The sequence below is a fragment of the Mixophyes fleayi genome, chromosome 1, assembly GCF_038048845.1.
Source record: "Mixophyes fleayi isolate aMixFle1 chromosome 1, aMixFle1.hap1, whole genome shotgun sequence".
Taxonomy (NCBI): Eukaryota; Metazoa; Chordata; class Amphibia; order Anura; family Limnodynastidae; genus Mixophyes; species Mixophyes fleayi.
The window spans coordinates 33,582,790-33,700,388 of record NC_134402.1 but is presented as its reverse complement, the minus strand read 5'-3'; the positions used below and the strand labels follow the sequence as shown (position 1 = coordinate 33,700,388).

At 42.1% G+C, this 117,599-nt stretch overlaps 1 protein-coding gene and 1 non-coding gene across 5 annotated transcripts; both read left to right on the top strand.

Moving 5' to 3' along the window:
* Window positions 1-13,988: 13,988 nt before the first annotated feature.
* LOC142104162 (piRNA biogenesis protein EXD1-like) lies at window positions 13,989-114,509 on the top strand. Of its 4 annotated transcripts, XM_075188697.1 has the most exons (12): window positions 55,349-55,424; window positions 66,004-66,155; window positions 78,450-78,518; window positions 78,969-79,035; window positions 80,711-80,811; window positions 83,418-83,479; window positions 84,305-84,391; window positions 93,594-93,698; window positions 95,975-96,055; window positions 96,380-96,523; window positions 99,205-99,396; window positions 112,859-114,509. In XM_075188697.1, exons 1-12 carry the CDS (start codon window positions 55,402-55,404, stop codon window positions 113,402-113,404), a joined length of 1,629 nt encoding a protein of 542 aa, XP_075044798.1. In that variant the 5' UTR covers window positions 55,349-55,401; the 3' UTR covers window positions 113,405-114,509. The 4 variants fall into 4 exon arrangements, with proteins under 4 accessions (XP_075044789.1, XP_075044781.1, XP_075044798.1 ...); XM_075188688.1 differs by lacking the exons at window positions 55,349-55,424; window positions 66,004-66,155 and adding an exon at window positions 13,989-14,129; XM_075188680.1 differs by lacking the exon at window positions 66,004-66,155 and having other exon boundaries at window positions 55,343-55,424.
* On the top strand, window positions 45,712-45,813 carry LOC142137206 (U6 spliceosomal RNA). Its single transcript, XR_012687850.1, has one exon. It is a non-coding gene; the product is annotated as a U6 spliceosomal RNA (small nuclear RNA).
* Window positions 114,510-117,599: the final 3,090 nt, after the last annotated feature.

The window sequence follows — 117,599 nt, the reverse complement described above, 5'->3', positions numbered from 1 at the left end:
CATACTGGGCATACTTGGTCATCCGGGACTTGGTCCAGTTTGACTGGAGAGGATACGGGCAATATATACATACCCAACGGCAAAAGTCAAACTTAATAAACAATTCTTTGATGCAATTGGGATCACAAATGGAACAAGACAAGAGTGTCCCCTGTGCCCCATGATATTCATATTATGTATGGAAGCATTGGCATGGGCTATCAGGGAGGGCTATCATTGGAACGGGCATCTCGGGCCTGCGGATGCGGGACAAAGAATTCAAACTTGCACTGTTCTCAGATGACCTCTTGTTGGTATTAGGAGCGCTTTGTTCCGTCTCCTTGTGCGTTTCCATGGCAACCGCTGTTACCCCGGTGGTCTAGGTGGAAACAGAAAGTGGGGCAGGGCTCCAATGTTCGATTTGCGATACTGCACATGCCCAGACCTACGAAATTCCAGACCGGAATTTCGGCTTTTCGCGTCGCACTTACTTTACAGACACTGAAAAGACAAGTCACAGCTATAGAAGCTGCGTGCTGCATGTCATATAACGTCCTAATACCCCTCATATAGTGACCAGAGGCTCCCCTGACTATAAATAGGAGAGCCTGTGCCCAAACTAATAAGTTACTGCACGGCTGTGCGGCGTACAAAGAGTCCTGCCTGCAACTGCATCTGTATATCTGCATAAGAGTGCATCACCAGCTGCATATCTACAAGTGTGTACTGCATATAAACTGTTCTGCCTGAATACTGCTGTACTACAAGCAACTGTGAGTAACTGCATCAGGGGCGGGCTGGGCAGGGGGGCATCGGCCCCCCCGGGCCGCTCAGACTCACTGCTGTTAGGGCCGGTCGGGAGGCCGGCCGGCCGCCCCCCGATGCAATTTCTCCGGATTTTTACCTGACACGCGATGCAGCCGCGGCATCAATGACGCGGCCGCATCCTGTGTCATGTGATGCGGCCGCCTGTGCGCCCCCCGTCTGAAATCTGCCAGCCCGCGCCTGAACTGCATTCATCTGTTATCATCTTTAAATAAACAGCAACAGCTGTTTAAGTTACAAAAGCGTTGTGGCTTAACATCCACATGAACACAGCTGAACACCTTTAGTAACATCAGAAGGTATCACCAACAGCTTCTGGGCCCAGCACCGTGTGTTAAAGTAAACGCTTAAAACGTTAAGAACGATAGCAAAAGTACAAGGGAATAAAAGGAAGCTTTTTATTTTGGAAGAATAGTCCTTTATTCACTACATAAAGAAAAATGCACAGTACAGACACCAGTATGAACTTTGCTAAATTAAAAGGTTCTGAAAATTATGCAACGTGGAAATTTGCAATGCAAATGCAATTAATGAGGGATAAGTTGTGGAAAGACATTGTAGATCCAGGTGACAGTCCAAATGCTGATGAAGTGAATAAAGCCATGGGCACCATAGGCTTAGCTGTAGAACAACACGTGTATTCTATCATTAATGATAAAGATTCAGCAAATGAGAGGTGGACTGCTCTGTAAAATGAAGACAAAGGTCTGATGAGAAGGATAAACTTGAGGCGTACACTGTACGGGACTAAATTGAGTACTTGTGAGAACATGGATGAGTACGTAGACAAAATGCTGCCGATATCCCAGCAATTGGCATCTGTGGGATCACAGGTGGATGACGAGGACATCGCAACGGCGATGCTGCAGAATCTCACACCAGAGAATGATTTCCTTGTAATAGCTCCAACAATACCAAGTTAATGACAGAAATCGTGAGAGCTGAGCTGCTGCAGTTCAAGCAGAGAATTCATGTGAAAGCAAATGCTGAGAGCACCGCTCTACTCACAAAAGGTGCGAAGTCCAAGAAGCCCAAGTATAAATGCTTCATATGTCATAAGATGGGGCACAAGGCATCTGTCATGATTCACCTCAGGGAATATGGTTCCTAGGTTTGTCATGCAGAAATACAGGTACAGGTAGGGGACTCAGTGAGCAGAGATCTTGTAGATTAGTCACACTGAACAGCAGAGCTGAGATGCAGGAGAGGATGGTAAACTCTGTGAGCTGATATCCAGGCATAAGCAGAGCTGAGTCAGACATGCAGAAATACAAGAACCGGTAGGAGGGCTCTGTGAGCTGAGAACTGTAGATTAGGCACACTGGTGCAGCTGAGCTGAGGTGCTGGAAAGGATGGTAACGCTGTGAGTTGATATACAGGAATGAGCAGAGGTGAGTCATAGAGAGAGATACAGGAACAGGTAAAAGGGCTCTGTGAATATCCACAAACAAGCGCCACATGTTGGGGACATTGTGGCCACGCAGGAACTTTCATGCATATTTGGCGGGACTGTGCCAGAGTGCGCCCGTACTGGACTGCGGTCCTCAGGTTAGCCTCAGCAGTCCTCAATACCCCTATTCCCTCTGACCCTAAACATAGTTTGCTGCCCTTACCACTCCCAGGCCTCCCTACACACACACACTCAAAAGCTTCTATGGTATATAATTAGTGCAACTACCTGTCTAATAGCTGCCTCTTGGAAAAATCTGACTCCCCCAACCTCTGTGTCTTTTTATAAAGTTTGGTCACCATGGGCCTTATACCACAACCAACCTCTGCTTCAATTTTGTTAGAGACTGGATCCTCGTAGGAACTATCAGATTAGACTTCTCCTTCTTATTTAATGTGTGAACTCCCCCCCTCCCTTCATTTCCTCCCAACTCTCCCTTACCTTCTACCCTTTAACCCTGTACTATACCTTACACCCCCCCTTCACCCTTGTTTATACTGTTCAAAAATAACATCTTTATTGTCGCTAGCTTAACATACAGTTATATTTATATTGTGTAAGCACTGAGAAAGATTGTTGTACATGTTTACTTCTGCATATACCATTTCGCTAATGTACTTTTCAAGAATTCTGTAACATTGTTCGAGATAAGATGTTACTAATAAAACATATTTGAAAAAAAAAAAAGAGGGCTCTGTGAGCTGAGAACTGTAGATTAGACACACTGGTGCAGCTGAGCTGAGGTGCTGGGAAGGATGGTAACTCTGAGTTGATATCCAGGAATGAGCAGAGCTGAGTCAGTCATGCACAGATAAAGGAACAGGTAATCTGGAGCCAGGGAGCCAAGTCTTCACACAGTCAGGGCTGACAAACAAAGAACAGGCAACTGAGTGTTGACCCAGGTGCCTTAAATAGTGAGGTGATAACAGGCGGGACGAATGGGAGCAGAGAGGAGGAGTTCTATCTGACAGGATGGATCTCCGCATGCGCAGATCCGGAATCAAGATGGCTGCCGCCATCGGACGGACGTTGCGTGTGGTCCAATGGAGGTGAAATCAGTCAGTGGCTACAGATATTTTCTCACACTCATTGATGACGCAACTAGGATGACACATGTCTTATTCATAAGAGCTAAGAGTGAAGTCGGAAAGAAAATTGCGGAATACAAGAGCCTTGTAGAGACTCAAACGGGTCTGAAACTAAATGTCTTGAGATCCGACAATGGCGGAGAATATGACAACGGGACTTTAGCAGAATTCTTAAGAAAATATGGCATACAGCACCAATTAACAATTGCCTACACACCAGAACAGGACGGTGTGAGTGAACGAGCTAACAGAACAATTGTTGAACGAGCACGGACTATGTTGAATGACGCAGGTCTGGAGAAAAGTTTCTGGGTGGAAGCAGTGTACACTGCAATCTAGCTTAGAAACCGAGCGCCCACAGTCGCTGTTAAAGGTAAAACACCACTGGAGGCGTGGTCCGGTAAAAAGCCAAGTGTCAACCATCTCCGTGTATTCGGCTGTAAGGCGTATGCACATATTCCTAAAGAAAAGCGACGTAAGTTAGGTACCAAGTCAGTGGAGTGTATCATACTCGGGTACTGCCAACAGAGTAAAGGATACAGACTTCGGAACATTAACAACAAACGTCTTATCAAATCCAGAGATGTGGTGTTTCAAGAAAACACACCAACTAGTGGAGTAGTGGAACAGCAACCACAAGAAAAGGTAGTGACACTGGATGTTCAGACAGCAGGAAGTGTGTCTGAGACTGAAAATGTAATTGCGGATACCCAACTGGAAAACAGAAGTTCTAAGAGGAGTATCAAAGGTATTCCCTCTAGATGATATAGCGAGGAGTTCGCTTATCTACCCTTTTGTGAACCGTACAACATTGAAGAGACAAAATCAAGCGATGACTGGGAACAATGGAAAACGGCCATTGATACAGAGTTGACAGCTTTGGATGACAATCTTACATGGACTGTAGTTGACAGTCCGAGTAACCGAAAAACGATCAGGAATAAGTGGGTATTTTGTAAGAAAGTTAATGCGGACGGTACCATGGCACGCCATAAAACCTGCCTTATTGCCAAGGGCTACACACAAAAGTCGGGGGTCGATTATGGTGAGATCTTCTCACCTGTTGCCAGACACAGCACCCTGAGGTTAGCGATTGCCATCTCCACTATACATGATTTGTTGTTGTATCAGCTTGACTTTGACTCTACATTCTTGAATGGAGAATTGTTAGATGTGATTTACATGGAGCCACCTGAACACTACAACGAGGGTGTCTACCAGGAAGGTAAAGTCTGCCTCCTAAAGAAGTCACTTTATGGACTTAAACAAAGTGGTCGATGTTGGTTCATAAAACTTGATGCTGTACTGCTAGACATGGACTTTAATAGGTCAGAGACTCATCATCATCTTTATCACAAAACCATAGAGGAAAAGATGTTCTTCGTAGTTGTGTATGTTGATGATCTGTTGCTAGCAGGACAAGAGAGACACATCACCAGTACCAAACACCTGTTGAAACAGAAATTCTAATTAAAAGATCTAGGTCCATGCAACAAGCTGTTAGGCATGAGGTTTGTGTAAAATTTGAATGATGGAACTGTTACAGTTGATCAACAGTACATCAAAAATATACTTACCAAGTATGGGATGTTTGACTCAAAACCTGTTAATACACCAATAAAACACGTAAATACACAATGTGGATAAAAGCTTAACAATGACAAAGGAAATGTCACCAACAAGTAACAAAGAGATAGAGGGAAAATAAGCAAAATCCCTTACAGAAATGCTTTTGGAAGCTTAATGTACGCAAGTATTGGGACTCGCCCTGTCATCCCACATGCAGTGAGTTGTGTGAGCCAATTTGCTACTAATCCAGGAAGGCAACACTGGATCGCAGTCAAAAGAATGCTAAGATTCTTGAAAGTGTTATGGCTAACGGTCTAATCATAAACCCGTAAACCAGATGGAGAGGTCTTCACCTTTAGCAGCCACCTTTCCCATAGAGCTCGTTATGCTCACAGGTACTCAGATGCCCCCAGGCCTTATACTCAAGGTAGTACAGGTGTATGAATGTACCGTAGCGCAGAGTAGCAGGGTAAAAGCGTCTAGAGTGGTCCGGAAACAAGCCGTGGTCTGGTTTAAAGTTTAATGGAATTACGCACGCGCCCGACTGGACCTAATGCTACACAGCGTCACGACCGTTGCCTAGGCGATGCCAATTGGGGATCTGTTCCTACAGAGAGTACCTGTTTGTCTTAGTAGCCGCAGCCGTCAGCTGGTCAAGCAGAAAACAGCCAACTGTTGCCCTATCCACCACTGAGACGGAGTACATAGCACTCACATAAACTGTAAAAGAAGCCAAAGTGAGACCATCAACATTAAGTGTGAGAACCGTGGAGCAATTGATTTGTCTTCAAGTACAAAGCACTAAGGACGGTCCAAACACATTGCCATAAGACACCACTTCGTCTAAGAGTTAGTGGAGAAGAAGTCTGTCAGTGTGAGTGATATAGCCAGTGAGGACAATCCTGCTGACATGTTAACAAAGGGATTGACGTCACACTTGCTAATTGTATTCCTGAGAATGTGAACTGGAATATATTTGAGTAATGTTTATATATTTCACCATATGCTTATTATGTTTTCACTTAACCCTTGAATTCTTTGTACAGGAAAAGTGACTTTATTGTAATCCAATGGGCCTGGATTGAGGAGTATATACTAAATGCTGCATAAGTCACATGTCCTGGCTTACGGTACTCCCCTCCATACACTACCCAACACTCACCCCGATGGTCCAGACTCCGAACTATTCCAGACATATCTTCCCTGACTTCTCCCTTGACTCCACTACTAGACAATCCAGACTTTCCTCCAGGTTAACAGGGATCGGCCTTTGCACCTTGGACAGAGGCTGGGGTCTGCCGGGTCGGCCAGCTGGTGGGCATGTTGGGTATTATGCAGTTCCCAGACATCCAGACAAAAGGGGACTTACTTAATTCCGAGGTTTGGCGGTACCTGCAAATAAAACACTTCCTATGCTCCTTGGGGAGGCGCAAAATGGCAGCGAGAGAATACACTTTGTTTGACTCTCTATGCACTGCAAACCAATACTCCAGACATACACTGTCCTCAATATGCAAAATGTTGATTGAACACACCTTAAGAGCTCTGCCAAATTTCACCAAATATTGAGAACGAGACTTGGGAACTGTCAATTTAGATCAAGAATGTGAGTTCTCTTTACAGCGCTCTGGAATTAGTCGCACTATATAAATAAATAGATCATGATGATGAACAATAAATCTGACTTCACACTTTAAATTTACCTCCCCGTCCACTGCAACATGGTTTTGCGAAAGTGCAAAGTTACTACTTTTTTTTTTTGCTTTACTTTCTTTAATGAATCATGCCTAATATGTCTTTGTATTTTACAAAATAGTGTTAAAAAGCATCTAAAATTATTGCTCTGTGTCCCTCACCTCTCACATGTCACAAACACATGCACACATAGACAGATGTAATTAGGATAAAACAGAAAAACAATTCAGAGTAATGTCCTGTATCCGCTGTCTGTTGTGACCACAAATAACCATACATATGTAGCATAGAATCAACCTCCTACACTTGCCTATTGCCAAAACACAATTCCTCCACCTCAAAACACCAATTAAACCATAGATATATAATGTCTTTTGTGATCTCATATGCTGCTTTCTGACAGAGCCATAGTTCTTGGTCACATATCAGTTAAAATACTAATACTAACTGATCTGTAACCAAGAGTGAGAAAGCAGCATACAATTTTTCCCAAAATACATTCTATATCTATGTATCTGCCTGTGTCCTGAGATAGATGTCTAGAATGGTGTTGAGTAATAAAGTAATAAATAGTAGAAAACCTGGTTTGTTCATTCTGCTGAGTGCAAGTTCCTAAATAAAGTTTTGCCAGAACATTTCAAGTTATACAACCGGCAGCCATTTTTCTGTAGACCAAAATGCACTGCAACCTATATAAATGGCACCATGGCTTCTGCATTGGAGACAAATTTGATTGAGACAATTGATCACTAAGTGGTGCTAGTTTGTCATACCATTGTGTACTGGCCCACTTCGACCACTGGTGAATCCAGCTAACGGTTCACTTTTACACCTGAATAACCCATTATGCAATGCAAGGGGTTCAAATGCAATTTATTGTTTGTTTGCAAGAAAAATACTGGCTGCTTTGCATCTATGCATCGAGCACACAAATACTGTGCAGCATTACTTTTACACAGCGTTTTATAGTTCAGCTATGACTCCGCCCCATCCGCCAACTCTAAACCAGTCAGTGCACTTTAAACCCCCCCACCAATGCTGCATAACATGGCTTTGCCAAGGTGCAACATTGCACCTTCTAATTTATGTAATTCCTACCATTCATTTAGATTATAAACTCTCGCAGAGGTGAGGTCCTATCATTAGTCTGAGCTGGTGTTGGGGAATATCTTGGCTATATATGAAAAATGTAATAAAAGTAATAATAACTTAATAACAATAGAGCCTTTTAGGCTACTATTGGCATTAAGTGAGTGTATGCATAGTTGCCAAGTATCCCTAATTTCCAAGGAAAGTCCCAAGTTTTAAAGGGTAGTCCCTGGAAATGGTTGTCCCTGGAAAACTCCTTGCTTTTCAATATTAAACTGCACATTACAATACCTTTTTTTTGAATGTTAAATGCAATTCTCAAAACCCATTCTTATTTTCTTGGCTTTATAAGGTAATATGCAAAAAAGAAATGTTGTAATAAAATTCCGTAAACTTGCCATGATGACGATTGATCCAGAGACAATATTTAGGGAGCGTGTTTGTGTGTGGTTGTGTATTTTTGTGTTTATAGTGTGTGTTTTTGTGTATACATTTTCATTGCTGTACATTGTCCGTGTAATTTGTGTATATTTAAAATTGTTTGTGTAACAATTTTGCACCCCAAAGAGGAGGCTCATACACCATACCTCCCAACTGTCCCGATTCAGGCGGGACAGTACTGATTTGAGGGCTCGGTTCCTCCATCCCGTTAAGGACAGCGTTGTTCTGCTTGTGGGTAATTTGGGAGGTATGTGAGCTGCTGTCAGAGTGCTATTACATGCACACCCCCCTCCTGGAGGAGAAAGTAATCACCATTGTTCCGGAGTCTAGCTTACCTCAATACGTGGGATAATGACCTCTCCAACATGGTGCTGATCGTTGGGTCTCTTCTCAGCATAGGATGGCATAGGTTCCGTACAATATTGTGATGTCACCACGCAGTAAAACCAAGGAAAAGAAGAGTCCCCTGCTCTATGTTTATGAATAAACTAGTGCTTAGAGATCCTTCAGTGTTGGCAGGTATGATAAACTATTGTGTATTTATGGGACAGAATATGTATGTTGCATTAAAATATATTATTTTCAACTCTGCAGTGGATTTACTGATAGGCCATGCACACCCCACACGGTGGGAATACAGTACCCCGCGATGATCCGCTATACATCACAGCGATGTCCAGCTGCGCTCATTTGCGAGTACTATGGTACCCGAACATTGCTGATTATCCTGCGCACCATGAGCACAGGAGAAGCACCAATGCGCGGCGGAGTGCCTTCATGGCTGTTCCGGAGGCACATTGAATTCCCCCCCTATGAGGCGCGGGGCTCTTCCTTGGGTTTTTGTTTGCCCTCTTTCAGTATAGAGATTTTAGAAAGCTTTCGTATGAGAGATTGTGCTGTTTTCCACCATTCCCAGTAATGCCGCAATGGGAAATAAGTCCACATTACAAACAAAACTCCCCCACTATTTTTATCAATATTTCTTTGTCCTAAGTCTTAAGACTTTTTTTTTTCTACATGGGGACCTTAGCTTGCAGTTCTTCTGCGTACAGAGAGCTTCCTACTAAATAAACGCTTGTATTTATTTATGTGTACCAATATAAACACAAAGCATGGGTTATTCTAAGTGACTTCAGAGCAACAGTTTGCCAAATCCTCCTCTTATTTGTTTATTTTCTATGCAGCAAGTACGTCAATTTCACATCTGCTCTAAATAGTTGAAGGTCCAGAGCTGCGAGCGAGCAGTAACAGATAACGGGAGAATAGTTTATGCTGCTATGAGTACAGTAGGCTACAGCTGGTCTGCATTAAGGCTGAGACAAGGGATGTGGAATGTGTTCCAGAAAGATCATTGCATGGTATGTGATTGCCACCACTCTAATGTACACTGGGATGAGTGCTATGTAAGGTCCAGGAAATAGAGCTAAGTATAGTGTGCAATGTATCTTATACAAAACTGTGTCTTATGCTTTGTATATACTGAAACACATACATTTATATCAGGGATGACAAACTTTCAGTACTACAACTGGTAACGACTTCAGGGAACATTCCACTCCATTACCCTTCATAATGTTATTTTGGGGGGGGGGGGGGTTACTGCTGTATCAGGACCAAATCTTGACAGCCCCCTAGGACCAAGACAAACTATATCTATCTAGCCTGTAAGGACTGCAAGGACCATTCCTGTTTGGTAATGTAAAACTAGCAATACTAAAAACTAAACTAAACTGCTAAGGAAAACCTGTCTTGGGTGGGATTTAGCGGTATATTACAAGCTTACAGTGGTGCTACAGACTAGAGCAGCCTATAGTAGCCAGTGATGGTTTTAACTCATTAACAACTCCCCCCATGTTCATAGGCAAACCGAGAGGGGGTGTTCTAGTGCCTGGAAACCCCCTCCAAGCCTATAATTGAGGTAGCTGGACCCTGCTCCCGCTTCACACAGCTCTGCTTGAAAAGGGAGAGCTGCGTGCACCTAACAGTAGTGCACGCAGCATTGCCCATGTATATTATGGGGATAGGAAGAGCTAGAGAGCAGCCAAGCACTGTCTAATATTATAGCCACGCCCCATGCATGCTGGTCACGCCCACTGGCAGCGTGGTGTGGAAACCCCCCTCTACAAATCATGCGTTTGCCCCTGATGTTATGAAAGGAACAGGGGACAGGCTGTAAAAGGGGGCAGCCTCTAATGTACAAATAAAAAGAAAAGCCTCCCTCCTATGAGTTTGCCGGGAAAGGGACAGATAGGAATTATACTCGTTATGTTAATTTCATTGCATACAGCGTTGTGCCAGCGCCAACCACCTACTTCACTCCAGCGCTTCTCGCAGGTCTATTGCGCTAAATAGCGGTAATCAACACATGAGGCGGTTACAATATGATTTTGACCAGAGCCTTTTTAGAGACTGGAGAAACATTAAATATCTCAGAACAAAAGTAAATCATACACATCACTAACTGCCATTCCACTACATAACGGTTACAGAAGAGGCAAGCGCTGAATTTCAGATGAAGGAATTCTGAATACAAAATGTATAATAGAATATTAGCTATCAGAAAAATTCTGAATCTTATACCTATATTATACCTATAATATACGCACAGTTATAATATATGTGGATCCTGCTCTTGTAAAAACTACAAATTATTAGAGTTTTTATGAACCACCATACCTTGGACAATATTACTAGATTGTTCAGAAATTCCAAACTCCTCTAATACCCCACTAAACACTCACGTGGATGGTCTTATTTTGTGATTAAGACATCCAATAATCCCCCAGGTCTAAGTGGGTCCCACTGACATGAAAACATGGTGTCTCATGTTTGTGTATTTACTCAACCACCTATAAGGAATAAAAAATACCAGGACACTAAGACAAGGAGCTAATGAAGTCATCCAGTAACAAGTCAGGCGTTGGGAACAGCTGTAAGGTTGCAGGAATGTAACACGATCATTAATCATTTATTTAACTTACTTATTTTATTTTTATATATTTTGGTTTATGCCTTATTCATTTGCTCTATGTACATGTTTTTGTTTGTCTTTGGTCAATGTCTCAAAATGATTGACCAAACAGTGCCTTCCAACTCTATAATGTGTGGATATTTACATATATACAGTACATATATACAGTCCTCCCCAGCTCTCAGCAAAAATGATGATGGTCCACAATATGACCTTTGCCTCCTTTGCAGGAGTTTGGTCGGGGCCTTTTCGAACTGTGAGGCTTTCTTGGAAGTCATCCCGTAACCATTCCAGGATAACATTCCAGATTGGCAGTTCCCAAATGCTCAAGGTGTAGACACTGTGTTTTCTTGGGCAGATCCTTTAAGACCATCTGTTGAATCAGTTGCCGTCTTGTCCGGCCAGACTTGCTTATCGAGGACCTCTTTAAACCACTCACCCCAGAATAAGCCTATATGGTAGCTTAGTCATTATGGCAGCCACCACGTAACCACTTGGTTTTTAAGCATCACTGGCAGAAAAGTTCTCTCATATTCCTCAGTTGGCCCATGAATGGAAAGGACCATTACCTTGGGCAACCGAGTAGTTATGGGTTCGGGGAGGGCAGAGCTGGAAACCAATGTAAGCTCACTCTCAGAGTCAACCAAATCTAGGAACATATTTTGGTTGTAAGCACAGTCCTCGGAGCAAACAAGGAGTTCCAGATGTGAGACTCCTAGTACTATAGCTTGGATAAGCCGGCCCAAAATGGATTCCTGTAATCTAGGACACTTGACCCTAAAGTGGCTTGTCTCCCTGCTATAAAGCCTAGTGCTGGTAATAGTAAAATTGGAGGCCCCCATGTTGGCCCCCTGATTTTTCCGAGGTTGGTTAAGCTCTTAACCACTAGGGTTGGTTAAGCTCTTTTCTTTGGGGGAGGGGGGGGGGGGTTACACCACTGTTTTTTTGTGTTACGCCTCACCTGGGCTAACTCTTCTCCTTGTAGCACATCAGCCTGCTGGTCTTGCTGTACAGTGGCCACATCTGAACCAATCAGATACTAGCTGTCATTGTGTGGAATGACAGATAGAATCAGATTGGAAAGCTAGAATCTGATTGGTTGCTATATGCAACATCTTCACTTTTTCAAACCCGCAGTTTAGTAAATATACCCCCTGTCTTTATAGAGGCCTCTGCTGGTGGTGAATTTGGTAGTTATACAATCTAAGCAGTAGGAGAAGTGGAGGTATGGCAAACCACTGTATACAAGTCGTCTCTCATCACTTTATCTATCTACTATCTATCTATCTATCTATCTATCTATCTATATAAACAATTTTGTTTCCTAGTGGGTAATGGTAGAAATAATACAAAAAATTGTACTGTTTCCCATATTAGCTGACATACATGGAATTTAAACATATTTTACAAGATAATGAGTACATCCGACCTTCAAACTAGAACTATGTACTTTTTAATATATAATTTTGAAAGCTGTTAAAGAGAGTGGGAGGCACCGCAGATGAAATGTATAATATTCATAAATTTGTGGAATATTTTTGAAGTCTATCTTATTCATTCCTAGTCTGGTCTATAGTGGTGTGGTTAGGTCATGACATACCATCCACAAAACTAGTTGCTACATTGTGATATCCGACTCATATTAAAAGTGTGTCATTGTAAGTCATCTCTTTGATTCGTCTTCGTGGTCCAGGCCAGAGAAACCCAATGTAATTTGTGTGTTTAATATTCCAGGCTCTGCGGATGCTATTAAATACATGTCAATAGATTTTATTGCACATTTGTAAACAAATTGGTACACGCTGGTCTCTAATACATATTGGTGCTTCAAAAGTAGTTGTTCGGAAGCCAATTTGAAAACTTCACTGCACAGTTATTCCCACTTATTTATGGAACGATTTATTCAGTGTTTATAACTGAAAAAACACATTCCAGACCATATTAAGACAGGAAATCTTATATACTTTAGATTAGCTTTGAAAGTGTAGCCTCCTATATTGGTCAAGTAGTAAATTAAACTAATTATAAACATTACTTTATTACTTATTCCCTATATCAGTTATATTTTACAGACCCTAGGGAGATATGTGAATATTCAAACGGATGGATCTGAAAGGAGAACTCCAGGCACAATAAATTTCCCTTGTCACCCTACTAACAGTATTATGGGAGTCCCATGCATGGTTTTGGGAGATCCCCAAAATGTTGGAGCCTGTACTCAGTTTTGTTTCAAGATCTACAGTCTGGGGATTTTTGAATTTTACCTGGCTCAGCCAGAGAGTTGATTGAAGCTGATTGGATAGTGTCACGGCGGAAGATCTGTCTGTACCCAGACTGGGTTGTGTCTCTAGAGCTGGACTGGTGACTACGTGGACATAGCTGGGTGGCCTGATAATGTCCCTCTGCATATAGTGAATGGACTGGTGCAGATGGTGGTTACACTAACAGGGGGGAGCAAACAGGAACTGAATTGCTGGACTGGACTGGAACCGGAATGCTAGATCGGACTGTAAACGGAATGCTGTAACCAGAATGCTGGAAGAGGATTGCTGTGACCGGAATGCTGTAAGGAACCAGAATGCAGACTGCACTGTCAGAGCTGGGTTAGTAGCAAGATAGTGAGACTGCAAACTGCTGGGAACCAGGTTGGCGTCTGGAATACAATGTTGCACTGGCAACAGGTAAGGGCTCCATGAAGTCCTTTTATAGTTGTTGTTGATTGCTGATTGGAGACCGGAATCAGCTGGGCAGAAGCAGCACTCTGAGTGGCTGGAATGGATCAGGTGACTATATCCATGTTTGGCAGCTCCCATGAACTGGTTTTGGAAGGAATCTGAAATGGAGGCTGCTATCACCTGATTGGCTGAGAGGAATCATGTGACCTAATCCAAGATGGCCGTGCCCATACTCTGATTCTGCAGCGATCTCTGGAGTGGAGACAGACTGGACAGCATCTTACAGAGAGGTCTGAAACCAGCAGAGCCTGAGAAATGCAGGGACAACTTGGAAAGGCAGCGAAGAGGTAAGTGACAGAACCTGAGAGTCCGGTGTGTGACAGGTGGTTGCTGTAGCTGGTCCAATGAGCTTTAATCACCACGATGGCTGAGGCTCGGTTGAAATTACTAGGATGTTGGTGAATACATTAAGTGGCATTTATAAAACTATTTTGTTGAAGAATTATTTAGTAATATCTATAATGCAGGGTGCACAGGAAATTGTAGCTCTCTTCCCCTGTGTGATTTGCTGCAAGAAAGGGTGTGGCATAGCTGGAATAGGGTCAGAGTTCATCAATGGCTGCGTAGGAAAAGCGCAAAATGCTGTTTAAGAGACTTGTAGGGCATTGTTGCCCATAAATTTTCTGCTGCATAGATTTTCTGAGTGAGTTTATAAATGCACCCCATTAACTCCAGGCATTGAGAGGGTAACTTTCTTACAGGGTTCTAGTTATGGAAATCCCACTGTTCTACTAGACAAGGGGAGGGAGACTCTGTAACCTGTGTGAAAACACCAGCTCCGTATATAAGAGTCTGTGGAAAATATTTTTCAAATGTTTCCAACTATGGTTCCCTATCAGGACCATGGGTGTATTATTAGTAACTGATTAGTTCTAAGAAATCTATATGTGCTACTATTTATTACCTGTGAGTCTGTGTATAGATCCTGAAAGTGTATTTTTGGAGGCTGCAAAATAAAAACACTTTACATTTCTAAGGCTGCACTTATTACATGAAAGTAACTATAAGAAAACATGAGGTGTAAATAACTTATTAAATAAAAATATATTTGTTCTAGTTTGAGACCAAAGGAGACCTACATATCTCAGCATACAAGAAAAAAACATTGTAAAATTCATTATAAAGCAAATACAATGTTATAAAGCAATGTAAAAAAACAAATTCTCATTTACACTGATACATCACCAAAAAAATACATTTGTTCTGTTGACGAAGAGAAGCAGCAATATCAAATTTATACAAGTATCTGGTAAGCATGCATCCTTAGCTATCCTACAATTCATTATCTCCTTTTCAAAAGCGTTCCGTGGCAAACAAAATGGCTGCCAGACACAGTCTGCTACACAGCCACAGGCTCACAGCTCTCAGCATGTCATATGATGGAAGAGGGTGGAGAAGCTGGATGTCACAGTGCACACAGATCTCAGAAGGGCGTTCCAAAGACTCTCTGCTCACTACATCATGTACCATTTGACTGTGGTTACCATGGTAGTACAGTATCATAAATCATGAATAGAAGTCTGAAAAAAAACAAACAAGGGAAATGATAAATACCAGCATTCCTCGGATAGACTGACAAATGATTTAAGTTAAAAAACACACCTGACTTTTTAATAGGATTGATGCTTTAAAAATCCATGTAAGAGTTTCTATTCAGCCATGTGAAGGTGATAAATGGGTGTTTTTTTGTTTTTTTTTAATTTTTATTTTGAAACCGCAAAGACAAAAGAGGTAACATACTTAACAGTTATGCCAACAAGACGTGGCAGATAATACAAAAATAGAAGACCCAAATTAGCACATATAAAATTTAGCCCTAGCGTCATTTAGGAAACAGTGCTGAAAGAAGAGACAGGGTAATCTAAAATGAGTGTTTTTTTAATGACTTACCTCACTACTATAGTCTCATTCCGATAATAACAATAATAATGGTATATGCTGTTTTGACTCCAGTGGGTATCATACCCACTGGTATCAAAATACATGCTTTACCTAGCGTTTTGGGAATGGAATCCATTGGTTATAATGATCCCATACCCCATACCCCTCAGAATTTTCACATGTAGTTTTTCCAACGCTGCTTGCTCCTTTTACTCTTCTTGACCACAAGTGAATGTATTGTCATCCATTGTACCCCTTGCTGACCGCAAGTATCATTATTAACTGCCTTGTGTTCATGTGTCATGCAGTGTCACTGGCATTTAACACAACACCAGTGGATAAGTGTCCTAAGTCAAAGTTTAGAGTAGTGTCATGTACATGCTTGTCTACTGTTTAAATGAATAATATACCAGAAGTAAACCGTCTGTTTATATAGAGTTTAATATGTCCAGTATGCTGTTTTTCTATTCTTCAGAGAAATCTGACATTGCTTAGGATGATAGTACTTCTCTATCTTGCATAACTCCAAGGCAGGGTACAGCCAGAATAAGGATTGCAGGTTTCCTACAGATGATTCATGATTCTTTGTTCCCTCTAGCGCAACTGAGTGCTTGTCTCCCAGCTCCAAACACGCTGCCTACACGTACCCACACTCTACTACTATTGTAACATACATCAGGATGCGCCTGGCTGTGCCATACAAGAAAAAGAATTATACCCCATCTCCATAATTACTCTGTACAGACTGCAGATTAGTGAATTTAAACATAAACATATGCCATATGCAAGCTAATTACTAGCCTTTTAAAGCTGCAATTATATGTTTGTGAATTTATTCATAGTATTAACTTGGTGTGGCTCATATGACACTGTGTCCAGCCAGGGGCTAACACAGGGGAGGCTAAATTATTTTATCTCATTGATTTAGTTTCTAAACTCATCTGTGTTACGGACTTACCTTATCCCCGCCGCTCCGTCCAGCCGCACTTCCGCATTCGGACCATGTGACCGCACCCGGAGGCGGTCACATGACCACAACCTAGAGGCGGGGATTTTGAATCCCCGTCTGTATAAAAACCTCACTCTGACACTCGCTGAGTGTCAGAGCAACACTTACCTGTTCCTGGCTCCTGCTCTTCGTAGATTGCAGTGTCTTCCTGTTTCCAGTGTCTCCTGTGTGCTGATCTCTGCCTGTTTGACTTCCCTGGCTCTCTAATCCCTGTGTACCGACCCGGCTTGCTGACCATTCTCCTATTCTTGTGACCCGTGTACCGAACCTGGCTTGTTGACTCCGAGTTGCCTTCTGATTCTGCCTGACTCCAGTCCTGTGTACCGAACCGGCTTGTTGACTCCGCTACCACCGCTTCACTCCGCTGTACTACATCTTGAGGCGAACCTGGGGACCGCGACCTGCGACTCCTGGCAGCGAAGCCCACCCCGCCTTGCGGCGGTTCTTGGTGAACACCGGGGAGATCGTTAGACTCCGCACCTCAGGTAAGCCAGCGCTAATCAAGATTAGTAATATAGTATCCAGAATCTGTTACAGTTTGCTCTGACCATGGATACCACAGCTAAAGATCTGTTGGAGCATTTAGTAGGAAGGATGGATAAACAAGAAGCTAACCAAGAGCAACTTTTAAAATTCCTCAATAGCCTATCCACTCGCTTGGATGTTGTCCAGAACACCCTAGTGGCTGGTGGATCACCTGGGCCGGCAGTGGCCCCTGTACCTCAGGCAGCAGCAGCAGCTTCTTCCTCGCAGCTACGGTTACCTAACCCACCTAAGTTCGATGGAGACCCTAAAAATTGCAGAGGATTTTTAAATCAATGCTCTATACAATTCGAGCTTCTACCTGGGAACTTCCCCTCCGGAAAAACGAAAGTGGCCTATGTGATTTCGTTATTGTCCGGTCAAGCCTTAGCATGGGCTTCCCCCTTATGGGAGAGGGACGACCCCATTCTACATGACTTCAACCTCTTCTTGTCCACCTTCAAGAAAATATTTGATGAGCCAGGAAGGGTGTCCAATGCCGCTTCCGGCTTACTACGACTCCGCCAGGGAAACCAGTCTGTGGGGCAGTATGCGGTCCACTTCAGAACCATGGCCTCTGAACTTCGCTGGAATGATGAGGCTCTAGTAGCTACATTCTGGCAGGGCCTTTCAGACCGAATCAAAGACGAGTTGGTATCCCAGGAACTCCCTACATCTTTGGACGACATTATCTCCCTCTGTGTCAAAGTTGATTTGCGTTTCAAGGAACGTAATTCCGAGAAGGAACAGTCGCGGCGTAGCATGATTCGCTTGGCCCCCAACTTCCAAACCCCTGTTCTTCCCCCTGAAGAGCCCATGCAACTTGGGAGGACCCGCCTATCAGCCGAAGAGAGGGAGAGGAGATTTCGGAACAAGTTGTGTTTATATTGTGGTGAGAGTGGCCATCTTCTGAGTTCTTGTCCCAAACGCTCGGGAAACGACAGGGCCTAACGAGTTCTGGAGCTGTGTCGTTGGGCCTCTTTTCTCAGTGTCAGTCAGTTCCCAATAGTAATGATTGCCTGTCTATTCCCATTTCCCTTCAGTTAGGACAAAAGACCTTCCCGCAGTCGGCTCTTCTAGATTCCGGGGCCGCAGGAAATTTCATTTCTGCCACAGTAGTTAAACAATTCGCTATTCCCACACAAGCCTTGGAACAACCCATCTCTCTGATGGCCATTGATGGGGGAAGAATCCCTGAGGGGTCCATCTTGGTACGCACTATTCCTCTTCTACTTCAGATAGGAGCACTTCATCGGGAGAAGATTTCTTTTCTAGTAATACAGAGATCTACCAACCCAGTCATCCTAGGACTTCCTTGGTTTCGTGCCCACTCTCCCACCTTGGACTGGAAATCTGGTCACATATTGTCCTGGGGACAGTCCTGCTTCTCTCGCTGCCTACAGAGAGTGGTTCCCCCGAATAGTCCCAGACGTACCCAAGAATTTCCTGTGACTCTCCTGCCTGAGCCATACCAAACCTTCTCTGATGTTTTCTGTCAACAAGAGGCCACTAGACTTCCTCCTCACAGAATCTGGGACTGTGGCATTGATCTGATACCTGGTAAACCCATTCCCAGGGGCCGTGTTTACCCCCTTTCCCTCCCGGAATCTAAGGCTATGGAGGAGTACATCCAAGAAAATCTAAGCAGGGGCTTCATCCGCAAGTCTGCCTCCCCAGCTGGGGCTGGCTTCTTCTTCGTAAAAAAGAAAGATGGGGGCCTCCGCCCTTGCATTGATTACAGAGGCCTGAATGCCATTACCGTTAAAAATCGGTATCCACTGCCACTGATTTCTGAACTATTTGACCGGATCAAGGGTGCCACCATCTTTTCTAAACTTGACCTCAGAGGAGCGTATAACCTTATACGCATTAAGGAGGGGGATGAATGGAAGACGGCGTTTAACACCCGAGACGGCCACTTTGAATATCTAGTCATGCCTTTCGGGCTATGCAATGCCCCAGCCATATTTCAGAGCTTTATGAATGAGCTGTTTCAAGACCTCTTGTACCAATCTGTAGTCATCTACTTGGACGACATTCTCATCTTTTCTCAAGATCTAGCATCTCATCGTACTCATGTATTGGAGGTCCTCTCTCGTATCCGAAAAAATCAGTTATTTTGCAAATTGGAGAAATGCACCTTCGAGCAGAGACAAATTCCCTTCCTGGGATATATTATTTCGGGCACCGGCCTACAGATGGATCCCACAAAATTGAAAGCCATACTTGACTGGCCCCAACCTTCAGGCCTTAAAGCCACTCAACGCTTCCTAGGATTCTCCAACTATTATCGTCAATTTATCAAGGGGTACTCCTCTCTCGTGGCTCCCATCACAGCATTGACCCGCAAATCTGCTGACGCTGGTATTTGGTCCTCTGAGGCTATCCAAGCCTTTATATTATTAAAGTCTCTCTTTTCATCCGCACCCATTCTTCAACAGCCAGATTGTTCTCGTCCCTTTGTCCTGGAGGTAGATGCCTCTTCTGTTGGCACAGGAGCCGTACTATCACAGCGAGGTCCTTCTGGAAAACTTCATCCCTGCGGATTCTTTTCCCGTCGCTTTTTACCTGCTGAGAGGAATTATGGGATTGGCGACAAAGAGCTCCTGGCCATCAAATTGGCTCTCTCCGAATGGAGACATTTACTAGAAGGAGCACAATTCCCTATCACCATATATACCGACCATAAGAATTTGCTGTACTTACGCACTGCCCGATGTCTAAATCCTCGACAAGCAAGGTGGTCCTTATTCTTCTCACGCTTTGATTTCAACATCACTTTTCACTCAGGATCTAAGAACACGAAGGCAGACGCCTTATCTCGCTCTTTTGATCCAGCTGACATGGAATCCTCGGAGGATAAGAAATTCATTGTAAATCCATGTCAAGTATTGGCAGCTACACACCTAAAAAAGGGCTGCCCTCCAGGCAAAACATTCATCTTGCCACATCTACGCACCCGGCTCCTTCACTGGGCTCATCACTCACTCTTCTCTGGGCATGCCGGCATTCGCAAGACCTGGGACTTATTGTCCCGAAGCTACTGGTGGCCTTCCTTGCTGGAGGATGTGAAGAAATTTGTTGCTGCTTGTTCCAAATGTGCTCAACACAAGACCTCTAGGAAGAAGCCTTATGGATGCTTGCTCCCATTACCCATTCCTGATTACCCTTGGTCACAGATCTCCATGGATTTTATCACGGACCTTCCACCTTCCAAATCCTGTACTGTAGTGCTTGTGGTCACGGATCGCTTCTCTAAAACAGCTCACTTTATTGCTCTCAAAGGCCTTCCTTCTTCCTCCTCCTTAGCCGATATTTTTATTAAAGAAATATTTCGCCTCCATGGCTGTCCTCAACATATTGTCTCCGATAGGGGATCACAATTCATATCAAAATTTTGGCGGTCTTTTTGCAATAAATCCGGGATTAAGCTTGACTTCTCTTCCGCATATCATCCCCAGTCCAATGGGGCTACTGAGAGAACCAACCAAGAATTAGAGAAGTTTCTAAGAATATTTATCTCTAGTAACCAAGACAACTGGGTGGACCTTCTCCCTTGGGCCGAGTTCGCCCATAACAACCATTTTCATGAGGCCATCTCTAACTCCCCCTTTTTTGTTCTGTATGGCTGCCATCCTAGACTACCCACCTTCTCTCAAGTCTCATCTTCTGAAGTTCCAGCAGTGGACTCTCTGGTTCGTAACTTCTCTGATATTTGGGAACAAACCAAGACAAACTTAAAACAAGCAACTACTCGTTCCAAAAAATTCTACGATAAAAGGAGAAGAATGACTCCAAGTTTTGCAGTTGGTGACAGGGTATGGCTATCCACCCAGAACATTCGTTTAAAGGTTCCCAGTAAAAAATTTGCTCCCAAGTTTATTGGCCCATTTGCTATATCTGAGATTATTAATCCCGTAGCCTTTAGATTGAGTCTGCCTCCCTCTTTACGTATACCCAATGTCTTCCATGTCTCCTTGTTAAAACCGATGGTAACCAACAGATTCTCCACCTCATCCAGAACTCCTCCTCCTGCTGTGGATCGGGATCAAGTTGAATACGAGATTAAAACTATCCTAGATTCTCGTAAAGTTCAAGGTGCCATACAGTTCTTGGTGGATTGGAAGGGTTACGGTCCTGAGGAGCGCTCATGGGTAAGAGCCATTGACCTACATGCTCCCCGTCTACTTAGATCCTTCCATAAAAAATTTCCTTTGAAACCCTATTAGGTGTTCGGAGTCCACCTTTATGGCAGGGGGTACTGTTACGGACTTACCTTATCCCCGCCGCTCCCTCCAGCCGCACTTCCGCATTCGGACCATGTGACCGCACCCGGAGGCGGTCACATGACCACAACCTAGAGGCGGGGATTTTGAATCCCCGTCTGTATAAAAACCTCACTCTGACACTCGCTGAGTGTCAGAGCAACACTTACCTGTTCCTGGCTCCTGCTCTTCGTAGATTGCAGTGTCTTCCTGTTTCCAGTGTCTCCTGTGTGCTGATCTCTGCCTGTTTGACTTCCCTGGCTCTCTAATCCCTGTGTACCGACCCGGCTTGCTGACCATTCTCCTATTCTTGTGACCCGTGTACCGAACCTGGCTTGTTGACTCCGAGTTGCCTTCTGATTCTGCCTGACTCCAGTCCTGTGTACCGAACCGGCTTGTTGACTCCGCTACCACCGCTTCACTCCGCTGTACTACATCTTGAGGCGAACCTGGGGACCGCGACCTGCGACTCCTGGCAGCGAAGCCCACCCCGCCTTGCGGCGGTTCTTGGTGAACACCGGGGAGATCGTTAGACTCCGCACCTCAGGTAAGCCAGCGCTAATCAAGATTAGTAATATAGTATCCAGAATCTGTTACAATCTGCTCTACCCATGGGGTATGTATGGATAGAGAGTACCGGACACCTAGCTACACATGAGTGCCTAGTACCAATTTATGGCACTAGTCATAAAGCTAAAGCTTTTGAAATCTCTCTTTAAGTTTATATCAATAACATCAGTGATATCCACCAAATTGACCCCTCACATTCTTGTTGATTCTGTGATATCTCAGAACTTCTCAACTGGGTAACAGAGCAGTTGGGACGAGTTTAAATGAAGGGAAATAGGGACACAGGAAATATTTTCTCATATGTCATACTTACAGGAGTTATGCTTGGTATGCAAATGAAGGGAAACTTATGACCTGTTGTTTGGAGGTGATATCATCTTTGTAGGACATTCTGGTAAAAAGTTGGGTCAGTGTAAATAATCCATGACTTGTAGGGTGTTTCAAAAGACAGAAGTCATAAACAATTTATTTACATTTACACAGACTTTCTGGTCCTGACATCACATTGGAAGGGGGACTGTGTGTACCTGCAGCATGTTTAAAATGTCCTGTAAATCTAACAAATTTGTTCATGTTTGGGAGTCAATTTCATATTGAAAAGTGTCATATTAGTTCATGTCCTCCCAGCAGACTGAAACTGATCATTTGTAAGTTTACCATTTCTGTTTATTCCTTTTTATTTTACCAGAAACTATTGTATTATATCTTTTTATGTCATTTTTGCTAATTGTTTTTCATCTTAATCATTGTGGATTTATTTACCATATTAAATTACACTTAATAAGTTTCATGTCTCTGTGTTCTCACAAATTCAGGTTTCCGACTTAGCTTGATTTTAGAATCCTACATAGTTGAAAAAGACAAGATCATTTGGTTTCTGATAACTTTGGGTCAGGGTAGATCATTTGGTTTATGATAACTCTGATACATCCGAATCAAGAACAGTCGTATGTGCACCAGGTACAGGTCAGGTGTACAAGTGTGCATATTGTATTTGTACACAATATTATAATGTAATGAAGTGTCAGATACACAAGAGAGAATAGTGTCTTGACACTTATTAATACACGTGACAGTCTGATTTTCAATATAAATTGTAATTTAAACACAAAGACCTCTACATCTGTTGTTTACCCCTTTAAAAATAAAAAGGAATACTCCTGGAGTAGTACAAATGACAATTAAGTAATGTGAATAGGATATAATAAAGCCACTGCACTAATAATTTAAATACCATCAACTAAATTGGTCAATATGAACGTACCCAAACAGAAGCAGCTAGATATTGCTGCTGATAGTCATCATCATTATCACCAGTGCATATATGTCACGAGCCGCCACACTATCCTGACGGCTCGGCTGGACCTCTCTATGGCCGCGGTCCGGCTGTTCCCATGCTGTATCATTTTAGATCTTTTACCCTATATAAGATCCCCTTTGTACACTAAATTTTACTTTGTAACAAAGCTGCTGTGAAAACATCAGGTCAAAACTAAATAATAAATTTTGCAGTTGTGTTTCACATAAGAACATAATGAATTTTGGATAAATCCAAAACATGTACAGCATATTTCTTTTTTTTCTTTCTACATTACCTTTATGTGTTTACACGGTTGTGTTTCTAAAGAGGCAAACTGAAGCATCACTTTCCGGCAGCAGGTGTTGGGGGCAGCAAATTGTATTGATTAAGTATATGCAAATTTTCTTGCTGCAAATGTCAAAATGATTGGTTCTCCCCACGTTGGTAGATTCACTGATGAACTAAAGAAGGCATTGCTGTTTGTTTTTTATAGTGTGCACTACATTAATACAAATGTTTATGATGATTGGTATAAGGTATAAGGTGGAGGACTTTTTATATGTTTTTAATAGTTTTACTTTTAAAAATGTAATTTCAAAAACTGCAGTATGACAGCATGGATAAACATTGGTGTGATCCGTATACCTGCCAGTTACTGAATGTTTGGAAGTCTTCCTGCATATCAGCAAAGCACCAACATTCTCGGGTATAGAAATGTATTCCTGTGTCCAATAGGGTGTTGATGAGTTCCTAGCACGGTGTAATTATGGAGAAAGGTTAACAAAACGGGATGGTCTGGAGAGGAGGGTTATGGCATTGATCTCCAGGCTTTCTCCTCTTACCTAAGTATGACTCATTGGGGTACACAGGCAGGTCAATCAAGCTTCTTGTAAGGACACCTAAGAGCAGCAGAGCAATCTTAACTCCAGGGGAATTTAAAGGATCAGGGCTTTCGCTCCCTATCTCCCCAGTAAACCCTCTGGAGTGGGTAATCAGGTCCTCTCTGACAGGACAGAGCTATACACTATGAAAGTCCAAGAACGATATAGAAAATACACAGCACAAATATTTGTTATCAGTTTGTCTCAAGACCTACTATCTGCGCTTATCACAGGTTTGGTCATAAACACTTTCACTCTCATTCTAACCAATAAGAACCGTCAAATGAGTCCAAAGTCCTGCCTCTCTAGTGCTTCGTAAATACCCTGGGATGAAACTTAACCCTGTGTGTTGAACATAGACTTTTGTCGGAAATCTGCTTAAACTAAACATAGGTGATTTGCACAGTCTTGAATAAAGTGCACCATGCATGTGTGTGACGGATACTCACCTCTCCTTGCTCGAGTGCTGTCAGAGCCGTGCTTCTGGGTATCGGCGGTCACATGACCGCAACCCAGGGTGGGGATTTTGAAATTGCTAAGGTTATTTAAACCTGGCTCTGATACTCGGTTAGTGTAAGCTTCCCGGCTCCATTATTATTGTGGATTCCTTGTGCTGCAGGCTATCCTGCCTGACTCCTGTGTACCAGTGCTGCTTGTCTGACTAGTCCTGTTTCTCATGTGTTTTGTGTACTGACCCGGCTTGTTGACTACCCACTGCTGCCTTCTCGTGTACCAAACCCGGCTAACCCTGACTCTGACACCGCTCCCTGATTTTGCACTTTGCTTCCCGATTGTGTACGAGACTCTGACTCTGAGACAGCCTGCTGATTCTGTACCCCAAAATCCAACTGTGTACCAGGCCTGGCTTGTTCTGTCTTCGAGACTGCCTGCTGGTTCTCTACGTTACACTTCTGTCTACGAGAATCCGACTCAGCTGTCTGACTGCTATCCTCGTCCTCCTGCTGCATACCTGTGTCCTCCTTCCACAGTTCAACATCTTGGGGCAGGCCAGTGGACCGCTACCTGCGAGCTTCCAGCAACTATCCCAGAAGTCTATCCCGCAATGTGGCGGTTCTTGGTGAAAACCGAGGAGCTAGTTAGACTTCACACCTCTGGTTGGCCAGCGCCAACCTTGATTAGCACCAGATCCTATTTGCTACGTTACAATGTGTTGCCGATGTTGGGTGCAAATTAATCCCTTTGAATCTGATTGTCACGATCTGCCTCCGTCTGCTTTGCAGCTTCTCCCTTTAGGATGCTGCTTACCTTCTGCAGCTCCTGTTTGTTTAGAACTGTGTAAGTCTTGCCGTGGTTGTGTTCTTGGATGCAGTACCTCCATGCCACCAGAAGTGCTGCTCTTCCACTATGAACATTTTCACTCACTAGTAGGAGTTAACCTCTGCTCTTCATTGATGGTACACCTGTGTCTCTCATTATTTATGTCTGTTCCTTGACATGTACCATGCTGGTCATTGTTGTTGCTATATGTTGCTGTTCTGTTCATTGTAGTGCTCCTGGTGCACCTTCTCTCAGGGATTTCTACAAACTACCTGTTCACTTGGATCAGCCATGTTCCTGTTATCTGCCTTTTGCATCTCCGTGCAACCCCTGTGCTATATCTACACCATCCGGTTTATACCTTACTGCATTTTCTGGAAACATATCTGCAATAAATATTGTGTATTTCACCATATTCCGGGCTCCTTAGCTGTGAATTTCTGCAATGAAATGTGACACTGGTCAAGGAAACGGGGAGTCTGACAAGCAGTGAATGGGAATATTTTCCCCGGGGCTGTTTTTCCTGCCATTAGGGGCACAGTGCATCTGTACTGACTCTTCAAGTGGCCTGAGGCAAGATTGTCTCCTCCTTGGAGTGTGGACTAGGGAGGTAACAGTCAGCCAAGTATAATGGTTGATCTGTGGGAACCTTCACTAATAGCAGGGGGACCAGCTCCGGAATTATATTCTCTGCATAGGATGTGGGTAGCTAACAGTGATAGCAGGTAAGCACGTATATAGTAGCCTAAAATAGAAATATGTCTACCCTCATTATATAAATACAAACAGAACCATTGTTGACAGCATTTGTCTTACAAGAATAAATCTGCCTATGAAGAGCACAATAGAAATATGAGATATTGGTTCAGATTTTGATCAAAACATTCAAGCTTGCAACATAACATCAAGTGTCCTCCTCTTTTGCGAATCACAACTTAAAGTACAACTCTAAGATAACAGATCATTCTCTAGACCCTTCATTTTCACTGATATGGCAAAGCAAGGATTTGTCTGTGGGAAACTTATTTCCGGTTGAAAATTTGGGACACATTTTGCCATGCCCAGTCTGCCTTTGCCAGACTCCTGTTTTGCAGGTCATGTCTGGATTGCCCCATAAAAATAGCAAAAGGTGGTTGCAAAATGCATTCTCACAACTCAATGTGATACAGCAGGACTATCAACAGCTACACAGTGGTCCTGCAGACCATTTTAGCAATAAATGTCTTAATGGGACATCTGCAGGGTAAAAAGAAAAAAACAGCATAACCTTATGAGTGCAACACTAAAAACAAGCGATAATCAGCACATCTCATTTGTCTTACTAACTGGTTGTTTCTCAGTGATCAACCCCTTGCCTCTGCTATTATTATAAATTAATTGATCTATCTAAGACCATTCTCCACTTTATTTGGTTTATCTCAAAATTAGAGAATATATATATATACAAGTTAACCCGTGCATGATACTCATGCATTCTAGTCAAATCAAGATACTTAAAGTCTTAAAAAGGTTCTTGTCATGCATTTGGGCCTAGCCCAGGCCTCCTCAGGGGAAGATCGTTACTTCCCGACGCAAGCGCCCTTTTTAATGTGTGTTCATGAGGTAAAATTACCTCACAAAAATGAGTTTGACCCCTCAACTCGTAAATTTAACCTTTACTACCCCTCCCACGGGGGGAAGGGGGGATGATGGAAGTTAACTGACTTGACTATTCTAATTTTTTTGTCAAATAATGTCAGTATACCAAATTTCAGGTCAATTGGATGAGCCCTTTCTGAGAAAATAGTTTTTTACACACACACACACACACACACTAACGCACGCCTCTACACATGTGTGTTCATGAGGTAAAATTACCTCACGAAAATGAGTTTGAGCCCTACCAAATTTCAGCCCTTTTTGAATTTTTTTTCCCACACACACTAAGAATTTAGTAGGTCAGTGTATAACTCTGCCCAGCAGGTGGCGCTGCAACTTGTTTTTTTTTTCCACACACACACAGACAGACAGACGCCACTAAGCATTTATATATTAGATATATATATATAAAAAATGTACAAAAAAATGTCAAATAATATATGTGTTATTTCCTGACAATGTTTTTTTTCTGCATGCAGGTTCTAATGGGAAAGAATTTTGTATGCTCATTTTGTATGCTTTACATAGTATGGCCATCTAACTGTGTGGAAAGACCATTATTATTTTAACTTTGAAGGTCAATTAATAAATGTGTATTATTTAAATTGTTTTATACTGTATATGTACTGTGACATAAGCGCTGGGAATGTCATCAAAGGCAGATATATATCTCACAGGCTCCTGTCTTGTATGTTTTAAAGCCCCAGGGGAATTATCTGTGTGTGGATAGGAGCTTCCCAAAGTTGTCTTCAGCTATAGGAAAAACTGGTAAGAGTCCCTGAGGTTATGAATGGAGAGAGAAGGGTGGGCTCCATACATAAGGCCCATTTCCAGGTCTTCTAAAAAATGTGTCTATGCTGAATCATCAGGAGTTGCACCTGCGTGGTGCTGGTAAAAGCTTTGGTTACTAAAACCAAAACGCTATGCTGGTGTGACATCCTTGGCTGATCTGCAAAAAGTGCAGACGTCTACACCAGAAGACGGTAACCCCAGTCTGATTATCTTATTTTATAAATATATATATATATATATATATATATATATATATATATATATAATATTTAATGTTATGTACTAAGTGAAGGAAACCCACTGAATTCATCATCATTTATTTATATAGCGCCAACATATTCCGTAGCGCTTTACAATCGGGGACAAACATAGTAAACTAATAAACAAACTGGGTAAAACAGACAAAGAGGTGAGAAGGCCCTACTCGCAAGCTTACAATCTATTGGACAATGGGAGTTTGACACATGAGGTTAAGTCTACATTTGCAGTCGGCCCAGCCAGACTGCAAAGGTAAAAGTGACTCATAAGCTAAATGATCCTGTCACACAACAATGTTGGTCAAGGGATAGTTGTAAAATGGGTGGTAATAGGGTAATGTAGTGAGATTAAGAGGGTGGTTGAGGAATATTATAAGCTTGTCTGAAGAGGTGAGTTTTCAGAGAATGCTTGAAATCTTGTAGACTAGAGGAGAGGAATTACTCAGTTTTGTGGTTCTGTGAAGGACGGAATAGCAGCTGGATGTTCTGCTGTAAGTGACGATTGTCCAAGTTTAACCTTGTTACAGGTGAATAATAACTGTGACTCATGTCTAACTGAAGATTAGTGGTGTCTTGTCTACGATTAGGTAAGCAGAAGTAAATTTATAACCGAGTTAATTTATAGAGCTCATCTAAAGGCCAAAGGTTAAGGAAACTCAGAAGCCTAATACAGTGGCCCAAAAGAAATGCGCTGCAATGTGCTGCAAAGGGTGGAGGATGCACATGGCTGCATAGAGCTATGGTATTCATCTATTTACATGTAGTATAGTGTAAGAGAGAAGCATATTGTATTGTGTTACCTTCTGGCCGAAACTATGAATTGTGGCTTCAACCAAAGCGAACCCTCAGATCAGCAGGTACAGAACACACTTTCAGACTCCTATGCTTTGATTTTTTTAACCACGTCTAAGGTTGTTGAGTTTGGGCCTCATCTCATGCTTATAATTGGGCACATTTTGTGCTTTTCATTATCCCCTCACTATCATAATTCATTTAAAAAATAAAAGAAGCTAAGCTGAGCAGTATTTCAGTAGAAAAACACAATTGTTGAAATTATTGAAGGGGATTGTCCCAAAGTATTTTAGAAATTAAATTTTTTTAAATCCAGTATTTTTATTAGAATTTTTCAAGTTACAAACATACCAAACAACAAAAGAAAAGAAAAACAATCTTATGTCAGTATTAAAGGACAAGACATCAGTAAAGCAAAATGACAATATATGTGCTATACTTATTTAGGATCATACATCGTAAATGCTCATACATGAATAAGTTACAAATGCAGGGTTCACCATCTAAACTCAGACATTTATTATAAGATCTGCGGGGACCAGACACTTATGTACTCGGAACATCTGAACTTGATGACACAGGATAGAATGGAGACTCAAACCATCTGTACCATATACCCTCAAATTTCTGCAGGGCCTGTCTGCTGGTATAGACAAATCTCTCATGCCCTATAGTAGTATTAACCAGTGCCTTCAAATTTTTAATCGTGGGCCTCGTCGGGGCCAACCACAGCCTCGCTATGCTAACCTTAGCCACCATTAATAGCTGTGAAATGTACATTTTTGTCAGCTTATTAACTTTACCCTTCAAATGGAGCCCAAAGATACAAGTGCCCGTAGGTGGCGAAGTGCATTTTGATTCCAGTAACCTGAATACAGCACCTAACCCTGCACCAGAAGATTTGTATTTATGGACACACCCATAGAAGGTGCCAAAAGTTAGCATTCACCGAATTGCATTTTGTGCAGTTAGGGGTAACATCCGGACGAAATTTTGCCAATCTAGTAGGGGTCAGATAAGCCCTGTGTAGGACAAACACCTGTATTTGTTGAAATTTTAATGACGAAATATAACCACTAGTGCTGTCTATAGCCATCCCCCACTCCTTGTCTGATAAGGGACCAATATCTATTTCCCATTGATTCCTCAAGCCATTCAAATAATCCACAGTGGATTCACACAAAAGACATGAGTACATTTGAGAGATCAGACCCCTATGACACAGGGGTGGAGCCACCCCAATCACCAGTGTCTTCCTCTTACATTGTGTTTTTATAGCGTGTTGTAATTGGAGGTCAGAGTAAAACATTGTTCTGGGTACGGAAAATTCCCCAACCAACTGTTCAAAGGATTTGAGTACATTTGGTCGTACCATTGACCTACAGCCACTACACCCAATCGGTACCAATGCTTGGCCCCCTCCGCTGTATCCAACTCCTCAAATTTCTTTGCCCCCCAGATAGGAGTACATGGATCAATATCAGTCTGTCTCATTATTTTATTACTAATTGCCGGGGAGCAGGGGGGCAGCTCAGTCAGACCGCTATTAGGGCCGGGGGGGTAGGCCGGCCTGCCGCCCCCGGATGCAATATAGGCTGTTTTCACCGCAGCTGCATCTGACGTCATCAGATGCGGCTGCGTCCCGTTTAATGTGATGCGGCCGCCTGTGTGCCCCCCGGGCTTCCCTCTCCCAGCCATGGTCATGACAGCCAAAACTGAGTTCCCACGATCCTGTTCTTACAAATTTATTTGCGTTAATAAAATAATTAGTATTGAAATTTTAATATTATACTGAAGCTGTCTTTAATGTACATAACATACATTATCTGTTCTTAAACTGCAATGGCATGTCAGAGTAAATCTGCACTATGGGTTTTACCTTCATAGATTAAAAATTTAATTTGATCCTTTAACTTGCAGACAATAGTAAAATAATTAGGCTTAATAATAAAAAATAAACTATGGGTATCAAAGCTAAATAAAAAATGATCAGGATCCCAAGGAAAATAAAGATTATATGACAACTAATCCTAGAAATTGGTACTTTAATACACGAAGCATGAAGATAAAGCAGTTTGCTTAGTCTTACCTGGAATTTCCACTGCAGGTTTTTATTATATGTGCTTTATTGGTTACTAATGGCAAGTGATAAAGACATAACACTGTGCATTTATAAAGGAAAGCAAACAAGAGTGCAAATAGTACATGTGCATAAAATACAATGCTCATAGAAAACACAATAACAGCACACCCTCAAGAAAATGCTGAATAGATTTGTATGATCAGAATTCAAAAATGATATAGAGTATATATTCAGTGACAATGTTACCCAGGACTTTTTTTGTCATAGAACGCTCAGAACGGCGTTCCAACAATTTTTTTCCATGGGTTTTCAAAGTTTAATTAACTTCTTTAACCTTTAATACACTGCATATTAGTGTGTGTCCTGCTTCCGGCTCCGGCAGCGTCGTGACATCACGACGCTGCCAGTTAGAGAAGCCACGATCAAGCAGAGAAGCAAGAAAAGAAGCATAGAAGGTAAGTTCAGACTACAGAAAGCGGGGGAGTGGAGCAGAAAGAGAGGGCTACAGAAAAATGAGGGGCACAGAAAGAGTGGGCTACAGAAAAATGAGGGGGGCAGAAAGAGGGCTACAGAAAAATGAGGGTGGCAGAAAGAGGGCTACAGAAAATGAGGGTGGCAGAAAGAGGGCTACAGAAAATGAGGGGGGCAGAAAGAGAGGGCTACAGAGAAATGAGGGGACAGAAAGAGAGGGCTACAGAAAAATGAGGGGGGGGCAGAAAGAGAGGGCTTCAGAAAAAAGAGGGGGCAGAAAGAGAGGGCTACAGAAAAACGAGGGGGGGGCAGAAAGAGAGGGATACAGAAAAACGATGGGGCAGAAAGAGAGGGCTACAGAAAAACGAGGGGGGCAGAAAGAGAGGGCTACAGAAAAATGAAGGGGGTCAGAAAGAGAGGGCTTCAGAAAAAGAGGGGGCAGAAAGAGAGGGCTACAGAAAAACGAGTGGGGCAGAAAGAGAGGGCTACATAAGAACGAGGGGGGCAGAAACAGAGGGCTACATAAAAATGAGAGGGGTAGAAAGAGAGGGCTACATAAAAACAAGGGGGGCAGAAAGAGGGCTACATAAAGACGAGGGGGGCAGAAAGAGAGGGCTACAGAAAAATGAGGGGGGCAGAATGAGAGGGCTAAAGAAAAACGAGGGGGGCAGAAAGAGAGGGCTACAGAAAAATGAGGGGGACAGAAAGAGGTGAGTTCCAGCACCTTTTTTCTTACAAAAAAAGCACTGGCGTTACCCATGTGCATTAAATATTAAACATGCATGCACATACATATCAATACTATGTGCGATTGATTATACGCTATACCAATGGTATAATAATACAATATGTCAGACTGTGGGGGAGGAAGAAATCAAACCCACAACGTTTCGGGAATCAACCCTTTCTCAATCCACATCTACACTAGGGAATAGGGATGGCAAGAAGTATCTGGGTACAATGAAGGCTTTTAGATCTGATGCCATCAACCCACCACCTAAATTGAGTGCTTGCACATTTCTGTAAACCATACCAACCAATCAGTATACCTACTGTCTTGAGTAAAGTAGGATCAAAGGTCGAAGTGGTCATTTAGAATTGTTGGTATGAAAATTTTGAAGTGCCCTTATGAAAAATGCATAGGGAATGTAAGTGACTGGAATGTGATAGTGTTACAATGAAGGCAGTAGGAGAAGTGATGGTATGACATACCACCGTATACACCCCCACTTCCACCACTGTATATACTGTATATATAATGTAAGTGAATGGAATGTGATAGTGTTACAATGAAGGCAGTAGGAGAAGTGGCGGTATGACATACCACCGTATACACCCCCACTTCTACCACTGTATATATTGTATATATAATGTAAGTGACTGGAATGTGATAGTGTTACAATGAAGGCAGTAGGAGAAGTGACAGTATGACATACCACCGTATACACCCCACTTCCACCACTGTATATACTGTATATATAATGTAAGTGATTGGAATCTCCAATTATTTTTCCTAGCACCTCTATGGGGTGCGAGGAAAAAAGAGCAGAGGCTTCACCCTCAACATCGAAGTGATGTGTCTCCGTGGACTGTTTCGGAGACACATTGCCCTGAATTGAATCTCTCCCTTAAAAAAGCTGATTGAATACATCAGAAAATAGATAAAGGGAGGAGAGAGTTGTTTATCCCCCCACACCTGATTGGACAGAATGGGGGCAAAGGTGGCAAAAAGCAGAGTTCTACAGACCTGTCCAAATTACTACATTAATATCTTGTAGATTCAGACACAAGTCAATTGTATCTGGTAGCTGCATTCTGAATTTCCATCTCACAAGGAAAAAAGACACAGTGACAGTGCGCTTAGTGTATAGTGACATCATCCATTCGTTTATTTATTTTTTAAAACCAGATCTGTGGGATCAGCGATCTAAACTTTTACTGGCTTTAGGGAGAAATCATGTTAATCAATACAGTAGAACATGTGCACACAATAAAAGGAAGTGGTACAGTGCCCCCTTGTGTGTGCCATAGCCAGCAGCACTTGATTTTCAGCCACAGAGATATAAAAATCTTAACATACACAAAACTAGCAGTGGCCGGGCACACAGTACAGAAGAAAAACGTGGCTTTGTAAACTTTACGGGCCTGAGTCATTAACGAGAGCAAAGCCTAAAAAAGGAGTAACTTTGCACCTGGGCCAAACCATGTTGCATTGGAGGGGGAGCTAAATTTAAAATGTGGGGACAGATCTATAGTTGGGGTAAGACATTTCCTAGATCAACTTTAATATCCAGTGTAAAATAAAGCTATCAAGTATTTGTGTGCTAGATGAAAAAACAGCCAGTATTTATCTTATGTGCAAAATAATTTGCACCCCTTGCATTGTAACATTGTTTGTCCTGGAGAACATTTACTCCTTTTTTTTTGCCTTACTTTCCTTGATGACTCAAGCCCTAGACCTCTACAAATCGAGTGCATGTTTTGATGATGATGGTTGTGGCATATTTGCTCCAGAGTTAACTAAACAGTTTCAAGGTTGCACGTATCTTAAAATGCATGCACCTCAAACTACAGATGTGAAAAGAAAATGTGCAGTTGCATCCTTGCTGATACGCAAAAGGAGACATCTTTATGTTCAACTCTACATCAGGCCCTAAATTCACATTCTCCATTCCTTGATGCTTATTTAAATATCTTCTGGTGCAACTCAAAATCTACATTGAGCTATGAGCTACCCAATTTGCCCAACACCTCTTATAAGAACAAGCAAAATTTTGCACATTCCCATCTTAAACTACTAAGCCATGTTAACAGACACATTGGAGCGCCATCGAGGCCCCCACAGCGTCCGCACCTACTGCACCCATGGTAGTTCTGCCACTGTATACAGTGTGCAGTTTCTGCCCGTGGCTGTGTAGAGCAGAGTCCTCTTCTGAGTGGTGCACCAGACCGTGCATGCTCAGAAGAGAACCCTACTTAAATTTTGCTTCTGGGGCCTGGGGTTGCACTTGGGGGCAACTCCAATAGGAAATCACTGTAAAAAAAACAACCTGTAGGCAGAGCAGTCACATGACCTAGTATCATCATAATGACATCATAAAGACCTGGAGGTACTTTAGCTGAAGGGGAGCTACCCTTTCTATTAAAGTTGTCGTGGAGTGAGCGAGTATTGCCTAGTTACACACATTGTGACTGACCGAGTGCTTGACATTATACACTGTGTGTATGTCAAGCGGTCACGGAGGAGGGTGTTAAGATCGATGATCACTGTGTAATACTTTGAGTTAGGAGTTTCAGCCGATGCCAAGCATCCTGATCCTACCTACCCCCTGCCTCTCATCATAATTGCCTACCTTTTCCCTCTGTTCAGCACTCTTCTTCTGTGTACTGTTGGATGCTGGGCTCCAGGAGACTGGGTTGGGGTTTTCCTGAATGGCAACAGCTCATTGGCAGAGCCGCAGGTAGCCAACTGAGGCCTGTCGTGCACAGAATGCACAGGGAGCTAGTCTTCCTTATTGTTACCCACAGGTCTCTACTTGGGTAAGCAAGAGCCCCCTGCCAGGACAGTGGTCCTGGAAGCCCAAGATCTGAAGGTGAGATTAAGATGGCCAAACCTGACCGTACCAACACGTGCCAGGCACTCTCTTTCAGATAAGAGTCACTTGAAATAATTCAATCAACCCCAGTGGCATTGGGCAAAAGAAATCAGCCTGGACAACATCCTTGTTGAAAGAAGACTATCCTGAACATTAGTCGAATGAGAAATTACAAAGATGACAATGCCAGCGGAGAAATGGAGAAGAAAAGAAGGAGACAGCCTAGCAGCGGAAATGGTGGCTTGTCTGCATACTTGTTACATTCACCTCTCCTCGCCGTTTCTGTTCTCTGCATCGCACGGTGCTTCTGGGTATCGGCGGTCACATGACTGCATGTTGGGTCAGGGAATTTGAAAGCACTTTGTATATAAACCTCACTTTGACACTCGTTCAGTGTCAGAGCAACGTGTGTGTATCCTGACTTTGTTCCTGCGTTACTTCCTTTTATCTTGCTTGATTCTCCTGCCTGTCTGACCATTCCTGCATTCCTGTGTTACTGTACCGATCCTGGGTTGCTGACTACTCTCTGCCTCAGTGCTTTCCTCCTTCAGTGTTACAGACCTTGGCTGTCCCGACCTAGTATTCTGTCTGTCGTTCCTGTACTACGCTGCCAGGTTGTATTACCAGACCCGGGTAGTCCAGACCTTGCTCCTGCCTACTAATTTGGTTCTCCATTGTCAGATTGTGTACCAGACCCTGGCTTGTCTTGACTCCATTTCGCCTGCTGAGTCTCTACTTCCATGACAGTTTGTGTTCCGGCCCCGGCTGTCTGACCTATCACTCGTTGTCATTTACTGGCTACCTGTTACTCCTTCTTTCACAGTGCTACATCTAGAGGCAGACCAATGGACCACAACGTACGAGCTCTCGGGAGCACACCGGGGAGCTCGTTAGACCACTGGCCAGCCGGTGCTAATCTAGACTAGCACAGGGATCCCATCCCGTCTGTTACAATAAGTCTTAAAGACAGACATGAAAAGAGGGCGGAATACAGACATACATACTAGACAATAACATGCAATCAAAAGCTTCCGGTTTCTGCCAAAACATCTTGTAGAAGAGGAAGAGGGGCGAACTGTCAGGGGAGGACCTACCTTTTTAAGATAAATAAGTATTGGTATAATGAAAAGGTATAAAGCCCAGATAACTAAGGGCTTTACATCACCGCCCAGGCCATTATTATTATTATTATTATTATTAATAATTTTTATTTATAGGGCGCCACTAGGTGTCCGTAGTGCCGTACAGGGACAAACGAAATTACAATACGAGGTGAGACAGCACAGTACAGTAAACAATAAGCACAGTAACTCAGTGAGCTCAAAGCACAGCTAGGGGCGGGGGAGGGGAGAGGGGAAGGTCCGCATACGACGGAGCCCAAGAGGGAGGGCACGGATGACAGGGAAACCCCCAGAGGGGAGAGGAGGGAGAAAGAGGGGACGGGGGGAAGAGGGTCCTCGAGGAGGGGGGCTAGGTAGCTGGAGAGCAGAGTTAAAAGTGGTGAAGACAGGAGGAGAGATGACCCTGCTCAAAGGAGTGTACAATCTAAGTGGTGGGGTAGACAGACAGAGAGACACGGGTGAGAGAGGGAAAGAAGGAGGAACGGAGGATAAGGATAAGGGAAGGGGAATGAAGAGGAAGAGGCAGAAGAAAAGGTAGGAAGTTAAGTGGGAGACTGGAAGGCTTTAAGAAAAAGGTGGGTTTTTAAAGCCCCTTTGAAACTGGACAGATTAGGGGAAGTTTTGATGGAGGGAGGAAGCTTATTCCAGTGGAGGGGGGCAGCGTGGGCAAAGTCTTGGATACGCGCATGGGAGGAGGTGATCAGGGGGGAAGAGAGGCGACGGTCATTGGCAGACCGGAGCGGGTGGGATGGAGCATGAATAGAGAGGAGGGTACAGATGTAGGGTGCAGTGGAGTTGGCCATGCTAACTCCAATGTTAACTGATTTATTTAATTATGCTGCTAGTGATAGACATCCCTAAATAATTGCTTGAGGGTCAAAGCATCACAATACTCAAACTTGGCAAGGACCCAACACAATGTCAGAACTTAGACAAGGTAAACACTGAAGAATTTTCTGACCGGCGATTGAACCTACAACTGAAAGTCCGATCAGTCTGGCGATTCATGCATACACACTGACACGATTTATTTTCAGATCTGTGCTTTTCATCTGGTCCTCTAGTCTTCAGAGAATGACAGCACAATATTAATTCATTCATTATTGTCACATTGTCACACTGATTAAACCACCTTGTTATAGCTATCCACATGTCCTAACGAATTCCGTTAGCTTCTGTGACTTAAACAATACTTTCTGTCGAGCAAATTAATTATTTCTTCTACAGCACTCTCTACATTTATTCACCGGGACATTCATCACTAGCATCGGCTGAAAAGAACACGACTCTGTAAGCTCTATGGAGATCGTGAGCATGAGTCCATACACACTACATGATCGGTTGGTGGCTGGGCGTAACATATTAAAGAGTACGACCAACCAAATGAAACAATGTTCGGCATTTTGGGACGACTTTAAAACATCGTGTCACTATACACACTCACACGATATCTGACCGCATGGTCAGATCACAGCTGATTGGAGGTTTTTCGTGCAATCATCGGGCCAGTGTGTACATAGCCTAACACCCAATTGTCCTATTCAACTTTGATAGAAAAATCACCAAATTAATAGCTAGTAGACTTAATTCAATCATCTCTCAATTAGTTAATCAAGATCATGTTTTGTTTTGTGCAGTCAGAACCCTGACCACACAAGATAGGTACTCAACATTATAGCGGACCACACCGCTAGATCTCAACTCTTGTTATTGCTTCCTCTGGATGCAAAGAAAGTATTTGTCAGACTCCAATGGGATTATCCGTCTACAGTCCTTGTCAGGTTTGGTTTTAAGGCCTCTTCCTCCAGGAAATTCGTACACTACACAAAAACTCCTCAGCTCGTATCTTCAGCAACGGGTTCTTATCTTCAAACTTTTAAATATCAAATGGACTAGACAAGGGTCCCCCCTATCCTACTTATATTTGCTCTGGCAATGGAGTCATTAGCAGAATAGATTAGATCTACAGATGCAATTATGGGCACTCAGATTGGAATCCTACAGCCTAAAATGTACCTCTTCGCAGATGACATTCTCTTATTTGTAACTGATCCTGAGACCTCATTGGCTGCCCTACATATTCCCTCAAACCTATCAAGCACTATAGATTTCTAAATCCAAACGCTGTTGAAACAATTCGATCCATTAACTTAATCATGGGCAGCTATGGAATGCTTCAGATGAATAGCAGCTGTAAAGACGATGCTCCTCCCAAACATCTTATACCTGTCCCGTTGTATCCTCTACACAGTTCCACAAAATCTAACCAATAAATAATATATGGTATCACTAAACTTTTATGAGGAGTGGTAATTCCTCAAGACTTTGCAGAGAGCATCTGATTAGATCCAAAGTAAAAGGAGGGCTAGTCGCTTAAAACTAAAAACTTATCAATATTCATGCTTATTAGACCAACTTAAGGACTGTCTTGCCCCCTCCCCTTAAAAGACGGGGCTTGATATTGACTTTTCTCATTAGACTTTATTTGGATCAATAATAAACACAGAGCAGTGAACAACCACTCTTCATCCTCATCATTTATTTATATAGCGCCAACATATTCCGTAGCGCTTTACAATCGGGGACAAACATAGTAAGCTAATAAACAAACTGGGTAAAACAGACAAAGAGGTGAGAAGGCCCCCCCTGCTCGCAAGCTTACAATCTATTGGACAATGGGAGTTTGACACATGAGGTTAAGTCTACATTTGCAGTCGGCCCATCCAGACTGCAAAGGTAAAAGTGACTCATAAGCTAAATGATCCTGTCACATAACGGGTGGTAATAGGGTAATGTAGTGAGGTTAAGAGGCTGGTTAAGGAATATTATAAGCTTGTCTGAAGAGGTGGGTTTTCAGAGAACACTTGAAAGCTTGTAGACTAGAGGAGAGTCTTATTGTGCGAGGGAGAGAATTCCATAGAGTGGATGCAGCCCGAAAAAAGTCCTGTAACCGGGAATGGGAGGTTGTAATGAGTGTGGATGAGAGACGCAGATCTTGTGCAGAACGGAGTTGCCGGGTTGGGAGATATTTTGAGACAAGAGAGGAGATGTATGTTGATGCAGCTTTGTTGATGGCCTTGTAGGTTAGTACAAGTATTTTATATTGGATTCAGTAGAAAACAGGCAACCAGTGTAGAGACGGACAGAGTGATTCAACAAAGGAATAACGATTTGCAAGGAAAATCAATCTTGCCGCAGCGTGCAAAATAGATTGTAGGGGTTTGAGTCTGTTTTGGGGAAGACCAGCAAGGAGGGAATTGCAATAGTCAATGCGGGAGATGATAAGTGCATGAATTAAGGTTTTTGCAGTGCCTTGTGTGAGACATGTGCGAATTCTGGCTTGTGGGGTGGGATTTATGGTCATGTTATCAACAGAGATAGAAATGTCAGGTATGCTCTTGTAGGTGGGTGGGAATATTATTAACTCTGTTTTAGAAAGATTAAGTTTGAGTTGGCGAGAGGACATCCAAGATGAAATGGCAGAAAGACAGTCAGTTACACAGGACAACACAGATGTCGAGAGATCAGGAAAGGATAGATAAATTTGGGTATCATCCGCATAGAGATGATACTGAAATCCAAAGGAACTTATTAGATTTCCAAGGGAAGCGGTGTAGATAGGGAACAGCAGAGGACCTAAAACTGAGCCTTGCGGTACTCCAACTGATAAAGGAAGCGGAGCAGAGGTGGCCCCAGAGAAATTAACAGTGAAAGAGCGATTAGAAAGGTAGGATGAGAACCTGGATAGAACAGTGTCTTGAAGTGCTAGGGATTGCAGCGTTTGTATGAGAAGAGAGTGGTCAACGGTGACTCTTACGCTAGGTACACATTATAGGAAAAATAAACGATCAGCAATTTACAAACGACAGTAAAAAAAAAATCCCTATGCCGATTCATGTGTACACAATGTACATGATTACCTTCAGATCTGTGCTCTTCATCTGTCATGACCATCGGCTGTCTGTCAGACCGACGCTCAGCAGGGTTCCGCCCCATGCTCTCAGCCTGCATTCCAAGGTATGTGTGCCTGCCCCCCCCACCTCATCAGTCGTTCCAATTCTGCAGAATGCATAAACACTGCAGAATTAGAACAACATTGTTCCATTACAGAATGAGATTTTCAAGTCAGTTTGAAAATCTCATTCAGTGTTTTCAGTGGCATTGGAATGATCATCGGTCAATGTTTCACTGTACACACTAAGGCGATATCAGGCCAAATGGTCGTTTATCGTCCAATTGACCCAATCATCAGCTAAAAACACTGTAATGTGTACCTAGCCTAAGGAGCATACTTGACTACTAGATGTATGGGATAAAATGACTGTCTACCCATGTCTCCCCTCCTCCTGCCGCTCAATACTAGCTTTCTCCAAATTAATACCAAATCTACATTTGATCATTTGGCATAATCACAACATCATCACAGCACCAGATCTTCATGAAAATAGCTCTCTAGTGTCCTTTGTTCATATACATTATTCCCACACAGGATTTTAATCAAAGAACACTCATTCGCTTACTTTGACCCTCCCCCCTATAGGTTTGATTCTCTCATCATCAAGCTCTAACAGTGGAGATTCCTCTTTGTACAAAGCCCTCCTATTGCCTACAGAAGAACACAAACTACCAAAGCAATTTAAATGGGAATCAGACTTACATCTTTCCCTGACAAATGAGGTGTCACGTTTGGAGTACGGAGGTAGCCACTGACCGGTATTGACGCAACTAGACTGAGAGGCGCGGAGTCTAAAGCACCCCGGTATTCACCAGGGAACTCTGCAAAGAGGTATGTGCTTGGCTGCGTGAGTTGTGCAGGTCGCGGTTCTCCCAGGTAGTCAACAGTGCAATGTGTACACAGGATGGCCAAGGCGAAGTATAAAGGGGAATCCAAAAGAATGGTCATTAAAGCCGAGGTCAGGAACTAGTGAACAAAAGGTACCAAATCACAAAGACAAAGGGGTAGTCAAGGAACAAGCCGAAGGTCAGGAACAATAGCAATAAAGAGGAACAGGGAGAAGGACTCTGGAGCCCTGCAGACTGCTGAACCAATACTCTGGCAATGTGCCAGTGGAAGTGGGATCCTTATATATCAGGAAATGGACCCTGATCGGAGGACAGGGATTTCGGTGGTCAGAGCACATCCAGGGGCGGACTGGCCATCTGGCACTCCTGGCAAATGCCAGAAGGGCCGATGGCTTGATGGGCCGCTCTGTCCACCCGAGCAGCAGCACCTCCTGGCAGCACTTTTTTTTCCCCCACCGGGCAGCACATACGTTACCATGCGAAGGGGGCACAAACCCCCCTATGTCAAGTCTAAGATCCTCTGAAGGGGGCAGTCGCTGACTGTGCAGTCGCTGATGGCTGGCCCCTCCTCCGGGACCAGACAGCTTCACACTCCCTGCGCTTCCAGTTTTTTTTTTTTAACTTCCGCGCGGCCGCGCGATGTGACATCATGACGTCACGCAGCCGTCCAGGAGCCGTCGGTCTGTTGAGCGCGCAGGGGTGTTGAGGTGAGTTGGTGTGTCCGGGGATAGTGTCAGGTACTGGGGGGAGGGGAGGGGGGGAATGAGTAAAAATAACTGCACTGGAGACTGTACGGGAGAAGTGATTTAAAATGTCTGCAGGGGGGGGGTGTGAGGGACAATGTCTGCAGGGGGCAGGGGATGGTGTGAGAGACAATGTCTGCAGGGGGGGTGTGAGGGACAATGTCTGCAGGGGCCAGGGGTGGTGTGAGGGACAATGTCTGCAGGGGGGGTGTGAGGGACAATGTCTGCATGGGGCAGGGGGGGTGTGAGGGACAATGTTTGCAGGGGGGGGTGTGAGGGACAATGTCTGCAGGGGGGTGTGAGGGACAATGTCTGCAGGGGGGGTGTGAGGGACAATGTCTGCAGGGGGGGTGTGAGGGACAATATCTGCAGGGGGGGTGTGAGGGACAATGTCTGCAGGGGGCAGGGGGTGGTGTAAGAGACAATGTCTGCAGGGGGGGTGTGAGGGATAATGTCTGCAGGGGGGGTGTGAGGGACAATGTCTGCAGGGGGCAGGGGGTAGTGTAAGAGACAATGTCTGCAGGGGGGGGGGTGTGAGGGACAATGTCTGCAGGGGGGTGTGAGGGACAATGTCTGCAGGGGGTGGTGTGAGGAACAATGTCTGCAGGGGGAATTGGGGGTGAAAATGTCTGCATGGAGGCAATGGCTGTAGGAGGGGAAAAATAAAAAATGGCCAATGTGTGTGGGTGGACAGTATATGACTATAATGTGTGTGGGTGGACAGTATATGACTGTAATGTGTGTGGATGTACAGTATATGACTATAATGTGTGTGGGGGTACAGTATATGACTGTAATGTATATGGGGGGACAGTATATGACTGTAATGTATATGGGGGGACAGTATATGACTGTAATGTATATGGGGGGACAGTATATGAATGTAATGTATGTGTGGGTGGACAGTATATGACTGTAATGTATATGGGGGGACAGTATATGAATGTAATGTATGTGTGGGTGGACAGTATATGACTGTAATGTGTGTGGGTGAACAGTATATGACTATAATGTGTGTGGGGGGACAGTATATGACTGTGCTGTATATGGGGGGACAGTATATGACTGTAATGTATGTGTGGGGGGACAGTATATGACTGTAATGTATGTGTGGGGGGACAGTATATGACTGTAATGTATGTGTGGGGGGACAGTATATGACTGTAATGTATATGTGGGGGACATTATATGACTGTAATGTGTGTGGGGGACAGTATATGACTGTAATGTGTGTGGGGGACAGTATATGACTATAATGTGTGCTATTAAGTGAATGTGGGGAAAATTAGGTATATTTATTAAATTAAATTATGAATTATTTAATGCCTGAGATGGTTGTGGGAAATGGTTATTTTTATTAAATATAAATGCTATTTAATTTCTTGCTGGGGTTGTTTGGAGGGAGGGAAAGCAGTTTATTTATTAAATGGGAATACTATTAATTTAATGTTGGGGCTGGTTGTAGGGAAATAGGTCTATTTATTAAATGTATATACTTTTTAATGTCAGGGCTAGTTGGAGGGAAATAGATGTATTTATCAAATGTGAATACTATCATTTTAATGTTGGGGCTGGAGTAAGGCCTAATTTTAAAACGTAGGTGTTATATTGATTTAACACCGCTGCTGGTTGGAGTTTTCTAAATTTCATGTAACCCTTTTTTTTCCTAAATAGGACCCCCAACATTCCAGGATCCAGACAAGCAGCAACTGATCTAAAGACACCAGCAGCCACAAGTGGTGACCATGACAAGACAGGTAGGAGAGACCAGGACATTCTGCCAACTGTCCTGAATTTGGTGGGTGAATGTCCCGCTTAGTCAGGATTTGGTCTGATTACAAGGACAGTTGGGAGGTATGTACTGCTTCACATTATACTGCTTGTGAAGGCAGAACTGTGTGCACCTAATAGTAGTGCTCACAGTATTGCCTGTGTATTTGTTGAAAATGTGTCTAATAACCATATTACATCATAGTAGCCCCCCTGTCTTAAGTGCCTAGGGCCCCCTGAGCCTAAATCCAGCTCTGGTTAGCAGGAGGGAGCGGATAGCTACTCCCAGTTCCTGGATAAGACACAGCCTGCAGAGCAAGCCGAGGAGCTCTAAGTCTCATGAGATTTATTAATCTTGTGAGACTAAGAGCTTCCCTGCTCACTCTACAGGAAGTTCCCACCCTGATGGATGTCAGCAGCATCAGAAGCATAGATAAGTACAGTGGACTGGGGGTGTTGTAATGTGTTTCTGGGGTGGGGGGTGGCATGATAGGGAGGGCCTCATAAATGTAATGTTTTATTATAATGTATGTATCAATGCCCCACGTTGACCATGCCCCCAACATAATGTGGGTATGCCCCCCAGCGGCACACAGTTTTGTCCTGCTCATCAACAGAGATGGGCCTGTATGCTTGAAATGCCAGGGCTGATTTTTAATCCCAGTCCGGCCCTGAGCACATCTGACCGCCGACTGAGCCATGGAGAGAACGTTCCGCTGCCTAGCGCGCGCTGCAGGGAAGCCAATAGCCGGAAGAAGCGAGCGAGAGGGCAGACAGGCGGCCGTTCCCTGGCACCCAGGAGTAGTGCGGGGACGACACCTGACATGAGGAATGAGACAACATTTACAAAATGTTTCTAAACAATGTATCAACCATTCTGAAATGTTAGTCAAAATCATACATAGATTATATCACACTCAAGACAAACTCCATAAGATCTGGCGCAACTGTTTCTAAATTCTGTTGGAGGGACTGTGATGAGGCTGAGACGCTTACACATATAATCTGGAGGTGTCCAAAGATACAGACTCTCTGGACAGAAGATATCAGGTCACTAAAATGAGACTCCGACCTCTCCCTTCTACTCCATAATTATCCCCTGTGTCTCCAGTCGCACAATAGACATGTTACAATCCATATCCTCATGGTAGGTAGAGCTCCTGGTAGCTAGAGCAACTCCCTCACGTCTATCTAAAATCATATTCAGAATCCAGAGAAGTTATGACATGGAAACTATTCGGCTCAAATACTCAACATCTGCATCCTCCTTCTGACCAAGTGGAGCCAATGGTATGTCTACTATTATGTAGGGATGTGCACCGGCCACTTTTGGTGTTTCGTGTTTTGTGTTTTGGATTCGGATTTGCTTGAGGTTTTGGGTTCGGATTTGTTTCGCAAAACACCTGACGAAAGGTTTTGGTTCAGATTTAAGGTTTTGGATTCAGATTTATTTTGAAAAAAACATAAAAAGTGCTAAAAACCAGTTTTGTGGTTTTTTTCTTCACTCCTACGCTATTATTAACCTCAATAACATTCAATAACAATCATTTACACTAATTTCCAGTCTATTCTGAACACCTCACAATATTGTTTTTAGGCCAAAAGGTTGCACCGAGGTAGCTTGAGCACATAATGCCAAAAAAAGAGGTACAAGATGGAATTGTTCTGGGGCCTCCCTCCCACCCCTCGCGAGATTCGACGCGAGACTTGGATGACAGAGCCTCGTTTTCATTTTTTTGCCCGCCGGAAATATCCGAACAGTGCTCGGATCCCGTTCGGATCCGCACTGTTCGGGTGGGCTCGGATTAGCGGAATCCAAGCCCGCTCATCTCTACTGTTATGCTCATTGTCCCTACCCCTTTCCCTCACATGACTATAGCAAGAATCAATGTACTGTACATCATTAATCTTATATGCACGCTTTTGTCTCCTCGATAACGTTAATGTAATGCTTAACTCTACATTGCAACCCCCTAATTATTATTCATCCCTTTGCTTTTGTCTGTTCCACTTTATTATTTGCTGTTATTTTAAATTAATTTGCAAAAATCTTCAAGAAAATGTACTGAGTACAAATTAAAAATAATACCATACGTCTCGCTTTGGCAGCACATATACTAAAATTGAAACGTTACAGAAAAGACTACGTGGCTCGTGCACAAGGAAAACATGTACATTCGTGAAGCGTTCCATATTTTTTGGTTATATATGGTGGAGATCTTCTGAAAGACATTAAGGCGTTATATGTTAATCCATCGACTAGATTGGCAATCAATGGCAATATGTCAGGGCTCGTTCAAATATGAAATGGATCTAGGCAAAGCTGTCCTTTATTAACCCTCATATTTGCATTAGTCATAGAACCGCTATCAGACCTCATCAAATGTTGGCGGTTTAGAGGTAGGCGATGAAACTTATAGACTATAATTATTTGCTGATAATTTAATGCTCACTTTAACCAAGCTCTCAACAGGGCTTGGTTATTCAGTAGGCAGACTAGGCTGCAGCTTAGGTTGCAGAACATTTTTTGGGGGGTGCAATATTTTTGGGGTGCAAAATTGTGACAGGGAGAGGTATAAACCGAAATTTTACAATAGATGGAATAGTTGTTCACCAAAGTAAAAAGAAAACATGAAAGAAAAATGTAAGGTTTCAATCTTGATCCATGGTAAAGGCTGAAGACATTGAGATATCCTCAGATGGGCGATCAAGGATAAGGATTAAGACAAAGAGAGACAAGTACGGCGATAGGCGCAGGTCCCACTGCCCCCGTTCTCCACTGTCACCCTCAGTTGCGCTTGTTCATGCCTCTGTTACGCTACACAGTCATGATCTTAATAAAAACAAAAAGAGTGACAAAGATGTGACCCATTTAAAAAGCCAAGAAGAGCTGATAGTCGAAAAACATGGAAACGTATACATTGGTGTGGAGTGGGGGGATGGGTGAAGGAAGACAAATTTTAAATGTTTAAAGAGTTAGTTTTTACCTTAGTCTATCTTGGAAGAGGGGGCATTTGTCTCGGGATATAAAGTAAATTACCCCATATCTGAAACTCTTCTTTTGTATATGCCAAATAATGATAAATACCTGCTATCACAAAACTATACTTTCAATTGGCAAACAAAAATTAAATATTTGGGAATTTAGGTGATGACCTCCTGTTCCTCGCAATATATGGAAATTTTGCCACTCTCTTGTCTGACATTCAAAAGATTCTCCATGTATGGGGAAGGTACATTGTATCCTGGTTGGTCCACAATTCTGCTGTAAAAATCCTACCCTGGATCTTATATATGTTTCAGACTATCCCTGTCCAAACTCAGACAAGTACAGACCCTTATTATCTTTTCTAGATCTATCTTGTTTTAATCCACTAAAAATGTAGGCTAACTACAATGGCATCCAATATCTTCATTCTGGGATAATCCTGATTTCCCACCAGGTTTCCCCCTTTTATGTAGTCATGCCTGGAGGACAACCAATGGGGACCTAATTTGATCTGCTACTTTATTGATGGAATAAGTTGGAGATCCTTGAAATCCCTATTGGAAAATATGTTATACCGCAATCCAATGTTTTCGAATATTCACTTTATCTAGATTGCAAGTGTTCAGGAACCTTAATCCATTTTAGCCAATGTGTTATTACAATCCTAACATGAAGAGTATGATCTCTATCCTTTAGCATTTACTCCGATCTGCTACTGCAGAACCTCAGTTGGGACACCAGCAGTGTCGGACTGGGGCATGAAGGGCCCACCGGGGAACTGCAATGCTAGGGGCCCACCAGAGGGGGTGTGGCCAGTCATCATAGAGGCGAGACTAGACGCTAGAGGGGGAGTGGTCAGCCCACGAAGGACAGCTAGCACCATAGTGTAGTATATAAAGAATGCAGTGTGTGTATAAAGAGTACACAGTCTGACCTGCCCCTTAGATTGGACAGAACAGTCACCATAAATCGGGATTGTCCCACTAGACCAGGCTTGGCTAACCTGTGGCACTCCAGGTGTTGTGAAACTACAAGCCCCAGCATGCTTTGCCAATATATAGCAGCTTATTGCTGGAAGGGTGTGCTGAGACTTGTAGTTTCACAACACCTGGAGTGCCACAGGTTAGCCAAGCCTGCACTAGACTCAGAATTTTTGACAGACTGTCCTACCTGTTGTTGTCACTTTTACCACCTGCAGCTGCTGGTTTCTTTAGTTGCTGCTTGTCTGGATCTTGGAATGTTGAGGGCCCTATTTGGGAAAAAATAATGGGTACATTTAGAAGATTCCAACCAGCCCTGGCATTAAATCAATAGGACCAACAATTAATACTTAGGCCTTTCTCCAGCCCCAACATTAAAGTTATAGTATTCCCATTTAATAAACCTATTTCCCTCCCCCCAGACAGCCCCTGCAATAAATCGCATTTATGTATAATACGTATAATAAATATACCTATTTCCCGCAACCGTCACTGCCATTAAATAATTCATATTCACATTTAATTAAAAGCCCCCAAACCACCCCATCTTAAATTAAATTGCCCCACCTTCACCCTACAAAGAAAATAGCACCCATTATTTAGCTACCACCTACCACACACACTTTACATTGCCACAAGCCCACTGTGCCATCACACACACATTACTGTGCCCCTTAATCACCATGCTGGGCCTCCTTATGATCAGACTGCGCCCTCCATGCTGTTTTTGCCCCCCCTTCATCACCCTGTGTCATGCTGCTTTTGTTTCCCCCTTCTCCTGGCCCCCCTTAACTCTGCCATCATGCTCCCCCTTCACTCTGCCTTCATGCTCCCCCTCCACTCTGCCTTCATGCTCCCCCTCCACTCTGCCTTCATGCTCCCCCTCCACTCTGCCTTCATGCTCCCCCTCCACTCTGCCTTCATGCTCCCCCTCCACTCTGCCATCATGCTCCCCCTCCACTCTGCCATCATGCTCCCCCTCCACTCTGCCATCATGCTCCCCCTTCACTCTGCCATCATGCTCCCCCTTCATGCTCCCCCTTCACGCTCCCCCTCCACTCTGCCATCATGCTCCCCCTTCACTCTGCCTTCATGCTCTCCCATCATGCTCCCCCTTCATGCTCTGCCATCATGCTCCCCCTCCACTCTGCCATCATGCTCCCCCTTCACTCTGCCATCATGCTCTCCCATCATGCTCCCCCTTCATGCTCCCCCTTCACGCTCCCCCTCCACTCTGCCATCATGCTCCCCCTTCACTCTGCCTTCATGCTCTCCCATCATGCTCCCCCTTCATGCTCTGCCATCATGCTCCCCCTCCACTCTGCCATCATGCTCCCCCTTCACTCTGCCATCATGCTCTCCCATCATGCTCCCCCTTCATGCTCTGCCATCATGCTCCCCCTCCACTCTGCCTTCATGCTCTGCCTTCATGCTCCCCCTCCACTCTGCCATCATACTCTGCCTTCATGCTCCCCCTTCATGCTCCCCCTTCATGCTACCCCTCCACTCTGTCTTCATGCTCTGCCTTCATGCTCCCCCTTCATTCTGCCTTCATACTCTGCCATCATGCTCCCCCTCCACTCTGCCTTCATGCTCCCCCTTCATGCTCTGCCATCATGCTCCCCCTTCATGCTCCCCCTTCACGCTCTGCCTTCATGCTCTGCCTTCATGCTCTCTTCTTTCTTCCATTCCCTCACTTACCTTTTCTATCTGATTCTTTATTCTCTTCTGTCTTCTGTCTTCTGTCTGCGGCGCTCCTCACTGAATGTCGGGCGTGATGACGTCACGCCCGGCATTCAGTGCGCACGGAGCCAGCGCCGCAGACACGCAAGGTTTTTTTTGTTTTTTTTGTCTTCAGTTACTCGCTCCCCCACCAACGAAGAGGGGAGCGATCAGGGTCGGGGCCTACCGGGGGATAGATCGGTCCCCCGGCGGGCCAGTCCGACCCTGGACACCAGCTTGAATGGGAAAGGGACCTGTGACCTCCGATTGATAAAGACATGGGGAACAGAGGTTTCCAGTGCCCCTATTTCCACTCTGATGAAAGAAAACTTACACAAATTATATACAAGATAGTATGTTGCCCCACAAGGCTACAGAAGATTTTTCCAGCTACTTCCCCATTATGGTGGCATGGCTGTGGGCATAGAGAAGACTTTATTCACACTGGTGGCATTGTCCCATGATCTTAATATTTTGATGTGATATTCTTACAATGCTTGAACAGATATTGATAGTGGCTGGCTGGTATATTTTTAAAATGACATACTGACAATGTTTGTTTTTTTTAATCTTATTATTGTCTTGTTATTATTGTATTATTGTTATTGAACATTTTGTTGTATTTATTTATTCTGTTTGTACAAATTATCATTTCAAAACAAAAAAGGTTAAACAAAGATAAATAAATACCATATCACTTCTATGGGCCTTGTCTTAAAACTTAAATAAAGTAGACATACAGTTCTTAATATTCCTATATTAAATAGAGCTCGGCATACATTTTTGGATAATTTATTTGGTTGTTTTAGGATGTTGGAAAAGTGTATTTTATGTGACTGTTTCTGTTTTGCCCTATGTTATGCCCATAAAGTAAAGATAAAGGTATTCCAGGATGCTAAGGAATACTGTAAATCCCAGCGTGGAAGGGCATGGGGGTGGGGTGGTCCAGTTCAAATATGTCATTATTATTATTATCACCATTTTATTTATATAGCGCCACTAATTCCGGAGCGCTGTACAGAGAACTCACTCACATCAGTCCCTGCCCCATTGGGGCTTACAGTCTAAATTCCCTAACACACACACACACACACACACACAGACAGACTAGGGTCAATTTGTTAGCAGCCAATTAACCTACCATGTTTTTGGAGTGTGGGAGGAAACCGGAGCACCCGGAGGAAACCCACACAAACACGGTGAGAACATACAAACTCCTCACAGATAAGGCCATGGTTGGTAATTGAACTCATGACCCCAGTGCTGTGAGGCAGAAGTCCTAACCACTGAGCCACCGTGATGCCCCACTGTGATAGATTACACTGAAAGTAATTTTATATTAACCATATCTATGGTGGTTATTGCTTTGCAGAGAGGGACCTACCAGTTGTAGCTATTCTACCATTTTGTGTTTACCATATCCACTGAGGCTTCTAAGAAACAAATAGCAATATTAGAGATATGTCTCTTGGCCCTGTAGCTGAGAAATTGGGATTATACGCTGATAATGTAATATTATTTCTAGGAGACTCTTGTTAATGAACCCAAAGCAGCACTACAAACAATAAGGTTATTTGGAACCTTTTTAGGACTATATCTCAACTGGCAAAAACTTGCGCTATGTACATCAGACGTCCCTCAAGGCCTGAATAATACCTTTTGGAATCGGCAATGGAATCTAAACATCTGAGCATTGTGATATCCAAGTTCCCTTCTCAAATTCTTATTGTGATATCTAACTTTCCTTTCCAATATCTGAACATTAATGCATATCCTTATTGAACCTAGAAAAGAAAACATTTCAGGCTTGGAGGAGTCTTCATCTATCAGTGGTGTGAAGAGGGACCATAATTAAAATAATATTACTATCTAAGACAATATATTATTGAGTATTTAGTAGCTAAAATTGAAAGGATTTTTTCCTTCTTCACAGAATTAAATTGCTTAATGCCACCTTTTGTGTGAGGGTCTAGTAGACCCAAGCTGAAATGAACTGCTCAACACTCTGAAACATATACAGGCTTAGCTCTGCCAGACTTCTATATTTATTATACAGCTGCCCTGCTTACATACATCAGAGCAGGGATGCACCACTGCAACCATTATAAGCACTTTTGACCCTATATGCTGCATTACATTAACCTGTCTTAATGGGGGGTATTCAATTGTCAGAAAGTTTTCTTTTAAGCCTGCAGCGTTAAAAAAAAAAAAAAAAAAAATCTCCCGCGGGATTTTTAACTGCAATAGCGACCGTTTTTAGTTACCGCAGTGCGAAAAATTGTGCAATTCAATTGAAAAAGAGGGAACGCTGCCCTTGCGCGTTAATCATTGTGTTTGCGAGTTTTTAGGGGAGTTTTAACGTGGTCATGTATTACACAAAAAGAAGGATTTGCATACATTTTCATACATTAGATTGCATTGCACATTGATAATATCTACATTACAGTACTTTCTTTAGCATATTTTTTTATTGAACTATTTTTTTTAACATAGAATCATCTACACCATGTCAAAACACATTACTACATTCATATTTGTACCAAAAACCTACATAAATATAATTAATTAGTGATTTTATTTATTTTTAATTTCATTATTTTTTCACAAGAAAATCAACTTTTACATGTTAGGCATTAGTGATAAACATAATTTAACTTCTTTTTCACACTATTACATGATTTAAAATAGTTTTCAGAGGTTTTTTATTTTTATCACACCCAAGAGAGGTGCGAGATAAAACAGCATATTTATTTGCCTTTTTAACGCGCCGCGTTAAAAAACAATTGAATAGCTTTTAACGCGGCTGCCTCTCGCACACCCTATACTTTCAATAGACCTTCTACTGGACCGCAAGAGGACTGTTTCATGAGAAAAACCGTAGCGTTAAATATGGAATTGAATCGCGGGTAAAGTTAACCCGCTCGTAAATGATGAAAAACAGCGTTAAAATGACTTAACGGGGGCTAAAAAAACAACAACTTGCTAACAATTGAATACTCCCCTATGTGTAGCTGCGCCTACTCTTTTTTGTAATGATTCAATAACAGTACTTCATAAACTAACAGTACAAAGGAGAATATAGAGAGACGACAGTCTACCTTTGATATCCCACTAGAGGAACCCTAGAGGTATACAATTTATTGCCAAAGCATTATAAAGAGGTACCTAAAACTTTTATTGTTCAACAAAGACACCTAATCCCAGTGCGGTGACACAAAGCACAAATCAAAAATACTAAGCGCTACAGACATGGATTATGGACCTGTTGATAATTTTGGAATCCTGGTACACCTTTACTTGAGAGATGAAATTCAAAGATATTATATCTCAATGTTTAATTACTTAAAATAAACTTTAGAACATTTAATTTTATCATGTTTTCTGGTGGGTAAACAGCAGGTGGGGTACAATATAGCCCCCTTTATCAAATAATTTCTTCACTGTGATGTATGTAGTTTTGAAGATGTGCATCCGTAACGATCCCGAACACTCTGTAATATCACAGATATTTCCTATCACTCCACAGTGAGAGAAATGATGTACGGGTACCGTAATACCTGGAACTGAGCACAGACGGGCATCGTGGTAAACTGAATATCACCCATAGATGGGCATCGTGATAAACTGAATACCACCCATAGGGGGGTTCAATTGATGGCAAGGTGATACCTGACATCACCTCAAAGTCCAGCTGTACATATTGCCGGCTAATACAGTACAGACATCTGTTCTTATTTTCCCTTGCATCTCTATGGAAAGCGAGGGAATCTGAGAGAAGATTTTAGGAAAATTTCAGCCGCGATGTGTCTCCGTGGACTGTTCTGGAGACATCATGTTACCTCGCGTCTAACTGAATCCTCCCATAGTGTAAGTTCTTGCAATAATAACCCCCTGCCTGGGCTCACCATATGTGTCCCCCCTTTGAATAGCACTAGCTATTCAAAATTGAATAAATAAAATTAATTCAATGTTTTTTCCTTTAATAAGAAAAATAACAAGACTTTTAAATCTTCGGGGCAGATTCAATTAGCTGCAAGGTGCCTTGATGTCCCGTTGCGCACTTTGCTGGCTAATACAGTATTCAAATCTCCACTTATTTTCCCTCACATGTCTTTGGGAATATCTATGCAGCGATGTGTCTCCAAGGACTATTCCGGAGATACGGCTTGCAGCCAACTGAATACCACCCTTAGACTGATCATCAGTGGCGGAAATAGCACCACTACAGGAGGAGTGGCTGGAGGTGAGGCGGCCTGGGAATTCTTGTACAACTGAGCACAGCCTGAGGTGAACAGGGACAGGCTGGGCTGGGCGGAATCTGCCCCCCTGGGCCGGTCCCATATTAGGCTACCTTGGCGTGGGTCGCTGGGCCACCTGCATTTTTTCCATTAAAATAGGCTACTGAGTCGAGTCTTGCCCCCCGGGCTAAAATCTGCTAGCTCTCCCGATTCTAAGCTGCCCTCCTCATGACTATATTCTGGATTTCTGAGCATGCACAGGGTCAGTGCAGTGAACGCAAGACATGCTGCTGCCCCTGCTCGGAGAAGCAGCACCTGGGGAGGGTAAACTGACATCACCATGTTCCATACTGACATTTCCATAGGTAAACCGAGGGCGGTGTTTCCTAGTGTCAGGAAACCCCCCTCCAAGCCTGGGGCACTGTATAATTGAGGTGGCTGGACCCTGCACCAGCTTCACATGGCTCTACTTGAAAAGGGAAAGCTGTGTTCACCTAACAGTAGTGCACGCAGCCAGAGCCGGATTTAGACCTCATGGGGCCCTAGGCAAGATACTGGTTTGGGGCCCCCTCCCTGAAAAAATCCATAGCACTATAGTTTTTCAGCATAACATATGAGGGCCCTCTGGGGACTGCTGGGCCCTAGGCAATTGCCTAGGTTGCCTAGTGGTAAATCCGGCCCTGCACGCAGCATTGCCCACGTATATTATAGGGATAGGAAGAGTTGGAGAGCAGCCAAGCACTGTCTGATATTATAGCCATGCATGCTGGTCATGCCCAGTGATAGCGTGATGTGGAAACCTCCCTCTACAAATCCTGCGTTTGCCCCTAATTTCAGTGACTGCATCGGGATGGGGGCATGGTCACATCACAATAGGGGCATAGACAACCCCCCAAAGGGCTGCCTATCACTGTAAGCACTAGGCTGCACATTAGATATCCCCCAACAGGGCAGCACCTGGTGCCCTGTGCCTATTCAACGTTAGATACCTCCTAGATTTCCCACCTGCGGAACAAAAATGTCCCAGGTCGGGAAATGGCCCTAAAATCAGAACAGTTGGGAGGTAGGAGGTCTTTCCCCAAAATTTAGTTATAGCGCAATACCATACTTACCAACTTTATATTTTTCTTTTCCGGGAGGCGGGTGTGGCGGGGGCGGGACTCCAAAATGTACGTCATTTTGGACCCGCCCCCCCATGACGTAATGACGCAAACGCGTCATTTGAAAGTGGGGTGCAGGGGCCAAACACCACGATTCACCAGGAATCGCGGTATTTGGGAGCTAATTCTGCCCACTTCACTAGTAAGTGGGGCACTTCCTAGTGAAGTGGGCAGATCTGGGAGATTGCCACACTCTCCCGGGAGTCCGGGAGACTCTCTCGCAAAATGCGGGAGTATCCCGGACATTCCGGGAGAGTTGGCAAGTATGCGCAATACTGAGTTGCCCCTGGGCAGTCAACTTTGGACTGAGTGACATAGGACAAATGCCTCACACTAAGTTGCATCAGGCCTCTGAGAGAAGCCATAGCACTATTACTGGAGTCAACCAGCACAAAGCTTTATAATATTTCTCATCATTTATTCTATGATTACTGTATCACCAAACATCGGGATCCCGACATTTCCCCATATCTACACTAAGACAGTCCAGCAGCCCTGACACTAACTGACGTCATTGCCGCAGAAGAGCGGGTACCGCCGTCACACTCCATTCTTATTGGCCGACAGTCCCTGTCAGCAGCGTGACATGAGCGGAATGTGAGCCAATCAACGAACGTCTTTTGATTTAGACCGGGGAGAAAGGGGGGCGGATCCCAGCCCGCGCGGGGAGGTCACGTGTAGAGAACGGTTCCTCAAACATGACATCGTGCAGAATGGACGGGTGAGTCCTTGTCCGAGGAGCTGACACTCTATTGTGAACGGTAGAGTAAGAAACAGTGGCGTTTTTGTAAGCTATAAGATAGGATCGTGTAATGTCATATATTTGTATTAGTTATTTCAGTATTCAAGACTTGAAGTGCGTTTTACACCATGTATTATCCATATTATTAATAAACAGTACATTATTATATCTGGTGAATGTATGTTTCATTGATAAATGGCAAAGGTGATGCTAATTATTTTTTGCAGTGTTTTGTGTTGATCAATTTATATATTTACATACTACAGTCCTACATTTTTATTGTTATAATTTATTTATAAAGCAATAAACATAAACCATTGTACCATAATAAGTAAATAAACACATTGATAGCAATAAAGAAGTATAATGAGACATGAGGTGAGAGGATTAGATTACAGTCATGCATTATACAGTATAATATAGCAGTACTAATTATATGATCTTTATAGTGGTGTAGTCACTATTGAACACAGTGATGGGTAATATCATCTTATTAAAAGTGTATGTGTATGGTACATCAGTGGTTTTTATACTGGCTTAATGTCCATTAATTATATCCATATGTTTGCTGACTTGTGATGTCAGAGAGTGAGAAATATAACAATATATTTAATTACTGGGTCAATTTTAGGACATAACTCAACTATGCTCAGGGGCGCACGCAGGGGTGGTTTCTGGTTCTCCAGAAACCCCTCCCCTCCGCGAACTAATGGTACTGTACAGCAGCCGCGGCGCTGTCAAAGAAGCGTCCGCGGCGGTGTTGCATCATTGCTTCTTTGACAGCGGCTGCTGTCCAATTCAGAATCGCCTAAATGGAGCTGCTGCACATGCGTGGGCGCATGCGCAGCAGCTCTCTCTCTCTCTAATTTTTTTGGGGGGACGGGTGAAACCCCCCCTTAAAAATCATGCATTTGCCCCTGATGCTGGAAAATGACAAAAAGATGTTTTACAGTTCATAGCCAGAGGTAATTTATTAACCACAAAATGTTCATGTGTGCAGTACATTTCTATTTACAAAAATGTGCCTCATTTTTTCCCCTTGTATAAACAACATCATCGGATTTCAACAGTGTAGCTCTAAAATCTATTTGCTGGACTCATTTCAAATCCAATAATCTTAAGTTTGTGATACAGAGAGGAGAGAGTAGACAGTGCAGTGTGCTCTCCCTCCTCTATTTGCCCTGCAGAATCTATGGGCCCCTGCTGTAAATGTAATTGGGGCAGGTGTGAGAAGGCATATGGTGTCTGATTGGCATGTGGGGAGAACTGATGGCATGTGAGGAGGTTTAATGGGCATGTGGTGAGGTCTGATGGTCATGTGGGGAGGTCTGATGGTCATATAGGGATGTCGGATGGTCATGTGAGGAGGTTTAATAGTCATGTGGGGAGGTCTGATGGTCATGTGGGGAGGTCTGATGGTCATATAGGGATGTCGGATGGTCATGTGAGGAGGTTTAATAGGCATGTGGTGAGGTCTGATGGTCATGTGGGGAGGTCTGATGGTCATGTGGTGAGGTCTGATGGTCCTGTGGGGAGGTCTGATGGTCATATAGGGATGTCGGATGGTCATGTGAGGAGGTTTAATAGGCATGTGGTGAGGTCTGATGGTCATGTGGGGAGGTCTGATGGTCATGTGGGGAGGTCTGATGGTCATGTGGGGAGGTCTGATGGTCATATAAGAAGGTCGGATGGTCATGTGAGGAGTTTTAATGGACACGTGGAGAGGACTGATGGTCATGTGGGGAGGTCTGATGGTCATGTGGGGAGGTCTAATGGTTATGTGGGGAGGTCTGATGGTCATGTAAGTGACATGTGGGGAGGGCTAGTGGGTGTGCGGGGAGGACTGATGGTCATGTAATATGCATCTGGGAAGGTGTGATGGGTATGTAAGGGGCATGTTGGGAGGTCTGAGGGGCATGGCTCTTTGCTGTATTTATAGATATACATTTAAACAAGGCAAAATGCCAAGGGAGACTTAGAGTAAGTCAACTCAGAGGAAGGTGCGTCTAGTTAAGTAGGTCATTCTGACTCCCATTCTCCTCTTCCGCCTTGGACCAAAAAGAATCAGAAAGCGTATCTGTCATAGGAGAACACCCACCCACCACAGAATCTCAGGTATGGTTACTAGAGAAGGTGCTACTTCTTCATGGCAATCCAGCTAAGCCCTGCAACACTCCAATCTCTTTCAAAGTATAGTCCATCCTTTTGGATAGACATTTTTTCAAACTGGCACCCTTTCGAGAAGTATACTTCTCTGGGGCCACCATCTTCTGCACTTTAAGGTGTCTATGAAAAAATAGGATCCACTACAAAAGAGGGCTCAAATTGGTGTAGGCCGAAAGCAGAGCCTCTTACCTAAAAATGTGCCTCTTGCTCCATACTCTCCTCGCTGTGCAAGGGTTCAGTAATAAGCCCTGCCTGAGAAACCGATCTTTCAGTAAGAGCATTCCCCATCTTCTGCTCATCAGGTGCGCAAGACCATGCTCACACAGCTGACAGTCTTTACTACTCGCACCTCTTCCAGCCTTTAGACAAGAGGTAGGCTGCGGTGTGTGAGGCGTCAACGCTGCAGCAATTGTTGATAAAGAACTCAGGTGCCATTATATCACTCCCAACACCCCTCTCTGGTCTGTGCATTGAAGGATTGCCCGGGTTGTATCAGGTGTGCCAGTACAAACGTGCATGGACGGTGAGCCGAAGATGTGGCAGACTGTATCTCTGACAGGGCTGCTGACTGACGCACTGTAGAGCCAGAGAACAATGGAGAAGGGGAGATTTAAATAAAAAATATTTTACATATATGTTTATTGATCCTTTAAAAAGCATTTATAAAGCATTATCTGCACACTCTGGGCTTGACTCTTTAAGCAAAGCAAAGCCAAAAAAGGAGTCAATTTGCTCCTTGCTCCTGTACAAACCATGTTGCAATGCAAGGAGTGCATATTAGTTTATTATTTTGCACATAAGATAAATACTGGCTGCTTTTTCATGTAGCAAACAAGTACTTCATAGCTTTATTTTTACACTGAAATTTAAAGTTGATCTAGGACGTGCCCTATCTGAACTAGAAGTCTGTCCTCACATTTATTTTTCCATCAATAAATTTTATTAGTTAAAGCTTTGCATGTTATTTGGGGTATAGAAGAAAAAGGGAGAGAACAAAAAGGGGAACACGCGGGCACCCTTGAGGGGGGAAAGGGGGATTGCTGAATGAGTGTTACCACATATAAATAACTGAAACATGCAACAGTGGAGAAGAAAAGACCATGAAAAAAACCCAAATAACAGATTAAAGAGCAGATTATATTGATGAAAATCGACATGGGAAACATTAGACATCCTGAGGAGGTTCAAGTAAGGGTGAGGGAGAGGTAGGTCCCCTGGTGGCTCCCGCACCATCTGTGATACATTCATGCCACTTAAACCATTTCATTATAGGGGCTGAGACAGACGTGGAGTAGGGCATATCAATCGTTTCCATCTCGAAGCTGGAGTTTGATCCAGCTGGGGAGTTTGACTGGGGCAGTACACCTGTCAAACCGTAACCCAGATGTCAAGGTGAGCTCAGGGAGGACAGAAACCTCCCTGCCCAGGAACTTCTACAAAATCCTTTGGAGATGATATTGGGCAGGGCAAGGGGGATCAGCGGCTTCCAAGATTGGGCTATGGCAGCTCTGGTAGCTATCATAATGTGACCCAGAAGATACTGATCTTGCTTAGGGACAGAGGTGGGATAAAGATGGAGCAGCACCACCACCTGGGTCCACAGGCACCTCAATACAACAGATTTGAGATAAAACACTTCCCTCCAAAGAAGTTGGATGAGCGGGCATGTCAACAAAATTTGGATTGAGAGGGCCAGTTAACATGGAGCCTGGCCGGGGTGAGTCTGTTAACTAGTTTTGCATGCATCTCAGTGTGGTTAACATACTTAGACATACGGTGAGAGGCAGTATAGATAGTCTCCCATTGCTGCTGAGAGAGAGGAAGATTAAAGTCTGACTGCCAGTGTGGCTGAGAGGTTGCCCTGGGTGGAATGAGTAGGGATTGAAGATACTGGTACCAGAAAGTGATCCCACATTTATTGGAGCCCTTCATTAATCTATCTAACACTGGGGCCGGAGATAAAGACTGAGTTGGGCGACTTGGAAACCGATCCCACCCAGTGACGAATTTGGGAATACTTGAATATGTCTTTAGAGGGTATATCAAAACGTTCCTGAAGGAGGGCAAAAGGTCCTGAGTGTATAGGTATTTTTCCACATCTAAAGATAGCAAGACATACTCTGTGTCACGGAATTATTTGGACTGAAGGTCACTTGCTGGTATTGGCGCTGCTAAGGTAAGAGGAGCAAAGTCGGACATGCCTCTGGTCTTCGCCAGGGACCCCTGCAAGGGAGTTTGCTGCAAGAGACATGTAGGTCATGGACCTCCGAGTTAGCCACCAGCGAAGTAATAGGTGAACAGACATAGACATGCAAGCTGAGGTCAAACCGTGTGGGCAAGCGAGGTACCAAGGCAGCAGGCAAAACGGAGTCAGGAAGCCAGGGGTCAAAACCAGAAGTGTAGATTGGCCAAAGGGAAATCCAAGAGCAGAGTCAGGAGAAGCTGGGTCAATACATAGGCGGTCAAGTAGGAAGCAGGGAGACAAGCAGGAACGCTATCAGCCTCTGGCACCATTAGGGTGCAAGAGGCTTCCTTAAATAGAGAGAAAACGTTCCTGATTGGTGGACAGTGGAATCGGCGGTCAGGAAACAGCCAACAGGAGACACAAACAGTGTCTAGCAACGAGGACGCGATAGGCTGCGCATGCACTCCCAACGTCGGCTCAACAGGAAGGGGAATGAGATGTCCCTTTGCTTAGAAATAGGACGTGCAGACCGCGGAGGAAGGTGACCGTCCCTGGTTGTTATGGAGCGTGCGGGGACGGTGCCTGACACTCTGCTGCAGAGTCCTGTACTAAATCGATCACATTTAAAATTTGCCTAGTATTATCTGACACCTGGCAACCAGGTATACATCCCACTTCGTTCGGATGGATGAGATGAGGGAGAAATGGATTCAACCTGGTGGCAATTACTTTAGCAAAGATCTTTACATCAGTGTTAATTAGGGCATTAGGTCTATAATTTTTCAGTCCGAGTGATCTTTACTTGGCTTCACTATCATAATGATCCAGCATTTCCGCTGGAAATCTACCTCCGCTCATCACGTTATTGTACAAAGCGGTGATGAGTGGAGCCAGAGCCTCCTGAAATGTAGTATAGAAAGAATTAACGTATCCATCTGGACCAGGGGCTTTATCCTTTGGCAGTATCTTAATGACTGCTTCTACTTCCTGATGGGAGCAGGGGAGGTTGAGAGATGTCAGGCTATTGGCATCAAGGGTTGGGAGGCGCAGATGATGTAAAAAAGCAGAAACTGAGGCTGGTGTTGGTTGTGGCAAACTATTGTCATCTCGCAGATTGTAGGGGTCAGCGAAATGTTTGGCGAATAGGTTCACAATATCAGATGGGTTGTAGGACTTATTCCCACAGGAGTCATGAAGCATTTTAATCTTATTCTGAGTCTGTTTGTCTCTAAGCTTGTGCGCTAACAACCTACTAGCTGTATTACCCTATTACCTAAAGCATAACATTTCTGACGTAGCTTGATAGGGAAGATTTCATGCGAGAGGTAAAAAAAGGTATTAAGTTGTTTCCTTATGCCATTCAGTTCTTTTTGGAAGGATTTGGAAAGGTTAGTCTGATTTTGAAGCTGTATTTGTGTTACCTAAGATTCAAGGTCTTTTTGATGTTGTAAGTATTGCTTTTTCAGACAGGCCCCTATTTGAATAGCCTTACCCCGGATAACTGCCTTTAGGGCGCACCAATGCATAGAGAGGGATGTGTCATCTGGACTGTTGGTTTGGAGATAGAGCTTCTGCTTCTGAGAGGGCAAATCTAGGTTCTAGAGAGGAGAGGAGGTAAGACAGCATTCTCTAGCGTCTAGGGGGGACTTTAGCTTGTTGGAGGTTTCAGGACCATGTACTAGTTGAGATTTTCACTGAGCCATTGTGTTGCAAAGTTCATGTATCAGTTAGAATCAGGTCGATCCTTCAATAGGAATTGTGGACCGTTGAATAATAAGTGTATTCCCTAGGATCTGGAGAATTGACCCGCCATAGATCATAAAGATTATGTTCCGCCAATAATTTACGAAATGAAAGGGAGGGCCCACCAAAGCACTTGTACTAGATATGTGGGGGGGGGGGGGTCTGAGATTTATCTACTTTGGGGTCCAAAGTTAAGTTGAAGTCTCCCAGTATGATCAAGTGGCCCTGATGTACCCTACACACTTCCTGAAGCTCTGTTTTAATAAAGAGTACTTGGCGGGAGTTGGGGGCATATAGAGACACTATGGTCACCTGCTGCTCATCTAGGGGTCCCACCAGGATAAGATAGTGACCCGACTTGTTTACCATTTTTATGTGGAGGGTGAATTGCACCTGCATGCTAAACAGGATGGAAACCCCATTTCTTTTAAATGGGCCGTTAGCAGAGTAAGAGGTTGGGAACCTAGGGTCACGAAATGTGGAGGGGAGTGTGAGGAAAAGAAGGACACAACATCTGCCCTACGTTTATGAAAAATAGTGAGTGCTAATCTGCTTTTATTGGGGAAATTGAAGCCCCTAACATTTTACCATTGTCTAGATGGTGGATGGTGGAGGGGAAGGTTTTACGGAGGTAAACAGTCAGGAAAGATTGTTCTATGAGCAATGAATTGGGAGGGAGGGTAGGAGGGGTTGGACAAGAGTAAAATCAAAAAGAGGAAAAACAGAATGTGACCAAGAAACGGGACTAGAGTATTTGCCACAGAGGAGAGGCAGTGGCAAAATAGGTAATGTGGGGGTGGTGGAGAAGCTGTAAGCCACCCATGCGACAACCTAGTCAAAAAGAAGGGGAAGCCAAAAGCATTAATCACACAGTGATCGGACAATGAAATAATGAAACATTAGAATGGAACCTATATATGGATAAAGAGTAAGTTTACTCAACACAGTAAGTAGTAAACAAGCTGTAAAATACAACATATTCCACTTTCATTGAGGACTGTCTAGGCATTGGCACTCCCGCGCCCCCAGAGGGGACTGGCGCCCCAAGGCAGTCCCTGCAGGGGAAGACTGGCTGAAATAAGGCTACAAAAGGAGTTATGTTAAACTAAGATCTACAATGCTAGAATGTGGCAATATGGCCTATAACATAAACATAATTTCACAAAGGTGGATATAGTCATCCATTTGGAGACAAGGATATAGACAGTCCCAAATAGATATAGAGAAGTATCTAGTTCTTCTGAACTTGAGACCATTCAGTGTGTAGTGGGGATTTCTGTGGAGCTGGACCTGACGAAGGAGAAATTTGCCTTTCCTCCAATAGCTTAGATCCCACTTCCAGTGATGAGATAACATATGTGGAACCGTCACGTTGAATTAACAGTTTAACCAGGAAGCCCCACTGTGACGATTATGTACTATATCTAATGACTGATTGTTATTTTCTGTTGAATTGATGTATGACAATGTGACTATTTTATATAACCTCTCAAAGTATGCTTTGCTGACTGACCTAAGTGACCTGTGCAATTGACCAAGAGTCTTTTAAAATTAGCCAGGCCTAGAGATAGATAAGCATCTAGGAGGAACTTTGAAGCCTCAAAGTTGTAAACCATCTAGCCACTCAAGCAGAAGCAGAGGTAAAAGATCCTCTGAGGTGCCAAAGATATATTTTAGTGATAGATAATTTACTTTGAAAGCCCTGTGTCATTTTGGGAATCAATTTGACTTAATTGAAAATGTAATTCCTAAGGTGGGTGTGAAGAGGCATGCAAGAAGGGTTTAAAATCTTCTGCTTTAATACTATGCCCTACTCCCCACCTCCACGGAGGCCAAGGACCGTTTTCAGACACAGTGGGAGGCAGATTTGGGAACATCTCTAGATCCAGAAGAATGGTCAGACATCTATGAGTGGACAGCACATTGTTCCATAAATGTCCGTATTAAAGAAAACGCCAATAAATTGCTGTATAGATGGTACTAGGTTCTTTCTAGGCTCCATACTATATATCCTCAAACAACTCCAACATGTTGGAGAGATTGTGGCCACATTGGCACCTTCTTACACACTTGGTGGGACTGCCCCAAATTGCGCCCGTTCTGGACAGAAGTTCTCGCATTAGTAACGGCTATTCTCGACACTCCTGTGCCCTCCGATCCTAAGCATGTGTTATTGCCCCTATCTCTCCCAGACCTCCCAACACATACCCATAAGCTTCGGCATATAATCAGCGCAGCTACCTGTCAAATAGCTGCCTACTGGAAAAATCAAACACCCCCAACTCTCCAAATGGTCTGTGGTCGGGTCTGGCACACCTATCAGATGGAACATATCATGAGCGTGCTTAGGGGCTCCTCCGTTTCCTTCAACAAAGTCTCGTCTCCCTGGGCTTCATATTATAATTAACCCCTGCTTCAATTCTAAAATCTTCTGCTTTAGACATAACATTGTGTATTTTCATGAGGTGGTCTATCAAGACTGAAATGTCTCATGTTTCTCACTTGTGTTCCCTCACACACTCCAAGTCTTTCTGAAACTTATTTGTGCAACTTATTGCATGTCTTGTTATTAACTTTTTTGTAACTAAGTCTTGGAAACATTTTTCAGATTAAATACATTTAATCTAGTGTGTTCTCTGTAATTCTTTGTGAATTTACGAAGCCCGGTGAGGCTCATGCTACATGTGTATGTGATTTACGTGTGGAACATTAATAAGTGGTTTTGGTGAACGTAAGGACGCCATAGTAAATACTTCATGGTGGCAGAAAAGGTGTAATCATTGGTAAGTGACTAAGGTGATGCCAGTCACGGCAAGCTGTTGAAATTGCTGTATCTGAGACAAGCTTTGCGTTCGTGACACCCACCGATAAGGGACATCATTGGCCAGTAAAGCTGACGTGATTGGTTGCAAGGAACGCCTTTTTTTAATAGTCGTTAAGGAAAGGTCCTGGAGAAGTTGAAGGTCACAAGTATGTCCCTGTTGTCAGCATTCTGAGCGGCATGAAGGATAGCCTCCTTGATGGTGAAGAAGTGAATTCTAAGGAGAGTGTCCCTCGATTGGTTGCCTAGCGCAATGTGTGGACGAGGCAATCGATGGATGCGGGCAATCAGGAGATCTTTGTCTTCCACAGTAGACACCAGTTTCCAAAACAGTGACATAGCGTAGTTCTCAAGGTCAGAACCAGAAACCGATTCCAGAATGCCCCTTATTTTAATAATGTTCCTACGTGAGCGGTCCTCGAGGTCTGACACTTTGTCTTTCAAAAGAGAGACTTCACCTTGTAGTTGGTCGTGAGATGTGACTGTCCCCACATTTTAAATTTACTTCCTCCTCCAATAGAACATGATTTTGCCAAGGTGCAAAGTTACTCCTATTTTCTGCTTTGCATTCCTTAGGGAATCAGGCCCTCTATGAGAGACAGCTGAAGCTCCTCCTATTTACGACAGTGTCCCAGTGGAATCTAACATGTCAAACACTTGAGACTGCAGTCAGTTACGATACTACGGCACAATGGCTCCTAAACTGTGTATGAATCCATCAATCCACACAGTATAATCACTTCTAGTTATTTCAGGTACATTATTCAACCCCATAATGCAAAGCCTTTAATATAAGTTAATATTGGCTTTACTTCCTCTCTTTAAACAAATACAGTTTATTTGCTTCATTCCTTACTCTTCTATCTTAGTTAATGCATCCAGAAATCACGCTACCCACAAATCACCCAGTGGTGATCCTAACAAGTATAATCACCAATCAGTTTTCATTAAAATTAAGTCATTATTAAACAAAAAAAAGGCAAGTTTACCAAAACATTTAACAAGATAATAATAAAAACATAACTTAATGGGCCTGATTCATTAAGAAAAGTAAGGCAAAAAATGAGTACGTTTTCTTATGGACAAAACCATGTTACAATGCAAGGGGTGCACATTAGTTTAATATTTTGCACATAAGATAAATACTGGCTGTTTTGTCCTGTAGCACACAAATACTTGATAGCTTTATTTGTACACTGAAATTTAAAGTTGATCTAGGACATGCCCTACCCCAACTATAAATCTGCCATCACATTTTAAATGTACCTCCCTCTCCAATGCAACATGGTGTTGCCAAGGTGCAAAGTTACTAATTTATTTGGTTTACTTTCCTTAATGAATCAGGCCCAATGTCTTTGCTAAAAACGACTATGTGTGTATTTTAATGAAAAATGCACGTTCCTCTGTGATGTATAAGGAAATAGAAAGTAACCTTGGAGTTCCATATACTGTATAAAAGTGATCAGCCTGCAGCTTTATGGTTTTATACAATCGTGGAGCTCCAAAGTAAATTAAGATATCCCTATCTTTTACAGTAGGGTGTTCTCCATTCCATATATTATGTACTAACAGATTCTAGCTGCTTTAGGAACTGAGGATCGCATGGTAACCAACATTTGGCTATGATTTTTCTTGTTAACCAGGAGGTGGATCATTGAAAACCAGAACAATGAGCTTGACTATAATTTCTTGAGCAGGATCACTGGCAGAAAAGTGACCGTTACAATGACGTATGGGGTCTATCAGGGGGTCTTGATACATGTTGACCGTGGTCACTCTGTTATGCTGTGTAAAGGTAACTCTAAAATATTTACTTGCTAAAGGTATACTTGTCTCTTTAAATCAGTATTCTCCAAAAGTTAAGATAAAATTCACTGTATTATCCAGTGTTAAGTGTATAATAAGCTAGAACACCCCCTTGCGTAAAGAACTCAGATATCCCAAATGTTCTATCTGCAGCCTGTGTCGTATTTCTGTGCACGCTCCTCTATTGTAACCCCTGAAGGAGCTTCACAGGAGGCAGCCGAAGACCCGCTGTAGGTAGCACTATTTTAAAGATCCCTTTACCCACCTATTATATTATATTACATTATATTATATTACAAGAATTATACATTGATGTGGAAATATCCTTGAAACCAGTGATAGGCAACTTGATAAATTTCTCCTTTAAACCTCTTACCTTTAGGGGTATATTTACTAAACTGCGGGTTTGAAAAAGTGGAGATGTTGCCTATAGCAACCAATCAGATTCTAGCTGTCATTTATTTAGTACATTCTACAAAATAACATCTAGAATCCTATTGGTTGCTATAGGCAACATCTCCACTTTTTCAAACCCGCAGTTTAGTAAATCTAGCCCTTAATCTCAGTAATTAGTTAAAATAATACATTAAATAAAAGAAAGAGACACCTATCTGTAATAACATATCTGCTGGCATGTTAAAGAAGTGTTACAAACTTTAATAAACAAATCTGAAAATAAAGCAGAAAGTACTGGAGGGGGCGTAGGGTGAGGGCTTTGAGGGCTGTGTGTGGCCCTGGGGCCGCCTGTTAACCTTCACTTCATTAAACAGTTCATCTCAGAAATGTTGCACTGTAATTAGACACAACAAAAATGTGAGGAGCTAATCTAAAAGGAATGACCATGGCTCTTCTTCCAGCATTGTCATAATTAAAGTCATCCAACAACCCTCCTTCCTCTTGTGAGAGCTCTGAAAATGAAACCTCTCTAAATAAAACTTTAGAGGAAATCTAACGTTTACTGCTTTGCCTGATTACATTGCTCATTTTTAGACAATTAGACAACTATGTCAAAGCATTTCCATTTTTCTACAACTACCTTTAATCTTACTATATAAGGAATAAGCTCCACCAACTTTGAGAGCTTTTGGCAATCACCTCGTCTTGTTCTTGATAATGTTGCCTACCTCTGCCCATTACCTCGTCCTGTGCTTAACAATGTCGCCTGTGTTCAAGACCTTATTTTATTCTTATCTTTACTGCCTGCCTCTATTCAAGACGTATCTTGTTCTTAACTATGTAGTCTAACTGTACATCTGGCCTATCTTATTCTCGATAATGGTGTCTGCCTGTTTCTACACAACCTTCAGTTATTAACCATGCTGCCCAACAGTACTCCTAATGTTATTTTATATTTGGCTCTATTGCCTGCCTGTGTCTTTTGAAAGTCAAATAATTGGATGAAGTAAACGAAATGAATTAATGTTGTTTACCGTGCGTTTGTGATTAGTACGCCATGTGTTATGACGCAATCGCACAGATTAATACACACATATTTACATTCACATTTACACTTGTAAATTATATACATTTATTAAGGTTACAATCCACTTTTATTTATTAGTAAAATGTTGTAGAGATTATTTATACATAGATAAAACTATAGTAAAGGTATTAGTGGTTCAGGGCCCCTAAAAGGTAAAGAGTTTGGTCTCATATTAAAGCTTAATTCATCAGCATTATCCCGGTTTCGATAGATAAGCGATCACATATAGTGGTTGCAAGTTATGAACAATATGAAATTAATACTCAAAAGTACTTTGTGTGTCGGTCAGTTTGAACTGGTTATTTGGCGGGAAGACATGTAGACAACAGTTGGGGGAAGTTGCCCCCACCCTTTGTTGAAGATCAAATGAACTGACCTATGACCAGCAGACAACTGGAACATCTTTACCCTGGACCAATGAATACCTCTCTCAGTATTATCTGTGTACATAGTGACATCATCAGTGTTTATTTGTAAACTGAAGCTGCATATAAGCAGGCTTCCCTGGGCCATTGTTCTGACAACAGACATGACTATATCTGAACCTGGGTCCAGGGGAAGCACATACGTAATGTATTCAGGTTTTTATACTTTCCTGCTTTATTGTAATATCTTTTATGCGTTATGATGGCTTACTGTAAATCCTGCTATATTTTGCAAATAAATATCTTTGTGCGTTGGAACCTCAATAATGGCATTGGACAATGTTTATTGGTAAGCGACAAAACGAACATAACAGTCTGAAACTGTATTCTTCATATTTTGCCTGCCTGGTGCATGACATAATCTTGTTCTACACTAGTGCTTATAACCTTATCTTGTTAAGATCTAGGTTGTTTTACAGTGCCAATGACCACACCTTGTTATAGAATAGGTTGTCTGACAGTGTTTATGACCTCACCTTGTTCTTGAGTAGGTTGTCTGACAGTGCCAATGACCACATCTCATTATTGAATAGGATGTCTGACAGTGTTTATGACCTCACATTGTTCTTGAGTATGTTGTCTGACAGTGCCAATGACCACACCTTGTTATTGAATAGGTTGTCTGACAGTGTTTATGACCTCACCTTGTTCTCGACTAGGTTGTCTGACAGTGCCAATGACCACACCTTTTTATTGAATAAGTTGTCTGACAGTGTTTATGACCTCACCTTGTTTTTGACTAGGTTGTCTGACAGTGTTTATGACCTCACCTTGTTATTGACTAGGTTGTATTGACAGTGATTATGACCTCACCTTGTTCTCGACTAGGTTGTCTGACAGTGTTTATGACCTCTACTTGTTCTTGACTACTGCAGGTTGTCATGATTGGTGCTCAAGACTGCATCTTGCATATGACAATGATGCCTACATGTAGCCCTGCCTCATCTTGTTCCTGACAATCTTGACTATGTTGCCTAACTATATGCCTAACCTCATCTTGTTCTTAATAATGTTGTCTGACAGAGCTCCTGACCGAATCCTGTTCTTGTTTATGTTGCACTTGACTTATTTGTATTTCTATGTTACTTATCCTTTTTCCATCTGTCTGCTGTTGAATCGTGCTTTAAAATCAACTCCTTTCTTGCTAAACTCATCTACCAATCTCTGACAAGTGTAAATAAGTCATAGCACTGGATCCAACTCTGCTCTGCTTCCTTTATCAGTTGGAGAACCACAAAGCTCAGTCCTAGGTCCTCTGCTTTTCTCTATCTACACCACTTCTCTTGGAAAATTAATAAGCTCCTTTGGATTTCAGTATCATCTCTATGCGGATGAAGCACAAATCTATCTATCCTCTCCTGATCTTTCACCATCTGTGTTTCGCGTTATTAACTGTCTTTCTGCCATTTCATCTTGTATGTTTTCTTGCCAACTCAAACTCAATCTTTCAAAAACTGATTTAATAATATTCCCAACCAAAAACAGAAGCTTCCTGCCTGACATTTCTATTGATAACATGACCATAAATCCCACCCCGCAAGCTCACTGCCTAGGTGTAATCCTTTACTCACAACTATCATTTATTTCCCACATAGACTTACCGGTATATATAAATCATGTTACATACATCTAAAGAACATTTCCAGAATACGCACATATCTCACACAAGGCACTGCAAAAACCTTAATTTATGCACTCATCATCTCCCGCATTGACTACTGCAATTCCCTCCTTACTGGTCTTCCCAAAGTCAGACTTGAACTCCTACAATCTATTTTGCACGCAGCGGCCAGATTGATTTTCCTTGCAAACCGTTCTTCCTCTGCTGAGCCACTCTGTCAGTCTCTTCATTGGTTGTCTATTTCAACGAATCCAATATAAAATTATCCTACTAACATACAAGGCCGTCAACAAAATTGCACCGACATACATCTCCTCACTTGTCTCAAAATATCTCCCGACTCGACACCTCCGTTTTACACAAGATCTGCGTCTTTCACTCCCATCACATCCTCCCATTCCCGGTTACAGGACTTTTTTCGGGCTGCACCCACTTTGTGGAATTCCCTCCCTCGCACAGTAAGACTTTCCTTTAGTCTTCAAACGGTCTCTGAAAACCCACCTCTTTAGACAAGCTTATGATATTCCTCAACCACCATCTTAATCTCCCTAGGTTACCCTATTACCACCCTCAAAACAGCTAACACAAGACAACAGCCCTCTGACCAACATTGCTACACACACAGCCCACTCAATACTTTTTTACCTTTGCAATCTAGCCGATCCAATGTGCAATATGATGTAGCACATGCCCTTGTGTTTTAAACTCCCATTGTCCCATAGATTGTAAGCTTGCGAGCAGGGCACTCTTACCTCTCTGTCTGTATTACCCAATATTGTTTTATTAATGTTTGTTCTCAATTGTAAAGCGCTATGGAATTTGCTGGCGCTATATAAATAAATGTTGATGATGATGTTGATGATAGCAGATTCAGTACACCCCAAGCCCAACCCAAAGACTCCCCAGTAAGGCAATGCACATATGACTATTTTAGTATCATCATGTTTAAAAACATAATTCTAGAAATGTCCCTGTTTGACCCCATTTCTACTGTGGTTGCTGGTGGGTCTACACAGATGAGCACCAGTAGTGTTCAATTTGAATAGCATCAGTGACATCACCATGGAGATTCTCCTAGTAAGCAGGCATGAGATCATGCACAAAATAGCTGAATTAGAAATCCCATGCAAGACATTTCTAAAAGATTCATGTTGAAGGGGTTAAATGTAAAAAAAAAAAAAAAATGTAAACACAATAAAACAATATTTAGCAAATAATGTATAATACCAGCTCAAATGATTGCAGGATAAATACTAAAGATGGTAAAAGCAAAACCCTATGAGGCAGGATGGCAAAATATTTGTATGATGGAAAATAAATAAATAGAAAGGAAACAGAAATATGAAATATGAAATAAACATTGCAGCTTGGTGCGCTATAATTTTAGTAGTGAAACACCACAGGATTGTTTGTTTTTTTCACATTACGGGGACTTGGAAAACTCGCAGCCTCCAAAGTAAATTTGGGATGGATTTAGTGTAGAACTGCTTAATGGGTTTCTGTAAAACATTAAAACGTATTACTCATCCAAGCACTATTCAATAGTCAGGTCCCCTGATAATAACTGGACCTAACTAGGAAGAAATGGGGTTTGAACGTGATGGACGTGGTCATGGTTTGTATTGATTGAGATGGTCTGAGTGGGTCGTTCCAGACATGAGTAAAATGATGCAGAATTCAGGAGCCAGGAAACGAGACAAGGAAGATGTGCATGAAATGACATCAACAGATAAGTCTGCCATAATGTAGGAACCTGAAGTAATTGTTCTAGGCCTATTGGGTAGCTGGCTATTGATTTATCCAGCCTTGAGCAGGGTGTGACCTAATGTGTTTCATTTAGGAACACTGACATGTATTAATAGTTACATATCTGCTATGTCAAGTGTAGGTGATTTTCAACACACATAAAGCAGAATACAAAATAAGGGAATCCTCTTAGACCACCATTTTCTAGCTTATGCCTATATTTATTAAAAACAATAGCAACAATTCATAAAATTATATTTTGCAAATATGACAACATGTTCGATATCACAATCTTTCTGGACTAGGAAATATATATGATGTACTTATTGAGAGATTTAGTCCTCCAAGGGCCTGGGTGCTTGTCCAGTATAAAGTCCAATGACCATGTCCTTACATTTATCTTACTCATCTCAAAGTTTATCGGCTCAAGTAAGGTTTGAAGGACCAGTAAACACTCTCCACCCAAACAATATATCATCCCCTAGCAGTAGCAAATAATGTAGAATTCAAGAACCAGATAATGAAATCTAGTAGCGAGCAGGATCTTTCTGAGGAGCCAGGGAAGATGTTTATCCATAGATAGTGTGACAAGCTGACCTGTAGGTGGTGGTGGGCTAGGTCAGTGACTTGGGTTTGCTTTTCCACAGTTATTCTTTTAAAGACAGTGCTTGTTGGTGTATATGTCCAAACAATGGGACTGCAGCACAAAGCGACATAAAACCCTTGTGTCTTAGTGCTTAGTACACATTCACTGGGTGGCTTCTCTACGCCAACTTGACAAAATCAAAACAGTTAAATGCCATCAAGAGCAACATAACTTTATGCTGACAAACTTAAGCCTCCTTATAGTCAGTACATTCACATGTTGTTTGTGAAATAGAAGGCAATGTATAAACAGAAGGCTTATAAAAGACTCTAATTAGCTCAGGTATGCCAATTATTACTAGCTCTGCCCAGAGCTAAACCTCATACCTGGGCTAAGGAGAAAACACAGGCTAGGTTTCTTGGAATGAAACAAATAGACCTACCACATTGGTACCATAGCAGAGACCCTAAATAAACTGTGAAAGTCATACCGTGACTTACATAGACACACATCTCTCTGCGCACACCTATTTCATCAACAAGGGTGCATGCTGCTAGTCTATGGAAAGCATCACCATTTCCTTCCTTTACCCTTGGCTCTAGTAAAATTGTAAGGTTGAGAGTAAAGAGTGGAGCATGGTCTATAATGAGCCTGAACCTCCTACCCAATATGTAGTACATTAGTGTCTCTTGTGATCAATTTATTGCTAGTCTTTTTCTGTAATTGATTAGTTGTTCTGTGGGTTAGGTCTCCTACTCAAACAGAACATTTATATTTGCCTCTACAAACTACTGTACCATAACTTTGGTGAAGACAGTTAATTGACTGCAGATGGTGGTATAACCAGGTAGACTCATTAAGACCAGGAAAGTCCAGGGGGTAAATGTATGAAGCTCCGATTTTTTTCAACTCGCCGGAAATCGGCGACTTTGCAGGTAAAATTTAAAGCGGCGATGGCTTGCAAGTTTGCCTTTACAAGCCATCGGCGCTTTAAATTTTACCTGCAAAGTCACCGATTTCCGGCGAGTTGAAAAAATCAGAGCTTCATATATTTACCCCCAGGTCTGGTTTTACGGTAAAAAGCCATGGCTAATTTTGGCTGGATTGCACCTTTGCTGTTTGCAGTTTAACTAGACCACATCTGATAGAAAAACAGATATTTAGCTTATTTCAGACTAAAACACATTTTGAAGGATTAGTAGTTAAGCCTGAAGCTCTGACAGAATCTAGGACAGCTTGGAGTTTATGTAAGATGCCACTTGTTACTGCATGACAGAACGTGAGATTTTTGATTTCCAGGGGCACACACAACGGAAGATGCATGGATGCGTAACAAAGAGAGGTTGTCCCAATGAAATATACTGAGGTGATTGGCACTAGGCAGAATTTTGGGGTACAACTGAGTACATGAAGTGTTGGGGTTTGGTAACGTGCAATAGGGGACACAGAGCTTGTAGGCACTGTCTAGGTAGTGTGTAGCATGTACTAAGGTACATGGATGGATTGGCACTCATGGACAGTGCATAGTGTGCAATAAGGTTCTTAGAGGTGCTGCCACTGTTTGAACAGCACGATACATACAATAAGATACACAGCAGTGCTGGCACTGGTAAGGCAGCAAACAAATGAATGCAGCAGAGTATATCAAGCGACCCTGTAGAACTGAGAAAAACAGCATTTGTAGGGGAGTTCACACACACAGATGATAATAACAGGTGGGACTGGCACAACCGAATACACAGTCTAAGATCCCCATCGGACTTCAACAGGGATTCCTGCAAGAGGATATGGACTTTACCTCAGTGAAAGCAGCATAATACTTAGCTGTTATGAGGACTCTGCCGAAAAAACACAGCAGATGAAAATTCGGGTCTGGGTGTGCTGCTGTCATGGAGACTGGACACAGGAGTTGAAGAAACACAAATATCCGCTATACTTCCTAGTACAGTCCTGAAGCAGGTTCTGATAGTGGCCGGTTGATTGGGGATTCCCAGCATCAGTACTGGAGGTTAGTGGTAACAGCTGAGTGGTGTTATGTCATCTCTAGCCTGAGCCCAGCTGGGGTCGTAAAGGATTCTAATTGGAAAGGCCGGCAATCAGTAGTTGCAGAGTATTGGAGACCGGCCAGTGATATCTAAGACTGCTGGCACTGACACTGCTCACCCTGATCACTGGTCAAATATTGACTGGTTTGTGTCCTGTCAGATGCTGCCTAATGAGGTTAGTCTGGGGGCCACAACTTGTAAGGTGGAGACCAGTCATAACCAGTGTTACCCATTAGCTGTACAGTGAGTCCACACACACAGTCAGTAACATCACTCACAATCTGGGACACTTTCGGTCAATGGAGTTCCCAATCTGTACCATGAATGGCCAATCAAGGTAGGTAGCAGCATAACGTATATAGGTTGTTTTCAATTATAAAAAGCAGAAAAATAATGTATGATCTCATAAATGTAATGCCTACATTTTGCAAATGGATAAGTGTGTGCAAAAAAAACACAAGAAACACCCACTAAAATGCTCCTTTTCACATTGTTTGAACTTTGTATGCTTGATATAGATATTTACTTTTATTTTAATCATTTTGTATTTATGATATTTTATTTTGATTTATGGGCTTTGTTTTTTCTCCCTATCTCTGCACATAATTAACTAACTTTAGGTCTGCTGCTTCTTTTTTAACTTTGTCCTTACTATTTCTAGGATTAGATAATATGGTTATATACTGCATTTGGTTTTTATGGGAAAGGAATGATATTTTAGATTTACCTGATTATATTCATTAGCAAACTGTTAGGGACATTGGTTTTAGTGCACTTTTTAATTTGTGTTTTTATTAATTTAAAGGTTAAGTAAAGCAACAATATTATTTTTCTGTATTTGGTACTGTGCTTTTAACGAGTGTTTCTGATTTCTTGTAAAATCCTGTCCATTATCTTCGAAGGTGGTATGGTCCTAACGTAACTCAAATGTTAAGACCTTACAATGAAAAAGCAACCAGGTGTGGAAAAACACAGTTGCTTGTTTTGTGAGATAGAAACTAACAAACTATATCCCACCACAGGATTTAGGTTCAGCGCTAATAGGGATAGGAAAATAATAAAATGTAAATTAAAAATAAAAAATTCAAAATGGATAACATAAAATAAATGGTAATGCAATATTCAAGTACTGTAAAAATACTAGACGATAGCCCTTATGTTAATACTTGGTGTTATCAACTCCCCTGCTGCTCATTAAGGGTCTATTGAAACCCTAAAGTACTGAAGTCATATAGAAAATAATGGCACTGGAAGAGTAATAGCTTCCAAGTATAAAATAGATATAAGTTTAATATGTCTCATATAACAGATGTAAAAAATAAAAAAACATATCAACACAGATCTAATAATTAGGATGACACAATTCCTCAGTAATATTAGTGCTTATGGAATAATAAGTGTAATATAACCATATACTTCTGGATCCAGAAAGTAAAAATGTAGAGAAAGACAAACATGCATAGCCAAGTCCCAATCACGGGGAATGAGGACTATATTCCTGAAGGGTTGAATGTTTTGTGAGATAGACCCTTGTCAATACCCTTTTGCTGGGGCAATTGTTGTAAGGTACCATGCTTTACCTAGCCACTCTATCAGCTTATTAACTCTGAGCATAGTATTATATTTATAGATAGAATTCAACTTGCAGTATCCATTAAATAAACTACTATTGGGTTGTTTACAAGCATACAAGTAAGCATCTTTTCCTACCAATGTTCGGTAAGCAAAAGTGTCCAAACAGTGTCCAAAGCCCAAGGTGGAACATGAATGAATATTCGAGGATCCCTATTATATTTGTTCTTATAGTTGATATGATGGCTTCATGTTTAGTCTGCAACTGAACTATATGCTCTAGTACAGTACGGTGGTGTTTATGGTGACTGGGAAGGGCTCTAAACATACCAGTTGTGCAACAAATAAGAAAAAAAAAAACAAGATGGAGCAACTGCACTTTATAGTAATTTTGCCTTTTTCTAACGGTGGTAAACAAACAGCTAAACAACAATTCTATGGTCAAATCATCGCCCTTTGGCATGTTTCAGAGGTGCTATTCAACAATGAAACAGTTTCTTGATTGTCACTTCTTTAGTATGTTTTTTTTAAGTAACTAGCTGTTTATGCCTAAATAAAGTGAAATAAGTGGAGGTACTTATAAAAATCCTTAAAGTGAACAATAAGCCATATAAATAACATAAAACAAAGAAATAACAGTGTAACGTTCTGGAGACTGGGTTGGAGTCCAGTGGAAAGAAGAAAGACACTCCTCCATGAAATAAACCAAGACTAGAGGGAGATTCAATTAGCCCGTGAAGTGTCTCCGGACTGCCTGTGAGACACTTTGTGGCAGAGATTTGATGAAACTCTACGTTCATTTTTCCAAAACGAGCAGAGATTCGTACCTTAATTGCCGGCAATGTGCGCAATGCGGTATCTGCGCACCACATTGCCAGTAATTGAATCTTTCCCTATATCTCCTGAAGAAGTCTTGTGGACAAAATACTTACAGGTGTCAACTTACCTCTCCTGGACTGATTCACAGGCAACTGCTGTTCATCTCTGGTCCAATAAACTGACAGGAAGGACACTTGTTGTTCCAAGAATCATTTTCAGATAAGCTTTTAGTGCTTGTCTAGGCCTCATAGTTGCTTTTATCTTTATTGTTAAACGTTAATAAAACTGTATTACACTATGTATGCACATACATTTTTGGAGTTTGCAGAAGAATGTTGTTTGGTCTATTGTGGGAATCACCGTGGTCAGACTTAGAAACATATGTCACAGATTTAAGAAAAGTCATCTACCCACCGACTAAAATTTACATGAGACTTGGTACACCTGATACTACCACATATCTACTAATCCATGTAAAATGTATCTTCTCTAGGCCTCATAGTTTCTGAGATATAGGGTGCCAAATTTATGTAACCATGACCATGAAGTGGGAATAGCATAAAGAATTCCACACTTCATCGTTTAGGCTATCATGCCTTCTTTCTTTTCAAGATGGTCTTGACAGTGGGTGAGACTCTGTTCCCTAAAGGTCCAGGGCTTTGCTCTATATATATTCAAAAAGAGTTAGTCCTCATCCCAGAGCTCCAGACTTTTTACAGGGAGTTCTGTGGATTTAGACTCTATGTTCCTCCCATTGGGCCAAGGTCGCTTGATTTGGTCTTGTCGTCGTTACAGTTTCTACCTTTTGAGCCACTGGAGAAGGTTGAACTCAAATATCTGACATGGAAAATTTATTTCCAATTTTTTCAGCCAGGAGGCTCTCTGAGTTGGGGGTCCTGTAATTCACCGTTTTAGATTTTTCATAATGACAGGGTAGTATTACGTACCATGCCAACATTCAAGCCCACGATGGTGTTGGGGATACACCTCAACAATAATATTGTTATTCCTTCTTTACAACAATTGGATTTCCAACTGAGCAGCAGTTGGTGAAGGGTTTTAATTCCCAGCTCCAGCATTGGCCTCTATATCCTCCACGGTAGAATGGGACTTAGAGAAATGGATTTTACGGTAAGTGCCAAATATCCTCGTATTTGAGTTGTATTTCAGTGTCCCTCATTGTGTTTAGAAGACTATTCCAGGACAACATTAATATGTTCTGTATAAATGTTACAATTGTTTTCATTCTTTCATTGTGTGGCTCATATATAGCTTGCCAAGTTGTCATGTTAGTGATGGGAAGTTACGTGTTTTAGGGAGCACCTATTATTATTATTATTATCATTTATTTGTTAGGCGCCACAAGGTTTCCGCAGCGCCGCACATAGTACAAACAGTAGACTATACAGGGTATAACAGTACAGAACAATAAACAAAAGTACCAATACTTCAGAAACTCCAGGCAGGCAGATGCAATAGACACGGAGCAGAAGAACGGGTAAGGAGACAGGAGGGAAGATGGCCCGGCTCATACGAGCTTACATCCTAAGGGAGGGTAAAACAGACCAGGCACAAGAGGAGCCGGTTGAGGGAATGGGAGAGAGGGGAGAATGAGTGGAGGAGATGGGGGTTAAGTGGATGGTTGGTAGGCTTTGAGAAAGGTGAGTTTTGAGGTGAGTACTCTAAAGTACTATTATTGGGAAGGGAGGTGATTCAGTACAGGTATTATTTCAGATGGAAATTCCTTTTACATAAATGTGGTATAGCTGTAACGGCGCATGAAGGTAATACTTTGTTAAACTATTCTTTTTTAAGTTGCCGTATATACGATACCATTATGTATACAATTTTAATGATTGTTGATACTTTGATATTCCAATGTCTGAAGGGCATATTATATCAAAAGTAGAAAATGTTTCTATGAAACACACAGTTTAATCTATTACTGTATTTAAATTAAATGACTCATATTCCATTATTTTGCAGTTAAGGATTTGGCAAACAACGTGGAAAAAGCTGGAACCCACATGTTTTTTTCACCTGATATTTTAGATGGTAATAATCTATATTTTCTGAAGGACTTATTGGGGGAAATACTGTATTTAAATATAGCCAGGTGTAGAGTGTGCACATGTAACATTTACAAGCACAGCGTTTGTTTTATAATGTAATGCAGTTGTTGGGTTTGTAGAGAAACGTGCAGAATGACTTTTATGATAATTTTTTGTATAGCACCAACATATTACATAGTACAGTACACAAACACAATAACAGTCTAGGGACAGTTTAGCCAGAAGCCAATTAAACTACCTTTGGACAGTAGGAGAAAACCTGAGAACCTGGAGGAGCCCACGTGACCAATGGAAGAACATGTCGATAGCTCCCTGAGTTGAAATCAAAGGTCCCAGCATCTCTAGACTTCAGTGCCAACCTGGGTGCCAGAAATAGTAGACTTTTTGGCTACTGATGCTTACCGAAATTTTGATCATTGTATTATTGTTGCAGTGGCATTACAGATGGATCACGATTCGTGTTGCACAAAAGTGTTTGGAGAGAGTCCAAAGAAGCAAAGGTAAGGCAGAGCTTCTTGTATTCTTTTTTGCAATTTAATATAAGTAATTATTGTTCATGAATATCTGGGAAGGTCATTTATGAAGCTCATGAAAAATTATCTTGATGCTCCCTGATAGTCCTCCCAGTGCATATAAAGAGCATGTTGTCTCTACTCTTGGGAGTAGCCTTCAGAAAGTAAATGTGCACCTCTATAGAGAGGAGGTAAAATCTTCAGGAAGGTGCACTGTGTATAGGTCACCAAAGTCCAGTTTACTCATTTCAATTAAATAAACTTTTCAGTGTTTCTCTTAAAATACCTCTTAGTTTAACCTTAATTATAGATGAAATAAATAGAGCATTAAGACAATAAGTATTGTTTTTATTCCAGGACAGTGGCAGATGGGACGGTACACCTGTCACCTGTCAAACCGTCTCACACGTGTCCTAAGGCGAGCTCAGGGAGGGCAGAAACCTCCCGTGAGGGAGCAGAAGTGTGAAGCTTTTTATTGCTTTGTTTGGGGTGTGCCTAGAAATGCTCTCTCTGATGGAGATCGGCTCCTATATTTTTAATGGGACCTGTTTGTCGGTGAAGTGTTGACTACTCTCTTACACTGCCATTGGTAAAACCGGCCTGAGTTCTTTCTTTCGCTCTACTAATACCGACATCTTCCTCCGAAAAACCCATGTGTTTTGTCTGAAATTTAAGCGCACCTCTTCAGATTTAGGTGCTCAGTCCAACCAAATAGGATTTTGCAGTGTGCCTCATCCATTTTGAGTAATAACATTTTACACTTTCTGGATATCCTCATGGCCAAGACTCTGTCCCAGGACCTTGCCCTGACTTACATCCAAACCAGAAAGAGCTATTGAGGCATATTTGAAAAGTGAACTTAAATCAGAATGTGACTTCTGTGCCTCGTATTTGACTCCCCACCCAAACCTTTCCCCCTGAGAAGAAACAGGGTGCTCAGGGGCTCAACAGGTACCTCTGTGTATCCCCAGTAGTCTGTAAACCTTGAAGTTCATTGCAATCATTTGCTTCCATGCCACTATTTGCAATCACCGATCTTAGTGAAATTATAGCAAAAGCCCCTAGGGTTCTAAACCCAACCCCACTGCCCTCCTCCCCAAGGTCTGAAATGATGTTCACCTGTGAAAAATTTATTAAAATGCCCCATCCATATATTTAGTAGTAGAGAAGGTGTAATAACATTTAGAGACATTTAAAAAAAACTACAGAAAGTAAAATCAAAAACCTGCTCCCCCTTTCTACTGCTTGTACGTATCTAAATATATGCAGCATGCGCTGTTCCATTCCTTTGCTGAAAGCTGACACTCTTTAAAGGAAGTTTATCGATCAGTGATTCCTGTATAAGTGATGAGCTTGCTGCTCCCATATTACAGAAATGCTTGTGTTAACCCACAGAGACATAGTCGGTGCTATCACAGTAAATATTGCTCCATTTAATGGTTTTTGTCCGAGATTAGAACTCACTTAGCCAATGTTTAACTGTCAAGCTGCGTTTTGCCTTTTGTGATACTTTACTTCCCACTGCAGCGATGGTAAAAAGTAATAGTGAAAATGACCATTATGTTTTAGCTTTATATTAAAACGAGTCTTAATAGTGGGCACTTCACAGTCCAGTCACTCTTACCATTGTTATCTTTGTAATATGTGAGTTTTCTTCTTCTAGGGAAATTGATCCTTTATCAGGGGTTATTGAAAAGACAGAGGACATAGAAAGTAGAGAGACAAATTGTCACAGCGTTAGCATCAAAGCTATAGAGAGTGCAGGTATTTACCACCATATAGATATGATACTGAGTTATTGTGAGTGCGCTATTGCTCTTGCTATTTTTGAGGCATTTTACATTTTCTGTGTTTCATGCACCCCTAAACTGTACCCCTATAACCTAGATGGCAAAGACAATGAAAGAAATATCATTCCTGTAAATAAAAGGTAACTGCATGGACATAAAGTATATATAAAAGATTTTACACCAAAGTGACTTGGTCTAACCCTATCCCTTTGTCTACAACGCTGCGGAATTAGTGGCGCTATATAAATAGATGATGATGATGATAACCATCCCTTCACCCTTTCCCCACACTAGTATTTCAGAGGGGTTTCTGCTCAGTAAATTCCTTTTTTTTCCAATTCCGCAATGGCAGGTTCTTAAATAGTCTTCTTTATGGAGTCCCCCATTAGACATTTGATAATGCCCTACACATTATTTAAATTGACTGCTAAACAGTATAAGTAGGATAATCCCTACATCTGTGATAAGACTTAAAGATCATTTATTAGAAGCTCTGGAGACACAGGGGTGTATATATTAAGAGATTTGTCACCTTCCTAACTTATTTTTGTACCCCTTCACTGTGCCCCACTTTCCTCACTTATACCTCAGTGAAACTGCATCAATTAGGCAAATGGATTTTTCAGTTTAAAATAAATTTTACTAAATCCCTTCTAAAAAGAATTACTTTGTTGGGGGTCCCTCCCCCTAGTCAGTGAATTTAGTAGGACACTGGCAGTTACATATAGCCCTCCAAAAAAGTACTATTATTAGGAATTGCATTTCATATTAATAATTTAGTAAAATTGACCTTTAAATTGAAATAAATTCACCAGGATCCCTGTACTTAGTTGGGATTTCTGCTGGTCTTGATCTGTAATGACTTCTGATTGCCGTTAATTAATGGTGATATATGTGCACTAATGATATCTGAGCACAGGTAGAGGGAGAGATCTGACAAAGTACTTGAAATTGTTAGTAATTTCTAACTGTAAGATTGCAGCAGCCAGTCTGACATCACAGAATATAGAGCAGCTTTATAAAAAAAAAATGTTCATCTTTGTCCCATCATTGCTTCTCAATCCCAATATTAATGCACCTCAATTCACCTACTGAACGCTCACAGATCATTGCAGAGATCTAAACTCATCGTAAGAGTCATTGCTCAATAATCATTACAGTCCTCTTCTGAATTGAGCAGATAACAGGGATTCCAAGGTAGTGATCACCACTAAAACGCTTGGGATGAGAGGCTAAAAATGATTAACTGTATAGTATACATCTCTTTATCTCTGGGGATTCTTTCAAGGGACCTCAAATCATAACACAGTTCAAGGAATAACCCTAAAATTACAATAAAATCCCATCCCTTACCAATTGTGTAGGGGTATTATCTGGGTTCAGCACAGTGTAGCTTGTTGTTGAGTGTAGAGTCCCGGCCAAGTTGTAGAATAATTTACTGTAATATAATATAAAAGCTGAGAGACTGACGACTGCAGCAGCAAGAATAGCCCCACTCACTCCCTTGCACCGAGACATGATTAGACGCCAGAGTTGCAGTCAACATGCTGTGCGACAGGCCCTCAATCGGGCTCATTGCTTAGACTAAATCTGCTGCCTTTCTAGGCCAACATATATGATTAAAGTTATGATAAACTACAGACTTTAGTATTTATAGAAACTTGTGTTAGATAAGCTGTATTCTGTCACTAGGATCACTTGATTGCTAGTTTTGGCTACCATTATGGAGTATGGAAAGCTGCTGGAATAGCTTCATCTAAAATCTGAAATACCTATAGCTAAATGACCTTAAGCTTAAAAAAAAAAGAAAAGTCACCATATTTAATGAAAACATAAATTAAAAAATCTGATTATTATAATGTCTTGACCTTGACGATAGCAGTATATGGACTTGGAACTTCATATTGGCTACTAATATTCTTACAGGGTACGTTGTCCCACATATAAAGTAAACTTCAATGTTATTATAAACCTCATTAGTAAGTAAAATGTGTGTGGATGCACAGCGCATTTAGTTTTGCCTGAATGCATCTATTTGATTGCCTCTCATGTATATAAGTTCTTGCTTATTTTCCACTTTTGGAAAGTGCCTCTATTCAATCCACACATGTGTGTGTGGAATGGTGCCAAAAAGTATAAAAAAAACAACGTACTGCCTGCCATCACTTTAGGACTAATTACTACTTTTTCCTTTCTCTCCTTAAATCATTTATTTTGCTTTGTGGGGGGTAGAGTGGCGGTGAAGGGCTGTACAGCCACCCACTAAATCAAGACTGTTGCTGGCAGTGTGCAGTCTCCACCACCTGTAGTTTGAAATATCTTGTCCCCCGTTACATAACACTAGCACACTAACACTAGGAACCCACTGATCAGCATAGACATGGTCATGCAACTCATCTCAGCCACCACCATCTTCAAGTGCAACGTTATACAATTCCCATATACATGATGTCACAAGACAGGATTTGCTGTGTGCTGTATTATATACAAATCACCTCTGACTTTTAGTGTCCTTTTAAATCACCTGGCATCCAGGATACACTTATATGTACCTTCATCTATGCTATTTCTTTATTGCAGTTTATACATTGGACGTTCAGTTTACAGTAATTGACCAGCTTCGGACATTGTTTGATCTCTCTGTAAGTAGCTCCATGTCCCTATATCAGTCTGCACCCAGCACAGGTACCACCCAGCACAAACCATTCTGCACTAGAGGTTCCACCCGGCAAGTTCTGCTTAAGACCCATCTGTAATATTATTATGTAGAAGCTGTAAAAAGCACATGTTCTAATCCCGACATAAAAATAATTGCCAGGTGGCACGCCCATAGTAATAACAAGGCTACTAATCTCTCTCTGGATCCCAGCAGCAAGCACCAAATAATTCTGGAACGTTACACAAACCTATTCACTACAGCCATTTGTTGAGTGGTTAGGTGTTGGGAACAAACAAACAGACTTGTGACAGGGAAAACAGTCTCCGCGGCGGTTCTTGGATTTTTGCCGCCACATACTGGCGTCAGCCTTAGTCCATTTGCTGGACTGGGAACAATGTCCTTGTCAGCTCACCAGTCACTGGCACCAGTATTTCTGAAAACTGCTCAACTGAATCATCCATGTTTGTCGGAAACTAAATGTTTTCTGAAACTTTTATAAACTTTTGGCCAAAATGCAACGTCTGTAATTACTTTCCTTGAGTCCATTTTTAGTACGCGATTCAGCACTAATATTCTTCGCCTGTTTAATACATTATTCCTCCACCCAAGTATGCAGAAGGATTTTCTGGTCTATTTGTACTTTTATTTTAAGACATTTTTTTTTCCATAGTTTACAGAAACAAACTTGTTTTAATATTGTGCAGTTTTCTTGAGATTTTTTTTTTAGTTGAATTAGGGCTGGTGGTTATCATGACCTTAGACGCCTAATGAGATAATACTTGAATAAAGTCTCTCGTTTCCTTACTAGATCAGTCACATTAAGTGCCAGACTATCATCGGTGTGGCTCCTGCTGGGTCTAACTTGTCTCGCCATGGAAACCTCTGCTGGCTTCAGGTAAGGACAGTCGGGGAGTTGCGCAGTTATTCCATCAGATAGGTAGGAGATTTTAAGGGTGGTGTCACAGGGGGGCTTACTGCCCCAGGGTCCTGGAATTTATCCTTTCCTTGTGCCTGCACATTGCAGGGAGTGAAAGTGCTTAAGAACATATCTGCAGCACTGTCCCAAGTACCCAGTGTTTACACTACCTGTAATATGCAGAGATTAGGGGCCTGATTCATTAAGATTCTTAACTTAAGAATCTTCTTATTTCAGTCTCCTGGACAAAACCATGTTACAATGCAAGGGGTGCAAATTAGTTTTCTTTTTTGCATATAAGTTAAATACTGACTGTTTTTTCATGTAGCACACAAATATCAACTTTACATTTCAGTGTACAAATAAACTATCAAGTATTTGTGTGCTACATGAAAAAACAGTCAGTATTTAACTTATGTGCAAAACAGAAAACTAATTTGCACCCCTTGCATTGTAACATGGTTTTGTCCAGGAGACTTAAATAAGAAACTTCTTAATTTAAGTTCCTTAATGAATCAGGCCCAAAGGAGCGGATAAACAATGGGTTCCTGTTATATGCTATGTGCAGAAAGTGTTCGTGTACCACCATACCGACTTCTTCGGTATATTCCACAACCTTCTAAACTTTGACACCTGACTTTTTATTAGGTATGTTTGAATAGGGTCAGAGTCCCTATTGTCATTCATATAAGCTGGGATAACACGGTTTTATTTTAGACCCTATGTGCGGCTTAATTGTAGGAGTCACCAGTGGAGGTGGAGCAAAACAAAGACTGAAGCTCCTCCGCTTTATAAGTAGCCTACTCCACCTTCTGTGTGAAGTAACCTGGGGCCAAGATTATCTATACATCTATAGTACAATATGTATCTGCAGAGATCCTATCTGGGCCAGGAGCTGTATTGTTGCTGTCTGAATGGTCTTATTGATTTCTGACAATGCCTCTCCGTCAGCCGTCTGCCATTGAGGGAATGTGATATGGACTATCTCTAATGGCCATAATGGCAGGGGACCTACAATGCATGACCAACAGTTGTCCTGTTTTATTCCCATATCCGTAAAAATGGGGGTTATTAAAGTAATTCTATCGTTTTAAAATAAGCATTGCCCAATCAATTGTATGTGTGTCCAAAGCACATGGTGGTTTATTTTAGCAGATGTAAATAGTCAACAATTCAATACATTATTATATTATGATACAGTACAGTACAGCACAGCCAATACCAAAAGATAAGTACATACCAATGCAATCGCTTGCGCACGCTGCGCAACCACGGGACCTGATGGACAATATTCTGTATAGAATATTGTGTCAGAGTTGACTGAGGCCCCAGTGAGATGCAGCTAATATATATACAGTCAGTGTTTTATTGTGAACAATAGTGATGACGTAGATTGTTTCTATAGGTCCAGACGTTGGGTGGGTCCAGGCCAGACAGGTAATAGGTTGATTCAATCTAGGGAATCCAAAGGTGGGGGTCTTCTCTCCAGGGGGTCTGCTCCTTTTCACAGCCAGTATCATACAAAGGTTTACTCTCTAATATCAATAACTAAAGTATGCAATGTGCGATCTCTTCGCCGACTGCACCAGACAGCTGCTGATGATTAGGGCTTCAATATGATATCAGGCATGACACCTTTCCTATTACCTAAACCTTTAATAACACTACACTGTACATATAATCACTATATATATATATATATATATATATATATATATATATATATATATATAGACTAATAATAAACCGGATACTATCTGCTCCTGAATTACAGTGTAACAGAACCAATATGAAATTATATAAATAACTAACTGTTGTAATGCGAGTGTGTGCGTGCGTATTTTACCGTGCGAACGCACCACGCCACGTAACACGTGGCGTACGCTTCGCAATACGCACGGCAAACCAATATTAAACCAATATACTTTCGTTCATCCAATTATACGACTTCAACATGGTCAATGAAGTTTCTTGGCAGTGTTTGTCTTTATCCATACAAGATGTGTGTGTTGCTATTGCTCTGATTTAAAGTTGGATATAACTCCAACATAAGGCAGAAAATCTTTGCTCCAGATACGGCTGTTCGGAGGCGTAAAACTTGCGGCTCCTGAAGTTGTGATGTAGAAATATGTATTTTTGATGATAATCAGCAGAATGTATATTTACTATGGAAAATACTAATAACTAATAACTAAATAACTTACTAATAACTGTTATGGAATAATTCTAAGACAAAGTCTCTTCAGTACGTGTGCAGTACAGACCATGCAGATCAAAAAGATGGTTCACAAATCCGTCTTTCATACCCATTATAGTAGGAAGATCACAAGACAATGAGTCATAATCAAGTGGCAATCACCAAAACAAAATATCTCATCTTTTAGGCCTGACCACAATTTTATCTTTAGAAATCACAAGGTACATTCCACAATATATTGCACATATTAAGCAGAATAGTAAATAATGCAAATATTAGCAGTTATCTAATGTCTGACTTTTTATGGTTAGTAAGCTATATTTTGTTATCTCCTTATCCTATGAAGCATTAGTTTATCCAACTCATAAATACATATTGGTCATCCATATTATCCCTCTCTCTGTTGCTTACCAACAACATACTACTTAATATTGCAGAAATCATGTGATAAACTCATTTCTAAGGAGAAATGAGAATACAGACAACAAAGGTAGATGCAGTCATGACAGGATAACCACCAATATTTCCGTATCGGACATTAGGAAGTCCTAAAATGTAGAAATGGTCACAGGTGCAAACGTTCTTTTAATCTATAACATATGGGTGTTCAATTCTGCATCATTTTCTTAAAGCTCCTGTGAAATCAAAATATCTGAACTTCCTCTTCTCATCACCTCATAACATTGGTTATTGATATCTCCTATCATCACAACATCAAGTCCTGAATATTTTTCTCTTTCTTAAACAAATCTCTTACTCGTGAGCAGCAAATGGGTAGGCACCTAAAGCACATGTAGATAATGCCCATAACCATCAATGCTATGACAACATACTGAATAAGTCCTGCTACCATTCTTGACAATCCTTAACCTAACCACCCAAATGGGTCCCATCCTTCACTTCCAAAATCCTTCAACTTGTCCTGTAATTTTTGTACCTTCTCTAAATGACCATATATTTATCTGTGTGGAGTTTGTTTGTTCTCCCCGTGTTTGCGTGAGTTTCCTCCGGGTGCTCTGGTTTCCTCCCACACTCCAAAAAACATACTTGTAGGTTAATTGGCTGCTATTAAATTGCCCTTAGTTTCTCTCGGTCTGTGTGTGTGTGTGTGTGTGTGTGTGTATGTTAGGGGATTTAGATTGTAAGCTCCAATGGGGCAGGGACTGATGTGAAGGAGTTCTCTGTACAGCGCTGCGGAATTAGTGGCGCTATATAAATAAATAGATGATATATTTCTCCCATTATCCTTTTATGTATGTACAACATTCTGTAAGGATTCACTTACCTGCTCCCCGCTTCGGGCCCCATCTCGTCACCTACTTCTTTGCCTGCCGGCTGTTCTCTGGCTGACCGGCTTCCGGGTGACGTCACTATCATGTGATCACTGGGCGGAAAATTTAAATCTGCTTCTACTTAAACTGGCTCTGAACACTGAATCAGTCAGAGAAACAAGATTTCTTCCCCAGCGTCTGACTCCCAGTGCTCCTATCGTAGTCCTGTGTTATCTAGCTGTTTCCCTGTGCATGATCCCGGCTTTTGTCCTGACTACAGCTTTTGGTGTTCCCTCTGTACTGCTTGCCTGTAAGTGTTCCAGCCTTGGATTGCTGACTATGTTTGCTACTCCCGCTGCTATTCCTTTATCACAGGGGTGTCCAACCTTTTAGCTTCCATTGGAAGGCGACAAGTTGTTTTGGGCCGCACATAAAATACACTAGCACTAATGATAGCTGATCATCCAAAAAAAACATAGAAAACATTGCTAATGCTCCTTGTTGTTGCTCGGTGCTTCAATGACATGCTAATGGCTGCTGTCAAACATCAAGTGATATTGTTACAACATTTTATGAAGGGCTTCAATACAGCAGTCATTAAGACAGGAAGGTCCGTGATGCTCCAGGACCAGGTGAGTTTATGCACTAGTCAGCGTCCCTTGAAATAATAAAAAATAAAAACCTTAACTTACCTTTTAATCGGCTTGTTCTCTGATCCTCTTCTCTTGTTTTTTCCGTTTCACTGCTGCTGATAGTTCGCGTTGGTGACTCCTATGTGCTGTGCTCTGCAATGGATGTCGGACGTGATGATGTCACGCCCGTCATTCACTGCGAGCACGGAGGAGGAGACCAGGGAGGGACCGCGTGACCACAAGGTAAGTATTTTCTTATCTTTTTCTTTTTTTGCAGGATTTTTTTTTTCATTAACAGCGCTGTCCCCTTGCCACAACCAAAACTCCTGCTGGGCCACATTTACAGGCATGCTGGGCCGCATGCGGGCCGCGGGTTGGACAACCCTGCTTTATCACATCAGAGGGCCATTCCGAGGGCCACGGTCTGTGAACCTTCAGCAGCAAAGCCCATATTGCCTTCTGCGGTTCTTGGTATAGACTGGGAATTTCGTTATACTTTGCGCCTCAACACAGCCGGTGTCTGATAGTATCCTCAGCTTTGCCTTGCCAGATGTGCCACTTTCTTGTCCCACTACCACACAAGCACCTCCCTTTGCTGCCAGAATATGATCTAATATTATCCTGATTTGCAATGTTGCTTTCCTTATTTGGGAGACCTCTTCTATGGTTTGATTAATTTCCAATAGCAATTCACCTACCATGTCACCCATTAGGTTGATTATATCTGTGACAACAGAGAGGACAAAGAGCACTGGGTTCCCCTTAAAAAGCAGCTACCAGCACAATGCTAGGCCTTACAGGGCTGGTCACCCTTAATCAAGGAGACACGCAGCAAGGGGACCCCGGCACAATGTGTCTGAGCCCCATCCTGGTCAGCATGGGGCGAAATTATGTAGGGAAATTAGGCTCAAAAACCGTGTGGACCATCCCCCTAGGGTAAACATGCCCAGGATTCCCCCCCCCCCCTCTGGGCTGTGGGGGTCACAGTAATATGTAAGAGTTAAAACATAAGTTTGTTGAACTACAAATTCCAGCACATTTAGTTCCACAAACCTAATAAATAGTAAATAAAGACAAGGACACTGATTAGTGTAATTCTTTATCAGAAATAAATACTCACCTAAACCCATGTTTCCAACTTTTTTGTATTCCTAATTATTTTCTTCTGTCCTGTAGTAATCCCATGGTGGAAAGAAATGATAAAAAAAACCCAGTATAGATGTTTCCCCTATTCATTATTTCTTTATTCTTTCTAATTATTTTTCATGACGGTCATCATCCCCATCAAGTTGATGGTGGTTAATAATATTACCCAGATATAAATAAAAGACAGTCATGCACTGTCAGTGGAATAAGTTGAATCCTCAATAATGAATGACTTCACTAATGAATGGAAGTCGATGTACAAGACTAAGTTAGCCCGTATTTTTTAAGATCTTGCGGAGTTCCTAAATCTAAACTCTTGGGACAGATCAGAGTTTACCAGCAATCATATTTACATTTAATCTACAGATTAACAATTATCGTATTTACGACTAATCTATTTACTAGTGTATAAGGATAATGCCACTCACAACTCAATGTCACTCACCGGACTGTGAGTGCTTCTTCCCGGACATTTAGGAACCGTGGCCGTCCCCCATCCTGAGGGACTGCGCATGCGCAGCCCTTTCCATACCTCCAGTGTATGTTCCTTTAACTAAATTGGCAGATCAGGCAACCTCCCTATATTAAGCACCTGTGGTCAACACCACGTTGCCTGATCTTGGAGTCTCATTCCCCATGAGTCTCTGAAGGTGTTCCTGTGTTTCGTTGTTTATTCAGCCCAGCTGATTCCTGTGGTTTCCAAACCACTTCTACCTCTGTGGTTTCCAAACCACTTCTACTATTGTGGTTCCCATACCACTTCTACCATCTACTGTATCATCGTGACTGTGAGCTGATTCCTATCCGCTGCCTCCGTGCACTACAGTCTTCTAATCACTTCAACTCTACCATGTATCATTGGGACTGTTAGCTGATGCCTATCCGCTGCCTCCGTGCACTACAGTCCTTCATCCACATCCACTCACCTGTTCATGATTGTGACTGCCAGCTGATTCCTATCCGCTGCCTCCGTGCACTACAGGCTTCAACCTGCAACTCGTCTGTGTTTCATCATCGTGACTGCTAGCTGATTCCTATCCGCTGCCTCCGTGCACTACAGTCTTCAACCTGCAACCCGTCTGTGTTTCATCGTGACTGTTTAGCTGATTTCTATCCGCTGCCTCTGTGCGCTTCAGTCTTCAGTCCTTGTCAACTCTACCGTGTTTCCTTGAGTCTGCTGCCACTATTCTCTCCGTGATCATCTGTTCCAGTTCAACTCTGCTCCGGTGTCCCATCGTTACTGCACCTGCTGGTTGCTATTGGTTACCTCCGTGTTCCCGCAGAGACCCGCTGCTGTTACTTCTCAGCGCTACTCATCCATCTACTGCTGATCCGCTCTCCACGCCTTCCTGTGTTCCCTGCTGGTCTACCTACCTGTGCGCTGCACCTGCTAGACCCCCGCTTCACCCATCCAGGGACTTGTATCCTGCTGGCCTCCTGCCCTTCAGGTATCTCTGCACTCCTGTCTGACTGCCTTCTCCTGAACCACGGTATGCATACTTCCCATTGACTGTGCTGTGTATTGCATACCTTGCTGGACTGTGTTGGTTCTCCTCTGGAGTGTACTATCCGCTGAGTCTATTGCCATCATTGACTGTGTTGGTTCTCCTCTGGAGTGTACTATCTGCTGACTCTACTGCCATCATTGACTGTGTTATCTCATGCCGGATTACTTCAAGAGACTTTCTATATTGGCAGTGTTGTTCAGTCATTTATACATTTATATTGTGCATATTACTGTGGATCAAAGTCAAGGTGCCCGTGTATATATTGTGTTGCAGTCTCTCCCCGTGCACCTCCTCACATATATATTCAGTGGTACAACTTGCTAGTGGCAGACCACTGACTCCTGTTTACAGTTTCACCTGTTCCAGTATCCTCTCACATAGCAGTGGTACAACTTGCTAACGCAGACCACTGACTCCCCGGATACCTCCACTTGGATTCCATTCCTTCACTCAGACAGCGGTACAACTTGCTATCCGCAGACCGCTGACTCTCATCACCTCCTCGTTTCTGTTGGACATTCCTCCTCACTATAGCAGTGGTACAACTTGCTATCGCAGACCACTGACTACCTTCACGTGTCCTTTGTCCATACAGTTCCTCGTGTATTATTACCTCCATATTGCCAGTGCTGCTAGTCATAGACTGTCCTGAGCATCTCATCATCTGCTATTTCCTGTTCCGTGATCACCCTGCTACCAGAGTACCATATTACCACCTATACTGCTCTGGTAAGCCTATCACCTGGTGATCCCTGGGTAAAGACTCCTAGTGCCCGTGACACTCAATTTAGTTTTGTGGTGAAATTGAAGGAGTTGATATAAAACAACAAAAACATGCTTACCTTGGACACAGTGTAAGCATGCTTAGTGTTGTTCCATGTGAAGGAGCTGTGGACTACAGCATCTAGCATCTGCAACCAGACTTAATAATCTGTGTCAGTGTCGGACTGGGGCATGAAAGGCCCACCGGGGGACTGCAACGCTATTGGCCCACCAGAGGGGGGTTTGGCCAGCCATCAAAGTGGCGAGACCAGACACTACAGGGGGAGTGGTCAGCCCACGAAGGACAGCTAGCACCATAGTGTAGTATATTAAGAATGCAGTGTGTATATAAAGAGTACACAGTCTTGACCTGCCCCTTAGATTGGGCAGAACAGTCACCAAAAATCGGGATTCCACTAGAATCAGAACATTTGACAGACTGTCTTACCTGTTCTTGACATTTTCACCACCTGTGGCTGTTGGTTTCTTTAGTTGCGGCTTGTCTGGATCCTGGAATGTTGGGGGCCCTATTTGGAAAAAGAAATGGGTACATTTAGAAAATTCCAACCAGCCCCGGCATTAAATTAATAGCACCCACAATTAATACTTAGGCCTTACTCCAGCCCCAACATTAAAGTAATAGTATTCCCATTTAATAAATAAAACTATTTCCCTCTCTCCAGACAGCCCCAGCAATACATTAATAGCATTTACGTATAATAAATATACCTATTTCCCGCAACCGTCACTGCCATTAAATAATTCATATTCACATTTAATAAATAGACCTCATGCTCCTCAAACTCAGCCCCGCATTCAAATAATAGCGCCCAAACCACCCCATCTTAAATTAATAGTCCCCACTATAAAATTAAATTGCCCCACCATCACCCCACAAACAAAATAGCACCCATTAGTTAGCCACCACCTACCAAACACACATTACATTGCCACAAGCCCGCTGTGCTATCACACACATATTACTGTGCCCCTTCATCACCATGCTGCTTTTGCTCCGCCCTTCTCCTGGCCCCCCTTTATCACACTGTGTTATGTTGCTTTTGCTCCCCCCCTTCTCCGGGCATCCCTTCATCACCCTGTGCCATGCTGCTTTGTCCCCCTTGACATTCTGCCATGCTGCTTTGGTCCCCTTCACATTCTGCCATGCTGCTTTGGCCCCCCTTCACTCTCTGTCATGCTGCCTTAGGCCTCCCTTCACTCTCTGCCATACTGACTTTGCCCCTTCTCACTATTGGCCATGCTGCCTGTGCTCCCCCTTCACTCGCTGCCATGCTGTCTGTGCTCCTCTTTGCTTCTGTTGTTGCACTTATCTATTCTATCGGCTTCTTTCTTCTCTTCTCCTGTCTTCTCTCTTCTTGCCGACTCCTCTCTGCGCCGCTCCTCACTGAACGTTGGGCGTGATGACGTTACACCCGACATTCAGTGCGAACGAAGCAGAGAGGAGTCGGGGAGAACCGTGGTCATGTGAGTATTTTTTTTATTTAAAGTTACCCGCTCCCCCCACCAACGAAGAGGGGAGTGATCAGGGTCGTGGCCTACCAGGGGATAGTCCGACCCTGATCGGTGTACAAGATATTTTTCTACCAGCAGTTTAACAGCGAATTCATTACCCGATGACCTATTCTGTCTTTTCTCCTTGTCTAGGTGGCGAGCAAGAGCCATGTTTATCTATTTGATATAGCAGTACTTGGATCCAGTGTCTTTAAAAAGGGATTGAAGATGATACTGGAGGACAATAAAATTGTCAAGGCAAGTTCTGTAACGAGGAGTTTAGTAAGACTGGCAGATTCTTATTTCATTTCCCAGATATCAGGAATTCTGATCAAAGAAAATACAACTGCTATATGAAAATGGGAAAACCTGCTGTCAGATTACAGTTTTATATGCACAATTATTCTAACTTATATGGGAGCCCTCGTTTAGCAATTTCATGGTTCAGTTTCAGAAGTTTTGCATAACATGTCTGCTGTGATTAAATTGCTCATCAGTAAAAACATCGCAAAGAACAGCTCACTATAACATTTGGGTTACACCCATAATAATTTCAACTAATGTGTTTTCCTACAAATGCTGGACACTTAGATGTACTGTGCAAAATGATTAACAGTACTGGATGAGTTGTGATTACTCTATACATTTGTGGTCAATTTGTTTATCTAAAATGCTCTGTAACGTCATGAAGAATGTCTTCATTAATGTACAATCTCCACCCTGATCTGAGTATACTGAGCCACAAATCTAATCTTAGATTTTGCAGACGCTTGTTTAATGTGTCCTATAATTGTGGATACAAGGATGCCCTAATTCTCCAATGTCTGGCCTGGTCCTAGCACCATCACAGGCAGTTGTGCATATTTACATACAAACATGCCACTATTGTCTATTTGTGATGTTACATTAGGCATTTACTGGACTTGCACGCTGTATCCGGGCTTCATATAATTTGAACAAAAATGAACTAGAAAGACCACGTGAGTAGTTCTTAATTCTCATGCTTTATTAGATTGTGTCTTCCATGGTTTTAGATACGATCTTTGAGGTGAGCTAAACAGTGAAAAGGATCTTTAAATGTTCCCCTTATGTGGAAGGGATGTTGTACTGAGAAGTAATTTGTTGTAACTAGACAGTGAGTGGTGTGTGGTGCCTTTCTTACTGCATAAAGCTACTGCTTATGAGTCTGAAAGATTCTGGGCCTGGTTCATGTTCGGACCTATGTCCATGTGCGTTCCGTATCTTGTGTCCGATAGATCTGGTCACGCTCAGAGACGCCAATGAGCACAATTCATGTCCGAACGGAAATGACACTTGCGAGAATGTGCGACTTGTGGGGAGAAATGGGGGAAGGAAGGGGTGAACACATGTAGACCATGTACAGTAAGGGCGTGCCAAGGCAGGTGCGGCTGATTCAGGTCCTGTGTTTCTCACCAGTACCCTTCATTTCAGCTATAATATTTGCCACCAGCTACATGGCCAACTGTTAGTGATGACTGGTCCGGTATAGTCTTTGTTTTAAAAACTATATGTATGCGTGCCACAAGCTAGCACAGAATATCATCATCATCACCATTTATTTATATAGCACCACTAATTCCGCAGCGCTGTACAGAGAACTCACTCACATCAGTCCCTGCCTCATTGGGGCTTACAGTCTAAATTCCCTAACATACACACACACAGACTAATGTCAATTTGTTAGCAGCCAATTAGCCTACCATTATATTTTTGGAGTGTGGGAGGAAAGCAGAGCACCCGGAGGAAACCCACGCAAACACGGGGAGATCATACAAACTCCTCACAGATAAGGCCATGGTCGGAAATTGAACTCATGACCCCAGTGCTGTAAGGCAGAAGTGCTAACCACTTAGCCACCGTGCTGAGATTGTAAAAATGCATTGTATGTACAGTACGCATTGAAAGGTTCTTTATGTATTGAATGTAAAAAGAATAAGAGTAATATGATGAAACTGTTAATAGTTATTCATTTATTTTTTAATATATTTTTGGTATGTGTTGTAATGTGACCTTTTGCCTCAGATACTCTTCTGTGTATATTGCAGTCTCTTCTGTCTGTCTACATAACACAAGTACCGTTTAAGCACAGCGTACTTATACCCAGATTCAAATCGAAACGTATCTTGAGATCCGCTTCAATATGAATATGGTCAGAACTACGCTCAATGTCCGTGAATCTGGCCCTCTGCGTTCAAAAGTCACTGCTAGTATTGCATTTATTCATTTGGCCTCAAGGGGGCACTGTTTCATTGGAGACTGTACAAGTCATTTACAAAGCTGCAAGATTGGACAGACTGGGTTATTTGCTTCTGAACAAGGGCTAGGTGTAGGAAAACATCTCATGCAATAATTAGATTTTGTGCTGTGAAAGGAGAAATTTAAATTTATCTCTGTATCCCACACAGTTATAGGGGCAGAAATATGGGTACTTTATAAGGGAGTTTTACATGATTAAATCACGTTACTGTTTTTCCATCATAAGATCTTCCTTTGACTATATTGCTTTCTGATAGGTGATTCATGACTGCCGCGGCCTATCTGATTGTCTGTATCACCAGTATGGGACCGTGCTCTCCAATGTGTTTGACACGCAGGTTGGTTGATCCATTGTGAGGAAGAAAAATATTATTGTGTTAAAGTTTCATAAAACATGGACAATGTCTTCTGTTGTACTCAGTTTAGTTACTGGCATTGGGTAGTAAGCTTTATGTAGCACTGTAGAATTAAGAGCGGCTTTTGTCATCATGTAATTTACTATTAAATAGCAACAACTTCAAATGTAGTTTGGCCTGACCCATTAAACATTGAATTCATTACTGATGATGTCCTTTCTTTAAATTAATATCCAGTATATCTAGTCTATGTATATATATTCGTGCACTTGTAATCAGTACATAAGAAATATATCTGTCTCCTAGGTGGCTGACGTCTTCCTATTCCACATGAACACTGGTGGCTTTCTCCCACAACACACTTGTACTTTGGATGAATGCTTGTCTAAGCATCTTAACATGCAGCTCTCTGAGATATCCTTTCTGTCACAGACACAGGATATAATGAAGGTAAAAATACACATTATATATAATACAGAGGTGTTTCAAGTGGATATACAGTGTGTGACCTTCCGACACTTTTATAAAGAATATAAAGTATATTGTACAGGTGGATTTAGACTGCGATATCGCGCACCAGTGATTTCCTGCTGCATTATCCACTGCACTCATCCCCAGTTCCTGTAGCATTCCTTGTATGTTCCCATAGTACCCATGTGTCTCATTTGATGCCCATCAGTTTATTTTAGCTGTGGCATGGGTGAAGTCTTACAGCATCGGTGCCAACTGTGACAGTGTAACGACGCTAGGTCCTGGCTGCAACAAATGGCCAAATGGGTTGAAGCTATTGAGAGATCCAGAAGAATTCTTCTTTCATATAAGGACAATTACCCTGGAAATTATGACTGTAATCTTCGATAATGCTTTATGAGTTTCAGATTTGTACTGTAGGCTCAACTATTGGTTAACGGGAATGAAAGATAAGCTGGACAATATTGAGAATCAAACCCAGCTCATAAATATAAGGCTACATGAATATTAGGAGTCCCTGAATCTGTCTGTGGGCTCCCTGGAAGACTTTGTGACCGACACATTTACATTCCCCCAACCTTGATGATGTCTCTCATCATCCAAGTATATATTTAGCAGCACTCCTAACTTACTAAAGCAAGTTTATCTTAATTTAAACCAGACTTGTATTTGTGGTGTGCCAGGGTTCCTTCTTCCACCGTACTTGGTCTGGCCTGGCAGTTTTTTGGCAGCAAACCTCTGCTTAATTATAGTAACAGAAAACAAATATTACCAAAGGCACATGGCACAAGGGACTTAATAGTGCAGAAGTAACGCACTACATTTGTGGAAATTATTTAAAGGCTGCATCCCATATATATCCGATATGTCAACCTGTATCCTGCCAAATTATTAATAATGGTGCTCCGTTTTTTACGACGCCTGAAGTTGCCTTTGTTGATGGCAATAGACATTTGCCATAACAGGCTGCTGAGTGACAGAGAAGTCATGGTTAGACTGGCAAAAGGTCATACACAGGAAGACAGAATGTAGCACTAGGAGCAGGGAAGGCAGGAGTCAGACGCCGAGGCAAAACCTGTTGCTCTGACACTGATTCAGTGTCTGAGCTGCTCCTATATAGAGAAGGGAATTCAAAATCCCCGCCTGTGGTCACATGACCGCAGTGAAAAACAGACGCTCGTCTGGAAGTCAGACGGGACATAGTGCGTGGATCAGGTAAGTTTTCTTCTAAATGTCTCCCGTTGCTCTTCTGATATCTCAAGGTTAAGGATTATGTCCCTTATTAAGAAACTTTAGTATGTAAGCTCTTATGAGCAGGGCCATTTCCCTTCTGTCTCAATACCATTTCTTCTCCTCCAGCTTCATTGTACCAGCTATGCTTGGAGCTATTGGAGTCTTGGTATTACTCGTCTTTGTTCTGTACTGTTTTACCCTGTATGGTCAACTGTTTGTACTCTGTACGGCGCTGTGGAATTCTTGTGCCGCCTTATAAATAAAGGATAATAATAACTATGTTCTTTGGAGTTTTTAGTCATCCTGGATCTTCACTCACGAACCACTTTTGACTATTACTTTGAGCATCATCGTTTTGCATCTTAGTTTCTGTTATGTTGTCATCTTCTACCTTTTCTCTCAGAAAACAACAGCGCTGGGATTTGAAAACACCGCTATCCACAAATGAATCCATGAAACTATATAAGACAAATAACAAACTTTTATTAAATGGATAAATTATTAAAAAACACAAACACTAACATTCTTGAACAAATCTGCATATATTCTGAACAGTGCACTGATCTAAAAGCTACTAACCCATGCTTCAATGAATAAGAAGTCACATATGGTACTTTCCTTCTAAAATACAATTTATCACGGAGGTATATGTTTTTCACGTCCCACAGTATTTATTCTATATTTGTGTCCTCCTCAAAAGTTGAGAAATCACAATATAGAATCCACAGCGTCATCTGTTCCACAAGTTGGTCACTCCATCATAATCTTATACACTTTTCATACATCAAGGGGTATATTTACTAAATTGTGGGTTTGAAAAAGTGGAGATGTTGCCTATAGCAACCAATCAGATTCTAGCTATCATTTATTTAGTACATTCTACAAAATGACAGCTAGAATCTGAATAGTTGCTATAGGCAACATCTCCACTTTTTTTAAACCTGCAGTTTAGTAAATATACCCCCAAGTGATCCTTAAACATACTAAACCTCCTGGGTATTCAGCCAAATTGCAGTAGCGCTAGATCTTAAATTATATGCATATAGTTATTTTCACAGCAATCTGTCACTGTGTACTCAAGGTGCAAATTAGCAGTGTGTGGTGAATCTGGGTTTAGCAAATGAAATTCAGATGCATGTAAATACCGTATGTTGAAAGCTGGCACTTACCTGGCCTATGGAATACTTCCACATGATCACCTGTCTTTCCATACAGTCACCGGTCTTATTGTCGGTTACCTTACTGGCTTCTGCTCCGTCCCCTCGATGCACCTTTTCTCTGCCATTCTTATCACATTTCTATGTCCACTATTGATTTTATTATTTGTACATTCATTATTCAAAACTGTAAATTTTAAGGATATTATTATTCACATTTTAGCTTCATGAATACTGTAAAATGTGGTGTGTTGTTTTTTTATTGAACAGGATAATCGGCTTGTTTGGTCCTTGCATCCAATGCCGTTACCTCTGCAGAAGGCATTAGCACTAGAGGCAGCCTATGTCTTGTCTCTTTACATGACCATGGTTAATGCAATGATGGCGGACTTTACTTCTCTAGTGAACGGGAATCTCAAGGTGTATGCACAAAATAACGAGAGTGTATCAAGCTGGATTCAGGTAACTTGATGATCAATGTAGCATACCTCTAGAATTAAACAAATGTGGCAGAGGTGGTTGGGTGTCACAGAATATTAAATTCAGAACTAAACTAATGTCCAGTAACTCCTGTGTAACATGTGTAACTGAACCAGTTCTGAAGGCACTGAAGTCATTTACAAAGTCTACTGCCCCATTCAAAACCAGCTTTGGACATGCCGTACACCTTAATTTTCTCCTGTGCGCTTAGGTTTAAGTTTTCAAAAGCACGTGGGAGAAGTTGGGTGGAGTGAAGACACTTTTGGCAAAGTACATAATAGCACTTGTAGTTTTCATAGGCGTCTGCTGAGAGAGTAGAATGAGCGTCCACTTTGAAGTAGAGATGAGCGCACTCGGATTTCCTGAATCCGAGCCCACCCGAACCTTGCCGATCCGAGTCGGATCCGAGACAGATCCGGGTATTGGCGCCAAATGAAAACTTGAAAGCGAGGCTCCGAGTCATAATCCCGTTGTCGGATCTCGCGATACTCTGAACCTATAAATTCCCCGCTAGTCGTCGCCATCTTCACTCGGGCATTGATCAGGGTAGAGGGAGGGTGTGTTAGGTGGTCCTCTGTCCTGGTAGATCTCGTGCTGTGCTGTTTAGTTCTGTGCTGTGCTGTTTAGTGCTGTGCTGTGCTGTGCTGTGTTCTGCAGTATCAGTCCAGTGGTGCTGTGTGCTGTGTTCTGTCAATTTTGAGTTTAGTGGTGCTGCTGGGTCCTGTGCTGTGTCCTGTTCAGTCCAGTGGTCCTGTGTCCTGTGCTCTGTGCTTCTAAGGGCATAGTTATTTTATTTCCCCATTATTCCCAAGTGTTTTAAAAAATAAAAAAAAGTTATAAAAAAAAATACAAAAAAATAATTAAAAAAAAAATTAATTACAACAAAATTTGCAAAACCAATCCTGCAGTATAAGCCCATTGGTACTGCAATATTACCAAGTTCACACATTCAACAGTAAAAGTCCAGTGGTGCTGTGTGCTGTGCTCTGTCAATTTTGAGTTCAGTGGTGCTGCTGGGTCCTGTGCTGTGTCCTGTTCAGTCCAGTGGTCCTGTGCTGTGTCCTGTGCTCTGTGCTTCTAATGGCATAGTTATTTCCCCATTATTCCCAAGTGTTTAAAAAATTAAAAAAGTTATAAAAAAAAATACAAAAAAATAATTAATTTTTTTTTTAATTACAACAAAATTTGCACAACCAATCCTGCAGTATAAGACCATTGGTACTGCAATATTACCAAGTTCACACATTCAGCAGTAAAAGTCCAGTGGTACTGCAATATTACAAAGTTCACACATTCTGCAGTATATCAGTCCAGTCCAGTGGTGCTGTGTCCTGTGCTCTGTCCTGCTGAGTTCAGTGGTGCTGCTTGCTCCTGTGCTGTGTCCTGTTCAGTCCAGTGGTGCTGTGTCCTGTGCTCTGTGCTTCAAATGGCATAGTTATTTACCCATTATTCCCAAGTTTTTAAAAAAAAAAAAAAAAGTTATAAAAACACACTAAAAAAAAAAAAAAATTATAACTAAATTTGCAAAACCAATCCAGCAGTATAAGTCCATTGGTACTGTCTGCAATATTACCAAGTTTACACATTCTGCAGTATCTTGTGCTACATATAATGGAAAACCAAAATTTGGAGTATAAAGTAGGGAAAGATCAAGACCCACTTCCTCCTAATGCTGAAGCTGCTGCCACTAGTCATGACATAGACGATGAAATGCCATCAACGTCGTCTGGCAAGCCCGATGCCCAATCTCCTAGTACAGGGCATGTAAAATCCAAAAAGCCCAAGTTCTCAAAAAATAGCAAAAAGAGAAACTTAAAATCATCTGAGGAGAAACGTAAAGTTGGCAATATGCCATTTACGATACGTAGTGGCAAGGAACGGCTTAGGCCCTGGCCCGTGTTCATGACTAGTGGTCCAGCTTCACCCAAGGATCTAAGCCCTCCTCCTCCCCCCCCTACAAAAAAATTTAAGAGAGTTATGCTGTCAGCAACAACAACAAAACAGCAAAGAACTCTGCCTTCTAAACAGATGACATCACAAATCCCAAGGCGAGTCCAAGGGTGTTGTTGGTTGTGAACCCTGACCTTCCCATCACTGTAGGGGAAGAGGTGACTCCATCCAGCATTTGCAGCACGCCCTCTGCATATGCTGGAAGGATCACCCACAGTCCAGTTACAGATTTGGCTAATGAAGGTGTGAATGTTGTACGCCGGGAGGAGGATATTGATGTAGCTGGCGCTGAGGAGGATATTGATGATTATGATGCAGACAGATACCAAATTGCCTTTCTCAATTTCTATTTATATTCTAGATTATATAACGGCTGAATAGTTTTCTGTTTTACTCCTAGTGGAGAGGGGATCTGATGCAGACAGATACCAAACTGCCTTTGTCCATTTCTTTGTATATTTGAATTTCTAGTTCTACAGTCTATGCAGGCTGCTTTATTTATATTCAACTACAAGTGTAGGGCGGGGGGCATAGATAGCCACCAAAGTAACGTGGTCCATTTAATTTCACTTTCTAGCTCCACAGTCTGTGCAGCCTGCTTTTTTTATCTTCAAAGTATTTATATTTACAAGCCTTGCAATCTAAATTAACTAGAGGTAGTGACGTGGTAGAACTCCAAAAGGCAGTTTGGAAGCCCCTGTACAAACTGGCTCTATTTTTTAACTGAGTTGTCCCCCCTCCAGTGTGTACTCGGAAAGAGTTTTTAGTGCAGCGGGGAACCTGGTCAGTGAGCGGCGAAGGAGGTTGCTTCCTCACAACGTTGAAAAAATGATGTTTATAAAAATGAATAATCAATTCCTCAATGAAGTACAGCACTGCCCTCCAGATACTACAGAGGGACCTGTGGTTGTGGAGTCCAGCGGGGACGAATTGATAATGTGTGAGGAGGAGGAAGTACACACTGTAGGGGGAGAGGAATTAGAGGTTGAGCATGAGGACGACATCTTTCCTCAGTAGAGCCTGTTTAGTTTGTACAGGGAGAGATGAATTGTTTTATTGGTGTGGGGGCCCAAACAAACCAATCATTTCAGCCACAGTTGTTTGGTAGGCCCTGTCGCTGAAATGATTGGTTTGTTAAAGTGTGCATGTCCTATTTCAACAACATAAGGGTGGGTGGGAGGGCCCAAGGACAATTCCATCTTGCAACAATTTTTTGGGCATTATGTGACCATTCAACAGTCGTTTGCCATGTTCAAAAAGTAAAAGAAAATGCCAACAAATTCAATAAATTAAATCAAAAGTTAAATGAATTGGAGGAGGTATTGTGGCCCCGGTATCAAATTGTGTACCGGGGCCACCCCACTACGCAGTCCAGAAACTTTTTTTTGGGAATTCAGACCCGTGGAGGGTTTTTTAATTATATTGTGGTGACCACTCCTCTAGCCAGTCCAGGTAAATTTTTTGGTGCGATTCAGACCAGTTGATGGTTTTCTTATTATATATATTGTGGTGACCACTCCTCTACGCAGTCCAGATACATTTATTGGTGCGAATCATACAAGTTCAGGGTTTTTAAATTATATTGTGGTGACCCCCTCCTCTACGCAGTCCAGGTACATTTTTTGGTGCGATTCAGACAAGTTGATGGTTTTTAATTTATATTGTGGTGACCACTCCTCTACGCAATCCAGATACATTTATTGGTGCGATTTAGACCAGTTGATGGTTTTCTTATTATATTGTGGTGACCCACTCCTCTACGCAGTCCAGGTACATTATTCGGTGCGATTCATACCAGTTGATGGTTTTCTTATTATATATATTGTGGTGACCACTCCTCTACGCAGTCCAGATACATTTATTGGTGCGAATCATACAAGTTCAGGGTTTTTAAATTATATTGTGGTGACCCACTTCTCTACGCAGTCCAGGTACATTTTTTGGTGCGATTCAGACCAGTTGATGGTTTTCTTATTATATTGTGGTGACCACGCCTCTACGCAGTCCAGATACATTTATTGGTGCGATTCATACAAGTTCAGGGTTTTTAATTTATATTGTGGTGACCACTCCTCTACGCAGTCCAGATACATTTATTGGTGTGAATCATACAAGTTCAGGGTTTTTAAATTATATTGTGGTAACCACTCCTCTACGCAGTCCAGGTACATTTTTTGGTGCGATTAAGACCAGTTGATGGTTTTCTTATTATATTGTGGCGACCCACTCCTCTACGCAGTCCAGGTTCATTATTCGGTGCGATTCATACCAGTTGATGGTTTTCTTATTATATATATTGTGGTGACCACTCCTCTACGCAGTCCAGATACATTTATTGGTGCGAATCATACAAGTTCAGGGTTTTTAAATTATATTGTGGTGACCCACTCCTCTACGCAGTCCAGGTACATTTTTTGGTGCGATTCAGACCAGTTGATGGTTTTCTTATTATATTGTGGTGACCACGCCTCTACGCAGTCCAGATACATTTATTGGTGCGATTCATACAAGTTCAGGGTTTTTAATTTATATTGTGGTGACCACTCCTCTACGCAGTCCAGATACATTTATTGGTGCGAATCATACAAGTTCAGGGTTTTTAAATTATATTGTGGTGACCACTCCTCTACGCAGTCCAGGTACATTTTTTGGTGCGATTTAGACCAGTTGAGGTTTTCTTATTATATTGTGGTGACCCACTCCTCTACGCAGTCCAGGTACAGTATTCGGTGCGATTCATACCAGTTGATGGTTTTCTTATTATATATATTGTGGTGACCACTCCTCTACGCAGTCCAGATACATTTATTGGTGCGAATCATACAAGTTCAGGGTTTTTAAATTATATTGTGGTGACCCACTTCTCTACGCAGTCCAGGTACATTTTTTGGTGCGATTCAGACCAGTTGATGGTTTTCTTATTATATTGTGGTGACCACGCCTCTACGCAGTCCAGATACATTTATTGGTGCGATTCATACAAGTTCAGGGTTTTTAATTTATATTGTGGTGACCACTCCTCTACGCAGTCCAGATACATTTATTGGTGTGAATCATACAAGTTCAGGGTTTTTAAATTATATTGTGGTAACCACTGCTCTACGCAGTCCAGGTACATTTTTTGGTGCGATTAAGACCAGTTGATGGTTTTCTTATTATATTGTGGTGACCCACTCCTCTACGCAGTCCAGGTTCATTATTCGGTGCGATTCATACCAGTTGATGGTTTTCTTATTATATATATTGTGGTGACCACTCCTCTACGCAGTCCAGATACATTTATTGGTGCGAATCATACAAGTTCAGGGTTTTTAAATTATATTGTGGTGACCCACTCCTCTACGCAGTCCAGGTACATTTTTTGGTGCGATTCAGACCAGTTGATGGTTTTCTTATTATATTGTGGTGACCACGCCTCTACGCAGTCCAGATACATTTATTGGTGCGATTCATACAAGTTCAGGGTTTTTAATTTATATTGTGGTGACCACTTCTCTACGCAGTCCAGATACATTTATTGGTGCGAATCATACAAGTTCAGGGTTTTTAAATTATATTGTGGTGACCCACTCCTCTACGCAGTCCAGGTACATTTTTTGGTGCGATTCAGACCAGTTGATGGTTTTCTTATTATATTGTGGTGACCACTCCTCTACGCAGTCCAGATACATTTATTGGTGCGATTCATACAAGTTCAGGGTTTTTAATTTATATTGTGGTGACCACTCCTCTACGCAGTCCAGATACATTTATTGGTGCGAATCATACAAGTTCAGGGATTTTAAATTATATAGTGGTAACCACTCCTCTACGCAGTCCAGGTACATTTTTTGGTGCGATTAAGACCAGTTGATGGTTTTCAGACTAAGAGGATCTGTCCATTGGTGAGGAAGATCTCTCTAGCAGACAGGAAATTGAGGGCCTGATACTGGCTGTAAGACAGGTCCTTAATATTTCTGACGTAAAATAAACTGCTTTCCAGACTTACATGTTCAAACGGGCAAAGAAAAGAACTGTGTTCTTTCCTCCTTCTCCCCAATTGTTGGAAATTTGGGATGAAGCTAGAGTTAAGCCTGATAATAAATTTCAGATACCCAGACGGTACTGACTTTTCCCGACTTGGAGGTGGCGTAATAGGAAACTCATCCGAGCATTGATGGTCCTATTGCACATTTGGCAAAGTCTACTGTCTTCCATTGCTAAGCACGGCCAGTCTACACAATAGTACTGACAAAAAATGTGAAGAGATTTTAAAATCCATTTATTTAGCGTCTGGGGCATCCCTGCTTCCGGTTATGGCGATGTCTTGGGTCATTAAGGCTGTTGAAAAATGGGCTACTGCTCTTCATGATGGCATTCAGTCTGTTATGAGGAGGAATGATCTGGCCCCTCTAGCAGAACATATTAAAGATGCTGATTCCAAGAGAGCTTTGGAGTCCATATCATATGATGGTGCAGGGTTGTTTGGACAAGTTTATCAGGCCACAGGAGGAAAGAGTTCCCTTCTTTCAGTGGCTGCACCCAAATTGAAAGGGAAGCGTTTTTGCTTCTTTCGGTTTATTGGTCGCTCCAGAGGTACCTCCTCCAGAAACCAGGCCCCTGTACCAAGGAGTGGTGGCCAGAGGGGAAGACAGGCTTGGACAGGACATCGTCCTGCGACAAAGCCAGCAAACAAACAGACAGCATGACTCATTACTTCCTCCACTGGATACACCGATGGGAGTACGCCTACTGCTCTTTCAGAAGCTGTGGGCCTGTTCCACCACAGACACCTGCGTAAAAGGGATAGTATCAAGGGGGTACCTTCTGAACCTAGTGGAGGTGCCTCCACGGTGCTTTATGTTTACACCTCTCCCCAGGGTGCCTGTCAGAAGAGAGGCCCTTCAGAGAGCAGTACAATAACATCGGGATTCAAGAGTGATAGTTCCGGGTCCACTAGGGCAGAGAGGTCAGGGCTTCTATTCTCATCTCTTTCTGGTACTAAAACCGGATCGGTCCTTCAGACTTTCGCTAAACCTGAAGCCCCTCAATACCCACTTGTGGGTGACTAATTTTTGGATAGAATCTACCCGGTCTGTGATAAACTCCATGAACAAGGGCAAGTACTTACCTTACCTGGACAATCTCCTGATAAAGATGGAATCGGTATATCGTCTCCAGTTGCATCTGTGCCTGACCAGGGACATCTTGCAAGCTCACATATGGGTGATCAACTTCAAGAAGTCAAGTTTAGTACCTACCCAGTGGATGGTGTTCCTGGGATTGTTGTTCGACACCAATTGTCGGTATTTTTGCCACCAGACACGGTTCGAACTATTCAACGTCAAGTGAGAAACCTACTGACTCTCAAGCGTGTTTTAGTAAATCAGTGTATGAAGTCAATGGGTCGCATGGTATCCTCGTTCGAGGCACTTCAGTTTGCTTGCTTCCATTTCTGTAAGTTCCAAAAGGAGATCCTGGCAAAATGGTCTAGATCGGATTCTCGTTTGGAAGGACATGTACAGGACAGGTTGTCGGTGACAACATGCCTGTTTCTTCTTTGGCGGATAAAGAAGGACAATCTCAGTCAGGGGCATCCCTTCTGGGTTTGGAATTGGACTGTGGTGACCACAGACACCAGCCTGTTGGGGTGGGGTGCAGTCACTCTTCATCTCAGATTACAAGGCACTTGAACGCCGGGGGAAGCAGGGTTATCCATAAATGTCCTGAAAGTGAGTATACAACACCCTATTTCAGACACAGTCCTACCTGCAAAATCAGCCTATCCAAATCCAATCGGACAATGTTACGGCGGTAGCATACATCAACCAGCAAGGAGGAACAAAGAGTTCTCTTGCCATGAGGGAGGTATCAAAAATCATGAAATGGGTGGAACAGCAGGTTTCTCCCATTTCAGCGGTGTTCATTCCAGGGGTGGAAAACTGGGAGGCAGACTACTTAAGTCGGCATGCCCTTCACCCAGGAAATGGTCTCTTCATCCGGAGGTGTTTACTCAAATAATCCATTGATGGGGTCAGCCAGAGATAGACATGATGGTCTCCCGGCAAAACTGCAAAGTAGAAAAAAGTACTGTGCCAGGTCAAGGGACCCTCAGGCGTTCTTAGTGGTCACCATGACGATTCCCTGGAACTTCTCCTTGGTGTCTGTTTTCCCTCCACTTCCGGTGCTGCTTCGGATTTTAAAAAAGGTCGAGAAGAGCCTGGTACGCAGATCTTCTTGACATGTCTGTGGATCCGACTTGGCGCCTTCCTCTCAGGGAGGATCTTCTCATTCATGGCCCATTCTTCCATCAGGGCCAGGCTAGCTTGGCTTTGACGGCTTGGAGGTTGAATCCTTGATTCTCAGGAGAGTGTTGTCAAAACTATGATCCAGGCGAGAAAACCATCATCTTCCAGCAGCTATCATCGTGTTTAAAAGTCTTACATCGGCTGGTGTGAGAAGCACAAGGTGTCCACCTCTTCCTTTCAGTTGGCCAGAGTGTTGGTGTTCCTTCAGGACGGTCTGGACAAGGGATTGCGGCTGTGTACCTTAAGGTCCAGGTTTCAGCATTGTCATTTTAAGATTTCCAGGCACGTCTGGCTCTGTTGCCAGGCGTGCACACTTTTCTGCAATGGGTGCTTTACTTACAGCCACATTTTATCCTGCCAGTGTCTCCATGGGACCTTAATTTGGTCCTTTCGGCGCTACTGAAGTCACCTTTTGAACCTTTGACGTCTGTTTCGTTAAAACTCCTTTCTTGGAAGCTGGCCTTTTTGCTACCCATTTCTTCGGCTAAGCGTGTTTCGGAGTTGGCGACTCGTTCTTGTCACTCTCCATTTCTGATTTTTCATGATGACTGTGCGGTCCTCAGGACTAAGTCTTGTTTCAACCGATGGTGGTTTCGAACTTCCACATAAATCAGGATATTGTTCTTCCAGTGTCCCCTCCAGATTTGGTGGCTACCAGTCAGGACTCAGTCTCATTAGATGTGATTAGAGCCTTGAGAATTTATGTAAACCGTACGGCTTCTGTTCGGAAGACTGGCAGTCTTCTAGTGTTGTATGACGATCGTAAGCATGGCTTGCCAGCCACAAAACAAATGCCAGATGGATGACTGCTACTATACATCAGGCTTATATTTCTGAGGGATCTCAAGTTCCTGAAGGTCTTACTGCTCATTCCATGAGGTCGGTTAGCGCCTCCTGGGCGGCGCGACATGGGGCCTCGTTTGAACAGTTGTGTAGGGCAGCTACCTGGTATTCTGTTCACATGTTCACCACGTCTTTGCTTCCAAAGAGACACATTTTGGCCGTAAAGTTTTACGTGCCGCTCAATGTGAGCATTCCCACCCATAGGGGCAGCTTTGGAACGTCCCCAAGGTGAGCAGTGTCCCACAACCAGTGTGAAAGAGATAACAAGATTTTTTACTCACCATAAAATCTCTTTCTCTGAACACGAGTTGGGGGACACTGCGCTCCCACCCTTTTGTTGTTCTGACAGTTGAGTGTTCTGTTGGTTGTGTTTCACCCTCTCTTGTGGCTTGGTTAGTAAATGAACTGAGTACTTCCGGTAAAGGGAGCATAGAGGGGAGGAGAGCAGGCTAGACAAGTTTTTTAGTGCCTTTACTTCCATAGCGCCCTCTATACCCCAAGGTGAGCAGTGTCCCCCCAACTTGTGTTCAGAGAAAGAGATTTTATGGTAAGTACAAAAATATTGTTTTGTGTAAGCAGCACTGTACTGTGGATATGTGGACCATTGTCAGCTAAAACCTTCTTTAGGCCCTTTGCAGTGATAGCTGGGTTTTGCTATGCATATTTGACCAGTTTACCAGCAGTTTTAGCAGATCTTGTCTTAACTTACATTCCTACTTACATTTATGTAATCACTATACCACCTAATGAGGTTTCCCACCTTTGAAACTCAAAGCTAAAAGAATTTAGATATCCATATAGCATTTCCCTTCTTTGTGACAGTCAATTATCTTTATTTTCAAGTCCTCAATCATGCACTACATCCTGAGAGGTAATGTCAGAGTATTTAATGCTGCGATTGTCTTTACCCGGCATAATTCAAGGCATAACGAATCAATCAAGTGTTGAGGAATTTAAAATACAAAGTAGGTGTATAAATATGATTCGCCACATGCAACCAGAATTGTGTGTTGTGTACTTATTTGGCGGTGGTGGGTAGAGCTGGATTGGGACAGCTTAGGCTGGGTACACACTGAAGAATTTTCCAACTGACGTGTTATCTCAAATGATTGTACGTACGACTGAAAGTCCGATCAGTCTGATGATTCATGCATACACACTGACACAATTTACCTTCAGATCTGTGCTCTTCATCTGCTAAGATCGGCTGAAAAGAATACGACTCTGTAAACTCTATGGCGATCGTGAGCATGAGTCCATTCACACTACATGATCGGTCAGTGATTTTTTCGGAAAATATTAAACAGTACGGCCAACCAAATGAGCCGACAGTCGATACTTTGGAACGACTTTCGACTATCGTGTAACTACACACTAACCCGACTTCCGACTGAATGGTCTTATGTTGCCTGATTTGCCCGATTATTGGAAGTAAATGCTCAAGTGTGTACCCAACCTTAGGAAGACGGGTTGTTACTGTCACAAATTTATACAGCAGAAGTAATGGCTCTGCAAACACTGCAAATGTGCCCAAGGTAAAGAAGCACTTATAGGTATTCTGACAAAGAAATAAATAAAATACAGCCAGCATTGTTTACTAACATTAGGTGCAATAAATCCACACTAAGGGCTAGATTTACTAAGCTGCAGGTTTGAAAAAGTGGAGATTCTAGCTGTCATTTGGTAGAAGGTACTAAATAAATGAAAGCTAGAATCTGATTGGTTGCTATAGGCAACATCCCCACTTTTTCAAACCCGCAGCTTAGTAAATCTAGCCCTAAGCCTTTATTTCCCACGTTGGACAACAAAAGAAAGTTTCTGATTGGTTGCTGTGGTCTAATGTAAATCTTGTGTCTAAGTGCTATGGTAATAATGAGTCCTAGTATATCAGTTTAAAAGAGTTCATATGAGAGAACAATAGATCAAATTTAGCTTCAAAGCAAGGGGGGAGTATCATGTGTTGTATGATGGCTTGAGATCTTTTACTGGTATATTTGTCAATTTTACGAGACTTGTTTTGATCAGGCTGTATCTTAGATGTAGCTACCATTAAACATTGAATAAGCTTACATGTGAGCTTCTTTGACAGAGGCAGAGAAGGTTGCGAAGGTATTGCATAGAGCCCATTAGCATCTACTTTCTGTTCCATGTTATGATAGCGTGCAGGAAATAAGGCTACACTCTGGGGATTCTTGTAGCTTTTAAGAAACAACATATGTTTGATTTATTGAGAGCACACAATAATGACTGGGTTAAGCTCCTATTATAAAAGCATGTCATTTTAAGATTAAAAACAGACTAAGAGATTGCCTTCCACTTCTTCATTGACATCTCCTGCTCCTTGATTGTGAGTTTAGTTAAGTGAACGCTGCGCAGGAGATGGGGGCTGTACTACTCTATAGTCTTTTTCTTTTTCTCTTTTTTCTTTTATTCCCTAAATTATTTTCCAGTGAGCTGATTGAAGTGGATTTATCCTATCTATCTTTAATACCTCTATTGGACCTCTCGTGTTTTCTCTCCTGGAAATCACTAAAGGACAATTACTTATAACCTGCTGTGCATTTAATGTTACCGATGCGCCTATTTTTTCAGTATGGGGCCTTTATAGGCTCACTTCCTAGTTTTTAGCGAAAAAGTGACAATATTACTACTCCTCCCTGCCGATTTGTAGTCTAGTTACCATTTGTTACTATGGCCCCTGAATCCAACCTATAAAATCAGCTCTAAAACCAAATTTGATCATAACTCTGCTTAAAAAATCCAACTCAACTGAGTCAAATGTGTTTGTTTAGTCGAGAGACAACAGTTCAGTGTGGGAGTTGCAAATGTTTTTGGTGGCGGTGGTTATGTATGGAGGTGGATTTGCTGGGCCAGAGTTGAACTTTATGAATTATTGTGTTTATAGCTTTGTGTCGTTGTATAGGTAGTGTTTTGGCCAGTATTCTGGAATCCGAGTTTATGAGGGCTAGCCGACAATAAGATTCACACTCAGTGGGATCTTTGCCTCTCTTCAGATACAAAGATACAATAATGCTATCTGGTCACAGGATCTTGGCCACAGGGCATTGTTTTTAACTTCCATAGCATCCTTCAACTTAATTGAACAAAAAAGAATTGGTCAGGTACATAGCATATTACAACATCATGATCCAAATTGTGGATGAACTAAAGTATGCTCAGTAATTAGTATTTGTGTCCAAACCTCAAGAGGGAATTGGGGTCATTGCAGAAGGTGGGCATCTCCCTCTCTCCCTAAAGTATCAAGGGGCCCATATAACAGCAAATTTGAATTGTTTGTCATGCAAGTAGTACGTGGTGTTCTCCATGTATGCGATGTGCCAGATGAAGATTTTGGTAGCTGGAATATTGTGCTTTCTTTTGAGTGCAGGTGGTAGCAATGTATGATCCGCGGAGGCCGGTTCTGTGTACCAGACCATGAGGCCTGAAATTACATGTAAATAATCATTTACTGTGCACATAATGACACTAGAAATTTCTGGGATTTGATATCCAAAAAGCTTCTATACAGCAAGTTCTAACAAATGGGGTGGCTCAGCTTAATCTGGAGGGGAGAGTGATCACAGATGTCTCGGGACAAATATTCAATATAGATAATGTTGGGGATCATCGCAATAGAGATTAGAGCAAAATCAATGCATAAGAATGATTGGTGGATTGCTTCTTACCTATCTGTCTGTATCACCCAGTAGTGTTTTATTACTGTTTGTTCCCAATTGTAATGTGCTACAGAATTTGCTGGTGCTATATAAATATAGGGTCTCTATCCAAACATCTATGATTTGTAAGTCTTGAAGGATATGATTACACCTATGCTTGTAATACCTGGACAAGGAACGGGGGAGGGATGTAAATACCCCATATGATCACTGGGTTACTGTGTATGGAGCAGAGGAAAAATACAAATCGTTCCTTAGGGGCTTTGTGGATATGGGATATTCTATATTGTAAGGACTTCATTACGCCACACACACCTCTAGTTGAAGGATAAGGGGTGGTACATTGGCCCTATCCAGGGCCACGTAAGAGCCTTTATACCCTCTCTATGGAGATGTGACTCATGTAAGCAGATCATTGCGGGTATTGAATGACCATATTTCTCCTGAAATTGTCTCTTCTCTCTCCCATGTTCCATGAAACACGTATCAAACTAAAGGCGTCCTGTCCTGGCCTCAGTAACAAGCAATCCTTAGATAAGAGGATCTGCGCTGATCTAGATCAACTGATATAATTTCCCTTGTGTAAGATACAAATTTAAAATCAGAATCATTGTTTTTCTGTACATTGGTTGCAGAATACGTTGAAAGACATAATGACCCATTTATTACAAATCTTTCCTTCTACAGTTCCCCAACAAGCTCCCTCAAGAGTTCCGACAACTCAGTGTCCTGCATACAAAACGCAAGGAGCAGGCTCTGAAGCATTATGTTCTAGATGATAATGGTTTACTCATGAGGCCTGGAAACACACAGAAAATCTTTGGTGAAAATTGGAGACAATCAGATCTGAAGCCTCAGTTTCCTGATCATCTGCATGTGGTTGGGAAACACATTCTTCCTGCATCAGACAGCAAAACAGGCAAAAGGGACTTATCTTCACGAGGAATACAACAATATACTGCTGTCATCTCCGACGAACCTAAGCTGGAATTTCAAGATGCTGTATATGGTAATATATCTGAAACAAGCAACGTCCACCAGATTTTGCCGAAGTATCCTGTGTGTATAGGCTTAGAGTCAGGTAGGGAGAACTTGAGTGGTTTGCAGTTAGTTCCACCACCACCAAAGCAGACACGGTCGCCACTTTTCACCCCTGTGTCACTTGTAGGATCTCGTGTTCGGATGTCGGCTGCTCAGATTTTGGCCAAGACAAACTACACAGCGTCTATTTAATGTGACAATCATACAATTTACTGCAGAATTCTTCTACTATCATTCCAGGTACTACAAAGAACCTGTACATCAAAATACAACGTGATTCAGGAATGTCATCGTGCACTATGCTCATGTATGACTGTACCATGGAAAACGTTTTTTTAGTTTGAAGTTGTATGTGCCCTTATCTAGCCAAGTTTGGGTGGTAGGTTGGTGTGAACAGTGAAACTTATTTCCCTTTAATCCTGATAAGTTATTGAAAGTGTGTCATATATGTATTTGGGAAAGTTAATATCGTTTGAACATAAACCAATCTCATTTTGGTGTGATGCTTTTAAACAAAACCTAGAACTAATAATAAGGCATCAAAATTAAAGAAAATTAAAACCAAAATCAATGGTCACGGGTTGCTCTCTGGAAGCTTAAAGCTTCTTACCATCTATGTAAGGAAACAGGTTATACCACCTGAATAGGTTGATTTACCCCCCAGAATTGGAAATATATGCTATTTGCAGGTAAAACCTCAACATTTGTAATAGTAGGACAGTTTTAGAAACAAAAATGGCTCAAATGATCAGATTGCACATCTTGGGGTATATTTACTAAACTGCGGGTTTGAAAAAGTGGAGATGTTGCCTATAGCAACATTGTAGCTATCATTTATTTAGTACATTCTACAAAATGACAGCTAGAATCTGGTTGCTATAGGCAACATCTCCACTTTTTCAAACTCGCAGTTTAGTAAATATACCCCCTTTTGTTGTTAAACAAAAATTATAGCCACCCTACTCCCACCACCCTTTTTTTTCTTACCTCTATTAATTCAAACCAAGCTTCTGCTTGAGTCACAGTGAGGAAGTGTTCTTAGAGGTCCTAATTTGTCACTGATTTTGAAAGACAAAAAGCTAGTAGGTTTTTAAGATTTATTGTACTGTTTATATTTAGCTGCAAAGTCTTGTATGTTTATTTTGGTATTTGACTTGTATTTTGATTTTAAATGTGAACATTGCGTACCGTTATCGAAATACATACATCTGTGGTGGGTCATGACTGCATGGCTATATTCTCATTAATATCAAATGACTTATAGATAATCTGTTTCTAGAATAAAACATGTTAGTAAGTTTGTGTTTTCTTTCTATCGGTTTTGTTTTGGAGGATCAATAACCACAGAGATAAACCACACTGCAATGGATGACTTGGGATGAGATCAGTGAATTCACTGGTATAAGAATTGTCCCAAGTGATCCTTCTGCATTTTTCTTATTTATGCAAAGCACAAACATATATAGATTTCTTTACTAGCATGTCCAGTGCCTCTACTTGTGTATTGCAAAACAGCAAATAGTTAAATACAAAATCTCAATTCTATGATAATGCCCATATATTGGGGCCTTATTCATTAGGGAAAGTAAAGCAGAAGCACATCTCTCCCTGTGTTTAAAAACATTTTTTATGATTGAATTACTGAATTCAGCTCATACTTGCCAACTTTTCCTCATTGGCTTCAGGGAGATCCCAGGGGAGGTGGGCGTTCGGGGGAGGGGCTTGACAAATCGCATAATTTTGGCAGCACCCCCTAAACGATTGTCACAATTTTGGCCATTTACAGCAGGGGACGGGGCTAAGATGATGCCACTTATCTATTGCGGGGGCGAGAACCGGGTGGATGCCCTGCTCTCCCAGGAGGTCTCCCAGAAAAGCGGGAGTCACCCGTACATTCCGGGAGAGTAGGCAACTATGTGTTAAAGAAATGCAGCTAATGAATCTCTAGAGACTGTAGTGTCTTTTACATTTCTGTCTCCATTACTGAAGTCATGTTGTCTTGTCAGTCTTTCATTAAATCTTGGTCTCCATGAAAATGGCCACCTCCTTAGGCACAAGACACAATTTCTGAACTGTGTCATCATGCCACAGATGGTGAAGCCAACCACGTCTTGTACTGGATCAGCATCAGGGAGAATGCCAGACTCTTCAGGGAGTGAGGGAGATCACCCCTATTTCAGGGAGTCTCCCTGACATTCAGGGAGAGCTGGCAAGTATGATTAAACTGCATGCTGCTACACCAGAAGTCAGCCCAGAGATTAATGCAAGTAAATTGTGTTACTTTCAATGTTTATGAGCACACTACCATAGTTCAGCAAAGTACAGATTGGTACTATCTAACTGAATGACAGTTTTCTATCGTAAAACATTGAGTGCAATAATACATTAGTGATTGGGAACGCTACTGGCCTGATTAATCCAGGCTTGCATACTGAGCGCAATCTGTGTTTAGTATTATACGTACATATTTTGGCTATGTGCACTCCTGAATTCATCAAGATACGGATCTCAAGATATGTGCGCTGTTGAAATCGGGGGCAGGTCTGCTGTGCTCTACTACACCAGACGCTGCAGTATATCTCCAATACCTATGTGGAATAGAAATTCACAAAAGAACGGGAAAACAAAAATGTTTAATTAATGTCTCCTACTAATAATATAGGCATTAATGATAAATAAGTAAAAAAAAAAGGTTTGGTTTTTTTTTCTCCCATGAAACATATTTATTAGGATTTTGTTAATGTCTACGGAGCATAAAATACAGTTGCTCACAATTGCAAACACATGTTATAGCATGCATACAAGATTGTCATCGCTACTGATCAGGACTTAGACTAGCCCTGTAGCTGGAGCAAGAGATACGGCAGAAAAACAAGTAACATTGAGATGACCAGAGCTGGATTTGGACACTGGGGGGGGGATTTCAATTCAATTCCCCCCAAATAGCGCGGCGTTAAGACTATTACTGTTTTAACCCGGCATTCTGCAAAAAGCTGGTGTTTTGGCCGCGATTTTTAAAAGTAACGCCGCCAGTTGAATTTCTCCCTGTGTGCGCTTGAGTTTGGCACACCCTTACTGTACAATGACTATGGCAAAGCGCCCCCTTCCCCACCCCACTCACTCCCCGAAATTGTAGGCTGTAGTAAGTGTCCTTTGTGTTCAAAGACGGAGAGGACAGGTCTGTGTTCAAGGCCTATGTCCTGTATCTGGCCATGCACAGAGTGATTTTGCGTACGATACGCTTGAAATCGGCAGATATGTACCTTCATGAATCAGGCCCAACAAAGTAATCTCAGTAATGCTGCATGTTGAAATATAAAGTGTCTCCATTAAGATTTATACCTCTTAATTATACCATGCACTATATATTAATATAGTCAATGAATAATAACAAGACCTGCTTTTTCTATAGCTATTAAAACATAAGCAAAAAAAATGTATTTCATATTGTAATTGGAGATTATGCTGATGGATAGTTTTGATCTTCATATGATTGTACTCTAATTACGCTTTTTAAGAACTTATATATAAGAAATTAATGAGGTGACTGCTAGAGAATCTACTCAAAAGAGGCTCATAAGAGTAATAGAATTCTTGTTAAAATTTGGGTTGAAACAACTGATTATTTTTTTGATAACTATTATTCAGGTACCTTCCTGTAAAAACATTAATAATTAAATTTGCAATTACCTCCTGCTCTAGTAAATCTACCCTCTGATCTCATGAAATGCTCATATGAGAGTTGGACGTGCTATTCCAATATTTTTGCCTTCGACTCAAGTTCATAAATGATCCTTATAGTGTTTGTTTATTGTAAAGGTTTGTTATACTTTTGGACTAAGGCCCTCAGCCCGATTTCATGAGGGACCCCAACAACACAGAAAAAGGAGGTTCCAGGTTATTTAGAAAAGTTGGGTTGTAGGTGGTATTTTATAATAAAAAAAACGGTGAAAAGCATAATTATAGTTTATGCGCCAAAACAAGAACTTGTTTGTGTCTTAAACTTATAGTGCCTTCCATAGTTCCTAACCTATTAAAATATACTGACCAAGTGCATCGCAACATGCCATGTTCAGTAAAGTCCTAGGTAGACATTATTGGAGATAAAACTCCATTATGGTATGATTTTGTTTACCTTGGTTATATCATTTATTTGCCTTTTGATGCACCTTTTTAATAAATATTAAGTTAAAAATTGCAGCAAACAAGATTGGATAGTGAGAATTGCAGACAGTACAGAAAATAGCAGGAATTGTACTGGGTAAGCTCAGTGTTGGCTAACCTGTGACACTCCAGGTGTTGTGAAACTACAAGTCCCAGCATATCCTTGCAGCAATAAGCTGCTATATATTGGCAAAGCATGCTGGGACTTGTAGTTTCACAAACA

Coding starts and splice junctions, on each gene's coding strand:
- LOC142104162 (XM_075188697.1), top strand. CDS start 55,402: ATGACATCGTGCAGAATGGACGG. Junction 84,392..93,593: donor GAAACCTCTGCTGGCTTCAG/GTAAGGACAGTC, acceptor CTCCTTGTCTAG/GTGGCGAGCAAGAGCCATGT. Junction 96,056..96,379: donor CCAATGTGTTTGACACGCAG/GTTGGTTGATCC, acceptor TCTGTCTCCTAG/GTGGCTGACGTCTTCCTATT.